Source organism: Theobroma cacao, chromosome 6, assembly GCF_053813885.1.
Source record: "Theobroma cacao isolate CCN51 chromosome 6, ASM5381388v1, whole genome shotgun sequence".
NCBI lineage: Eukaryota > Viridiplantae > Streptophyta > Magnoliopsida > Malvales > Malvaceae > Theobroma > Theobroma cacao.
In genome coordinates this window covers 3,602,636-3,746,814 of record NC_142644.1, presented here as the reverse complement: position 1 = coordinate 3,746,814, position 144,179 = coordinate 3,602,636, and the positions used below count along the sequence as shown (strand labels likewise).

The window sequence follows — 144,179 nt, the reverse complement described above, 5'->3', positions numbered from 1 at the left end:
ATATTTTTGTACTATGTTTTCAAATATCTAAATACTCAATCCCACATGAAAAGATGAAACCAATCACTATCCAAGAACAAAGGGTTCAATAGAATAAAGTCAAGTGTACAAAGTTCATTTCCAAGTAAGGTATATTATCTATCATGAACAAAATAAATTATGAAAGAAAGGCTAAATCAAATCATTTTAAATTTCCAAATTTGCAATCATACAACTAGTCACAGACAAACATAAATTTTTGAGGCATTAAAATTTCAAAAGGCTTGTTCCCCATGCACAAAACTATATACATAAGATCATATTTACGTAGTATATCTAGATTTCATAAAGCCATCTTGAAACCATTATTCAAATCGCAAAAGTCCATCAGAATACATTTTAATGAGAGGTTGGAGAATAGGCATGCTTAATTATTTTAAAATAATTAAAAAAGTTGTATCTACCCACCTCTTGAAGAGTGCCATTTTTCCTCTGGGCACTTTTCTTCAAAAGCTCGGCTTTTCGAATAACTCAAATTACTCCAATATCTTTCAGAAATGATATTCAAACATAATTACTCTCAAAGTCCCAACAAAATGATATTCAACCATCAATATCCTCAAAAACCCCAAAAATTTCAGAATACTTTAAATACCCATTTCTAACCTTATTTAATCTTCACTTATTTCTAATTATTTCCATAAACTTTCATCCAAACTTCATACCCAATAAATAGAGAACTTATTTTACCTAATTTTCCTCCTTGGTGAGCTTTTAATGGAAGGATCTAGCCAACTTTTGAAAACCTAGAAAATTTATATCTTTTTTAGAGAGAAAACAAAAATCATCAAAAGCAAACTTTTAGGAGTGAAAATCCTTACCTGTGGCACTTAGAATCCACGATTTACCATTAAAGTGTGAAGGTTTTGAGTGGGGTGAAATTTGAGAGAAATCTGATGAGAAGATGAAGAAATAGGAGAAAATGATTTTTTTTTATTTTTGGGCTTTTAAGCTTGATCTTTGCTGATCTAGCACCTCAGGATCGACTATGGGAGCTTGGTACTCGATCCTAGACCAAATTGTTTACCCCAAATCTCATTTCCTACCCTAGGATCGACTACAAGGGTTTTGTGTTTGATCTTGGGCCAATGCTATTATTTACCCTAAACTTTACTTTGCAAATTCGATCCTCATTGCACTGAGATTGACTTCGAAGGTCAGGATTTGTTAAAATTATTTTCTTTGAGGCCTAACCTTATTCTAAATCTCTCCCACAACCTTCATGACTTTTATTTATGAATTTTCAAGGATAAAATTGAGGTTTTTAAGTCAACAAAGGTATTTTCTAAGCTCACCAAGTTAATTGCCCATGTGACGAAATTTATAGTTTTTACAATGATGCCCCATATAACAATCTATTTTATTATTTACTATTATTAATATTTGTTTAAATAAGTTTATTATAACTAACAATCAATGCTAACCTAAAACTACAAAAAGGAAAACAAAATAAGAAAAAAATGCATACAATGAAATTCAAGCCCAATAGCATTAAAAGAATAAAAGGCCTAAGTAAAAATCCATACCAAATAAGTTTGAACAAGTCGAAAATCTATCAAACCCCAAAGATAACAATGTGGGCTTGGGATGATTAGACCTCCTCTGGGCTACTCTGCCTTTTTACTCTTAAACGAGCCAAAGTTGGCCTGTTTTGGAAATTCGACATGAAACCAACATAATAGCGTTCAATGGGGAAAAAGCTTTCTTGAAACGACGTAGTTTCAACACCTCCCTCAACGCTTACCTAGCACCCTAAAACGGTGTCATTTCAAACCCACCTTTCCTAACCCTATGTACTTAACAGTGATTTTCTTTCTCTTTCCTCATTTACCTTGTTCCCACACTCTTTATATTCAAACAGCTCCCTTTCTCTTCTTTCCTTATCGAAACCCTAGCCCCTTTTAAACCACTTTTACTTCATTGTTCCATTATTGTTAATGACCACAAATCTCTTTTTTCCTCTCCCGTTTCTCACCAACAAGCCTCTTCCCTACCTTTGAAACCTTTAAAAAATCATCCTTATCCCTAGAAAACTATTTGTTCTTCTTCCATTTTTCTTTTTGGTTGTGTCTTTTTAGATGTTTTCTTTGTTTTTTTTTTTTTTTATGTCTGTGTATTGTGGTATATTGTTGGTTGTTAGGAGAGAAGAAAACAAAACTAAGGTTTTTATTCATTTTTTAAGGTTTTTTTTAATATGGTTTTAGGGTTTCTATTTTTTCAAAAAGCTCTCCTATGTTTTCACAATTTTTTTCTCTTTTCTTTTTCTTTGCACCGTGCTCCTCTCTTTTAGTTTTATAACCAAAGAGTAGGGGGTCACTTTGATGATGCTGCCATTGGTAGCAAACAAGAGGCTTGCCCGTTGCCTTTGGCAACGTTTGACCTGGCTTTCTTCTATCTTTTCTTAGTATGGTGATGGCTTCGTTCGTAGATGCTGCAGTATTTCATGGACAACTTAAGCTACAAAGGTTCAATTGATGTGATTCTTAATTCATTGGAAAGCTAAAAGGAAGGGCTTCAATTAGTTCTAATTAGAAAATGGTCAAAATCCTTGTCGAAATGAAAATACTACACTAAGAGAGCAAAAGTCAAGACAAAACCTTAAGAGTTGTGGCACTAAAAAGGAATATAGAACAAGCATCAACATAGAAAAGTGAGAGTCACAGTTCTGGAAAATGAGAGCCATGGCACTTGAAGAAAATCTTGATTTTTCTACACTTACGATTTTTAAAAATTAAGGTTTTTCAAGTGGTTATAAATAGATTTTTTGGACAAAAACTTAGGAGAGGATGACAAGCAACTATTTTGAAGAATTGGAGCCAAAAACAAAGTGAAAAGTAACAGAAATTGTGAGAGAATTAAGATCAAAAGCTTCAATCATTAGTTTCTTTCTCTATATTTGTGTTTCTCTTATTTTCTTTGACTTGGATTAATGGCTAATCTTATTTGGATGATGTTTTATTTAGATATTATGAACTAAATTGCTTTTCTAGGATTGTGGTGGATTTCAACATGTAATCTGAATATTAGTTTCTCTTTTATTTACTATGAATGGGTATAGTTTTGCTTATTCAAATTTACTCTTAATGTTTTTGATTGTCTGGCCAACAATTAAATAATTTGTTAATCTAATTGAGACTCGACAAAAAGATTTTAGATTGGACTAAGACTTGAATAGTGTATGTTCACGTCATTTAAGTGGTCTGAGTCATGATTAAGATAGACATACACCAATGACCATACATAGCCAAATTAGAACACTAATTTATGACTCTTATTTAACTAATTACTATAAACATATGCTAATCCAATTAAGTTATGTATTTATGCAAGTATCTCGACCGAGACTTGTACATAGCTTTGGACTCTAGGTTAGTGAAACAACCCATCAATATAAATAATAAGAGAAGTTGGTATTAGATGAAGTATTGAATGAATCCATAATCCTAGGTTTTAATCTATTGTTTTTTTCAAGTGAATCTTTAGTTTCTAATTAATTAATTTAGTGTTTGCTTTAATGTAGTTTTAATTAATTTTCTAAAAGATCAAGTTACTTGAACAAGATTAGTTTGTCATAATTTTAGTATTTAGTGAAGATTTAGGAACAAATCTCTGTGGGATACGATTATGGACTTGCTATCTATATTGCTTGTTCGATATGTATACTTGCATGTGCAAGATCAATAATAGTAACAATAGACTCCTTTGAGATCCATATTGTAAGCTTTTTCAACTTTGAAAGAGGCCCCATTAATATGATATGAGATCTTAATGCAGAAAAGGACTTATTAAGACAATTGAGAAACCTAAATACCATATCTTTTTAGTATTAATTTGAGTATTTACTGAAATAGGTACAGTTACATTTACCACATTCACAGTGTGGTAATGGTCTGAAATTCCTTAGCACCTCTCAAATGCCCTTTAACTCATTAAAGTACGAGTTTGCGGTTTTAGTTCCATGATTCACATTGCCTAAGATGTATTATAAATTGTACACTCGAATGTCATAAGGCTATGCAAAGTTTTGTTTCAAAGTATTCCAGATTTCTGAGGCACTATGCATGTAAAAGACAGTTGATACTATTGGAGGTGATATGGAGTCTAAAAGCCAAGCTACTATCAAATTATTACATCTGATCTAGGAACTAAACAGAGGATCTAAAATATTTGCTTTTGTGATTGCCCATCAAGAAAGCTAACCTTATTCCTAAAAGACAAGGCTATATAATTGCTAGAAGTTTAGGATTCACTACAATCTAACCATGATTATCTATATGGTGTACATAAAAAAGGGATTGTGGATCCGCTAAGTGTGAATTTCCAGTCTTAGGGTTTGTTGAACTATTCATCATTGTATGTGATTCCTCAACCATGATTAAATTAGTAACAATTCAATGCCAAACAGTTTATCAATATTCATAAATCAAAAATCCAGAAACATTTAAAGAAACTCTAAACAAACAACCTAAATATACTACGCAATTTTTTAGATCTATGAAGTCAAATGCAAGATTTACTTATAAAGCAAGAAAATAGAAAATCAAACATTAGACAAAGAGGAATCAAAAGAATGATTACAAAACCTCATATGAATTTGTGATCAAGAATCCCTATCTCAAACCATGGCTTTAATACCATGTGAGAAGACGCAAAAGTTGAAGAAGATTTGTGAAAACAATATTTTCCATTATGTTGAATTAAAGAAAAATACAGAGCTATAGGGTATATATATACAAGTAACAAGCAAGGAAGAAATTTGTTAAAAAAAAAAGGGAAAAGCATAAAGTAAAGTTGGTTTAGTAACTAACAAACCAACTAATTACAACAAGTAAAAATAATTAACACTCCAAATATAAACACGTGTCTTTTATCTTTTTTCTTTTGAGCACTCATGTGGACTGCACGTGCTTCTCTTATTGACTTGCCTTTTCAACCATCTAATAATTCTATGAAATAGAATTATTTTTATCTCAAATTGTTCTTAAAAGCTAGCTAAGTTCTTAAGTTTAGGTTAGAATTTAATTATTTTTAGTTACTTTTCTATTCAGTTTATTTTTATTAAGTTATTTTAATTTTATATTTATTTATCTTAATTTAGTTATTATTTATTAGTTTTTACGTTTTGTAGGATTTAAAGGAATAAGGCTTAATTTTGGAAAATAAGGTGTTAGAAAGACTCAAAATTCTGCTTGCATACGCTTCAGTGTTTTACTCATAACTCTTGTTACAGAAATCCAAATGATGCGATTCTTAGACCATTAGAAGCTGAGAGACAGAGCTACAAATTTCATGAAAGATGACGAGGTGTACTATTGCGAGAATGGAAATTTTGAAAATGATATTTGATGTTTAAGCCTCATTGCACTTTTAAGCCCAAAAGTTAGAGTCACTAGGTTAACTTAGGGACCTTTAAGTTAAGATTATTAATATAAATAGGATATTTTTAAAAGAAATTAGGAGGAGACAACCCTAAGATATTCAACAAGCTAGAAGTTGAGGTTAAAACTTGGAGAGTAAGGCTTCAATAATTTGTTTTGTTTTCTTCCGTAGTTTTTATTTTTCTTGTTACTCTTAATGGTTAAACTTCACATATTTTTATTTATCTTTGCAATTATGAGTAGCTAATTTTATTTTTCTAAGATTGCAATTGAACTCACATGTACTTTGAATTTTTAATCTCTTTCTTGCTTATTTTCAATGGAATTGAATTGTTTATTCCAATTTGTTCTTAATACTTTTAATTGCCTGATTACAAATTAAATTGCCTTAGGAACCTAAACAAACTTGGGAAATGGAGTTTTGTGTAGACTTAAATTGGGAAAGCATATGATCATATTAATTGATTTGTGTATAGGATAGGAATATACTTATATGCCATATGTAGCTAGAATTAGAACTTGAACTTAATGAATCTGTTTTAATTTCAATGCACATAGGGATATAGTGTTTTGGTTAAAATAGATATTTTTATAAGATGAGTCAAGAGACCCTTATTAATAATTGAGGATTATAGTTTAGCAATTCAACTCATTAAAATAAGTTAAGGAAAAGAGGTACAATTTAGATGAAGTGTGAGAGATATTATAATCCTAGGCTTATTTGATTTGATTTTTACCCAAGTTAGTATTACTTTGATATTTCTTTTTAGTCTAAATTTTGGTTACTTACTTTTGGTTAATTAATTAATTTTGATTGTTTGGATAAGATTAAATTGTTTTAATTCTAATCCTTAGTAAAATTTTAGATCAATTCTCTGTGGTATCAATACTATGTTTACCATTATATTATCTTTTCAATAAGTATACTTGCGTAGGTAGAAATTTAATTGACACCATCTTTAACTCTACTACTCTTTAGTCAAGTCTGCAATCAAGATCTTCACTTCACATTGATAGAATATATATGAAGAAAAGGACTAAAAACCTACCTAAAGAATTAATGAATGGTGAAGAAATGAAACAGTAAGAAAAATATAATGCTTAGAAAGATTAATGATTTATTCAAAATAAAATTCAAATAAATCATTATTCTTTTATTGCATTCAATCAAGTCTTTATACTTTTATTTTGGATTAGATAGACTCTTATAACTAATGGTTAACTAATTGTTATTAGTTAAAACATCACTTGTTATTTTATATTCAGGTGACATTGATATGACGCTAAGGTAGAGGTTGAAAATGTCATATGGTCATGTCATCATGTCACATTAGTATGCTACATCATCATCCATTGTGACATATCAACATCCCATGTTAGCACCTCATGACATAGAATGATAAATGACATTTTGATTAACAATAATTAATCAACCATTAGTTATAAGAATTTATTTGGATAAAAAAAAATATAAAGATTTGATTGAATGTAATAAACGAATAAAGACTTATTTGAATAATTAGCATTAGTCAAAATATCATTTATCATTTTATACTCATTTACTATTGACGTGGTACTGACATGAAAGGAAAAAAATACCACATGTATGGCAATGCCATAATGCCACATCATCATCCATTATAACGTATCAATATACTTCATCAACTCCACATGGTATAGAATGACGAATGACTTTTTAACTAAATCAAATATTAGTCACAATAGCTTATTTAGCTTAAAATAAAAATATAAAAGCTTTTTTGGCTTAAAACAAAAGTATAAAGGTTTAATTAAACTCAATAAAAGAATCAAAGTTTATTTGAATTTTTCAAAATAGTTTAGGAATTTTTTTTAGATATTATGCATTTTTTAAACAAATCCACTTCAAGGGTATTGATGACTTTATGTTGAACAAATGGAATTAATCTTTTTCCCTAGGTTGGGACAAGATCGAAGAGCAATTTCTTGAAAAAATCTCAAAACCTAATATTAATATTTTTGAAATTTCTTCAATTCTTCAAAGCTTGAGACTTGAGAATTTCATCGATAAATTTATTCTTTTGCGACTGATTTGATGCTATAATTATCGATGAATTAATATAATTTTTTGACATTTTTAAACCTTTTTCGATAGAATATACTATTGAAAAATCCAATGTTTTACTAACAAAATTTCATTCATTGGCATTACCGATTAGGTTTTCAATGACATATTTTCCTACAAAATTTTCCTCAAAAGTTCTTTGCAAAAATTTATTTTTAATGGGTTTTGACTTTTACTTACAAATTTTTTTTTTTGAAAAAAGTAAAACTTTTTTATAGTGCAAGAGAAGTTATGATTTTCTTAGTTTAAGAAAACCAATCTTGTAAAATTGAAAAAATTAAAAAAAAAAAGAAAATAAGAGAACTATTTTCTAAAGAAAAAACATCGTTGATTGACATGATTCTGCCATTCATTTTTTTTTTATTTTAAAAAAAAGAAAACGCTTTTTTCAACTTATGCGAAAAAGGGTGTACTGATAACTAACTTTATTTGTTTTTTTTTCTCTCATTTTTCTACTTTCATTTTGGCAAAAATACTACTAATGTGTTCTTTACATTTATTACATTTACTAATATACTAATGTAGATTAACAGGTCAAAACAAACAAGCTAAACACCAATTGAAAAACACAATAATTAAAATCCAAAATTACTTGAATGGTCACGTGTTAATTTTGAGGCGATAATTAATGTTAGGGTATTATTAAAATTAACAAAAAAATTGACTCGAACTTGAAAACTTGATTAAAAAGGAAAAACTTGATTGTTATTCACTGAACTTTAATATTAGAAATCAAAATCCCCAGAATAATTGCTTCCTTTCAAGTCTATTTGGTATAGCGGTAGAGGTACAGAAGGGGAAAAGTTGAATAGGATGTAAAGTCAGTCTAGATAAGCACAAACAGATTCCTTACAATGGAAAACTTAGATGTTAAGGAAATTGAAATTCCTTATCTATGTGCCAAGGAAAGGCCTCAATTACTTTCACTGAACTTATATTATGTCTAAAATTGTATTAAGTTTTTTTTTTGAGGTATATGAAAAATCTTAGCCATATGATAATGAAATAATCTTTCCTAATTTATACATTCAATTTTGTTTATAATGGATTGGAATTCAAAATCTTTGAAAATAAAATTTTAAACTCAAATAGCTAGATGTGTCTTCAATTATATTATTTTTGATTGTTGGAACAATTAAAAATGAATTAGGTAAATCCCAATTAAATTATTTTGCAGCAAAAATAAAAGAAATAAAAAATTTTCTATTTTATTGTATTTAAAATTTAATGGCTATGGAGGAAAAAGAAATGAAATCCTTTTAATGGAATAAAGTTATCAAATGGAAAGGAAAAAGAAAAATTTTCAAATAGTAGCCATCATCTGCATTTTGAAAAGAATCCTTGCATTACATATGCCTTTTGCTGGTCTTGCCCGTTATCCAGCTGCTTCCCAAGCTTAAAATCACTCTTTTGTTTTCTCTTTCTCTGGCCTCCTCCATTCTCTTCTCTCCCGTTGAAAGAAACTGACAATGGAACTACCGCAAGAATGCTGGGAATCAATTTTCAGTTTATTACAACACCATCGCTATGTCGAACCTCTCTCTTTAGTCTGCAACATGTTTCTCTCCATCACCAATCATCTCCGTCACACGCTCACCATCACTGACCCAACCTTGGAATCCCTCCCTCGTCTTCTCCGCCGTTTTCCAAATCTCCACACGATCATTTTCCGTGACATTCACGGCAGTCTCGATTCTGTTCTTTCCCAGATTTCACAATCTGGGTTGCCCTTAATATCGCTCGACGTTTCAAACCAAACGAGTTTTCCTTTATTGGGTTTGAAGCAGCTGGGTTCCAAATTGAGGAATTTGAAAGAACTGAATTGCTCAAAAATTGTGTCCTTGACAGACTCTGATTTGATTGAGATTGGGAACTGTTTCCCTTTTCTTGAAGCTGTTGATATTAGCTACCCTGACCATGGATGTGGGTTTTCCCCCAATGGATCGTTGGAGTCAAGGAGTTTTCCGGGTTTGGTTACTGATTATGGATCCTTGGCTTGGCCTCGAGGCTCAGGAGATTGCAGAAGATGGATCTTTCTGGTAATCCGTTTATAACCGATCAAGCTCTTGTTAGTTTATCGTTGAATTGTTTGTTTTTGAGTGAAATTGGGATCCGTGATTGCGATTTCATTACCCAGAATGGAATTGCTTTGGCTATGCTTAAAAGTGGTAATTTGAAGTCGATTTCGATGAATGGAATTGGAATTCCTTCAATAGATTTATGTTTTAAGGATTCGTTTGCATATGCAAGAGGTTTATGCGAGCTTGATCTCTCAAATTCGTTTATATCTGATGAATTGTTGTGTTTAGTTGCTGAAGCATGCCTTCCACTGACCAAACTTGTTCTCTCTCGTTGCTTTTGTTATACATTTGATGGGATTTATTTTCTCTTCTCTAAATACCAGTCTCTTACATACTTAGATCTTGAAGGAGCAAATTTTCTCAACGATGAGTCCATGATGGAATTGACCAAGTTTCTTGGTAATTTAACCTTTACAAACCTTAGTTTATGCTCGAAGTTAACGAATTCAACTTTCTTCAATCTTACGAAAAACTGTCCTTTGTTAAGCATTATCAATATGGAGAGAACCAATCTCGGAGTGGAAGAATTTCCAACTGAAATAGTGGTAAATCCTCGAGTTAAGTCACTATATTTGGCTTGGAATAACAGTTTGAATGATGAATGCATAAAAAAGGCTGCCTATGTTTGCCCCAATTTAGAAGTACTCGATGTCACCTATTGCTCACATATTACTGAAAGAGGCATCTTGGGAATTTTAAAAAGTTGTTTGCATATTAGGTGTTTGGAGATTAATAGATTTGAAGGGATTAAAAATCTTGAAATAGACTTTGAACTTCCTAAACTAGAGGTTTTGCAGGCAGAGGGTTTGGGAATTAATGATGAGGCATTGACTTTGATTGGGAAGAGATGTTGTAGGCTATCACATCTGAATTTGGAAGGTTGCTTGAATGTGACTGCAAGAGGAGTTGAAGGTGTGGTTGTAAACTGCAAAGCTTTAAAAGAGATGAATTTGAGGTGGTGCAATAATGTGAGTGTAGATATTGTAGCTTGGATGGTGTTTTCAAGGCCATCTCTAAGGAAAATTACAATGCCATGTGGTTCTGTTCCTACTGTAAATCAAAGGAATTTTTTCTTGCGCCATGGATGTTTAGTTTGTAAAGGCTAGCTTTTCAACAGAAGTGGAAAGATCATTTCCATTTAATTTGAGTTTTTTCTTTTTAAAATTTAACTATTGATGTGCACAATAGCATTGTCGAAGCTATGTGATGACTACAATTGTATCACTTATGAACTAGTCTTTTCTATATTTGCAGTAGTTATTATTGCCTTACAATTTGACAGAATTGTTTGATACATTGTGTACAGATAGCTCTCTATGATTCAGAAGTTATAGTAAATTGATTTCATTTCAGACTTTATGTTTTGATTTATTGTATCAAATAATTACTTAGACATCTTTAATTAACTTCAAACTTAACATACATAATTTATGTGAATAAAGCACAAAATCTAATGATTGGATTAACCAAATATAAATTATATGAAAAGATACGACAGGGTGTAGTGGATTGCTCTCTCTCTCTCTATACACACACACACACACACACACACATATTTATGTACATGGACATTTAAATAGTAAGTTTCAGCCACTTTATTTATAATAGTCTTTGCCTGGATATCATCTGCTTCATTCAAATGCATTTCGAAGGCAATGGAACATGCTTTCGATATTCAGCTAGAGCCCAAGTCGGGAAAGTGTTCCTGTAGGATGCATAGTGTAGCATGCAATTGCTCATGAAAACTCCCATCATTTCCTGTCGCAAAGAAGTATCAAACATTAGCAAGTAAACATTTGTAACTAGCACATTTCATGGATTTCATGTTCCCTCCCCTTTTTTGTTGGTGTTTGCACGAGTGTTTATTTTGGGAGTTCTTTCTGTTCCTTACCTGGGTGTGCTTTAGCTTCAACCTCTTCTGATAGAAAGTTCATCAGTGAATCAAGTCTCTAAAGAAGCTTATCTTGAAATCTTGAAAAGATGGCATGATTTGAAATTTAAAGGTTTAATTAAGGGACAACAAACTTATCCAGTAGGTGTCTAACTCCTTTATAAGTTGCTATGTTTCTCATGCTTAGATGAAGTGCTGGACACTAGTGCATTCAAAGTTTAAACAGTCCTTTCAGTTACCTGTTGGGGAAAATCACCATCTGGTAGTTGAGAATTGATCAAAAGCTTTGCAGCACGATGTAGGGGATTAGGATCTCGTTTTGCCTATTATAAATGGTGAAAAGCATATACTTATCAAGAGTAATATAATTAAGAAGATATTAGCAAGTATTTGTTAATCAAATGACAAAACTAACCTGTCCACCATGAATTAAACCCATCAAGGCCATTGCAGTATGCACCAAATTTGATCTATTTCCTTCAAGAGGTGTATATACCTGCAGGCAGAAGAATTTGAACTTGAATTTTAATTTGTAGGTAGTAGATTCCAATCTTGTAGAGGGTACGTGTAACCCTAGTTCAAAATGTTTTCACAAGTAAAAAAGAAACAAGTTGGGAAACAATGAGGTGATTGGTTGAGGTTGGAGAAACATATGATTGTATAGGCAACAAGGATTACCTCTTTTGGACATGAAAGATAGCTCTCTCCCCAACCACCATCATCTGTTTGTGTTTCAAGTAGAAAATCGAGTCCTTTACGCACGGCCAGACAATTGTTGTAGTTCTTGCCAGCAGCAGCTAAACCTCCTAGTGCAAACCATGTCCCATACGTGAAGCAAATCCCCCAACTACCATACCTATGACAATACTTATCAATCGCAGTTGATATTCATCATGCTCCAAATTTAACCCGATAATGTTATTAGTGAAAAACATACCATGAACCATCTGGCTTTTGTACGTTTTCAAGAAACAGGACAGCTTTGGCAATGCATTTCTCAATCTCTTTTCCTCTGTGTCCAGGATAAGACTCCGTAAAAAGAACTAGTGCCTGTATTGCTGATGCTGTGCACTCCGTATACCTGGATCAATCCATAATCTACTTATTAGTCTACTAGGGTATTGCTATATAAATCAAGGGCTGTGCTATACAGTGGGAAAGGTAGGAGACTGAAAATTGAGCCGACTGATACAACGACGGGAGTAATTTTATTCAATCGAATCGAATTCGGCCTCATTTGTTCATGAGTGACCGAATAGCATTTCTCTATAAAGAATTACAAAGAGAAGAAGGTAAATGTAAGGCCCTTACTCATGCTCAATGACATTATCGTCGAGAAACTCCACAGGATTGAGCCACTGAGAGCATAACATTAAAAGCATTAGTACTGGTCAAAGAAATCTATTGGAATGGAAGACAAGTTCAAAAGTTTTTGATAAGTTTGCAAATAGAAGACTCAGGTCAGAGGCTAGTTCAATTTATGTTGGAGTTCCTACCTCCATCCATAATCCAGCTGTTGCTGGCTCCCATCCTGAGAAACCCCCATTCTGACTCTGCAACAATTTTATACTGATTGCAATCAAATTATAGTCACCCAAGTCAAAGCATTGGGAAATTAATTTGGAATAGGATACATTTTCCATCACAAGTTACCATTGGGAATTATAAGCTTATCGTTAACACGTTTTTGAAATTCCTGAATTTTATATATAGTTAACACATTTTTAAGGATGTAAATATGTTTCTAAACTAATCCAAACACTAGCTGCATCTGTTAATTATTACATCCATGTCTACAGGGTCCAAGTAAAGTTTAATTCAAGGGCCACAATTAATTTACCTGTAATGATATTATAACATTGACAGCGTCATAGAATTTCTCTGGTTCCATTTTCTCACCAACAGTTTCTGGTGGCATCTTTGAGAAATATAGGCAGCACTGTAAAACAATAAATAGGAGCTGGTCAGGAGTGTTGTGATTGAACATTTTACTTTCTGTACATTATAGAGATTTAGTGTGATTGAAGATAACCTTTTCTTATCCAATAAACCCCCCTAGCTAGGTTCTTTGGAAAAATGCAATCCCTAAACGAAGTTAGAGTTCAAATTTTAACCATTATAGCTGGGATAAATGTTAGCACTGTGCTTGGACAAAAGCAATTTACCTTCAAACTTTCTGCAGTGCAATCAGAAACTTGCCATCCATGATCTTGATCAGAAAAGGTCCATGATCCTTTAGAAATGTGTCTGAACATTCGTTTAAAGTCACCGGGGGGATTATCCTTGACCTTCAAATTTTAAGGGGTGTTAAAAAGGTAAATCCAAACAAAATCAAGAAGGAAAAAAAAATCATAAACACCATTATGCATTGGAACCTGGGAATGCTTCAGGAAGTCGTGTCCTTTCATAAGTGTAGGTCTGATGTCGTTAGTAAGATCGCTAGCAAGCAAAGCTTGAAGAGCGAAACTACAATCCCAAACTTGACTTCCAAAACTCTGCATGTACATACCAAATGGTAAATTCTAGAACCACAAGGCACATAAAAAATTTATGGTTTATGGTACAACATTCTACTAAGTCGAAGCATAGGTATAAAGTTGGGTTAAAATGAATAAAGTTTAACGGAATCACAATCAAGTCAAGGCTGATTATTTTGCAAGTTTCAGCTAGAGAAAATTTTCACTAACCTGCATTTTCATTCCATCTTCTCCAACCCACAAGTAGTCAGCAATCCTGGCAAGGTGCTTTTTAAAATAATCCCCGGTGGGATTCTCCAGCCAACAAGCAAGCATGCATAAGGGCTGCTTATATGATCCAAGTAGCATATGGATCAACAAATAAAATTATCCAAATTTCCATACTCAATTGGTCATTTTCATATATAGTACTAGAAAATTCCATTACCTTCTCCACGCCTCCAATGGTAATGTACCGACTGCATTCGTCTTCATAATGAATGTGGTCCATTGTTTTCTGAAGAGCCTTTTCTCTCAACTTGTTAAGGGGCCATCGAGAAAGGAGAGGCTCTGTAAATGTGGAAAGACTGTTCCATAGTAACATTTGTAACACAGTATGGGGATAGTAAAGATCCTCCTGCAAAAAAAATTTCCCATATATAATCATCCCAAATGTGAGGATTTCTTGAGAAAATAATGTGATTGTATGACGTGCATAAAAGTTCTTAGGAATATAGCAAGTCTCGTACACACACCTCTGCACATAAATGGCGCTTTTGCCTCCAATTAATTTTATGATATGGTTCAATGTGGAGTTCTTCTCTCAACTGTAGTATGAGAGGTGTGATTGGACCAACAAATTTTTTCCCATATAAATACGACATAGGCAAGTACGTAATGCGACAGTAACACCACATTTTTGCTGTATTAATCAAAAAAATAAGGCAATCAAATTTTAATATCAAGGTGTGGAACCAATAATATACTTATTTAAAGCCGGTTGTGCAGAGTGCAATCAAATAACCAATATAATCTTAATTATAATCTGTATGCAGATAATTTCCAGGAGGAAGATGAAAGCAACTCTTTCTAATGATGAGGACGCATATTTGATCACTAACAAAGAAACATTTTTCGAACCTGGATGAATGGGAAAATAGGAAGGAAGGACCCAAAACTCTGGGGGCATGGGATGGCAGCCAGACCAGTCAAACAGACCAAGTATCTCCAACGAAGAATAATCATTTGAAACAAATTTTAGTTAATATTTCTGGTGTTCTAGAAGCAAAAATATTTATTACAAGTAAATATGTCATATACCGAAAGCCACGTCTTTCCCCAAGACGGTATTGTTGTTACACCACCACGGTCAAGAATCCATTTTCGTGCTCTCTTACAAGCGTTGTCTTGGCCGCCATCAGGCCCTTCTCCAAGCAAACGCATGCAAATGTAGTTGAGAGCAGTGCTAAACATGATGCTGTGACCCTCTATGTGTAATCCCCAACCACCGTCTTCGTTCTACAACAAATAACGTACATTCATGAACTTGAAATGGATGATTACGTTTAAGCAAGACGGTTGAAACGAAAGGTAAAACAAATAAATCAGAGAAGAAGACGCGAAAATCTAGGCCTTTTTCCCCTTAATTTAACCAATCAGTCATGTACCTGATGACAGTATATGTATCGGAGGATTTCTTTGCGATGCTCTGCAGAGAACACAGTGTCAATATGCCCTGTAATGTACAAAGCCATGGCCTGCAGTTTAATTTTAGAACGTGGTCATTGCATAAATTAACTTAAAGTAATTAGGAATAGATATGTACTCTTAAAATATTGTCAAAATTCTTAAAAAAACTGTTATGGTATGCTTGGCTGGGAATGGAATAGCTATTCTCTTCCTATTGTTATTCTTAAGATAAAGTTACATTTGATTTAATGGAATGAACATTCCAAAAAACCTTGATAATGGCTATCCTGAATTTTTTGAAATAGAAAAAAAAATTAATTAGATAAAAATATCCCTTTACAATTTCAAAACTCATCTTATAAAATAATACTAAACTCATTTTTCCTTTCTCTATTGCTCACTCCTCTCTAAGGCAATTCCATTTTTGGAGCTTCCAGGTATTGCCGCTCTCCTCCACTTTACAAAAATACCCTTTATAAGGAATTTTTTACTTCAATTTTTTTAAATAGAAAACGGAAATATTTAAATATCATTTAATATATTTATATTATTTAGCTATAATAAATATTATAAAGAATATTATTTAATATTATTATTGGACTATAATAAATGTAATCTAGAATATTATTTATTTTTATTTAAATTTAATAAAGAATATATTTAATTTGTCTTTTAGGATTAAATATTATTTAATTATAATAAAAGGTTTAATTATCTTCTAATACAAAATATTATTAAATTATAATAAAAATATGTTTGTATTGTGGTGAAAATATTATTTAATATTGTAAAAGGTATTTTGATTTTATTACCAATTATTAGACTATTTTTATCTTTTAACAAAATAAACTTTTTAATTTTATTAAAAGATATTTTTGTCATTTACCACGTATTCGTTAATTATGCTTAAAAATATTCCCACCAACCAATTATTGGAATAAATCATAACAATAATTCATATTCTATTTCATTTTCATAAACTAACTATATAATAGTTATTCCTCCTTTATTTTATTTTTATGAAATAACTATTTTTTTTTTTTTTTGGGAATCAAGCATATCATTAAAGAAATGAAACCCGAAGAGAAAAGAGAAGCGATTTGAGTAGTCACCAAAGGAGGAAAATAGAACATTGGACCAGAATTCTCAGCAGGCCAGTGGCCATCACTTGCTTGCAGGGCTGACAATAAATGAACACCTCTCCTTAGTGCAGCTGTAGCTGTTTCACATGTGATTTCCTCACCGTCCTTAATCTTTACTGGGGGAATTGTTTGTTTGAAGTTCTTCTCTTTTAAGGACTGCGTTCATCAAAGAAACGAAAGTGAAAAGAAAAGGCAACTCCAACACATGGAAAATATTCTTCAACAATATATAATATGAAGTTTTCATCATATGCCGTAATCAGTGTCAGCTGAGAAATAGGAATGTGCTTTCACTTTTTCCTTACTTTTTTCTTACAATTATTAATTGCAATTATTATGAGTACTTCCTCATCCTTTTCCTCAATTCGTGCTTTTGACTAATTTTGTGATCCACACCTTCTCAGCAGAACTTCTCGTCTTTTATATTCTAATTCACCCTTTTTCTGTTTATATATATCCCATTTATCTTACAAATCTTTACTGCTTTCTTCTCATTTGACACTTTACTTAAGTTTAGGATGAAGGGGGCAATAACTTATCAATAGAAGCCATAATCATAAATTTAAACACCAACACTCTACGTATGGTAGTCAATGGAAAACAATAAAATTTCTTAAATAGAAAGAAAACAAAACAAAAAATATATTTAAAACAAATAGATATTTTTGGCTTTTTCGTTACAAAACTTGAATTACTCAAAATTTTATATAGAACTCAAAATTAGTACTTAGTGAGTCATTTATTCTAAGTGAAAGAAATTTTTAATTTTAATTTAGTAGTACTTCAGTAACTCTTAAAAATACAATCAAACAGTAAATGGATGTTATTATTACTAGTTTCCAGTTTAGATTGTTGCAAGAAAATTTTGATAAATAATTTTCAATTGCCTCAAACAGGAAGGGTTTCCAAAAACAAATTTTCCTCAAAGGAAAAAGTGTTGCAAGCTAGCCGCATGAGCACAATTGGAGCTAGCTAAGGAAAGATCAACCAACTATTTTGCCCCCTCAAAAAAGACCACACATAGCTAGCTTAGTATATATCTTTTCAAAATCATAGAAACAAGGGTAAAATACTTCAATCTTTTTAGTTTTTAATTGAAATTTTGAGTGAGTCAAAAAATGGACACTTCTTGTCAAAAAATATTTTTCATTAGACATATACGTTTAGTCGTTAGTCAATTGTTAGTATTTTCGTTAGTTTGATGACGTGACAATATTAAAAAGATAATTTTATTTTTTATTAATTTTAAAAAATATATTATATAAACTTTTTTTTATATAAAAAAAAAATCAAGGAAGCACCAGATCTAGTACTCCCGTCCCTTGGAGAGCACCTATTGTGAGGTGGTCGACCGGTCGCTGGTTGGCCATATTGTTTGAGAGAAAAAATGAGAGAAAGAAAAATGGGCATTTTAATCATTTTATATATTTTGTTAACGGTGTTTACACTTTTAAAGGAGATTGTCTATTTCGAAAACTAATAAATTTGCATAGAATTATGATTAAAAGTTAAAGGGATGAGAGTAGTTTACCCTGGAAACAAACTATATGTAAGTACACTTCATGCATTTACTAGATGAAAAAAATATATTAATAACCAAAAATTTTGCATGCTTTAATGTTGTTTAATAATAATTTAAACTTTAGACTGATCACTTCTATTTAAGATTTATATTCTAATTTTCCTTTTTAAAACTTATTTATACCTGAATCTGCCAAAGGAGGTCAGAACTGGGCCGGACATGTTTCCTATTGTTGTAGTAATTCTGACGAACTTCTTCAACCTCAGCTCGCTCTTCAGGCGTGCCAGCATTAGGATCAAACTCCCACGTCTGTCTCCCCAAGTAATTGTTGGTACTGTATATATATGGATTATTGCCACCCTCTCCTATCGTAAGCCTCCACATTCTCCCAGGGCCTTTCTTTTTCTTTCTTTTGGCAGAGGAATGAATATGCGCGGTCTTGACTGTTAAATAGCAAGAACTAGGCTTATTTAACTAAATTTTGTGGCTGATAATTAAGAAGAAAAAAGATGGCAGGTTGTATACGTATAGCTACTTGATGAACAAAATCTCCGATTTATATTGACTTCGAGGGTACGAGGAGTTTGGCATATCATTGGAGGAGGGCGGGAGATATTTAAAATCAGGCCGAAGTGCTTTGTCAGCCTTCATGTAACTTTGAATTTTACAAACCCAAATAATTCCAATAAACAGATAAGAAATCAAGATTTACGTCTCCAACCTTTGGTTAGGAGTGTGAACTACTAACAACATATGTACGACAATGTTTATTATCTTTTGCATGCAAAGACAATATTTTTAACGGAAGACAGTTTACATTTTTAAAGTACCAAATCAGAAAAATTGTGCATGTTGTGCATGTTAAATGAATAAAAAATAATATATTTAAAGTCAAGTGTTAATATATTTATATTTTTATATGTTATTAAATAAATCTATTAAAAGTTTATGTAATTTTATTAACGGAATTGATATCACTTGATTCTGTAACATTAAATTTAGATATTAATATAAATAAAAACAAATAGTAAAAATAAAAATAAAACAAAATCAAGTAGATATTTAACGAGTGATAGACAAGAGAAATTTACGATTTTATTATGATGATGAGTCTTGGTTTTGCAACGTAGCTTGTTCGTCCTTAATTAATTAATGCACCATATAAATATGTAGGAAGAAAATAGACAAAAATTCATCACGAGATTTGAGATGTCACTTTCTCCAGAAAATGTTAGCAGAGGGTAAATAGCCACTAGTTATTTGAAACACGTCGAGTAAGCATTGGCCATCTAAAAGACAATTTCTTAAGGAATTGACATACCACTGTACTGTGTGGGACCTAATTAAATCCAATTTTATACGAAATTGAAATACAACTCTTTCCCAAGTTTATACGAAATTGAATTATATTCTAATATTAATTTATCTTTTAACCACATTTTCACGGCAATAATATTAAACATTTTACTGAGTTGACTTCTTGGATGTTCCAACTCTTTATGTAATTTAAATTTGACGTTAGACGATGCTATGCAACGGTGGGTCTTGTAGCGTCACAATAATGACAAAAGCTGTTGACAAAATTGCTACTTGATATCTTAAAATTTTGGGGAAAAAAAATCATTAGGGCAAGTCATAATTGGCAAGTTTAGACAATGTAAAGAAGACCCTAGTTCAGTTGATGAAGTCACTAGTTAGATTACTACTTTTAAAACTCATACAGGTAAGTCTAAAGAAAATATTATGTATTTTGGGAGCCCAAGCAAAACTAGATAATAGGTTTCCATTTAAGGCAAAGGAAGCGAGCCTAATGGTGCTTGATAAGCCTCCTGAGTTAGATCCTCCTGAGTCATCAATTTTTTATCCTGGTTCTTTTGTCGGACTCGTCATCAATTAGACCCTCCTGAATTAAGACTTTTGTCAAAGACTGATGTCAATAAGGGTTCGACAAATTTAGATAATAATATGGTTGATTGTCATAATAATGTGGACGGGGACATTCCAGAATCTGATTCTAATGGGAGGAGCTAGGTTTACTAGCAACATTGATATTTTTCTTATATTTTTTAATGAAGGTTTTATCCTGGAATTGTAGAGGTTTTTCCAACAAGTGTCGCAGGAATTGTAAGGAGTTAGTGAGGACTTATGATCCAAAAATACTTGTGTTGTTGGAAATTAAATGTGGGGAAGAAGGTTCAGTTTCGACTTTTGCAAAGAAAATTGGCTTTGATGGGTTATCTGTGGTTCTATCGACTGGTTATTTAGGTGGCATCCTTGTGCTCTAAAAAAAGGATCAAACCAATTTGCAACTTATTCAATTAAATAGACAAGCTGTCCATGTATTAATTCAAGAGTCAAATCTCTCTTGGGTTTTATCTTGTTTTTATGTTCAACCCCATTGCAAGTATAAGGAGGCTTTCTAAAATGATCTTAAAAGTTTCTCTTCTATGCTAAATCTGCCTTGGGTGGTGATAGGTGATTTTAATGACATTGCCCGTGTAGAAGAGAAAAGCGGTGGTTCGTTATTTAGTGTTAACAGGGCCCCAAAATTCATGGATCGATGGGAGGAATGTGGGTTGTTAGATATGGTGGCCATTGGTGCCAGGTTTACTTGGGTTTGGAAAATGAATGGGAAAGTAGTTATCAGAGAAAGATTAGATAGGGTGCTGATTAATTGTCATGCTCAAGAAAAGCTGCCAGCAGCCAAAACAGTAAATCTGCCTTGCCTGAGCTCAAATCATCATCCAGTGCTTTTTCACTTTTCTATGACTACCCCACCTTGCCCAAGGAAAATAAGCCATTCAGATATCAAGCGGCTTCGTTGACACATCAGAATTTTGAGAAAGTGCTTTGTTCTGCCTGGACGTAGGGTCATTCCCTTTTACAATCTATTACTTCTACTACCGCCGCTTTGAATAAGTGGAGTCAGGATGAGTTTGGCGATATTTTTCAACAAAAAAAGAGATTGCTGAATAGGATTGAAGGCAGGGGTGGAGTTAACTAATTTTTATTAAGAGATTAAAAGTTAAAAAAATTAAAAATTAAAAATTTTTAAAATTAATATATTAAATTTAATTATTGATAATTAAAAGATTTAAAATAAAAAATAATTTTATATAATATGTAAATAAAAAAATAAAAAAAAATTTATAATAGTATTTCAAAAAAATTTTATTCGACGATGATAATATTTTTTTAAATATAAATAAGTAAATTATTTATAAGAAACTTATCATTTATTTTATTTATCAATAAAACGACTAAAATGTCAAAACAACCTAAAGAGTAGTTACAGTTCAATTTCCCATGTTTCCAAAACCGTAATTGTTCATTTGAGGAATACTAAAAGTTTGGTAAAAAAATGAAGGCTGCCTTTGGTTAGGAGTGTGAACTACTAGAGAACATCTGTACGACAATATTTATTATCTTTTGCATGCAACGACAATATTTTTGGTTTCCAGCCATCTACAAATGAATATGGTTTAATAAATGAAGGCTGCCTTTGGTTAGGAGTGTGAACTACTAACAACATATGTACAACAATGTTTATTATCTTTGGCATGCAAAGACAATATTTTTGAAAATATAATGAGGATAAAATTATATAATGTATAAAATATTTAACAAATATTTAATGAATTATCACTAGCAAATATTTAATTAATATATAAATTCAGATATTAATTATATAATGTTTATTATCACTAGTTATTGATAGACAGTTTACATTTTTAAAGTAACAAATCAGAATATTTTTAAAAATACACAAATATTAATATAAAAAAGTAAAGTTTTATCTATTTAGCATTATTAATGTAGTTTTTTAAGCAATTTGAAAATATAATGAGGATAAAATATAGATGAAGATTTGTGTAGAATTATTACACAATATATATATATATATAAATCATTTATTTTTCAAACAATCAATCCATTTTTTTTCTTTGAATTGTAGCCTGCCAATTTTGTTTTGTTGTTCTTCCCAAACATGGATATAGCAATGCTTGCTGGAAAGCAATTGGAAGGAAGATGGAAAATGTATACTCTAAATATGGAAGACATATTTTTTAATTTTTTATTTTTCTATAATTTTTATGTGCCACATAATTTTTATTTAATAATTAAAATTACGAAGTTTATAAAAAAATTTATTATTTATAGAAATTCACATGTTCTCAATTGCTAATTTATTTTTTTATTAAAAACATAAAAACAAATATTAAAAGTATCAATCAAGCAGAATAAAAGTGAATACTAAAAAAATTATATATGCATGTGTAAGATTTGATAATATATTTATTAATTCATCAGTCATTCTCAAAATGAATATGGTTTGATATAATTAGGTTGAAATCAAACAAATCTTCATTTCTTATCACTAACTAAGACTTCAAAATCATAGCTTATTTAATGAAACGATAAGGTTTTTTTATACGAAATTGAATTATATTTTAATACTAATTTAGCATCATGCATACGTTTCATATTTATCCTTAACTACATTTTCACGGTAATAATATTAAACATTTTAGTATCTCAAATTCTTACTTATTAATTGGTATCGTTCTTTACATAAACGTTGCATAAATGTTAATATCTTCTCCACTTGTAATTATATTTCCGAATCTTAATTCTGTTTCGCAGATTGAAATTTATTTTTTAATTAAATTTATGTCAAATTTAAGATTCATAATTAAGCGATTAATCACATTTAAATAAAAAAGAAAATTGATAACGACTCTTTTGACTTTTAATTCCGAATATGCCAAATCTTTGTGTAATTTAAATTTGACGTTGGACAATGCTATACAATGGTGGGTCTTGTCGCCTCACAATAATCACAAAAGCTGTTGACAAAATTGCTACCTGATATCTTAAAATTTTGGGGGAAAAAATCATTACAAGTCATAACTTATAATCATTTACGGTAAAAATTCTTTTTAATGTACTATATATTATATATTATTATTATTATTATTATAAATATTAAATTTCACATCCTTGTTCGATAGTGACCAATTATTTTATAATATTAAATGTTAAATACTAATTTAAAAGGATAATAAAAAAAATGAAATCCCTCTACTCAATGGAAAATGCTTAAAAATCCTATGGCTTCAATATGAAGACATTTACTGATTTTAAATTTTTGGCACAAATGAAAAAAATCATTAATGTTAACAATACATTAGTTTGAAATATTTTAATTTTTGAAAATTGTATAACTTTTTTAAAAAATAATAAGATTATTATTGTTAATTATATATTTGTTTTTCCTAAAAAGATAATCAAATTGATCCGGGCAAGTATTGAAAAGATATAATGTTAACATAAATATGCAAAATTTAAAGTAACAAGTCATAATAATAATTTTAATTGTATTAAATTAGTTAGATATAATATTAATCTTAAAAATAATAATATTCTAATATTTTAAGGTAAAAAATAAATAAAAATTAAATAACATTAAAAATAAAATATATAAGGTTAAAAATTACTTATGTTGTTAATATAAAATAAGTAAGTTTATAAATTAGTTAAGTTATGGATAAGTTTATTAATTAATTATGTTTTTTACTTGCTAACCTATTGAATTGATTGTTATTATATTTTTAAAAATTATATTAATTGATCTTACAGTAAAATTAAGATTACTGTAAAATTCACCTTATTGAAAGCCCAAAAAAGAGGTCATGCTAGAGCAACAAGAATATTGAAATAGGATTTTATTAAAAGAAACATATGAATAATTTCTTCAGCACTTCCCCTGCATACTTTGGCTATTAATTCAGAACTCAAATAACCTTACAATCATTTCCTACAAGTATAGAAGGTGTTTCAAAAACCAATGATGTAAAAAATGAGAAAATTGTGAGAAATGACCTTTGAGATAAGATCACTTCAGAAATGACCTTTAATATACTTTTAACTTTTTTTAGATCATTTTTGGCAAGCCTTGACAAGAATACCCTTTAAAGCATTTAATCCAAATTCAGTGGTCCCGGTTTCTTTCTCCTCTCTCGCCGTTCAAATAAAAATTTCAAAATTAAATCTCGATTTAGTTATTCCTCCGTCTAGCCATCCAAGGCCATCGGGGTATATATCTCGCTGTCTAGCTCTCCAACGCCATCGAGGTCTATATCGCCATCCAACTTTCTCAAGATCCCAAAGTGCAGAGATGGCATCAAGGTATTTGTTATGGGTTCTTGGGTTTATTTAGGGTTATTCATAGAACGTAAAAGTTGATGGGTAAATTATATGAGTTTGGAACTTAAATATGGCTGGAAGTAGCGAAATCAATCAGTTTATAGGCGATGCGTGAATGTTTGTTAGGCATTGCGTCACTAGATATTAGGGTGTGTGACTGGATTTTAGGAATCGTAACCTGTTTATTTAGCATTACGTGACTAAATATTATGTGACTGAATATTTGTTGAGCATTGCGTGACTTTTTGGTAGGAATTACATGACTGAATATTACGTGATTTAATATTTGTTGAGCATTGCGTGACTTGTTTGTAGGCATTACGTGATTGAATATTTGTTGAGCATTGTGTGACTTGTTTGTAGGCATTGCGTGACTTTATCTACCTAATATTGAAGGTGATTATCTACTGATTTAGCCCCCTTTAAAACATATTCTGTAAAAGAAGAGAATTAGGCTAAAGGTATTAGGTAAATTGTTTAACAAAATAAATTATATAAGCTTTAATTTCAGTTAAAATTACCATAAATGATATTTATGTCATCTGCAAGCAGCTAACAAGCTATAATGTAATGCTAGAAGTTTATATATAATTTTATATGTTAAAATTAAAGAAATCGATAAAGAAACGGAACAATTTTCATACTTGTATGGTAGCAATAGTATTATATTAGATTTTGGTTGATCTAGGAAGCAATCAGACCATGATACTTAAATTTCAAAAAAAAAAAAAAGAGGAAACGATGTATGTAACATTAAAATCCTTTTGAGTAGTGAAAAAGAGAGAAAACTTTTAAATAGTATCTTAATGTAGTTTTAAATTTTAGAACTTTTGTTCTCTTAATCTCTATAAGAACAAAAAAATTCTAGATTTTGATATTATATTGTTGGGTATTTTGGTTTTTTTAGTAGTTTTTGTAGAGAGAGATTGATCGAGATAAGGTAATTTTCTGAAAAATTAATATGTTTTTAAAAAAAGAGAAGAGAAAGCTCCTCCCTCGAGCTTTTCTTTAAGCTCTTTTTTCAAAAATTTTATTCTTTTAAGAAAGCTATTTTTATTAAGAATTTCTCAAAAAATGATGTTTGGCCTGGCTTTTACTTTTAAAAGGTAGATAAGCTGATGAAACACTAGGCCGAACAGGTACTTAATAACCAATTTAGCCCTCCTTAATTGCACTTATATTGGTGTACAAAACAAAGAGTCAGCATTCATGCCAATAAATAAAAGGAACCATTAACCATTTTAATCAAATTCAATTATCGTAAAAATAAGATAATTCTATAGTAGCATCCAAACATCCAAGAGTCGAGATTGGGGAAGAGGCTGCCTTCGAGGAGGAGGACATGTCAGAGATGGTTGCCTTGAGGGAGCAAGTGGAGAAATCCGGGAAGAGATGCGCGCCCTGATGGATAAGCTGATGGTCAGGACATATGAACTAGAGAAAGATATCCTAGCCAACAACAAGATTCTCGCCAAGATATATGAAATAATAGATGAACTTAGGAATAAAGGAACTATGGTTCATTTTTTTTTTTGTATTATCTCCTTTTATTTTGGAAAATCTAATGAATAAAATTTTAATTTTCATTGAGCACATTTTTTCTTTTCTTCGTTTAAGTTATAATATGTTGAATAACTTCATGAGTGGATGTTAGGCATTGCGTGACCTAATATTAGGTATTGGGAGATTGGGTTATAGGGGCTGCGTGAATTGTATAATGCATATCTTCTGTTGAGACATTATGTGATTGGTTTATATGTATATGGTGACGTGTTGTTATGTATTGCGTGACATTGGGGCAGTACGTGAATGGTTATGTTGGCATAACGTGAGTGGATATTAGGCAACGAGTGACTTATTATTAGGTATTGCGAGACTACCTATGTGTGACTAGGTTGTGCAAATTTATCTATTGTTTTGAGGCTTTTGTTCACTAGTTTTTAGGCATAGCGTGACTGGTTTTTATATATTGCGTGACCTGTTGTTATGTATTGTGTGACATTGAGCCATTACGTGACTAGTTATATTGGCATAATGTGAATGGATATTACGCATTTAGTGACTTATTATTCGGTATTGTGAGAGCGGTGGTGCGTGAATTGTGCAATTCATCTCTTATTTTGAGGCTTTTGTTCACTAGTTTTTAGGCATTGCATGCGTGACTGGTTTTTATGTATTGCGTGACCTGTTGTTATGTATTGCATGACATTAGGCCAGTACGTGATTGGTTATGTTAGCATAATGTGAGTGGGTATAAGGCATTGAGTGACTTATTCTTAGGTATTGTGAGACTGGCGATGCGTGACTGATTTGTGCAATTCATTTCTTGTTTAGAGGCTTTTGGTCACTTGTTTTTAGGCAGTGCATGACTGGTTTTTGTATATTACGTGACCTATAGTTATGTATTACATGACAGGGCCATTACGTGACTGGTTTTTGTATATTACGTGACCTATAGTTATGCATTACATGACAGCGGGCCATTATGCGACTGGTTATGTTGGCATAATGTGAATGGATATTACGCATTGAGTGACTTATTATTAGGTATTACAAGACTGGTGGTGCATGATTTGTGCAATTCACCTCTTGTTCACTAGTTTTGAGCCATTTCATGAATGTGTATTAGACATTGCGACACCTAGGTAGCGTTTGATATGAGGAAAGTGAGAACACATTTCTTGCAATGTGTCCCATTAGATTATATTGCAGTGTTTGTTTTGCAACAGACCACTGTAATGTAGGATTGTAATGCAATCACATTATAGCTAAGGGATGTAATGTGATTGCAGTCTAAAATCAGTGTAATCACATTACATTGCACTCTACAATGTTGTTAAAGACATTTTTACTCTTCAACTTTATTACTTTGTTAAAAATATTTTATAATAGTATAATTAAAATAAAAAACATTAAAATAAAATATATAATATAAGAATTAGAAAATAAAATAAAATAAAATATAAGAAATTAAAATTTATATAATATAGGTAAAAGAAATTAAAATAAAATATATAATATAAAAATTATATTAAAAATAAAAATAAAATATATAATATTACAATAAAAATTAAAGATAAAATATATGACATTAAAAATATATTTAAGAGATGATATTATATAAAAATTAACAATAAAAAATACAAATATATTAAACTTGTATTTTAATAAATAGGGGTAATTTTGAAAATTAACATTACATTCCCAACAAAGTACTTGTAAACCAAACGCTGCAATGTTATCTTCCCTGCATTTTAATCATTATTTTGTTTGAATACCAAATACTGTAATGTTATTTTCCCTGCAATCACATTATATTGTAAAGTACGAAACGTCACCTTAATTTCTGTTAAATTTCAACGATCGGCCAAATGTGACTTAGGCATTGCGTAAGTAGTTTTTATGCATTGAGGGGTAATTTTTGATAAATTGATTGATTGTGACACTTATTTTCTGTTAAATTTCAGTGGCCTACCAAATGTGAAGCTTATGATTACATACAGTGGTCATTGGGTCGATGACACTTACAAGGGTGGTGAGACACGAGTGAGGGGTGTTGGGAGTGATTTGTCATTTTCGGGCCTAGTGAAGCTGGTTGAAGAGGTTGTTGGGGTCAACTCACATAATAATGAAATCAAGCTACATGCATCGCTCAGTCATGCCACAGGGGTTTCGCGCGTAGTTATCAGGGATGATGAAGATGTAGTAAGTATTCTGCGAGATAAGAGGGCAGTTGTTGTGTTTGTGACAGTTAAGGCATGAAATGCAAACAATATTCAACATGCACATGGTATCCAACATAGTAATCACCTACAACAAAATGTTAATTATTTTGACATACCACACCATGCATTTCCTAACAAACAACCATGGCAATCATGTTTGAAGTATCCTCATGAGTTTGAGCAGCTCGGCACACACATGAGGTGTCTACAAATGATGTCTGCACAATTTCGATCGGAATGCGCATCGAACGAAATACTTGGTACTTTGCAACAAATACAACTGTCGCTCGAAAATGCAGTGGGTCCATTGCCATTCGCAAATGACACTGTGATGGTTGTGAGTGATGATGATGCATCTGATCAGATTGAAGATGATGTTGAAAAGTATGACACGGTGGATTGGAACGATGAGTTGCATGATGACTGTGAAGATGATTATGTTGGCGAACATGATGACTATTCAGAGGACGACAAGGGTGAGCACACCATTATTCCAGATTGCAATCATGCAGATGACAGTACAGGTCATGCCATAACTGTTGTGTTAAAAGAGATTGAATTCGACGACCATGCCACAACTGTTGAATTAGAAAATGTTGAGGGTGCTGACCTATTTACGACGCCATCGCACTTGAGAATTGCATTCGTTCACCCGATGACAGTGATCAAAAGAGGGTAAATACAGGGGTATCTCGTCAATGGATTATTCTTGGGGTAGATATGATATCCTTCCAAACAGTGGCGATTGAGGAATCCAGAATAATAGATGACCACTTATATCGCGGTAAAGTGTTTCCATCGAAGTCCGAATTGAAATGAGCTTTGAGCATGTTGGCATTAAAAAAACATTTTGAGGTTAGAGTTAAAAGGTCATGTCATGCTCGTTTTGAGGTTAATTGTAAAAAGACGACATGCAAGTTTGCTTTGCGTGCAATAAAGTTGCCTGAGGGAGAATATTGGCAACTTCGGATGTTCTAGAAGGTATACACGTGTACTGTTGATGGTTTGCAATGTAGGTACCGAACTACAAGCGTAAGGTTAATTGGTGAGCTTATCTCCACCAGGGTGCAATGAAATTATGTAACCCCATTGAGACCAAAGGAAATAATGGAAGAGATGAATCAAAAATGGGGATTGCAATGCTTATATGGTAAGGCTTGGCAATTGAAGGAGTATGCAGAGAGTCTTGTGTTCGGTCCCTCAGAAGAGTCATTCCAACTCTTCCCTTCGTATTTCCATATGTTGGAACGTGAAAATCCTGATATTATCACGGGGTGTCGCTACGGATGGGAAACAATGATTCAAATATTATTTCTAGGCGTTCAAGTCATGTATCCGGGGGTTCAATGCTGTAATGTGGCTTGTAGTTGTTATCGATGCCACACATTTGAAAGGCAGATTCAAGGGTATTCTGTTTGTTGTGGTATGCAAAGATACGAATGAGCAAATATATCCAGTTGCATTTGGCATTGGCCCCCATGGAAGACGAAGAGTCTTGGTCGTGGTTTCTTAACCAATTGCATAGTGTGATTGGTTGTCCTGAAAATGTAATGTTCATTTCTGATCAGCATCTTGGCATTAAGAATGCAGTTGAGAAAGTGTACAAGGATGCTCATCAAGGTCTATGTAATTACCACTTAGGGAAAAACGTTAAAAACAAGTTCAAGTGCGAAGATGTTACTGTGATTTTCACATTGGCTGCCAACTGCTATAAGGTCACCAATTTTAACAGACATATGAATCAACTGAAACTACTTTGCAAACCTGCTTATGATAGCCTTATGAGATTAGGCCCTAAGAAATGGGCACGTGCACGGTCACTAGTAAGGCAATACAAGCTAATGACATCTAACATTGCAGAGTGTATTAACCCCTGCTTGAGGCATGCAAGAAAATGCCAATAACAGTCTTGATCGAGTGCATCAGAGGCATGTTTCAACACTAGTTCCATGACCAGCACAATGAGGGATTGAATTTGACCACTCCCCTTAGCCCTTAGGCTACCAATTTGTTGAACAGATGGTTCAATGAAGCATGTCGCTTTTTCATACAACCAATCAATTGAGTGGAGTTTCAAGTTATAGGTGAGACTAAAGAGACAGTGGTCAACCTCTCCACCAAGATGTGTTCATGCAGTGAGTTCCAGACCGATCATTCCCCTGCATGCATGCCATAACGGCAATAAGGTATGAATAATCATGTTTTGTTATTTTGTGAATGATGAATTGAATTTTTACATTGTTCGGCAACTATGATTTCATTCCCTGGTAGTAAGTGCAAATGTGCAGCCATTGAATTCTGCTCGAACTATTACAAGACTCGATCTTGGGTGGAAGGATATGCAATTCCTATTTCCTTAGTTGGGCATCCTAGTGAGTGGGACATCCCCCATGACGTTCAATAAATTATCGTTTTGCCACCAACTTGGCGAGGTCAAGCGGGGAAGACCTAGCAGGAAAAAGATTCCATCAGCTGAGGAAGGCAGTTGATGACGTAGATGTTCACAATGCAAGAGCTATGGCCATAATAGACAAAATTGTCGAACTCCGTTTGCAAGTCCATTGATAAACCGGGAAACATTATCTACTCAACCGACTGCTTGACAACGATGATGACCCAAGGCATGTGCAATTTGCAGACAACTCAAGCACTCATGAAACTACTGTCCAATGTGGACTACAAACTCTAAGAACGTTATAGGTGTCGTACTTGAAGATAGTGGCCCTTAAGACGTTAGTTGTTAGGGATTGTTTTGAATTGGCCATTGACATTTGCATTGAATAATAATATTGGAACTTGTGTTTGACAGAGTCTAGAGATGATACTCTGACTTCTAACAACAACCAGCAATAAGATATAATTGCCTCTTAAGATTCTATTGTGGGATCATTAAATGCATTGTACTCCTTCGTAATTTGTTTTTCTTTGTAAACAATTAAATTAAAGCACAGAATATTTAATAATATTTTCTTGATTGATTTTCCCCTCCTGCTTCAAATTTTTGCCTAGAAAAATATGTATAATAATAGCATTGTTTAGATAGCTATAGTATAAGGGTTTAGGGTCTTTAGTCAAGAAGGGGAATAAAGGGTTTAAGGAAGATGGATTATTGTGTCTTCCCTGTTGGATTTAAAATAATAGTTTAAGGTGGATAATTTTTCTACCTTATGTAAGATGGTTAATACCTATCTTAACCATATTAACGCCAATTTAAGCATAAAATTAACTATGATTAGATTAACTAACCTAAACTAACTAATTTAAAATAATTAAATAAAATCTACTAATTTCTATGCATTACTGACAAGAACTAAGGTAAATTATTATCAAAGTTAAATTGAAATAACTTTATATTAGAGAGTTATCAATACCTTATCAACAAGTCGCGCAATGACTGCACGCCATTCATGCAATCCCCTAATAATGACTCAAAACTAGTCAAAAATTGAATTTAGCCACACAATGCCTTATAAAAATGTCACACAATACCTTATCAACTAGTCACACATTCCATAAGTCATGCTATTGGCATTTGCATACTCATGAACTTTGGAATGTAAATAGTTTAATCTTTCTACAAAAGATATGAATAAAAAATAAACATAGTTACTCTGCATTTCGACAATTGTAAAGCTAATAGCTTCATTACTGTTTTGGTTAAAGCTAATAGATTCATTACATTGCATTTCAACAATTGTTACATTGTTTTAATGTTTATCTTGACAACCTGCTACGCATATTTCTGCTATTACTATTTTGATTAATGGTTAGGTTCGTAGGGTATCTTGAAGCCTCGAACAACATATATATATATTACATTGGGTTGCCTATGGCTTTTGAACTATATGTTTAAGAGTCACTTTGTTTGTTATTGCCAATAGTATAAAGCTATTGGCCATAATAAACAAAGTTACTCTTAAACATATAGTTCAAAAGCCATGGGCAACCCAATGTAATATATATGTATGTTGTTCGAGGCTTCAAGATACCATACTTACCTAACCATTAACCCAAACAGTAACATAGGAAATATATGTAGCAAATCATTGAGATAAACATTAAAGAAATCTACAAAATCCAACAATGTAAAAAAATTCTTAATTTACACTCGAGAACATAAAGAAAATATTCAAAAAGCAAAATGAATAAACATTCGAATTAACATGTCTACAATAAGCTTAAAACATGCAAAATGGCATGATGCATGGAGATCACTATGGCAGTGAATAATGGGAACGATAATTTTCCTCTGAGCCTCATTGGCATTGCTAAATTTCCCAGTTTTGGGCCTCTAAGACATCCATATGCACAATCATGTGTGAGCCCATGGTTTCCATGAATGAGAAACCAAAGGTCCTTTTGGGTGACCATGGAGTAGTTAGAGCCGTGAGGGCAGATGGTGTGAGTGATGATGAGGTGGAGGACACGATCAAATAGATCGAGCCTCGTGCAGCTAGAACAGCCTTGGTCGTTAGGCGGAGGATAAACAAAGGCAGAGTCGAGGTTATCTTTATCAATAACATATCTAAGATCATAAAAAAAAATTAGAGTCAAAGATACAAATGTTTGTAAATACAACCAAAATCTGATGCACAGGTAGCCATGGAAACGAGCAGTCAAAAAACTGAGTAGAATAGATGTATGCAGTGAAAACTCATGATAGTGGTGGAAATTGAGAGCGAAATTGATCCTTCAAGTCTTTTTGGAGCTATAACATGTCACGATTCTGCGCTTCCAATAATTCCATAGGGGTAGTGAACCTAGAGTCCATTGTTTCCATAAATGAAAGGAGTCTAGTGAAAGCTTGCTCAACATTAAATATGGTGGAAATAGGTGCAGAAGATTGAGAAGTAGACGGGCTCGTTGGATATGTACTCGGCTCACCCTTATTCCCTTCCTCATCAAATTCTGGGTTATCAACTGCCCCCTTCCTAACCCAACTGCTGTTTTTGAACTCAAAACCTAGCTTTTTAATACTATGGTCATCGATAGGATTGAACAAAGCATGGTTTTTGGATGGATCATAACGAGTGTCAACTTTGAAGTAGCCTATGATCTCACTAATCAACATGCTGTAAAGTAGGCTTTTCATGCAACCTTGAATGGTCCGAAGCATGTCATCCATGATGAATTTAGCAAGGTCGATATGGTGGTTTAATTTGATGTTAAATGAAGACCAAAGCTCCTCTGTGGTGACATTCGAGCAATTCAAGCGGTGAGGACGAATAGTGTGAGTGATGATGAGGTGCAAGACTCAATCAAAGAAATATAGCCTTGTGCAACTAGCACTGCCTCTCTCATTTGGTGGAGGGTAGATTAACGCCGACCCAAGGTTCCCATTATCAAAGACATAGCGGAGATCTTCTTGGAGGGAAGTAAGGTGAAGGACTTGTTCAATTTGCTCATGAGTAATAAAGATCTGTTGTCTTATGACATGGGTGACAAACGTATCGTCATGGTTCACTACCTCACCGATTTTCGATCAGCATATTTTTGTGTTGCATTGAAGCAAAAAATCTAGACCAAATGCTTATAGTATTTCCTATTCAATTGTAAATAATGTGTCCACCCTAAATTTTCAAAGTTCGCAAGGTATGAGAAATCAATTAACTTTAAATAATAAAAGTCAATTATACGTCCAGGCATTACCTTGCATTTGGTGAAATTGGCGTTGAATTTCTCAACGTGCGATGGATGAGTGAAATTTTGCAAAAAAGAACTCACTACTGAGGCTGACGATGTTTTCACACCAGCAGAGTCGCCTTCACCACTGTTGTGAGTCACCTTTGTGCATTTAGTTCTGTAACTCATTTTTCGAAATTAGGAAATTTAGAGGCTTCGGATGTTTTGAGGCAAAACGATTCGGTAGAGATGTCAAAGAGGATGACATAAATGATTTAATCAATAGAATCGAAAAATGTATTTGGTTAATTTGTGAGTTCATGGGTGAAAGTTAACAGGGAAACCCTTTATACATAAGGGTAATTTTGTCAATTTACAAACAATGTTGCAAAGTGATATTTCCAAACACTACAATGTAATCCTCTTAGCAATTACATTGACATTCCCTGTAATCATCACTTCCCCTAGTTATACCAAATGTTGCAAAGTGATATTCACAGCAATCACATTCCTTGCAATATACCAAACGCAACCAAATTTATTCAAACCATTGTTGTTTTGTCTCCTGGTATCCTTAATACCCTAAATCCTAACCCATAATTCAATGAAAATCTCTTAAACCTATCTCTAGTTCTAAGTTCAACCACTAAAGCTGAATCGTCTTGCACTGTGTTAAGTAATGGCCGCATCTTCGAGCAGACCCAATGTCGGTGACTATGGCAACCAAATTATGGGTGATGATGAATACTCAAGTCTACGATTAAAGAAGAAATGGAAACTAGCTCTTGAACTACCTGCCGCATCAATTGGTTTTTCAATTGAACCAGGTAATGCTCTGTCGTCGTCGTCATGGTTTAGGAACAACACAAATGCTACTAGGTATAGGGTAATAGAGAATGCCATCAGATCGTGTGGGAAAGTTGTAGATTGGGAAAGCTTTAAGGAAAATGTACACCTTGAACGTGACTTAAATACGTTTTTTGACATGGGTAAACTTAAGGGTTTAAGTACCTTTCCATATATTGATTATACCTGACTTTTGTTAGAGAATTTTACTCCAGCATATGCCGGAGTGAAAATGAATTTGAAAATCTTAGCGATTTTAACCCATCTATTTTGAACGTGTTTTTGGAAGGAATAGAGTTTACAGTGACTGCCTTTGATATTAGGAAGCTCTTGAGAACGAAGTACAACGAGGGACAATATAGACTTCCCCCATTTTATGACCCGTCTACCATGTGGGCCCACGTAATTGCAGAAAGAAACCATACAGGACAAATTCATGTTCTGCTCGTCATTTGAATTTTGCACTAGAAAGGTTGGTACATAATTTCTAGCCTCCACATTACAGGGAAGGATCAGTCATTTAAGACATGTCAGCGCTGAGGATCTATGGATAATGGAATCAATTGGAATCCAGTTTGGCCTTAATATTGCAGAATATATGATCATCAGAATGAGAGGAGTTGCCATATGGGAAGAGATGACCCTTTCATATGGAAATATCATATCGACTCTAGTTAAGAAGAAAGGGATATGTAGCAATATATATCTAGCTAATTAGACCATTTGCAGGCCTCGTAATCTTTCTATTGGATGGCTCGTGAAAAGGGGATATAACTTGAGTGTTGATGAGCCATTCAACTCTGTCGAAGGCAGCTTAGTTCATCTTGCCCATGATACTCCATCTAGTGGTCCATCTAGAGTTATTCCAAATCCTATTTCCAATGATGTGATGTATAATATGCTTGTGAGGATTGATGAGAAACTCAGTAACCAAACTGTTAGAATGCAGACGTTGGAATTGAAGATACAAAATGTTGAGACTCTTCTAATGCAAAGAACAAAAATTACTGTTCAGGCAATAAAAGCGTGGCCGAAAGAAATAGTCCTCAGATGAGTTTCTTCGACATTAACCTTAGAGTAAAAAGAAGTAAGTTGTCATTGGTTCTGGCTGAGTCAAGCATAGCAGATGAAGATTCATATTTTGAGAGTTCTGGGTTAACTGGATTAGGGATATTGTAATTTGTTTACTAAACAATTGTGGTATATTGTTTTTTTTTTTAAATTCGCTCAACATGTGCTTTAACTTTCATGTATTTAGGGTATTCAACTGGATATTTTGTTATGATGGTGCTTGGGGTTGGTTTATTGTTTGATATTGTCTATCATAATTGGCTTACCCTTTTTCAGAGAACATGACACACATTAAGTGAGTCACACAATTCCATATCAACTAGTCACGCGATTCCATTAAAAATGGTAACGCCACTCTATATATACTACTCACATGACTCAATATCAACTAGTAACCCGATTCCATAATAACCAGTCACACGAAGCCATATTTGCTACTCACGCGACTTTATAATGAACTAGTCATGCGATTCCATAATAACTAGTAACGTCACTCCATATATACTACTCACACGACTCAATATCAACTAGTAACGCGATTCCATAAGAACCAATCACGCGAACCCATATTTGCTACTCACGCGACTTTATAATGAACCAGTCATGCGATTCCACAATAACTAGTAACGCCACTCCATATATACTACTCACGAGATTCAATATCAACTAGTAACGCGATTCCATAATAACCAGGCACGCGAAGCCATATTTGCTACTCACGCGACTTTATAATGAACCAGTCATGCGATTCCATAATAACTAGTAATGTCACTCCACATATACTACTCACGTGACTCAATATCAACCAGTAACGTGATTCCATAATAACCAGTCATGAGAACCCATATTTGCTACTCACATGACTTTATAATGAACCAGTCATGCGATTCCATAATAACTAGTAACGCTACTCCATATATACTACTCACGGACTCAATATCAACTAGTAACGCAATTCCATAATAACTAGTCACGCGATTCCATAATAACTACTAACGCCACTCCGTATTTACTACTCACGTGAGTCAATATCAAATACTCATGCGATTCTAAATCTTAACAGTTAATGCGGTTCCATAGTTAATAGTCACGTGATTCCAAATCGATTAGTCACGCAATTCAAAATTTAGTAGTTGCATGATTCCATATCAAATACTCTCGCAAATCAATATCAACTAGTGATGCGATTCCATCTCCACCATTCACGCAATTCAATATCAACTAGTTACAACCCTATGTCACCCAATGTAATTCAACATGTCATATAGGCTATAAAGTAAAAGGGGTTGGCATATGCAAACTCATGAACGTTAGCATGTAAATTGGGTAAAATACTAATAGAATTTAAGATAGAGATATGAATAAGAAAAAAACAATGTTGTTCTTATTGGACCCGTATGCTTATCACATCAATGAATACCGAACTGTTCTTATTGCCTTTTTTCTTTTTTGTTAAATGATACAGAAAAGAAAAACATGTAAATGATACAACAAAGAATAATATGGACATGACACAGAACAATGTTATTTACATATTGAAAAAGAATAAACAAATTAAGAAATTTTACTAGTGATGCTATTTGCAAAAATCTCAAAGGTAAACTTTTTTCAAAGGCCATCTATGGCATTTACCTTCAGGGTATGATCCTCCGAACTGATCAACAACTACCACAAGGCGATAACCTAATCCCTGCAACTGTGCGAATCTTGCTGTATTGGGGTCTTTACATTTAACTTAAACCTTATCCGCATCAAAGGTCGCTTTTGATGACGCGAGCTGACAAAGTACCTGGCCTGGTGGCATATAATGGGAAAAATGTTGTTAGTGGACTCATTTGCTTATCATGCAAGCCGTACTTCATTGCCTTTATTCGACTGTATGATGAGTCCACTAACATCATACTCCAACTCAGCAAGTTGATGTGCACTATCACCAAATGGCCATCGAAATAGCACAGTACGAGAATTGAGTCAACCTCGTGCCATGGCAAACCCCACAGAGGACTCCCACCCTTCACATACTCAAGCACATGGTTTGGCATTATCGCTTGACTCGCCTTGAATGTCTTCCGTCGGGGGAGGGTTCATGTCTTGGCTTAGAGCCAACAAAATAAGTTGTCAATTACCTTACGCATAATAGTTAGATGCAATTAATTAATACATACCCCATACATTTGAATAATTACAACTCATTAACATATAATATACTTACATAGAAGGTGGTGTCAACGATGCATATTCTCTGCTTGTAGAGTTGTCGATGATGCTCGTGCGCCTGCTTACACAACATGCTGATGCATGCGTCAATGTGTTGGCTGTCCAACAATTCAGTCGGCATCTCTAATCGTAAAAAAAAATCAAGGCCCTCCGGTCCTTCAATGTTTAAAATGTTAACCCTGCATATTTATAATACCCACATCAAAAGGTCTATTGAATAAATACCCTAAAACCGTTAACCCTAATATCGTGTACTGTTATCATTTTACTTGGCTTCCTCTTTTTTCATGAAGGACTCATATATGTCCTTCAAATCATCTTTCACTTTGTGCTGGACTAATAGCTGGTCAACGTATGGGCTTCGAAGGTATTTGCTAGCTAAACTAACATTTGCATCTTCCCCCTAAGGTCGAGGTGGAGCCTCAGGAGAATGTGTGATCTCACCATGAGGGGGGCCTTTGGTGGAGTTGGGACAAGAGCAGGACGTGTGGAAGTTATAGTTTGATTACTTGCAAGATGAGGTGCCTCTTCGACCTCAGATAGAGGTGGAGCCTCGAGAGAAAGTGTGTGTTAAGAATACTGGGCTGCCTCTAGTGGAGATGGGATAAGCGTCGGATAATGTTCAATCAAGGTAGTGGGAGGTGAGCTTTGAGCCGATGCAATTGACTGATTTATGCCACCTACATCGTCAAGATTAACCCCAATATCGCTGCCCTCTTTATCGCATGCACCATCCTCTTCACCAATTAATTGACCCTAAACGGTTGAAAAAATCAAACACATTAGAACAGCGTACACATCGTACATGTTATAACTCACGTGATGAAAAACATAAAACCTCATACCTCATAACGGTCGATCAACCGATCGACAATCCGATCCTTTAGCCCTTGCAGTGACTGCTGGATATGCTGATGTAGTGACTGCATTTGCATCTGCATTGCCCACTGGATCTCCAACTGCATTGCCTGCTAGATCTCCAATTGCATTGCATGCATCTACATCTACGTATTCATTTGCAATGATTGTAGGTCTTTTTCCCGATGTGTCCACATCTGTTGTAGCTCTCGCTTAATGTTCGCAATCATTTATGGACGCAATGGCTGGTTACGCGACAGAGCATGAGAGACAGTAGTAGAAGCAAGAGGAAGAGCAGCGTGAGGAGTCACAGGAGTAGCAGCATGAGGAGCAATAGGAGAAGCAGCATGAAAAGCCACAAGAGAAGAATCAAGCGCCTCAACAGCACCTGCAGCTTCAGCAACAGCACCTGCAGCTTCAGCAACAGCACCTGCAGCTTCAGCAACAGCGAACTGAGAATGAACCTCATTGTCCATGGTGCGTCTCTACTTAACAACTGCTCTTACCATACTTTTCCCTTGGCAGTCCATTATCTTTCTCATTTATTAGAGGCCGAATTCTAACTGACCCTTCAACTTCCATAATGGAACGCATTGCTGCCCCTCAAGATATTCACCTTAATGTCAGCCCAATATGCAGTCAACATCTCTTCCGCAGTTGGCTTCAACGTCCTCATTGCATACAACTGCACCAAAACATACATTGCCATCAAGTATAACCCTCGCTACCCTATGACAATAAAAATAAAATTTAATAAAATAAAAAAATATGGTTTCTTTACTCACCTTGCCGTATCTCTCTAAACTTGCAATATTGGCGTGGAAGCCTGTAGGCCTCTCGTCACAATGCCATTTCAGCATTCTTGGCCAAAGTTGTCCAGATTAGCGCTGCCTTCCAAACAAGCTTTTTATTTCAAGAATTGCTTCCAATACCCAAAACTGCACATCAATTGTGAATCATTTTTTACTCACCTAATAAATTCTTATGCGAAAAGAATAATGATAATGATAAACATTAGGGTATGGCAGACTACTTGAAATACCCATATAAATCCGTAAAGGTGATAACGTTTCTTCTCTGCTACGCCCATCGCTGGAGGTTCAAAACCCCTCATCATGTAATTGATGGTTAGACTCCAAATGTATGTACCCCATAGGAACGCATTCCACTTATCGATGTTCTCAACCAGCGATAGCAACCATTGAACCATTGATCGTCTGTAGTCTTGACCGAATAAAGCATTGGTCATGATCAAGACGAGGGTCATCTTGGTCGCGTCTCCCTCATGCTGAAGCTATCCTCCCTTAAACGTCTCTAAAACGTGCTGTATCTTCACCTCATTCCCCGGTCCCTAATATCGTAGGTGAATTCCTCCAGGAAAGGCCTCGTAGGGATTGACAATAAGGGCGGGTAGGGCACCAACCTTCAATCTTGTCACCAGATAGAACTCCCTCTTCGAAAATCGGGCCTTCGTTTTCCCTATTGCAAACCATAGCTCACCCTCGATGGCGTCAGGTTCATTGGTTCTACACAGCATTATGTTGTGCATGAGATTAGCGCAGAATAAATTCTTTTCCGATTCGATGTCCATCATATGCCTTAAGCATGTTTTCTTCAAGTTTTCCAACTCGTTTACTTTACACAGCATCTCACATATCACGTGCAGATATGACCACTTACAGTGGATGTTAATGCCAGCGTTGAACCCCTATCGGTGCCTCGGCACACAAAGCAAAGACTCCACATTATCTTGGTCTGTTCCTGTGCTGGCCATCTGGAAAATAAAACAGATAACATTCCCATTTTAGTCATGTTAATACCATTATTGTAGATTAACAAAAAAATAAGAGGAATTTTTGAGAAATAGCCCTCCTCAGAAGCTCACTCAAAAAATAACCCTCACAATAATTTTAACTATTTTTAAACAACCCTAAAATAGAAAAATTAATGCAAGTGTCAAACATGGATTATTAAGTAAATCAACATATACACATTAAAGCATTACAGTTGACCCAAAATAATACAGAATGAACCCAATGTCGCTCATGCAATGCCATACAAATAAATTTCATGCAGTTATGACACTCGTGCAATTTCACACAAAAAGAGTCACGCAATGCCTTATCAATTAGTCACGCAATTACTAACATTAAATCACGCAATGATTTATAAACAAGTCACGCAATGCTAAGAACAACTAATTGAATCACGCACACACTAATTGATGCCATGCCTGAACAATATTCACGTAATAACCTAGAAACCAATCATGCAAAGACCTATCAATCAGTCACGCAAATTTAAACCCTTATGCAATCACGTAAACCCTAAGTGTCCCTATGCCAAAATCCAATCACGCATAAGGTGCCAACCACGTAAGCAAGCCCTCAGTCACGCAATATCTAAACCCTCAACCCAATTCCTAACAAAGAGTCATAATGCATACATATCAACCAGTCACGCATGCCCAGTCACCTTTCCACCCCAACAACACCAACAATACCACCTTCATGTTTATATTCAACAATTTTAAACAATAAGAATATCAATATGAACAAGCAATATGTATAGGTTTATGCTTAAAAACCTAAACCCTAAACATGAAGAATAACCATTTCTCCGCATTGTTCAAAATAAAATAAAAAAATATTATACCTTTCTCCGCTTAATGTCAACTTCCTCTCACTACTTAATATGTGAACTACCTTTATGCTAATAATAATCACTCCGAAGTGGTCCTACCACTGCAAAAATGCTCGAAAGTTGAACTTGCGAGGAATGCTTTTGACAAAATTGCTTCTGAGGAGATGTACGCTCTGTCGATAGGAACTAAGGAGTTTAGACCATACTAACATACTTGACCCGTTTATAGGTTTCGAGCTGAGGTACGGAGCCTAACGAACGGGTCAGATTCATTTAGGATAATTTTGTCCAAATTTTATTTCTCTTGGTTAAAAATAGTTAAAATTACGAGGCTTATTCTTAGAAATGCCTTATGCATGGAACCCATTTAAGAAAAAAACTCAAAAGAAAAAATTAATTGAATTTTTCCTCCATCCAGCTGAAAAATTATCGATCAACCTCATTGAATTTCATATATGCAGGTATAAAGAAAAGATGTTACATAGTTGTGTACTATGGTTCTGAAAGTTTTCTACTCTAGCTCTTCTTTTGCTGACCATTCTAGTTCTAGTAATCTGGATTATCTCTGAGACCAAGCTTTAAGAGAACAAAACAATAGGCATCCTAGTAAGTTCTTCGCAAATACTTCAACAACTTCTTCCTCTTCTGCACCATTGTTATAAGACCTTTCCTTGAGTGCTTATCCTAAACAAAAATGATTAAAATAAAATAAAATAAATAAAATGCCTAGGATTTTCAGCCACATTGTTAGAGTTTTATTAATAAAATAAACTTTTGCAAATCATGTTATTGACCAGAATATATTTCACTATTTCTAATGAAGAAAAAATGCGATTTAGTATTAGCAACCTAGATGACATACAGTCATATTTTAAAAGGCAATGACCTCTAGCTCAATCAGAGCTATTGTCCCTACAACATATAATAGCAGCTTTTTGCCATGCAGGTCCTGCCAAGGGTATGATTGCTAGAGCCACTTTGCAAATTGAGCAGACATTTAAACTACATTACCTCTCTTGTCCCTCCCCGCCTCACCAAATTCCCATGGATATTATAGTGACTATGCTACTTTGACAATAGCAAATTCCAAGGAAATTAAGAAAACCCAGTAGGTATTGTCCTCAAAATGTGAAGAAATTTCCTACACTAACAATGATCCAAAAATGCTTTGGTGGGTGAAGCAGGCATGATTAAAGATATATCAAGTAGGCAACAGAAATCAATAGAAACTATAAAGAAAATCTTAAAATTAAACCCCTTTAAAATCTTTAGTGTATTTGCTCCCACCCAAATGCAACTACTTAAAACCATTGTCAAATAATGTAGTTGCTTAAAACCCAAATCCAACCCCCCAAATTCATGTTCCCAAGCACCATTAGCGAAATTTGACATAATAAAAAATTAATGCAAGGAAAGTAAAATGAATAAAGAGCAACTCGTGAAAGAGAAATGCTCTTTTAGGTCATCTCCATGCCAAATATCATTAGTTCATCTAGCAAAATCTCATATCTCACATTTTAAACCACATATCTGATGTCTCAAGAACACTTGAATACATACAACTTGACAAAGCGTTCAAGAATTTAAAATTTCAAATACATGACAACATTCAGGGCCAGTTCTAGGGCAAGATGAGCAAAGCCCTTGCTTTAGACCTCAAATTTTAATAGGTTCCATAATTTTACAATAATATAATTAATTTATATTAAAAATATATAAAAATTAAAATAATTTATAAAATATTTATCGATCATATCATGTCTAATAAATATCTATTTTCTCCCACTTTTCACTTTCTTTTTAATTCTCAACTATTTATCTCATTTCTTATTAAAAATATGTAAAAATCAAATAATTAATAAAATGACATATTTTCACAATTCCCTAACTATGTGCCCAATAAATCTCAATTTTTTTATCACTTCTCAATTTCCACAATGATATTAATTCTCAACTATTTCTCAAATTCCCAATCAACTAACAATAATATGTATTTAATGATCTCTAGGTATTTCAATAAAAAAAGTCTCATTTTCTTAATTTAAAAGAAAAACCTCAATTCAATATTTAACTTTAGGCCCATTAGGTTATTGAGCCGCTCTTAATAACATTGATAAAAATGCATTGGAATTTCTCCATTTTCTTCTTTTTGCAGGAAAACAAAGGCACATTAAAAGTAATCAAAGGACATGGCGGATATTGATAAAAGGATAAAAGTCAATAGTGCTATTAGAGGATATAAACTCACCATTAGCAAAGATAGAACTAAGGTAGAGTTTACAAGAAAAAGATCTCAAAGCTATTCACATCAGGGGTTACTTACTGTTTTTGTGTATCCTTAACATTGTTTGGTATGAGGAAAAAGGAAGGAATGGGAGTAGAAGGAAATAGCATTTCTTTCCTTCATTTCCTTTCATTTGGTAAGAGGAATATAGGAATGAAGGAAAAACATTTCTTTGCCCCATAAATCTAATCCTTTTAGGAGAAAAACACTCTTTCTATTTAAGTTATTTACAATTTTACCCTTATCCTCTTTCATTATCTCTAGTTTCCATCTTTCATACTTGCACAAAAGAGGAAAAACAACTTTCCTTCTTCTCCTTCATCTTTTTCCTTTCCTTACCTTTTCCCCTTCCTCCTATTTCTTTCCTTCCTACCAAACATACCGTAAGAGATCAAGCTTCTTCTTCTATGCATCCTTAAGAGATCAAGCATCTTTCTTCCTCACCACCTCCCCCCCACTCTTTAACAAAGGGTAAGGCGCGACCTTGGATCATTGTTGAGGTATGGGACCAGCTTGTTAATAACATACGAACCACGCCGAAGTGGTAGTCACACTCATGTAAGGTCAAGTAGAACTGCTTGACAGAGAAAGAAGGCAACATTGCAAAACATACAAGCGGTTCCTTGCTTTTCACCCTACACTAAAAGAGGATGGTACATGGTTTTATTCTAATGTGACAAAAATCATTCACTTTAATAATAGAATTGTTTATGTTGTTAACAATTGTGACACCTTTAATGATGTGTTTTTCATTCTTATACTCTTTTTATGATTACAGGAAGACGAAAAATAATGCAAAGTGACGTTTTCCAAGTTTTTCGAATGCACTCGCAAGCAGCACTACTAGAGAAGTATGGACAATAGGTCTAAGATTGTTTGTGTAAGTAATACGTGTTTATATATATATATATATATATATATATATATATATATTTGATATATATGTTACTTACCGATTAAATAACTTAATAAGTTTAATTATTTTTCTATTTGTAGGAATCATGCACTTTGGCTTTATCGTAGAAGTACAGTGATGAGCCATCGACCCAACCAAAGTTTGATCTTGAGGCATGGACCAAAGCCATTAAAGGGCCCAATAGTACTCAAACCCACATTTACGAATTTTGCACCAAAGTCCCCGCTTTGAGACTTCTAACTCCTACTTTAATGTCTAAGTTTGCTTGTGACCCTGACGCTGCATCACTTCTTCCTCCTTCTACGCCAAAGCCTAATGGATATCAATAATTAGTTAGTAATTTTAGTACCTAGATGACGTCTATGGACAAACTAAGTAACTTGATTATAAAGGCAATTACAGTGAGGGGATCACTAGACGCCTTCGGGTTTTCCTCATCACAGTAGTCAAATTCGTCCTGTCCACCATTAACAGTAGCAGCAGCCACCCCTACTCCCTCAGTGAGATTTGTATTTACATTAGATGTTTGCATTAGATTATTGGTTGATGTTTACATTGGATTTTTTTTATTAATTACGATTTGTATTACATTTTCATATTTTTTATATGCATATATGTGTTTACTTTATCAATAACAATATCATATAATAATTTTATTACGAACCGAACAAAATTTAATTCCCAAACAGAAAAAAAAACCTCATTTTGCAAGTATTACAAACGAAATTCATCTATTAACAATGGAATTCATCAATTACCAATGAAATTCTTCTTTTACCTATGGAGTTCATATGAAATATTGACAAAATTATTGCCATTGTCGACAGATACTGCTTGTAAGCTTCAAATTCGTTGACTGTTCATCAACAATTCCATCGATATTCACCGATGAAATTTACCAATAAAACTTAATCTATCAGTACCTTTACTGACAGAGTTTCCTCATTACCTACAAGATAAAGATCGAAAATTTTGAGCCTTTGTCGACGAAACTATTGACGGATCACTCAGTTGGTATTTTACCAATGAAATAATTCGTCACCGATGGATTTGCCATTACCAATTGCTCTATTTTCAACCAAGTATCAATGGAAGTTTTTGTTGATAATGTAACATACTATTGAAATTTTAACTATTATTGATGGGTTTTTCTATCGGTAATGCCTTATTTTTTTGTAGTGAATGTCTTGAACAACACAATGCATATTAGTAAAGAAAATAGAGGTTTACTTAGTGCTAGTGAGCTGACTTATAGAAATAAGATTGAATTTGAAGCTTGGTACACATAGGACATAATATTAAACTCAATTTAACAACTCTTATATGAGACATAATGTCCTTTTTATCATTAAGTAACTGAACATAACAATCCTTAACTACCCTAGCATACACAAAACTATTTAAGGAATAACATATATGATCAGTGACACCAAACTCTATAATCTAATGATTTTGTCTTATCATGTCAATATTTTCATTTCTAAACCAAAAAATGCAAGTGATTTGATGTATTGAAACAAAAATGACCCAAAACAATACTTGCAAAGGCTGAATAGACTAGTGAAACCCTACTGAGTGCTTTATAAAGTATATTTACCATTATTGCTGCATATACTATTCTCATTTAAGTGTTCCATCAGCTTGTTGACTTGTTGCTTGATGATGGATATTGGAGACATGGAACCAGTCTCAACTATTTCTTTGTTTTATTCAACTTTATAGTTATCTGATCTTGGTGCATCACACACAACAGCTACATCGTTAATTGCGGCTTTTCCTTTCTTGAAGTTTGGTTTCACCATTGTAAACTTAAAATCTTCTAGAAATCCAATGAATCTATAACATTTGTCTTTAGTATGTCCTTTTTTTCTACAATGGTTGTAGGTAACATCTTTTCTCATTTTTTTTCTTGGTATCTACAGCATCTATCATGGTAGATGATTCAAGAACTAGTTTAGGACCATCAATATGATTGGATTAAGATCCATCAATATGATTGGGACCTAATGGTAGAAAATGACTTATTTAACTTATTAAGAAACTTGAAGGCCATGTCTTTCTAGTATTGGTCTGTATATTTCTTAAAACAATTAGGATCACATCTTCCACATTCATAATGTGGTAAAGGTCTGTAGTTTATCAATTCCTCCCATATGCCCTTGAATTCAATGAAATATGAATCAACTATTTTAGTACCTTGACTAACATTTCCTAAGGTATATTATAAGATGCATACCCTGGTATCATCAAGTTGAGCAAAGTTTTGCCTTAATGTGTTCCAAATTTTTACTATTAAATCCATGAAGAAAATGGTTGAGGCTAACAGTTGAGAAATCAAGTCAAGTAACCATGCCACTATCAGATTATTGTAGCGAATCCCAGACAAATAAAGAAAGTCTGTGATTGCAGGTTTAGGTATGGAACCATTAATGAAACCTATTTTGTTTCTAATAGACAGTGTGAGTATAAATGACCTACTCCATACTATATAGTTGTTGCTATTCAATTTGGGATTAATAAGCACTGAGCCAGGGTTATCTATGTGATGCAAGTAGTAGCGTGACTGAAGATCTGCTATTTGTGAGATTTGGGTGATTTGTGTATTGGTTTGTGTACTAACTTAAGTTCTAGACTTAGTAGTTTCAACCATCATTTATCAGCTAATGGAAGACTCATAAAGATAAGAAAATTGAAAGGCAATACTAATAAAGATTAAATGAACCTGGATAGTGATGTAATAGCAAAGAACCACGAATCAATTGCTAGAAAAGAAAAAGCTCTGTTAGTAGTTGATGAATATTCTTTACTACTAAAAAAGAACGTTGATGGCCATCTAGATTTCTCCCTGTTCTGATACCATGACAGACAAGGACAGTGGAAGAAAAGAACAAGTTGGTGCAAAAAGCTGAGAAATGTCAAGGTTTTCTCATTGAATCAGGGCTCAATAGAGCAGTATATATATATATGTGCTTATTCATCTCTAATCTGTCTAATATATGATTAATTAGGGTTCATGGATGTCAAATTAATTTGTCTAGGTCAAAGTGAGGTGTTGTATGTTTTGAATTGATTATACTATACTGTTATCAGGGGACTAAGATGTTGATACCATCTCATCATATGAGATGTTGTAAGTTGTCCAACTTATACTTAATTAAATATCCTCGTTTGAGAAAAAAAAATGAACCAATTTTGTTAGGGATTGATAAGGCAAGAATGAATGATCAACTCCAGGAAGAATAATTACTTGAAATGAGTTTTGGTTTAATAATCAAGAACTCATGATGCTTTGAACGGTGTAGGAAAAAAAAGAATGTGGATCCTCAATCAGTGAGAGAACTTAATGAATTGGAAGAAATTGACATCATGAAACTGAAATTGAAAAAGAATGAATCAATTAAATTGTTGATTCTTAAAGAATTCTATAAAAAAATTTCTCAATTAAACCCTAGCCTGGTGCTCTAATATCATGTGAAAATAGAAGGAAATTTTGCAAGCATAGGAATTTGTGAAGAATTTTCACTTACTAAATTGTTATAGAAACCCAACTTATATACTGCAATGAAAAACTAAATTCTAACAGATTTAACAGATAAGGGCATTTTTATCCATTAAATCTATACAGTAACTGCTCGTAATTTGTAACTTTTAATTATTGTAATAACAACTGTAAACCAATAAAAGTAACTAAAGCAAACTAAAACCAATAAACATCAGTAGTTATTTTGGGAGAGTGATCATATACCAACTAATAAGTCAAATATTCGAGTGCAAATATAAATTAAAGTTAATTCTTAACAACAATGACTACTAAAAATATAAATTCCACACAGTTTTGACTTTGGTTTTTATTAAAAAGAGAAACAAATGTAATGTAAATCAATTGCTTTGGTTTCTTATGTTTTTACTTTGATCGCAGAATACAATCCTCCCTTTGATTCAAATACCTTGCCAAAAATGCTTGCAATACTCAGCTAGAGCCCACAGTGGAAAGACGTTCCTGTACAATGCGTAGTGTAACATACAGTTCCTCATGAAAACTCCTGCGAGTTCCTGCCATCATTCATTTGAATTCCAATATAAGTAAATAATTTTTTTTTATTTTGGGTAAATAGAAAATTGTTAGTGTGCCATATTTTGAGTTCCTGTACAATCCAGGTGTTTCTATTTTATAGTACATTTTTTCTTCTTTAACTTAAATTCAGTCATATTGTAACTAGTTAAATATTTCTTTTTCTTTTGTTTTTCCTTTTCTTTTAATGGTATATATACATATATTAGAAAGTTACCTGTTGGGGAAAATCACCATTTGGCAATTGAGAATTTATCAACAATTTTGCAGCTCGATGAAGGGGTGTAGGATCCCTCTCAGCCTATCACAAAACAGTAGCATGTATATATAGTGATTACAAAACCAACATCGCAACAAGTTATAGAATAGCTTTTTTATTTTTAACACATGAGATTCATAGAATACTTGTTAATGTGTATATAAACATACCTGGCCACCAATAATTAAACCCATCAAAGCCAGTGCAGTTTGTACCAAATTTGTTCGATTTCCTTCACTAGGTATATATACCTGTATCAACAAGAAATAGAAAATATAATTACATATATTTATAATTTTTTATATTTCATTTTGAAAGAGAGAATTGCATTTGAGCATTTGAATTAATAATAAGTGTATGTATTTTTTTTGTTCAAAAAGTTGAATTCTAATTAGATAAAAAAATAAAAGCTATTAATTACCCTTTTGGGACAAGAAAGGTAGCTCTCTCCCCAACCACCATCTTCTCTTTGAGTTTTAAGCAAGAAATCAACTCCTTTACGTATAGCCAGGCAATTATTGTAGGTTTTGCCAGCAGCCTTTAAACCTTGTAATCCAAACCATGTGCCATAAATGAAGCAAATTCCCCAATTTCCGTACCTATAGGAATGCTTGTCAATAATGTCAAGATTTTGGTGAACTCCATCAATCTTTAGAACATGACTGATATTGAACAAATTACGAAACTTATATATTACCATGAACCCTCAGGATACTGTATCTCTTCGAGGAACTGTGCAGCTTTGCTGATGAAATTTGCAATCTCTCTTTTTTTATGCTCAGGGTATAATTTCTGGAAAAGAACTAGTGCTTGGATGGAAGATGAAGTGCACTCGACATATCTAAATTACTCTTTTTATTAGTCTAAAAGAAATTCATTTCCTATTTAATTAAATAATTAATGAAAGGAAAAGATGAGGCTCTTACTCATATTCTTTGACCAAATCCTCCAGAAACTCCACTGGATTGAGCCACTAAATATAATTAAGGAAAAGTTTACTAGTCAAAAGTGCTATTAATTGATAGCAAATGTAGACATTTTTGAATAGATAGCAATTTTAAAGAACTTTGGTATTGTAATGTATTTTCCTTGAGTTTAGTAAGGCAAGGCTTAGTCCAAAATATTGAACTTTAATTACCTCCCACCAGAATCCACCTCCTGTTGGTTCCCAAGCAGATAAACCACCATTTTCACTCTGCAATAATTTAAACCAATATCGATTAGGACAAACTAAAGCATGCATTATTACTGAATATTAGATTTTACAATGGTCTTCTTCAACAATTTTGGTGCTAATTAATTGTCAGTACATATTGACGTTGGGGCATTGTGAAGACACCGAGACGTTGTGAAAACATCAATTGTTGCAAGGTTAAAAACCCCACTAAAGTGAATAATGGTCAAAATCTCAATTTGATTGGCCAAACCAACGATACTAAAATGTCTTACTCTTATGAAAATAGTCTAGAGAAAATAAGCACTCCTACTTAGTAAAGAAAATATTTTTTTATTAATTCTCAACTTCCATATGCCTAACGATTAAGCCAAGAAGGCTTTATATAACTATTCCTAAAGAAGAGAGCCTCCTAACTTTCTCATATGGGATTATTATAATTCTTAAATAAAAATAAATAAGAAATAGCCTAATCTAAACTTTCTTGGAGTACAAGTAAAGTAAAAGATAACTTAACCTAACCTAATTTAATGTACAAGTAACCTAAATAATATACTCTTGTATCATTCTCCTTAGATTGGAGAAAAATCGCCATCAAGATCCATGTCTTCTTCATCTTCTCTATAGTAAGAAGAGACATCAACTACATTGAAGGTAAAAAAAACTTCATAATCTCCAAGAAGTTCAATCTTGTAAGCATTCTCATTAATATTTTCCAAGACTTGAAATGGTCCATCAGCTCGAGGAGATAATTTTGCACAAGACTTAGGAAAACATTATTTCCTTAAGTGAATCCACACTAAGTTTCTTTCCTTCAAACTAGTTGGCTTTTTGTCCTTATTGTCATGCTTTTGGTATTTGGCAGTTTGACGAATAATCTTCTCTTGGACTTCTTCATGGAGCTTCTTGATTTGCTTAGCACGTTCTTCAGCATCAGCACTAAATTCACAAGTAGCTGATAACGAAGGAAAGTCCACAGGACTAAGAAGGCGTTTTCCATACATTACTTCGAATGGACACCGTCCAGTGGTTTGGCTCACAAGATTATTGTAAGAGAATTTCACTTGTGCTAACACAAATCCCCTTGGCGAATGTGTTTACCCACAAAGCTTCTTAATAAGTTTCCCAAACTTTTCTTGACAACTTTTGTTTGACCATCCGTTTGAAGGTGCCTTGTTGAACTAAATTACAAGTGAGTCCCCATTTTCCTCTAGAGAGTTCACCAAAAATGACTCATGAGCTTCACATCTAGATCAAAATTGATGGTTTTTGGAATTTCATGGCGACTTACAATTTCTTTGAAATACAAATCAACTATGTAAGAAACATTATCTATTTAATGGTATGGCACAAAATGAGCCATTTTGAAAAATCTGTTGACGACTACCATTACAGAGTCCTTTTGCCTTTGGGTCCTTAGTAAACCCAAAACAAAATCCATTCTCACATCTACCTAAGGAGCTTCAGGAATGGGTAATGGTTTATACGTACCAATGTTTTGATTTCCAAGCTTGGCCATCTAGCAGGTACAACACCTTTGAATATGTCAGATGACATCTCGTTCTAGCTTGGGCCAATAAAATTTTTCCTTCACAAGAGTCAATGTTTTGTCTCTCCCAAAATGTCCAACTAATCCTCCTTTATGAGCTTTCGAATAATAAATTGACATAAAGAACATTGAAAGATGCACAGTTGGTTATCTTTAAAAAGATACCCTTCTTGTTGGTGAAATTGTCGTTAACGATGTTGAGAACTAAACTTCCATATCTCACCAAATTCAAGATTTTTCTCATACAATTCTTTCACAACTTTAAAACCAACAACCTTTAATTGTAAGGTAGAGAGAAGAGCAAGGCGACAACTTAAAGCATCAATTACCTTGTTTTGCACACTTGACTTGTGCTTGAGGAGAATTGGAAAAGCTTGAAGAAACTCACTCCAAGATACATGTTGGTGATTAAGCTTGTGTTGGGAGTTGAGATGTTTGACGGCTTCGTGGTCAAAATATAAGACAAATTCCTTTAGTAATAAATAGTGGCTTCAATGGTGCAGGGCTCGAATAACGACGCAAAACTCTTTACCATACGTTGAATATTTCTACAATACATCATTGAGTTTCTCACTAAAAAAGGCAATTAGTCGTCCTTCTTGAGGTAGAAAAACACCCATACCTACATTGGAGGCATCATAATCAACTTCAAACACCAAATCAAAATTTATAAGCGCAAGCACAAAAGCCTTAGTAATCCTTTTTTTCAATTCCTCAAAGCTATGTTGTGCCTTGGTACTCCATATAAAACTATCTCGCTTGAGGCATTCAGTAAGTGGAGCAACAATAGAACTAATATTTTTGATGAGATATCAGTAAAAGGAGGTCAAAGCATGAATGCTTCAAACGTCATGAAGTGACTTCGAAATTGGCCAATTGATAATAGCATCAACTTTGCTTTAATCCACTTCAATTTTTTGGCTTGATCCAACATATCTCAAGAAGATAACTTTATTTGTCATAAATTCGCACTTCTTTAAGTTAGCAAAAAGCTTTTGCTCTCGAAGTACTTCAAAGATCTATCGTAAATGTTCTAAATGCTCTTTCTGACTTCTATTATACACCAAAATATCATCAAAATAAACCACAACAAACTTCCCAATAAAAAGGTGTAATACCTGGTTTATTAGGCACAAAAAAGTCATTGGTGCATTAGAAAGGGCAAATGGCATAACTGTCCATTCGTATAACCCATGAGTTTTAAATGCAGTTTTTCATTCATCTCTAGGTTGCATTCGAATTTGGTGATAACCAGTACACAAATTGATCTTGGAGAAAATAATAACACCATGCAATGGATCCAGCAAATCATCAAGTCTAGGAATGGAAAAACAATACTTGATGGTGATTTTGTTCATGAAACAACTATCAATGCACATACGCCAGGTTCCATCTTTTTTTTGGAGCTAATAAAGTAGGAACATCATATGGGCTAACACTTTCTCTTACCAAACCTTTCTCTAAAACTTGTTTAACCTGACATTGTAACTTTTTATACTCTTACAGACTCTTGCGATAAGCAGGCTTGTTTGGAATTATAAAACTAGGAATGAGATCAATGGCATGCTTGATATCTCGCATTAGTGGCAGTCTGTGGGGTATCTCATTAGGTACAACATCACAAAAATCCTCAATTATCGGCTTGTCATTTGTGGGTAAGGATAAAGATACTTTATTCTCCTCACAAACTAATAAGAGGTATAAGAGGCTTGACTCACGATAACCTTTGTTTAGGCCAGACGTAGAGATGAGTACTTTATCTTCCTCTTGTCTCTTTGGCCAATCTTCAGGCTTTAGTGGAGTCAACATAATTTTTACTCCATCCTTCATGAAGCAATAAGTATTTTTGCATCCATCATGGTGAGCTCGATGATTTTATTGCCATGGGCGTCCTAACAATAGATCGCATGCATCCATTGAGATAACATCACACAAGACTTCATCTTGATACTTATTTCCAATAAAGAATTGAATATAACAATGCTTCTTTACCTTAACTTCACTTTCTTTTCTCAACCATTATAGCTTGTAAGGATGAGGATGTACTTTAGTATGAGCTTCAACTTTTTCACCATGTAGTTGGCAACAACGTTCTCACAACTTCCACTATCAATAATGACATTGAAAACCTTCCATTGGGATGTGCACCTTGTATGGAAGATGTTGTGATGAAGCCAACTTTCATCTTCACTCATCATAGCAATGTTGAGATTACGACAAAAAACAAGAACTTCTCCTTAGTCAGTAGGAACTTCTTTTGTTTCATCTTTATTAAATATTTCTAGTTCATCCCTTACTTTTTCCATGATAGGTTCTTCCATAACTTCTTCTTCTACTAAAGAGCTAATTCTTCAATTTGGACACTCAGACGTAATATGCCCAAATCCTTGACATTTAAAGCACTTCTTGTTGACATTAGAAGCATGAGTAGAAGTAGTTTCTTTATCATTATTGGAAGAATTTACCTTTGGAGGTGAAATGGTTACTGAACTTTGTCTCCCATGATTTGAGGTAGAATTTTTTTATCTAAATGAACTCACTGAGCTTTCCCGTGATCGTTGTTTCTCAACCTTTAATGCTAATCTAATGACATCATTTAAGTTCCAATATGGTTGTAGTTGAACAACATCTGTAATTTCAACATTAAGACCTCCAAGATATAACGAGCTACAGTTTGCTTTTCAGGTTATTGGACATCTCACTTCATGTGATGTTGCTTGAACTCCATTGTATATTCTTCCACTAACATTGTTCTCCATCTCAAGTTATGAAATTTAAAAAAAATTTCTTGTCGATAATGCGCAGGAAAGAACTTACGCTTGAGTTCTTGATGCATCTTATGCCATGTTCTGATCTTGTTACAACCATCTCTTTCTTGTTGCTATTTGAGATTCTCCCCCCAAACAGAGGCGTGCTTCTTCAATTTACTTGCAACAAACGTTAAATGTTTGTCATCATGAACATCTTTGAACTCGAAAATTCTTTCCACTGTGTAGAGCTAGTGAAGAAAATTATCAGGGTGAAGCCTTCCCTCAAACTCAAGAGTGTATACCTTGATTCCCAAATCTCTATTAGCAGTAATTCTTAGATGACATATAGGTACTCTTTCATCAAAAAATGATTCTTGATGGAAAGGATTAGTATTATCCTCTTCATCACTAGATCTACTGTTGTTGATTTGAATAACATTACGTCTTGCAAGTTGGTCTTGTAATTCTTGAACTTGACGACATAATTCCTTTACCTCGATCTCATGAACATCTTTTTGACAATTTTGGTGTCTTGGCGGCATGTTGTTGGCTTAAATAATGACAGCAATTATGGCAATGATGACGTGGTGATGATGATGTGGTGATGTAGAAAAAAATGATGGTAGAACTATAAAACAATAAACAAACAAAATTACTCGTACAAGAAGAGTCAAAACTCGACAATGAACCTGAACAACATAATGAATAGTGATTTTTTTGCTCTAATACCAAATTGATGTTGGGGCATTGTGAATATACCGAGGAGTTGTGAAAACACCAATTGTGGTAAGGTTAGAAACCCTACTAAGGTGAACACCAATCTTGGCAAGGTCAAAAAATCCCACTAAGGTGAACAATGGCCAAAAGCCCACTTTCTTTGGCCAAACCAACAATACTAAAATCTCTTACTCTTATAAAAAGAGTCTAGAGAAAATAAGCACTCTTGGTTATTAAAGGAAATATTCTTTATTAATTCTCAACTTCAATGTATTTAACAATTAAGCCAAAAGAGTTTTATATAACTATTCCTAAGAAAATAGCCTTCTAACTTTCCTATATGGGATTATTGCAATTCTTAAATAAAAATAAATAAGAAATAGCCTAACCTAAACTTTCTTAGAGTATAAGTAAAAGCTAACTTAACCTAACCTAACTTAATGCGCAAGTAAGCTAAATAATACACTCCTGTATCACATATTGTCCTAATGGAAATTGACATTCTTTCACATGAATCTATTTCTCTAAGCTTCTAAACCTTGTCCAAAGGACATTGAGTAAACTTTACTCTATGACACTATTGGTATTACAATCTATTCCTTACCTGTAAAGATAGTATAACATTGACAGAATCATAAAATTGCTTTAGTTCCATCTTTTCACCAACCATTTCTGGTGGCATCATTGCAAAATATAGGCAACACTGCAAAACAATAGACACGTAATTCAAGAATTAATCTTATTTTAAATATGTCTAAAATCACAATGTTATGTCTGAACAAAATCAGTCACCTTCAAACTTTCTGCAGTACAATCTGATACTTGCCATCCATGATCTCGATCAGAAAAAGTCCATGATCCTTTAGAAATGTGTCTAAACATTCTTTTAAAGTCACTTGGAGGATTATCCCTAACCTTGAATTTCAAGCAATATCAAACAATCAATTCCAAGTTTCGTTTTGGTGAAATGAAACTTAAGAAACTATATAAATCTAGAACCTGTGAGTTCTTCAGGAAGTTGTGCCCTTTCATTAGTATAGGTCCTATTTCATCAAATAATTGGCTCGCGAGCAAAGCTTGGAGAGTGAGACTAGCATCCCAGACTTGACTCCCAAAACTCTACAGGTGAAAGGCGAATACTTAGCTTCAACATTATAACTTCCTTTGTGAAATCTTAGGTTAAACATTTTTAATGTTTCACTACTATTGTGAGGGAGGAGTTATTTACCAACCTGCATCTTTATTCCATCTTCTCCAACCCACACATAGTCCGCAATCCTAGCAAGATGCTTCTTAAAATAAACTCCATTTGGATCTTCAACCCAACAAGCAAGCATACATAAGGGCTGCCCACAAATAAGCATTTGGAATGTACCGACTGTTAAATAAGCATGCGTTATATATATTTCACAAATACTGTTATTCAAATTCTAACTTAATTGCATCACCTTTTCCACACATCCAATGGTAATGTACTGACTGCTTTCATCTTCATAATGGATGTGATTCATTGTTACCTTGAGAGCTTTTTCTCTCAATTTATTAAAGGGCCAACAATTAAGGAGAGGCTCAGTAAATATGTAGAGACTATCCCAAAGAAATATTTGTAGCATAGTGTGGGGATAGTGCAGATCTTCCTGCATTAAAATATTTTCCATTCACATTCCAAATGTTCAAGTTTCCTTAATTAAAAGCATGAAACATTGTATGACACAACATTTCACAATACACATACCTTTGCACATAAATGGCGTTTTTTACTCCAATTGATTTCATTATATGGTTCAATGTGGAGTTCTTCTCTTAACTGTACAATGAGAGGTGTGATTGGACCCACAAATTTTCTTCCATATAAATACGACATAGGCATGTAAGTGAGCCGACAGTAACAGAACATCTTTGCTGTACAAATTAATTTGATAATGATTGTTAAAATGGAAGAAAATGATAAAACAATCAAGTATGGCTTGGAAAATTGATCAAATGTATTTGGCTCAAACATTTTGGTCCCAAATAAAAAAATCTCTACTTCATCCATTAGATTGTCTCCATACATTAGTTTGCATGGTTTCACACTTATTAGACTAAAACCCAAATTAAACCAAAATCCATATTCATTCACCAAAAAAATTAAGAAAATTGTACAAACCTGGATGAATGGGAAAATAAGAAGGCAAAAGCCAAAACTCCGGGGGTATTGGATGGCAGCCTGACCATTCATAAACACCAAGTATCTATAACAACAAGAAAGATAATCATTTGAATGTAGCTTTTTGTTATAGCCTAAACCCTGAAAATGGGGAAGAATGTTCCTTTAGTAATAAGTTGATGCTAATTGTTGTAGAGAGAGACATACTGAAAGCCATGTTTTCCCCCAAGAGGGTATGGTTGTTACACCTCCACGATCAAGAATCCATTTTCGGCTTCTCTCACAAGCATTATTGAGGCCACCGTCAGGTCCCTCTCCCAATAAACGCATACAAATGTAGTTGAGAGCTGTGCAAAACATTGTGCTGTGACCCCCTATGTATAATCCCCAACCACCATCCTCGTTCTGCAACACATAGATGAGACAATTGTATCTTTCGAAACCAAAATTGCCTTCCCATGACGTCTAATACTACTTAAAATGGATGTAACTAAGGGGGCACCAAAATGAAAAAGTAATCTATATGTACCTGATGACAGTAAATGTATCGGAGAATTTCTTTGCGATGCTCTGCAAAGAATATAGTATGAAGATGTCCTGTAATATAGAGAGACATGACCTGCGTTGCTCCAATGCAGAAAGAACATATATTAAAACTTTGAGGTTGAAATTTTTTAATACGAAATCCGTGCATGTAATATGCATCCATTGTCAAAAAATAAATAGTAAAGATTGTATAAAAACTCTCAAATGGTGGAAAATGAAAAGAAGAATTAAGGGAATGAAAATGAGCAATCACCAAAGGAGGAAAATAGAACATGGGGCCAGCATTCTCAGCGGGCCAGTGGCCATCTTTTGATTGTAAAGCTGAAAAAAAGTGAACACTTCTCCTCACTGCTGCAGTCGTAGCTTCAAATGTGATTTCCTCACCATCCTCAACCTTTGGTTGGGGAATCGTTTGCTTGAAGTTTTTCTCTCTTAAAAACTGCATTCATCAAAGATAATTGATGAAAAAATGGACTTGTGAGCAACATTTATTTTAATTTCGTTAATTTACATATTAATTGATGAGTTCATGGCTTTTCCGTTTGCATTTTGGACTAAGTTTTATTACTCCAATTGAGAGGGGAGGTTTAAACTCGTTGTGTAATTAAAATGGATTGAAACTAGAATGAACTTTGTCGTAACCATACTCCAAAGTCTTTTATAAAAGAAAAAAAACAGTAAAAAGCAGAATAAGCCAAGGGTCATTCTAATTAATGGCCCCTAAAAGAAGAAAAAAAGGTAGCTTTCAAATGTGGTCTAGGACCCATGCAAGTCTTTATTCAAATGAGAAAAAACTGCATATCAAGCGATTGTTTTGTAATGCTACTGAAGTCTAAAAAGAGAAAAATAGTTTTCCCACACAAATGTTTCCTATTTTCCTCATGTTTTTAAAGAAAAAATAAAGTTATTAAAGATTTTCCTTGACCATTTCCTTCAATTTCCTCCATTGTCGCCGTCTTCCAATGGAGATGGATGATTTGGTGCTCCAACGGCCAGTTTGGCTTTGGGAAGCATTGATCAAACATTATAATGGCCTGATCAAACATTATAATGGCCAGATCAATGCTCCATTACACCAACCACGTCTCATGGCCAATGAGGAGGAAAGAAAAGAAGGAAAAGAGAAGTAAAAAAGAAAATGAAAATTGAAAAAAAAATGAAATTATATTATAGCTTTGATTACATTACAAGAAAAATACCTTTTACCAGTGAAACTAATTCTATTCGTAATATGCCATTGGTAATTACCAAGTACTAATGATGGAACAAGATTATGAGAAATATCGACAGATCGATGAAAAATTGACGAAATAAATTCCATTGGTAATATAAAGGGGCGCATGAATAGTAACATGGCAAAAAATTTAGCGATAGAACAATTCCATTGGTAATATGTTACTAGTGGAATTTACCAACCACCTAGCCGACGAGCTGTGTGGTTAGTAACTTGGTTAGGCATTGGGAACATTACCGACAGATATGCCGACAAAATTTTCATCAGTATTAATTTTTAGAATACCAACGAAGTCGTCTGTTAGTAATACATATTTAAAATCCGCAAAAGGTATTTTTTTTTTCCCATTTACCTTATTTTAATTACCAATGGAATCATCCGTCAGTGATTCTATTGGTAATTTTAATAAAATCCCTTCTCAAGATTCTTCTTTTTAGTTCTCCTTTTACTCTTTTCTCCATTCTACTCTCTCTCTCCACTCTCCAGTTTCTCTTCTCTCCCTTCAGCTCTCCCTTTGCCCCACCTGAGCGCCTCCTCCAATCCGCTAGTGACCAACCCACGTCGATGTCACTAGACCCAAAGCGTCACCCCATCATTCTTTTTCGACCAGCCGACCACCGTTGAACCACCCCTACTACTGCCCCTACCTCAGTCAGGAAAATCTTCTCCTTCTTTGGGTACTTACAGTCACCCATTAATTTGTGGTTTTGTGGTTTTTATTGATTGAATATTTGAGGATTCTTTTGTTTGAATATTTGTGACTTTGGTTGTTGTGTATTTAGGGTTTAATTTGCCAATTTCTACCATATTATTGTTTGATTCAATTGGATTATTTGGTTTGTAATGAAATGAAAAACAAATGTGTTTATTCGTTATTTGAGGTTTTGTAATGGTTTTATGGCTTGATAATTTGTTTTTGTTGGCATGTTGCAATTGATTTGTTACAGTTTAGATGTTTATTATACAGTTGCTGGCAAAGAAATATATTAGGGTATAATTAGGGTTTAGTTGAAAAATGCTGGTTTAGGCTTTAGTTGTTTACTAATAATTAGAGTATAATTGAATATATTGATTAATTAAGCAAACTTTGGTAACTAAGCAAAATGGAAATAAATTTTAGTAATCAAATGGAATTAGGCAAATTAATTATTAAGCAATGAACTATATCAGTAATATTATTTAACTTAAAAATAATTTAAATTAATGACTAATTAAAAGTGTTAATAACGTAGTTAAAAGATTAAGTGAATTAAGTAATGTAATGTATTAATTATAAGTATTAGTTATTAGTCAAATAATTAAATTAGTTAATTGAAGATAATTAAAAATTATTTAAATTAATTAAGGTTTTTACGGAAATAACTTAATAATATAACTAACAAAATCAAAAAAAATTTTTAGTAACTAGGCAATTAACAAAATTAGTAATATTATTGAATTTTGAAAACATTTAAATTAATGACTTAAGGTATTAATAATGAAGTTAAATGATTAAGTTAATTAAATAATGTAATGTATTAATTATAAGTATTACTCATCAGTCAAACAATTTAATTAGTTAATTGAAGATAGTTAAAAATTATTTAAATGAATTAAGGTTTTGACATAAGTAATTAAATAATTAAACTCACGAAATGAATAAAATTTTTTAGTAATTAAGCAATTAACAAAATTAGTAATATTATTTAATTTTAAAAATATTTAAATTAATTAATTTGTTGATGGATTGTAATGTGTTATAACTATTTAAGAAAATAATTATATTAATTATATTATATAAAATTTACTTTAGGGTAATTATTTAAGAGACTTAGGGAATTAATTATTTTAAGGTAAAATTTACTTGAGGGTAATTATTTTTGTAATTAAGCAAATAATTATGAATAGTATTTTGTTGGATTTTGTGTTCGATTGACGTTTGTGTTAGCATCTAATAATGAACAACATCATATGTTCATTATAATTTTGTTTTTCTCATAATGGAACGAGATCAAAGTTGGATGTATTCCCAAATGGATTTAAGTGGATTTCTTTCCACAGAATTTGCCAATGGCATAGATGAATTTAGTTTATTTGTGTTCAATCAACCAATATACGTGATTGAGAAAAATATCAGATGTCCTTGCTCTCGGTGTATGAATAGCAAGTTCTTAGTTGCTAATAAGGTTCAAGAACACTTATTTTGTAAAGGGTTCACTAGTGCATACACGATATGGGATGCACATGGCGAATCGTTCCATGTCGACCAATCATTGAGATATTTTTTTGGGGAGCAGAACGAAGTAGTTAATGAAGTGATAGTAGAAAATCCATATGCTGTAATCGTTATAGATGTTTTCTGATCGGAGTTTCACTTCAATGATAAAACCCAAGAAAAACAAGTCATTCCTGAAGATCCAAATCTTAACGCTGCATCATTCTTCTCGTGGTTAACTAATATCGATGCTCCTTTGTGGGTTGGATGCAAAAAGCACACAAAATTGTCTGTTATGTCCCAGTTAATGAAAGTGAAGTCAAAGTTTAACATGAGTCAAGCATGCTTCAATTGTCTGAAGCATCTACTAAAGGAGATGTTACCATCGGATGAAACAATATTGAAAAACTTCTATAGAATGAAGACACAACTGAAAGAGCTTAGACTCGGCTATTAGAAAATTCATGAATGTAAGAAAAATTGCATGTTGTTTTATAATGAATATTTCAAGTTGTCTTATTGTCCATGTTGCGGTCATCCTTAATATAAACCAGATAAATCAAGGGGAGGAAAGGATAAAAAAGTTCCTTATAAGATTTTGTGATAATTTCCACTAACATTGAAATTGTAAAGGCTATATATGTCAGGCAAAACTGCAAAACACATGACATGGCATGCCACATATTAATCTACTAATGGAGTGCTTAGGTATCCTGTTGATGGTGAGGCTTGGCAACACTTTACTTGGACCCACCAGTCTTTTGCCTTTGAGCCTCACAATGTCAAACTCGATTTATGTTCATATGGTTTTAGACTATTTGAGTTAACAATGAAATTGTATTATGTTTGGCCAGTAATGCTCACTATCTATAACTTACCTTCATGGATAGAGCCATCGAGCCAACCAACATTTGATCTAAAGGCATGGACAAAGGCCATTGGAGGGTCGACGAGTACTCAAACTCACATATGCGGATTTGCCACTCAATTCCCTGCTTCGAGACTTCTAGCTGCAACCGCGATGTTTGAATCTGCTTGTGGCCATAACGATGCACCACTTCCTATGTCAACTCCTACGCTTAAGCTCAAGAGATATCGACAATTGCTAAGTGACGTGAAGAACTTAATGATGGGTTTCACTAATATTAAGGGTTTGTTGATCGATGTAATTGGATCAAGGAGATCACAACCTCAGCCAAACGAGTATGAGCCTTCACAACCTCCACCATAGCAGCAACCACCCCTACCCCATCATTGAGATTTGTCGACAAAATATTTGGATTATTATCAGATTTTTACATTAGAAATTTTTTATTAATAACATTTTCTATTAGATTTTCATATTTTTATATGTTTGAAATTTTCTATATGCATATTTTCTATTAGATTTTTATTAATAACAACATCAAATCATAATTTTTTTACAAACAGGACAAATTTAATTCCCATAACAAGAAAAAAACCTGCATTGTCTGTATTATCGACAGAATTACCAATGGAGTTCATCAATTAGTGATGGATTTCATTAATTACTAACAGAATTACCGACGGAGTTCATATGCAATACTGACAGATTACCAATGGAATTGGACATTGCCAACGGATACGTCTTGTAGCTTCAAAGTTGGTTCCGTCAGCAATTTCTTTCGTAATTACCCATAAAATTCTTGACAGATCATGTTCCATCGTTAATTACTGACAGATTTCAACGAATACCGACAAAACCAACTCTTTGCTGACAGAACAACCGATAAAAATTTTGATTGGCACTTTAATGACAGAAAATTCCGATACCGATGGATTTTGCATTACTGAATTTTGTTCCAACTGATTACCGACTGAATATTTTATTGGTGAAGCATGATACTGATAGAATATTATGTATTACCAACGAAATTTCTCATCAATAATGCCCTCTGGTTTTATAGTGTTATAAATTTTTAATATTTTAAATTAAAATTCATAAATTATAATGAAGGATATTTTAATTTAGGGACAATTTTGTTTTTAGCCCTCAAAGGTAGAGTATTTTCAAAAACAACCTTCTTTTTAATTTTAACTATTTTTAGCCAAGATAAAAGATTTTTGGATAAAATTACCCTTAATGAACCTCTTCATATTCAAGTGCTCTCAAATTTTCTCTCTCGCCATTCATTTGTTTTAGTCCCAATTCTATTGTGCTATCCATTTTTCTTTCTCGTCATCCAACTTTCTCTAATTTTACCACCATCACTATCTCTCGTCATCTCGTCATATGATCAAAGAGCATGACATGTAAGATAACAGTATGTTCTTGGGTTTATTGATTTACATTTACAAAACCCTCTCTTTTTATCTCTCGCCATCTCATCATCAATCTACAGACCAAAAAGCATGGCATAGTGAGTAACAACGGGTTCTTAAGTTTATAGGTGTTAAGTTTTTCAATGATCCAAATCTGGTATAACATGCCTTTGCATGTAACAAAGTAATTCATGCCTTGGCATGTAACATTAGTAGGAAGAAAAAAGCTTTGGCGTGTAATATATGGTGCTAAAGCTTTGACCTTGGCATGTAACATCTGGTGTTGAAGCTTTCCCTTGGCATATAACATATGATGTTGAATCTTTTTTATGATTATAGGAAATATAACAAATAAAATAACCTAAAAACTAATTATCCAAATTTGAGGATTTTAGATAGTATCTTTTAGTTCTAATCCATTTCATCCCAATCATTTTCACCTAGCAGTAATGTTGACATTAAATAATTTTTCAATATATCTTCTTTTCCATGTTAAATTTCTTTTTGATTTTAAACTTTATCTCTATCGTAAAGGTGTTTAACTCCAAGAGTTTTATATCCTATTGAAATACAAAGATAGAGACCAAATTATATTTAAAAAGTATTATTATTACACGTCAAATTAAAAAAAATGTTGTTACAGTTGAAAAAAAATTGTTACATATTTTAGCTCCAAGAATTTATGTTGTAGTGAAATACAAAGAAGTTACATGTTTAAAAACTGTTATTGTTACACGTCATATTCAAAAAAAATTAAGCAACACCAAAACTTCAACACTTGATATTAGACACCAAGGCTAAAGCTTCAACATCAGATGTTACATACCAACATCAAAGCTTCAACATCAGATGTCACCACTAAATGTTACATACCAACATTAAAACTTCAACACCAGATGTTACATGTAAATGTCAAAGCTTTAGCACTAGATGTTACACGTCATGGTCAAAGCTTCAATCAAAGCTTCAGCACCAGATGTTACATGCCAAGATCAAAGCTTCAACACCATATATTACACACTAAAGCTTCTTTCTTCCTACTGATGTTATATTGCAAGGCATAAATCACTTTGTTACATGCTAAGGCATGTTCTACCAGACTTGAATCACTAACAAACTTAACACCAATAAACCCAAGAACCCGTTGTTACTCACCATGCCATGCCTTTTGGTTTGTAGATCAACAATAAGATGGCGAGAGATAGATAGAAATAGGGTTTTATGAACATAAACCACTAGACCCAAAAATATGTTGTTACCTTCCATGTCATACTCATTGATATGTAGATTGACAACAAGATGACAAGAAATAGACAAAGAGATAATGATGGTGGTAAAATTAGAAAAAGTTAGAAAATGAAAGAGAAAAATTGAAAGCACAGCAAAATGGGGAGCAAAGCAAATGAATGGTGGGGGAGAAAATTTGGAAGCATTTAATTTGTTTGAAATGGGTTTAAAGGTATTTTTGTCATCTCATGACTAAAATTGACTAAAAACGGTTAACTTTATATTAAAGGCTATTTTTAAAATAAGCTTATGAGTAAGGTCGTTTCTTATAATTTTCTCTTTAATTTATCATATTTTATTATTCCAAAAATTATTCTTACCGAAAAATTATTAGAATAGAATAGAATAATAATTTCATTCCATAAATCAAACTATATAATAATTGTTTTTCTCTTAGTTTATTTCATAAAATAAATAATTCATTCCTTATCATGAATCAAACAATACTTTAGTAAAATTTGACTTAACAAGTTAAAGTGGGACTACCAAAGATTCAATCCCACTCATTTCAGTGCAGTCTTCCTTAACAAGTACAAGCTCTAAGTTGCAGTTCCAAAAGAGAGGAATATGATTCGCTAGTGGCAATGAACCTCTGATGGCAACCAAAGGTAACCAGAGGCAAGAATCAAGGGCTAGCAAGGTCTGGAAATGCGGTTAGATAGCCTTCACTTAATCTTCGCGAATAACATGAGCAACAGGCTCACGTGAGTAGCGATTAAGGGTGCATTTTGAGTAATATGGGAAAGTCGTTAACGTGATCATTCTGCGAAAATGTGCATAAGACAACAGGAGGAAAGCGAACTTTGCATTTATCAAGTACAGGGAGAGACAAAAAATGAAAATAACGCTGAGGTGGGGAAACCATCAGTGGATTGATGGAAGAAAAGTATCGGTCAAGGAAACAGAGCCACTAGGAAATGAAGGAAGGACCGTGAAGGTAGCCAAGAAGCAAAATGAGAAAGTAGGAAAAGACATCAGGCAAAGGAAGTTGGATAGCAAAACATACATAAGGATGGTTACTAGGGAGTTTGGGAAAAAGACAAGCAAAGAATGAAGGGACAGGGCAACTGGCAAGGCAACAGAGAAAAAAAGGGAAGGTGAAGAGAAGGGAGTGGACATAATTTCAATGGGAAAGAGTTCTAGAAAAGAGGGATCAAGCAAGGAGGCAGGGGCCGCTCAATAACATCAAGGGCCTAAAGTTAAATATTCAATTGAAGTTTTTTTTTTAAATTACGAAAATAAGATTTTTTTTTTATTGAAATAGCTAGAGATCATTAAATACATATTATTATTAGTTGATTGGGAATAGGAGAAATAGTTGAGAATTAATATCATTGTGGAAATTGAAAAGTGATAAAAAATTGAGATTTATTAGACACATAATTAAGAAATTGTGAATATATGTCACTTTATTAATTATTTAATTTTGACATATTTTTAATAAGAAATGAGATAAATAGTTGAGAATTAAAAAGAAAGTGAAAAGTGAGAGAAAATAGTCTATTTATTGACATGACAGGATAGATAAATATTTTATTAATTATTTTAATTTTTATATATTTTTACTATAAATTAATTATACTATTATTAATTATGAAACCTATTAAAATTTGAGGCCTAAAGCAAGCGCTTTGCTCGCCTTACCCCAGAACCGGCCCTGCATGGAGGTGCCTCACCAACAGAACGAACGATCGGTTATGTTCATGACAAATATCCCAAAGGAAGATATGGAGTGGCTTAAGTGTAGTGTTGAGGGAAAATTGAGGTCAAGGGTGGCAACCTGGGTGATCGAGTCAGGGCTTTTCAGGGGAGGCATTATAGCCTAGGTTCGAGTTGTTTTGAAGGACTGAGCATAGTGATGATTTTTGGCGAACAGGGAGAGATGGAAATTTTATTAGAGAATTATTGGGACCTATATTGAGATGTGGTTCGAGGAGTTGATTCCAGTGGCAATAGCGTCCAAAGATAATAATGTTGCTCTAAGGGTGAGATTAACCGAAGTTCCACTACATCTATGGCACAACAACACATCTAAGGTGGCAGGACAAAGCCATGGGGATCGACAAAGACACACACAAGAAAGAACGATTTGACCAGGCCTTCATTACGATTAAGCGAAGAAAACCAATTCAAGGCGAGGCATTCATGAAGTCAGTGAAGGGATTAAAATGCAAGCGTTGGAGGCACTGATGAGAATTGGAGAAGGGCTAATAGAGGTTGCAGAGGTGGAGGAAAGGAAATTAATCGGAGAAGCTACACACAGGTGCCAATCAGAGACTGAAAAGGGAGAAAAAATTGAGATGAGAAACGAGGAAGATAATGAGAAAGTTCAAGAGCAAGAGTGGGTGATTCTGAAGGTAAGAAGAAGTAGGAGGAAAAACATGGAAGAAGATTCTCTCCTGAGTTGAAGAGCGGACAGGGTAGCTCAAGTAAGAGCAGAAGCAAATCGAAGATTGGTAGGGGCCGCAGAGTTGACAAAACACCGACACCTAAACTAGGAAGAGGCAAAAAAAGGAGAAAGGGGGTCAAATTTCAGATTGCAGAAGATTTGTGTGATAAGATGGGAGGTCTAGAGGAATAATAGTATGATTCTGTCTCTAACACTGATATCAGGAAGTGAAACAAGACTATAAGAGGAAATTTGGGAGTTATCTAAAAGATTGGGATTGACTTTCAAAGAAGATAAAGATGAGGAAATTTGAAAGACATTAGAGGTGGAGGCGATGGACAGAGAGGCAGAGTACCAGCTAGTTCAGACCAACAGCGAGACCCCTTGGTAGTGCTGGCGGGAAGAGAGAAGTTGCTACAAAGGTGTCGACCGTGTAGATGCAGTAAGGTTCTGCCAAGATGGAGGCATGGTGGGGGTGCATCACAGGAGTGGTTCCTTGATTAAAGTCTCTACTTCAACTTCGGAGAGATGAGTTGCCATGTGATACTGGTTTTGGGACTTCAAGTATTATATCCGGACGATGGATGCGGAGCGATAGGTAGGATTTCTATGGGGGCGTCCAAAGCTGAACCATGACAGGTTTTATTTCCGTTTTGAATATTGTGCATAGTGCTATGCCTAGGCCATAGAATGTATCACTCGAAGAATTGATCATTCTATCTGCTTGAGTGGTGAACTTTATTTCGTGCTTGTAGCATAGGATAAGAGTAGGAACTGCCACCAAATGCTATATGGTTATCCTTTTGGTTGATGTTTTGGAGGATGGGAGCAAAATAGCGGTCAATTGTGTTTTTGAGCGGGCTCCTATTTTGTTAACTGTCCAAGGTACTTTATGCCCAACCAGATCATTTAATGCAATAGAAAGTCTTATGTTGATCGCTTAAAGCTTTTAATGACATGCTGGTTATGGAGACAAATAAAATCGCTTTTCAGAAAAAAAATCAGACTATCAAGAGGTTCAATCTTTTAGTGTTTTCTAGAGAGTTCAAACATGTGCGTGTGTTGATGTTTTTATTTCTTTCGCTCAACCACATTGCATTCTTACACATCTCATTCAATTCAGTTGGTGATTACTTGGCAACATGCATTTATTCTGGTAGTATAACACATTAATTTCTCTTATTAAATATTTCTCGTAACTATATTTGACTACTTCATTTTCTTTTTCCTCAATTTGTGCTTTTGACTAATTTTGTGATCCACGCCTTCTCACTAGAACTTCTCATCTTTTTATATTCGAATTCGCCCTTTTTCAGTTTATATATATATATATATATAATACCTTATCAATAGAAGCCGTAATCGTAAATTTAAACACCAACACTCTAGGTATGGTTGTAAATGGAAAACAATTAAATTTCTTAAATAGAAAGAAAACAAAACAAAAAATAGATTTAAACAAATGGATATTTTTGGCCTTTTGGTTACAAAACGTGAATCATTCAATATTTTATGTAGAACTCAAAATTACTACTTAGTGAGTCATTTGTTCTAAGTGAAAGAAATTTTAATTTAGTAGTACTTCAGTAACTCTTAAAAATATGGATGTTATTATTACTAGTTTCCAATTTAGATTGTAGCAAGAAATTTTGATAAATAATTTTCAATTGCCTCTAACATGAAGGGTTTCCAAACAAATTTTCCTCAAAGGAAATAGTGTTTGCAAGCTAGCCGCATGAGCACAATTAGAGCTAGTTAAGTATACTTGTTAAAATGGGTCTAGCCCATTAAGTTGGTTCATTTTTTATTAACTATGAAGTGGGTTGGGTTTAAAAATTTAGGTCCATATTTGAACTAGACCTAAATAGATCAACGCACTAAATCAGTGGCTTGGGTTAGGCTGGATTGGGTCGGCCCATATTGACAACTTTATAGCTAAGGAAAGATTAACCAAGTATTTTGCCCCCTCAAAAAAGACCACAAAAGTAGCTTGGTATATATCTTTTCAAAATCATAGAAACAAGGGTAAAATGCTTAGATCCTCCTAACTTTTAATCGAAATTTCAAGCAAGTTCATTAGATTTCGAAATAAATACTCCATTCAAAAAAAAAAAAATCTTCCGCTGGATATATAGGTCCAATTGTTAGTCAATGGTTAGTGTTTTCGTTAATTTGATGACGTGATAATATTGAAAGGACAATTTTACCTTTTATTAATTTTAAAAATTACTATTATATAAACTTTTTTTTTTGTAAAAAACAAAATTCAGGGGAGCACTTGCCGTGAGGTGGACTGCTGGCCGCCAATCGGCCATATTGTTTGAGAGAAAAAAATAGGAGAAAGAAAAAAAGGTATTTTAATCATTTGATATTTTTTATTACCGGTGTTTATACTTTTGAGGCAGACTATATATTTTGAAAACTAATGTATCCACATGGTATTATAACTAAAAGTTAAAGGGACGATAGTAGTTTACACTAGAAATAAACTATGTGTAAGTACACTTACTTCATGCACATACCAGATGAAAGAAAAATATTAATAACGAAAAATTCAGCATGTTGTAATGTTGTTTAATAATAATTAAAAACTTTAGACTTAACACTTCTATTTAAGATTTACATTCTAATTTTCCTTTTGAAAACTTATTTATATGTATCAAAATATATATAAAGAAAATAATAAAGTAATAAAATAAGATATTACATAATTAATTATATAGTAAGAAAATAGAAAGATATTGAAAGCAGTGTATATATATATATATATATATTAGTGCAACATGTTTGGTTCAAAAATTATACCTGGATTTGCCAAAGGAGGTCAGAACTGGGCTGGACATGTTTCCTATTGTTGTAGTAATTCTGACGAACTTCTTCAACCTCAGCTCGCTCTTCAGGCGTGCCAGCATTAGGATCAAACTCCCACGTTTGTCTCCCCAAGTAATTATTGGTACTGTATAAATATGGGTCATTGCCACCTTCTCCTATCTTAAGCCTCCACATTATCCTGAGGCCTTTCTTGTTCTTTCTTTTGGCAGAGGAATATGAGCGGTGTTGACTGTTAACTTGCAAGAACTAAGCTTATATAACTAAATTTTGTGGCTGATAACTAAGGAGAAATGAAGAAAAAAGATGGCAGGTTGAATACGTTAAGCCTTACATAAAACCGTAAAATTTTCATCTATAAAATTTATGTTATTCATGATTTTACACACGATATTATTATTTTTATCTCTTTGTTTCAAACTTTTGATCATTAACCACAAAACTTGATGCTTATAAGCAAATGTTAAACAAGATTATCCCATTATAAATACAAAATAAAAAAAAAAGGAAAATAAAAAGATGAGACCAAGTCAGAAGAACAAATTTTCATGGTGGGCTCAGAGGAAGTGAGAAACACACGAGTTTTGTAAAGTTGAAGGCTGAGTCCCAGTGGGACCGACTCCCCACCACCCCAACTTTAAATTAATAAAACAAGAATGGAAGACTCGGCGTTGCTCACTTTCATGCCATAGCAAGTTGACCACAACTACTGGCCTTTTTGCTACCGCAGCCCGAGTGCACGACACGTGGATAACTATGGTCTGGTGCTTCGCATTCCGAAGCTTCCTCAAACGGCACTGACCAATCACGTCATTACATGTGGATTTTTAGTGCTGTTTTTGCTGGAAGTTTATCTTATTCCCACTTTTAACATTTTAGTGGGAGAGGGTTTGGATGAGAGATTTTTGTTTTTGGGCCAATGAGAAGAGAAAACATTGGCATTCGTTTTTGTAATTTTTTGTGGTTATTTTTGTATTTTGTTCTCAAGATTTTAAAAGTTAAAGTATGGGAGATATTTAAAAATAGTATGTGGGTATTTGTTAAGGAAGAAATTCACTTAACATGATCCGTTATGAGAGTTTTATTTGGTATTTCATCTAAATGTCTATGAAAATATTCTCATGTGTCAGTACTGTAAGTAATCCTTAAACTTATGATACTAGATCATCTTGTATATGAATTGTTATGTTTTGATTTCATCTCTACAGATCTAGAGGCGATCAGATGCCTAAATAGAGTGCTTTTGGGTGTGGCATGAAACATGTTAAGATGAATGATATATTACTAAATGTTACTCATGATCTATAAATATAAATATAAATTCTTAATTGAATTAATTTATATTTATTGTTAATATGTTAGGCACCTAATGAGTTATACACATAAGGTGAATTGTCGAAATTCATTTGAGTTCAATTGGATGTGATCTAATTGATTTTATATAGACTTAATCCAATTAATATTAGACTAAATCAAATATGATTTGATGGAATATTAAATAAAAGCTCAATTAGCCCAATACATTTTTCAATCCTTGTTGGATATGAACTAGGTCAATTCACTCTATAAAAATGAATCTTTTAGCCTCCTCTCGAACTTATAGAAGAGTTCTATTTTTTTTTTCCACATGTGTTGAGATAGGATCACAACTAAAAGGAAAGAAACAGAAGAGCGCTTAAAGTTGAGAGTTTGCTAGCATAAATTTTGGCTTAAGGATTCACACACTCTTAGTGAAGAGATTTCGGCAAATCACTATATGGATCACCATTAGGAGCAAGATAATTATACTGTTATAGTTTGATAAGTCTTACTTGATGTACAAAAATAATAAAAAAAAATGAAAAGTCAAACAGACATCAAACTTTCATATATGTTAAAATCTTTTTCTTATAATTTTTTAAATTAATTTTAATTAAAGTGATCCATAAATTTAAAAATTAAAATTTTTAATATTCCGTCATGTATACTTCATCGAATCTCCTTCATTTTCAAAGCCGTTGGCAAACGTGACTTGTTCATCCTTCATTAATTAATCTCCTTCATTTTCAAAGCTGTTGGCAACGTGGCTTGTTCATCCTTCATTAATTAGTGTACCATATATATATGTATGAAGAAAATAAACAAAAATTCATGATGAGAGTTGAGATGTCACTTTCTCGAGAAAATGTTGGCAGAGGGTATATAACTAATGGTTATCAAGAAAGGCGAAACACGTGGAGTAAGCATTGGCCATTTAAAAGGCAATTTGTTAAGGAATCGACTTACAACCTTGCTGTGCCGGACCTAATTAATTTGACGCAACTTAATCTTTGACAATTCAATACTCCTTCCCAATTTAATACGAAATTGAATTATATTTAATGCTAATTTAGTATCATGCTTATTTTTCTTATTTATCTTTTAATAACATTTTCACCGTAATAATATTAAACATTTTACTATCTCAAATTCTTACTTGATTAATTGGTATCATTTTTTACATAAATGTTGCATAAATGTCAATATCTTCTCCACTTGTAATTATATTTTTAAATCTTAATTTTATTTCATAGATTGAAATTTATTTTTTAATTAAATCTAAGTCAAATTTAAGATTTATAATTTAAGCGATTAATCACATTTCAATAAAAAAGAAAATTGATAACGATTCTTTTGACTTTTAATTCCGAATATACCAACTCTTTGTGTAATTTAAATTTGACGTTGGAAAATGCTATACAATGGTGGGTCTTGTTGCCTTACAATAACCACAAAAGCTGTTGACAAAATTGCTACTTGTGGAAAAAATCATTAGTTCAAGTCATAACTTATAATCGTTTACAGTAAAAATTCTTTTTAAGGTAGTGTATATTATAAATTATTATTATTATAAATATTAAACTTCACATCCTTATTTGATAGTGACCAATCATTTTATAATATTAAATGTTAAATACTAGTTTAAAAGATTAATGAAAAAAAAATGAAATCCCTCTACTCAATGGAAAATGCTTAATAATCCTATAGCTTCAATTTGCAGACATTTACTGATTTTAAATTTTTGGCACAATTGAAGAAAATCATTAATGTTAATAATATATTAGTTTGAAATATTTTAATTTTTTGAAAATTTTATAACTTTTTTTAAAAAATAATAAGATTATCATTGTTAATTATATATTTTGTTTTTCCTAAAAAGATAATCAAATTGATTCGGACAAGTATTGAAACGATATAATGCTAACATAAATAGGTAAAATTTAACGTAACAAGTCATAATAATAATTTTAACTATATTAAATTAGTTAGATATAATATTAATCTTAAAAATAATAATATTCTTATATTTTAAGGTAAAAAAATTAAAATAAAAACTAAATAACATTAAAAATAAAATAAATAAGATTAAAAATTGCTTATGATGTTAATATAAAATAGATAAGTTTATAAATTAATTATGTTATGGATACGATTATAAATTAATTATGTTATTTACCTAGTAATATGTTAAACAGAATTTTATTATATTTTTAAAAATTATATTAATTGATCTTACAGTAAAATTAACGTTTACTATAAATTTCACCTTATTGAAAAGCCCAAAAAGAGGTCATGCTAGAAAACCCAAGAAACCTAATCCCATTTAATGTTTCAACAACTTGAATCTAATAGGACACTGGCTCACTTCTATGCATCAATCATTCCAATTCAATGCAACAAGGCTGCAGTATTCTGCATTCAGGGCTATGATGGACATGACTGTAAAGTGAAATAGGTCAACAAAATTCAACTGCAAGAGCAACAAGCTTATTGAAATATGATTTTATTAAAAGAAACATATGAACAATTTCTCCAGCGCTTCCCCTACTTTGGCTTTTAATTCAGAGCTCAAATAACCTTACAATCATTTCCTACAGGCATAGAGGGTGTCTAAAAAACCATGTAAAAAAAAATCAATTGAATTTTTCCTCCATCTAGCTGAAAAATTGTCCATCAACCTCATTGAATATCATATAGGCAGGTATAAGGAAAAGATGCTTCATAGTTGTGTACTCTGGTTCTGAAAGTTTTCTCCTCTAGCTCTTCTCTTGCTGACCATTCTAGTTCTTGTAATCTGGATTATCTCTGAGAGACTGAGACCAAGCTTTCAGAGAAGAAGACAGTAGGAATCCCAGTCAGTTCTTCGCAGATACTTCAACTACTTGTTCCTCTTCTGCACCATTGCTATAAGACCCTTCCTTGAGTGCTTATCCTAATAAAAAATAATTAAAATAAAATGCCTAGGATTTTCAGGCACATTGTTAGCTTTTTATTAATAAAATAAACTTCCACAAACCATGTTATTGACCAGAATAAACTTCACTGTTTATAATGAAGAAAAAATGCCATTTAGTATTAGCAACCTGGATCACATACAGTCATATTTTAAAAGGCAATAACCTCCAGTTCAATCAGAGCTATTGTCCCTACAACATATAATTGCAGCTTTTTGCCATGCAGGTCCTGCCAAGGGTATGATTGCTAGAGCCACTTCACAAATTGAGCAGACATTTGAACTACATTACCTCTCTTGTCCCTCCCCGCCCCCCCAAATTCCCAAGGATATTATAGTGACGATGCTACTTTGACAATAGCAAATTCCAAGGAAATTAAGAAAACCCAGTCGGTATCCGCCTCAAAATGTGAAGAAATTTCCTGCACTAACAATGATCCAAAAATTCTTTGGTGGCTGAAGCAGGCATGATTAAAGATATAGCAGGTAGGCAACAGAAATCAATAGAAACTATAAAGATAATCTTAACATTAGGCCCCTTTAAAATCCCTAGTCTATTTGCTCCCACCCAAATTCAACTACTTAAAACCATTCTCAAATAATGTAGTTGCTTCAAACCAAAATCCAGCCCCCCAAACTCATGTTCCCAAGCAAACCATGAGTGAAATTTGACATAATAAAAAATTAATGCAAGGAAAGTAAAAAGAAGAAAGAGCAACTCGCAAAAGAGCAATGCCCTTCGAGGTCATCTCCAAGCCAAATATCATTAGTTCATCTAGCAAAATCTCAGATCTCACATTTTAAACCACATAACTTGTGTCTCCAAAACACTTGAATGCATACAACTTGACAAAGCGTTCAAGAATTTAAAATTTCAAATACATGACAACATACAGGGCGGTTCTAGGCGAAGGCGAGCAAAGCACTTGCTTTAGGACTCAAATTTTAATAGGTTTCATAATTTTATAATAATATAATTAATTCATATTAAAATATATAAAAATTAAAATAATTAATAAAATATTTATCTATCCTGCCATGTCTAATAAATATCTATTTTCTCTCATTTTTCACTTTTCTTTTAATTCTCAACTATTTATCTCATTTCTTATTAAAAATATGTAAAAATCAAATAATTAATAAAATAACATATTTTCACAATTCCCTAATTATGTGCTTAATAAATCTCAATTTTTTATCACTTCTCAATTTTCACAATGATATTAATTCTCAGCTATTTCTCCTATTCTTAATTAACTAACAATAATATGTATTTAATGATCTCCAGCTATTTCAAAAAAAAAAAAAAGTCTTATTTTCTTAATTTAACAAAAAGCCTCAATTGAATATTTAACTTTAAGCCCTTGAGGTTATTGAACTGCCCCTGACAACATTGATAGAGATGCATTGAAATTTCTCCGTTTTCTTCTTTTTCCAGGAAAACAAAGGCACATTAAAAGTAATCAAAGGACATGAGGGATATTGATAAAAGGATAATAGTCAATAGAGCTATTAGAGGATATAAACTCACCATTAGCAAAGATAGAACTAGGGCAGAGTTTATGAGAAAAAGATGTCAGAGTTATTCACATCAGGGGGTACACACTATTCTTGTGTATCCCTAACATTGTTTGGTAGGAGGAAAAAGGAAGGAATATGAGTAAAAAGAAATAGTGTTTCTTTCTTTCCCTTCCTTTCATTTGGTAGGAGGAAAATAGGAGGGCAGGAAAAACATTTCCTTGCCTTCTAAATCTAATCCTTCCAAGAGAAAAACACTATTTCTATTTAAGTTATTTACAATTTTAGCCTTATCCTCTTTCATTATCTCTATTTTTCATCTTTCATACCAACACAAAGGAGGAAAAACAACTTTTATTCCTCTCCTTCATTTTTTTTCTTTCCTTACCTTTTCCCTTTCCTTCTATTTTCCTTCCTTCCTACCAAACATGCTGTAAGAGATCAAGCTTCTTATTCTATGCATCCTTAAGAGATCAAGCATCTTTCTTCCTCACCCCTCCCCTCCACCATTTGACAAAGGGTAAGGCGCGACCTTGGATCATTGTTGAAGTATGGGACTAGCTTGTTAATAACATACGGTCAATGCCGAAGTGGTATCACACTCACGCAAGGTCAAGCAGAATTGCTGTCACGACCCAAATTTCGGGCCATGACCAGCGCATGGACCCAATGGACATAGCCCACTAGGCCCAAGCATGCCTGTCTATATGATCTGTTCATAATTCCATCAAATTTGCTAAAGTTCTATTTCATAATTACAATTCAAAATAATGCTAACCATTGCCATTTCATAGTGGCATTATCAGTCAAATATACATAAATTGTCTAAAACATATGTCTTAGTACTTTACATCACATTTATGTATTTATAACAAAAATGACTCTAGGGTTCTAGCGAAATGACCAGAATGGAGGTGCGGCTATGAAATGCCAAGTTACCTACCAAGGTTACGAATCTACGAGGACACCTTAACCTAGTTACTGACTGCCTCTTGATCTAAAAACATGAAGTTGAAAACGGTGAGTATAAACCTAGTGAGTGAACAAAAGAAGGGAACAAGCAAACAATAAGGAAGATTTATAGAGGTCACGATGCATTTATCTTTAAAACAATGCAATTTAGTTCAGTTCTTATTAAAACCCCTCATTTAAAACCCCAATGAGTAAATCACTTGATGATAAAGGGTCCATGCTCAACAAAGGATTTGAAGAGGGAAAAACTTTAATGACATTCAAGAAAATCAAGTCAAGTAAATGATGGGTCCTTGCTGCAGCGGAAAGGCATTCTCACTACAGCGAAATTTGTCTCAAATTATCCACTGACCGAGGGTTTCTCAATTTGCCAAGGGTTTCTCACCAACCTCATCGTTTCAAACTTAATTAGTTAATTCCTTAATGTTGGAAGTCCATACTCAACTATGGTACCAAAGAAGTGGAAAATAGGGTAGAAACCGAGCAAGGTAATAAACAAGACAGAACGTTTCTCGTTGCAGCGAGAATGGATTCTCGCTGTAGCGAAATTTAAGCAGCAAAACAGAAAGTTTCTTGCTGCAGCGAGAAACCTCAACAACTTTCTCGTTGCAGCGAGAATCTAGCCAATGCAACCCTCCAAAGCCTAGAGTTTTTCGCTGTAACGAGAATGAATCTCGCTACAGTGAGAAACAGGACACCAACAACACTTTTTCATTCTCTCAAGAAAAGGCCATTTAGCTGTAAGGACAAAATCAACTCAAACATGCTTAGAAATTTCCAAGGTTTAACATGCAAGATTCATATGCATCACAACCATATATTATACTCATACACTTTCTATAACACACATTTTTATATATAAAATATACATCATCATGCATACCATCCCACCATCATCAGCTCATGTGCACTCCCCACTCGCACATAGCTGGGTTAGCATCAGCTCATGTGCACTCCCCACTCGCACATGGTTGGGTCATCATCAGCTCATATGCACTCCTACACGCACATGGCTAGGTCATCATCAACTCATGTACATTCCTACACGCACATGGCTGGGTCATCATCAACTCATGTACACTCCTACAAGCACATGGCTAGGTCATCATCAGCATACAAAAAGGAATATCCAATGCATATTATACATATCAACATATTGCTATAACACATGAACCATTTATATGGCACATTTTCACAAGATAAAAACATTCACCAAAGGCTTGTTCCCTAGGTACATTTTTTTAAAAGAAAAGTTGGATAAAATCATTCAAATGTTTTGTGCAAACACATTCATATTCCCAACAAAATTTTGAAATGCAAGTTCACTCATTGGTATTCGTTAAATCCTAACTTAACTCCAACTTCCTCTATTGGTCCAAATAGGGTGGTGGGGCTTCGTTGAAACCTATCATCACATTGGTGTCACAATTAACTCAATTCATACAACTATGAATTCTAAAAGCTATCTCTTAACTAGCATCCAATTGCCATTCTCAACACTAAAAATCAACTCTAATTTACTACTCACCTTGGTAGCTTTGTAAATTTGAAATTCTTTCCAATAATTCCTCAAACTATTATAAAGCTCCCTCTTTCTCTCTTTAAACACCTAGCTAGTGAAAGATAGTATGGAAGTAAGATTTTTTTCAAGGGTTTTAAAGTGAGAAAGTGAAAGAGCACAAGGGTTCTATGCAAAAGTGCATAAAAGCTTTAAAATTGGAGCTATTTTGAGAGAGGTTATGGAGGTTTCATATCAAGCTTTCATGGAGGATGAAGAAACATGAGAGGGAAAAAGAAGAAGCTGCTGGAAAATGTGAGAAGAAGCTACTGAAAGAAAAGGATATTTATAGCTAGAGCTTATCTAATTTCCACTTAAATTACAAATATGCCCTCAACAAGTTAGCTTGTTCTCCTGCAATCCTTTGTGCAATCTTTTTACTCTTTTGACATTGAGGCCAAGTCCACAAAGGTCTAAAAATACTCGGGTTTACGAAAACTTAAAATTTTTTATCCGAGATGAAAAATGACCATTTTGCCCCTACCTCGGGAATCATCATTATTTTTCTTTCCTTTGCCCTTTTACCTGTATTTCATCATTCATTTATACCTTAGGCCTACTTAGGCCTTAATATTGTTTAAAAACTTACTTTTAGGGGCTTATTAAGGAAATGACGAAACTACCCCTAGCTAGTGTTATTGCTTCTATACCTAGTTACGAGCCTATAGAGGTCGAGGTCTCACGCCTAACAGGAAAGGAAGGCAACATTGCAAAATATACAAGCGGTTCCTTGCTTTTCGCCTTACTCTAGAAGAGGATGGTACGTGGTTTTATTCTAATGCTACAAAAATCATTCACTTTAATAATAGAATTCTTTATGCTGTTAACGATTGTGAGACCTTTAATGATGTGTTTTTTATTCTTATTCTCTTTTTATGATTGCAGGAAGAGGAAAAACAGTGCCATGTGACGTTCTCTAAGCTTTTTGAACACACTCACAAGCAGCAATACTAGAGAATTTGTGGACAATAGGTCCAAGATTGTTTGCATAAGTAATATGTGTGCTTATATATATATATATGTAGATATTTGATATATATGTTCCTTATCGATTAAATAACTTAATAAGTTTAATTGTTTTTCTATTTGTAGGAATCATACACTTTGGCTTTATTGTAGAAGTACAGTGATGAGCCATTGACCAAACCAAAGTTTGATCTTGAGGCATGAACCAAAGCCATTGGAAGGCCCAACAGTACTCAAACCCACATATACGGATTTGGCACCAAAGTCCCCACTTCTAGACTTTTAACTCCTACTGCAATGTCTAAGTTTGCTTTTGGCCCTGAAGCTGCATCACCTCTTCTTCCTCCTGCACCTAAGCTTGTGGGATATCAACAATTGGTTAGTAACGTTAGTACCTAAATGACATCTATGGACAAACTTAGTAACTTGATTATTAAGGCAATTACAGTGAGGGGATTGCTGGACGCCTCTAGGTTTTCCTTATCACAACAGTCAAATTCACCGCGTCTACCATAATAGTAGTAGCAGCCACCCCTACTCCCTCAGTGAGATTTGTATTTACATTAAATGTTTGCATTGGATTATTGATTGATGTTTACATTGGATTTTTTTTATTAATTACGATTTGTATTGCATTTTCATATTTTTTATATGCATATATATGTTTACTGTATCAATAACAACATCATATAATAATTTTGTTACGAATCAAACAAAATTTAATTCCTAAACAGAAAAAAAACCTTATTTTGCAAGTATTACAGAAGAAATTCATCTATTAACAATGGAATTCATCAATTACCAACGAAATTCTTTCTTTACCTATGGAGCTCATACAAAATACCAACAAACTTATTGCCATTGCCGACAGATACTGCTTGTAAACTTCAAATCTATCGACTATTCATCAGAAATTTCATTGATATTCATCGATGAAATTTACCATTAAAACTTAATCTATCGGTACCTTTACTAACAGAGTTTCCCCATTACCGATGAGATAACGATCGACAGAATCAAGCCTTTGTCGACGAAACTATCAACGGATCACTCAATCGATATTTTACCGACAGAATAATTCATCACCGACAGATTTGCCATTACCAACCACTGCATTTTCAACCAAGTATCAATGGAAGTTTTTGTCAGTAATGTAACATACTATTGAAATTTTAACTATTATCGATGGGTTATTCTATCGGTAATGCCTTATTTTTTTGTAGTGAATGTCTTTAACAACACAATGTATATCAGTAAAAAGAATAGAGGTTTATTTAGTGCTGATGAGCTGACTTAGATAAATAAGATTGAATTTAAAGCTTGGTACATAGAGGACATAATATTGGACTCAATTTAACAACTCCTATATGAGACAAAATGTCTTTTCTATCATTAACTAACTGAACGTAACAATCCTTAATTGCCCTAGCATAAACAAAACTATTTAAGGAAAAACATATATGATCAGTGACACCAAATTCTATAATCTAATGACTTTGTCTTATTATGTTAATATTTGCATTTCTAAACCAAAAAATGCAAGTGATTTGATGTATTGAAACAAAAGTGACCCAAAACAATACTTGTAAAGGCTGAATAGACTAGTGAAACCCTGCTGAGTGCTTTGTGAAGTATATTTACCATCATTGCTACATCTATTATTCTCATTTAAGAGTTCCATCAGCTTGTTGACTTGTTGCTTGATGATGGATATTGGAGACATGGAACCAGTCTCAACTATTTCTTCCTTTTATTCAACTTTATAATTATCTAATCTTGGTGCATTACACACAACAACTACATTGTTAATTGTGGCCTTTCCTTTCTTGAAGTTTGGTTTCACCTTTGTAAACTTATAATCTTCTAGAAATCCAATGAGTCCATAGCATTTGTCTTTAGTATGTCCTTTTCTTTCTACAATGGTTGTAGGGAACATCTTTTCTCATTTTTTTTCTTGGTATCTACTGCATTTACCATGGTAGATTATTCAAGAACTAGTTTAGGACCATTAATATGATTGGATAAGATCCATCAATATGATTTGGGACCTAATGGTAGAAAATGACTTATTTAACTCATTAAGAAACTTGAAGACCATGTCCTTCTAGTAGTGGTCTGTATATTTCTTAAAACAATTGAGATCACATCTTCCACATTCGTAATGTGGTAAAGGTCTACAATTTCTCAATTCCTCCCATATGCCTTTCAATTCAATGAAATATGAATCAACTGTTTTAGTACCTTGACTGACATTTCCTAAGGTATATTGTAAGATGCATACCTTGGTATCATCAGGTTGAGCAAAGTTTTGCCTTAATGTGTTCCAAATTTTTGTTGTTAAATCCATAAAGAAAATGGTTAAGGCTATCGATTGGGAAATCAAGTCAAGTAACCATGCCACTATCAGATTATTGTAGCGAATCCAAGACAAATAAAGAGAGTCTATGATTGCAGGTTTTGGTATGGAACCATTAATGAAACCTATTTTGTTTCTAATAGATAGTGAGTATAAATGACCTACTCCACACTATATAGTTGTTGCTATTCAATTTGGGATTAATAAGCACTGAACCAGGGCTATCTCTATGATGCAAGTAGTAAGGTGACTGAAGATCTGCTATTGGTGAGATTTGGGTGATTTGTATATTGGTTTGTGTACTAACTTGAGTTCTAGACTTAGTAGTTTGAGCCATCATTTATCAGCTAATGGAAGACTCACGAAGATAAGAAAAATGAAAAGAAATATTAATAAAGATTAAATGAACCTAGATAGTGATGAAATAGGAAAAAACCACAAATCAATTGCTGGAAAAGAAAAAGCTCTGTTAGTAGTTGATGAATATTCTTTACTATTAATAAAGAACGTTGATGGCCATCTAGATTTCTCCCTATTCTGATACCATGACAGACAAGGACAGTGGAAGAAAAGAACAAGTCGGTGCAAAAAGCTGAGAAAATGTCAGGGTTTTCTTATTGAATTAGGGCTCCATAGAGCAATATATATATATGTGTGTGTGTGTGTGTGTGTGTGTGTGTGTGCTTAAGAGTAAAGTAAGAGAGGGAATACATCATAATTACAACTTAGCCACCATAACAAAATTTTAAATGCTTTGTTATTGAAACGGTGTGTTCACTACCAAAAAACAGCCTATTTCCAACGAAATTTTCTGTTGGAAAAATGTTGATTTCTGTTGGAAATGCCTTTTTTCGACAGATTTTCAACGAAAAAATCCGTTGGTAAAAGCCTCATCCGTAATACTTTCCGTTAGAAATCCGTTAGAAATTTTTAAAGGAAAATTCCGTTGGAAAATTCTATTAGAAAAAATATAATTTCTGTAGGTTATCCCATTGGAATTCCGTTGGAAATTTCCAACTGAATTTTGTTGGAAATTTCGTTGGAAACAACTGTGAAAAGAATTCCATTGGAAAAAAAAATTCCAATGGAAAATTTCGTTAGAATTGGTTTTTCGATAAAAAATTCCGTTGGAAATGATTTTCCAACGGAATTCTATTGGAAATTTCTAACAAAATTTTCCATTGCAAATGCTTTTCTAATGGAAAAACATTGAAAATTTCCAATGAAATTTTTTGTTGGAAAAATTTTTCCAATGGAAAATTCCGTTCGAAAAGCATTTCCAACGAAAAATTCTATTGGAAATTTCCAATGGAATTCTTTTATATTAAGAAATGCATTTCCAATGGAATTTTCTATTGGAAATGCTTTTTCAACGACAATTATTTTACTAAATTTTAATTGCATATCCTTCTACTAATGCTTTTTCAAAAGAAAATTACCAATTTTCATTTCGATAAACAATTATCAATTCACATCCACATTTGACTTTCAAAATATAAAATGAAACACACATTAAAAACTGAGATTCAAAGTCAAATTCATACAATTAAAATTACCCTAACACACAATATCTAAAAAAGTTAAACACATATGAATATAAAGCTAAATGTGTTATTAAACAGCTATACTAAAAAGTATCTAAGTGTAGTAGTGAAAAATAGACATCATATCATGAAATGTGATCTTACTTGTCAAGATGTTAGCTTGAAGGTCCCACATTTTCTTGTTTTGAAAGCGCATTAGTCATGATCATGGTTTCCATACGTGCCATAAATTCACTCATGCTTTCCACCATTGCATTCTTAATTTCTTCACGTATTTCTGCACATATTTCCTCACATATCTTACCCAAGTTTTCTGAAAGATTTTTCACTTTTTCTTCCAATGCAATTGTGAGACTGGTAGCGTTTGAGTTGATAGGGCCACACGCAGACTCAGATGTTGCTACATTACTGTGTGTTCCAATAAGTAAAGATGTAGCAGGCACCCGAGTACCAAACCTATACATGTGAGTGCGTGTAGTCTCCATCCCTCCAATTGCTTCAGTCCAAGCATTCAGATCGAATTCTGGCTGAGAAGATGAATCCTCACCATACTTCTATGACAGTACAAAATTATACATTTCCTACATAAAAAATAAAATAAGATTAGTATTCAACTAAGGTCGTCAACTTTAAAGTCAACATTAATCAATTTTGTATGTACACTCGTAGACTTGGACTTGTTATCTATAAAATCACCATGACCCCCTAAACGTTTATAAGTACGGTTGAACACTTCCAAAAACCTAACATCTCGTTTCATCTCAATTGTCTGCATTTATTTACAACTATATATACTCAATTATAATCGATATATATAAATAACATGTAAGGGAAAACCAAAGTCAAACTACTAAACCTATAATTTAAATTTAGTTTGAAAGAAAACCATACATATAAATGTGAAGTAAGATTGATTCATACCATACTTTTTGCATGAACCACAAATGGAATTGAATAGCTAGTGTGCTTTGGAATGCTTTCTTCTTTTGGCGTTAAATGATTTTGCCTTGCTTTTCTCGATTTGTTTTGCCATTCTTCTGTATGCCATACCATATCGATAAGGGCATCCCAGATTTCATTTGTGATCCATTCCCTTGACATGCCTTTGCAATCCCTAATGTTGTTTGTTTTAGCTTCTGTCATTGCTTTATTCTTTTCTTCTGAAAGCATGTCTCTTAACCGATCGGAACAAATTTTATCCCATATTCGTTGAACCAAAACATCTTGATTTACAGACCAAACACATTTTTCCCATAGCAAAATAATAACGTAATTAAAAAATTTGATACAAATTAATTGAAAACAAAAAGTTATAATTTAATTGAATAACAAACATAGTACCTGAAATTTTTGAAACATTAACTCCTTTATATCATTAGGGACTTTACTTCATGTCGACCATAGACCATTGAAGTGATTTTTTATGATCCTTGTTATTGTAGCTGTGACCCCTCGCTCGAAAAAAGTACTTGTAGAATATAAAAGAAAATTTTTTTGCAGTAAAATTTATAACAAATATAACAATTTCATTAACAAATATAACAAGATAACATACCTTTTCCCAATAGGAGTTATACGCAATCTATTGGATGGATCTACAGGAGTTTGTAATCTTACACTAGGCCCCTTACCCCTTGACCTTGAGGATGTGTCATCTACACTTGCACCTAAATCAATAGATGGGATCTACGAGAATCGTGAGTAGATGTCTCATTTTTTTACTTGCTCTGCAGATGCACCCAACAAAGAAGGTGTCTTAGAGGGCACATCATTATACTCCTGCTGCATCTGTCGTTGAATGGATAGATCAACAAACGCACTAGCATTTGTAGGCAAGGATATACTTCTAGAGGTATTTGTTGATCTAGGTCTCGGTTTTAAATGCTTCCCTTTAACCATTGTTCTTGCAATATTTTTTTGTTAAAATTCAGACACATTATTTTCAATAAAATTGAAGCAAAATATAAAAATCATCAATTTACAACAATGATAAGTATGATTATTCATTTGTACAATCAAAGCTGCAATTATATAGTATTAATTTCAACATTTATAAATATAAACTTTTCGTTATAATTTTATATCATGTCAAGATCTTTTAATATTATAAAATTAAAGTTAAACAACTCTGTAACAAAAAATATAAAACCAATATCATATATGCCTACCATCATCAATCACTTTCAGAATAAGCAAATTCATGTTCTTCATTATTATCACTATCATCACTAAAAGTTTCACAATCGTCATCTTCAAGTATATATTGTCTTATGAGCAAATATATTTTAATCTATTTTACTTAACTCATCCCTTCTTAAAACTAAATATTTTATTATTCATTATATTTTTCATCCATCTATACTTGTTGTTTTTATTTTTTTTATTTTTTTACAACTTTCTACCTAAACATGTCACCATTATTCACATACTTATTTACTTATCTAAAAACAAACATTTATTTATTGCCTATTTGTAATTTTCTATATTTTTAATCATGATAAAACTTTTAACTTTCTTTCTTAATTATCTCATACCTACAATGCTCCTCAACACAATACTAGGCCAACCAACAAGTTCATATAACAAATAAGGGAAAGGATTTTACCTTATTTGGGCTTGAATACTAACCCAAAATGATTGATCTGTTTGGCAGCATTCAAGCCCATGTCCTCAACTCACCATGCTTCCTCTGTCGATTGTACTGTGGGAAGGAAAAGGAGAAGCCTTTCCTTCTCTAGGTAATACGATGCCATTTAGAGCCTTTTTCTTCTTTTTCTCTTCTTTCTTTCCCTCTTTTTTCTTCTTTCTTCTGTCGTTCACCCCTTTCTCTTTAGCTCCTTTTTACTCTACTCTTTAACCAGCTTTATTTCCTCAATCAAAAGCTCACTCCTTGGCCTTTCTACCTAATTGATAGCAACCCAATCTTCTCTCTTTCTCGTGCCGGTGGCGCACCTAAGCCAAAAAACTCTCCCCTTTACTGACGCCGAAACCTTTCTCCCTCTCTCTCTTCTATTGACGCCACTCAACCTTCTCTTTCTCCCTTAAACCGATGGCAATAGCTCCCTAAACTTTTCCCTTATAAACTTCAACCAATAAACCAGAAAATAAAAATCTAATCCTAGAAACCCAAATCAAGAAATCCCAAAACTACGTCGTTTCTCTCATTTTTAAATGGCGTATTTTTTTTATTTTTTCTTTTTTTTTGGTCTTTTTTTGTTTTTGATAGAAAGTTGCGGTTTGGTTGCTAGAAAAAAAAACTAGGGCTTTTTTATTTTTGTTGCTCTCTCTGTAGGGTTTGGTCAGTAAAAGAAAGGGAAGCAAAGTTGAGGATTTGGGGAAACTGAGAGGCACAAGGATTTCTATTTGACTTATATCGGTTTGGTTTCTTTTAAAATTAAGTTGGGGAGCTTTCAAAACAGTTTGGGCAGGTGGTAGAATTTGTTAAAGTCTAATTCATTTAACATGTGGTCAGAAGTTCAAGTCTTTACCCTAACACAAATTTGAATATTTTAAATTTTATTAATAAATTAATTTTTTTCATATTACTCAATAGAAAACATAATGTTATATTACTAAATTTATGACATACATATATTTATGACACAAATTATAGATTATACTTTGATATATATTACAAAATTTGTATAATTAATTGTCAATATAATTTTATAAAAAGTATGATAATAACTAATAAAATTAATAACTGTAATCATATAAATGAAATTTACTATAAGCTTACGTATAAAACATACAACTATATATATGTAGGATATTTTAATATCTCACACACACACACACACACACACACACACACACACACACACATATATATATATATATATATATATATATATATATATATATATTAACTTATGAAGTTATATCAATTATGAAGTTATATCAATTAAAGAATATAACTTGAACTTTCATATTAATACAATAGGTTATATATATATATATATTGCGAATAATGCAGGTTTATCTATATATATATATATTCTATAGCTATGATTTTAATTTGTATACATAGATATAATAAATTAATATATTTTAAATATATTATATTAATAAGTTTATTATAAATCTATCTTCTTAATTTATATATATTAACTAATTACAATTAAAACATACATAAAGTATTATTATTTTTTGTTTAATTGATTATTATATCTTATCATGTATTTTTATAAAATTAACAAATTTATTTTGTTCTTTTTATAAATTTTTCAATGTTATAAAATTAATTTATAATGTATGATTCAATAAAGTTTTAAAAAATGTACAAAATTAATCAAAGGAAAACATACTTAAACTTTTAAATATTATAAACTTCAATATGTATGTATTTGCTTTTATTAATATCTATTTTTTATAAAAGATTAATAAAATTCATAAAAAGTATAAAATATTTTAAGAAAAAAAATTAAAATAATACTATTACCAACGGAAAATTCTGTTGGAAATTTTACCGAGCTTCAAAATTTTTTGAATCTTTTAACTTTTCGGCGGATTTCCATCGAAAAATTTTTCGTTGGAAAATTCCAACGAAAATCCATTGGAAATTCCATCAGAAAAAGTGGTGGCTGAAATTTTTTGGCCACAAAAAAATTTTTCAACGGATTTCCAATGGAAAAATTCCGTTGAAAATCCGTCAGAAAAATTAGTTGGCATTTTTGTTAAAATTTCGTTGAAAATTTCCAACGAAATTTTTTTCCTTGGAAAAAACCTGTTTTCTTGTAGTGAAAATGTTTTCATTCATATGCCTAGTCTTGCTTTGCTTTATTTAAACGATGCTTTTAGTCCTTTATTTCTCAGACTTGCTTCTTTTTCTTCTGGTCGAGCATCCTTTAGTCTGGTACTCAGTCCATCATATCAAGTTTGAGTTTATTCATCTCTAATATGTCTAATATATGATTAATTAGGGTTCATGTACGTCAAATTAATTTGTCTAGGTCAAAGTGAGGTGTTGTATGTTTTGAATTGATTATACTAAACTGCTATCAGGGGACTAGGATGTTGATACCATCTCATCATATGAGATGTTGCAAGTTGTCCAGCTTATACTTAATAAAACATCCTTGTTCGAGAAAAAAATGAACCAATTTTGTTAGGGATTGATAAAGCAAGAGTGAATGATTGTCTACAGGAAGAATAATTACTGGAAATGAGTTTTGGTTTAATAATCACGAACTCGTGATGCTTTGAACGGTGTAGGAAAAAATAGAATGTGGATCCTCAATTAGTGAGAGAACTTAATGAATTTGAAGAAATTGACAGTATGAAACTGAGATTGAAAAGAATGAGTCAATCAAATTGTTCATTTTTAAAGAATTCTATAAAAAAAAATTCTTAATTAAACCCTAGCTTAGTGCTGTAATATCATGTGAAAATAGAAGGAAAGTTTGCAAGAATAGGAATTTGTGAAGAATTTTCACTTACTAAATTGTTATAGAAACCCAACTTATATACTGCAACAAAAAACTAAATTCTAACAGATCTAAAGATAAGGGCAATTTTATCCATTAAATCTATATAGTAGCTATGCTTAATTAGTAACTTTTAATTATTGTGATAACAACTGTAAACCAATAAAAGTAACTAAAGCAAACTAGAACCAATAAACATAAGTAGTTATATGCTGACTAGACTAACTTAACTAATTTGTGCTAATCAAATACAAATTAAATTTTTTTTTTTATATTTAGGGGAAGAGAGATTCGAGCCTTGCTTTTTTTGGGAGAGAGATTATATACTAACCAATAAGTTAAATGCTCAACTGTAAATACAAATTAAAGTTAATTTTAAACAACAATGAATATTAAAAATCTAAATTCCATACAGTTTTGACTTTGGTTTTTATAAAAAGAGAAACAAAAGTAATGTAAATCAATTGCTTTGGTTTCTTTTGTTTTTACTTTGATCATAGAATATAATCCTCCTTTTGATTCAAATACCTTGCCAAACATGCTTGCGATACTCAGCTAGAGCCCACAGTGGAAAGACGTTCCTGTACAATGCGTAGTGTAACATGCAGTTCCTCATGAAAACTCTTGCGAGTTCCTGCCATCATTCATTTGAATTCCAATATAAGCAAATAATTTTTTTTATTTTGGGTAAATAGAAAATTGTTGGTGTACCCACATTTTGCAAATATTTATAATTCCTATCCAGGTGTTCCTATTTTATAGTACACTTTTACTTCTTTAACTTAAATTTAGTCATATTGTAACTGGTTAAATATTTATTTTTCCTTTTCTTTTAATGGTATATATACATATATTAGACAGTTACCTGTTGGGGAAAATCACCATCTGGCAGTTGAGAATTTATCAACAATTTTGCAGCTCGATGAAGAGGTGTAGGATCCCTCTCAGCCTATCACAAAAGAGTAGCATGTATACAGTGATTACGAAACAAACATCGCAACAAGTTATAGATTAGCTTTTGCATTTTTGGTACATGAGATTCATAGAATCCTTGTTAATGTGTATATAAACATACCTGGCCACCGATAATTAAACCCATCAAAGCCAGTGCAGTTTGTACCAAATTTGTTTGATTTCCTTCACTAGGTATATATACTTGTATCAACAAGAAATAAAAAATAATTACATATATTATAATTTTTTATATTACATTTTGAAGGAGAGAATTGCATTTGAATTAATAATAAGTGCATGTATATATTTTTTGTTCTAAAAGTTGAATTCAAATTAGATAAAAAAACTTAAAGCTATTAATTACCTTTTTGGGACAAAAAAGGTAGCTCTCTCCCCAACCACCATCTTCTTTTTGTGTTTTAAGCAAAAAATCAACTCCATACCTATAGGAATGCTTGTCAATAATGTCAAGATTTTGGTGAACTCCATCAATCTTTGAAACATGACTGATATTTCAACAAATTAAGAGACTTATATTTTACCAAGAATTTTCAAGATACTGTGTCTCTTCGAGGAACTGTGCAGCTTTGCTCATGAAATTTGCAATCTCTCTTTTTTTATGCTCAGGGTATAATTTCTGGAAAAGATCTAGTGCTTGGATGGAAGATGAAGTGCACTCGACATATCTAAATTACTCTTTTTATTAGTCTAAAAGAAATTCATTTCCCATTTAATTAAATAATTAATGAAAGGAAAAGATAAGGCTCTTACTCATATTCTTTGACCAGATCCTCCAGAAACTCTACTGGATTGAGCCACTAAATATAATTAAAGAAAAGTTTACTAGTCAAAAGTGCTATTAATTGATAGCAAATGTAGACATTTTTGAATGGATAGTAATTTTTAGAGAACTTTGGTATTGTAATGTATTTTCCTTGAGTTTAGTAAGACAAGGCTTAGTCCAAAATATTTGTCACGACCAGGAACTCCCATCGAGCCCGTGACAACCGCCGCGACGTCTCGATTGACATTCATTACCCGGAATGTCAACCGAAATCCCGCAAGGCTTTAATATCAGCTTCTCATTTCCCCTGTGGGTAACTGTTTCCAAATACCACATTTCAAAAGATTTTAAACTGTTTCCAACTTAAACAAATAAAATAATAATTTTCGTCTCACAGGGGTATTTTTGTCATTTATCCCAAAAATCTCAAAATCATCTAAAAATATAGTATGTAAGTGGAAAACACATACTTCTTAATCAAAAATAATTTTGGATTTCTAAAACATTCGTTTAAAATGGAATTATAATTGTTATAATAAAATAAAAATATTCAATAAAATATTCAATTTTCACATAAAACGATATTTTAAGAACACTGCATAAATAATTTTTATAGCGTAAAAGAAAAATAAATTCTTACATACCGTAATACAGATAACCAAAGTATAGAATTTAATTTACAGTGACACGTGGGCCCACGAATGACCAAAAGTATCAAAAGAAATGAACCTACAGTCTTTGGATGTGGCAAGTTCAACTGTAATCCTCGCCGATATCAGTTATCTACAATCTATTCTGAACCTGAAATGGGTGAAAATGAGGGTGGTGAGATTATAAAATCCCAGTGAGTAAACAAACATCACTCAAAATATCTAAAGTCGAGTAAAATGAGACTATTAAAACATTTCATCAAACTGTAATTTATCATCTTTCAACTTATTTCAACCAAATGAAATCAATTTATTTAAAGCAAGTAATCAGTATGGCTTATGAATTTCTTAAAAAGCTTGGCTCATGCCAAAAATTATTATCATAGTCAGTTAACTGGGATACCTTGGCCGAGGGCTATCCCAACTGAGTCCGCCAAGGCTATTAGAAAGTCATGTTTTTATTTTGAAAACATAGTCGTTCCTTGGCGTTGGCCGAGTTCCCCTTCACGTGGTGGTTTGGCGTGAAGTGAACTCTAAAAATTATATCTCGGGAGTTACCCTACTCGCCTCTCCAACCGAGGTAAATATATAACAGGATTCTGTGCCCCTCTAATAGGCTAGTCCACAGAACCCAGCCCACTGCAGCAGGTCAAACCCACCATACAATAAAATTTTGACAGCATGACAGGGCTAATATATTACTACCCAGCCTGCAAGGGTAAAATAAAGCAATTCATACAATTCATAAAAAACACAGCCCAGCCAGTCATGCCAATATAATAACATAAGCCATTAATTCAATTTTAAATTTACAACAAATCAGTGGTCTCCAATTACTCTATTTTCAAAATCGTTATTTCGTTTCAAGACAATTTATAAAATATTTTCATTTAAACTCATTTTGTTTACAAAACATAAAAATTTACCATTTGAACTCATTTTCATAAAATTCACCAAAACCGAATAAAAACATACTTTAGATAATTAAAATGATGGTAAGGTTACTCACCGTGTCTAGAGTGGGGATTTTCGAAATACTCAGACTACTGGTCCTCGAGTGCAATTTCCTTTCCTTTATTGGAGGACTCACCACCTTGACATAGTACAAAATCGAGAAATTCACCACATTGGTACTAAATTGAAATTAAACTAATTTAGATTACTAATGCTTGATATGGAATGCAAAAATGTCTAAATTTTTGCCTAAATGCGGTGTTAGCCTATTTCGATCTTTTACCCGATAAATCGATATATGCGTCTGTTTAAACTCCAAATTAATTTTTTTCAGTTTCTATACCTCAATTGCACCCAAATTGACTTAATGTCCCTCAGTGTGGTGCAAATTATCAGTCTCGATAGCAAATTACGAAAATACCCCTAGTGGGTAAAAATTTATATTTTTGCTCTGAAAATTCCCATTATTTTTCTAGGCTCATAATTCATCATTATTCATCATAATTCCTCAAATAAACATCAAGATCAGCAGCCAATATTCTCCTAGAAAATTCAGCATAATGGGTTTCAATTGAAGAAAATTATATCTCTAGCTTATTTTTGCTATATTTCAATATAACTTAACTAAAATCACTTAATTCAATTAAAATCAACCAAAAATCAAGCTCAAAACTCATCCATGGAGGTTTGGCCAGCATGGGTGTCCATACCCACTTTCTAATTTTGCATGGAAATGAGAAAAAAATGCATGGGTAGTGAAAATCACAAGAAAAATCAATGAAATTTACCTTTTCAATGCTAGATTTCTTGATTTCTCTTGATTTTCCCCAAATTTTCAGGTAGGGTTCTTATTTGTTTTTTTCCCCCTTTTCTCCCCTGGTTTGGACAGCTGAAGAAGATGAGAATTCTGGAATTTTTACCTTTTTAAAGGCTAAAATAATATAATATTATTTTATTCATTTTTTAATGTTTTATTAATTCCTTAAATTCTAGCCGTCCATTTGTTTCCAAATTTTCACCATACACTTGTCCCACATATCCATAGCTTAGATAAAATTCTCAGACTTATCCAAAGTCTTGGTGGAGTAATTTTTGAAATTTACACTTTTGCCCCCGTAAAAGTCAAAAATTACATTTTTGCCCCAAAAATTGAAAATTTGCCCATAGACATATTTTTCATCCCTTATACTCATACCATTCTCCAATTTGTCAAATTTGATCTAAATTCTCTCAAAATCTCAAATTTTATCCGCAGGTGGTAAAATTACGATTTTACCCCTACACTCTAGAAATCACCGAAATTAAACTTTTTCACTGCCAAACCCTCAAATTATACTCAAATACTCAAATAATACTCCAATAAGTCAAATGGCGCTAAAAAAAATTCTTTTCTAAAATTTTCATTGTATCTCTAGGTGGCAAATGACCATTTTGCCCCTAGACAGTAAAAATTTCGGTTTGACTCCAAATTGATCCTCGAACTCCAAATCACCATATTAAACCATTCTGGGACTTTAATATTCTTAATTTCATTTTAAATTCTCTATTTGATCTAGTTCGAGGCTTAAATTACCTTAATTGTACTATTTGGTACATTGTCGTCTTTTAACGATTTTTCTTTCGGGGCTTTCCAAGTATGCAAGCATATTGTCAATCATATGAATGACATGGAAAATATTTTATAAGGTCGGGCTTGACAATATTGAACTTTAATTTCCTCCCACCAAAATCCACCTCCTGTTGGCTCCCAAGCAGATAAACCACCATTTTCACTCTGCAATAATTTAAACCAATATAGATTAGGACAAACTAAAGCATGCATTATTACTGAATATTAGATTTTACAATGGTCTTCTTCAATAATTTTGGTGCTAATTAATTGTAAGTACATATTCACATCGGGGCATTGTGAAGACACCGAGACATTGTGAAAACACCAATTTTTGCAAGGTTAAAAATCCCACTAAGGTGAATAATGGCCAAAATTTAAATTTAGTTGGCCAAACCAACGATACTAAAATCTATTACTCTTCTGAAAAGAGTATAGAGAAAATAAGCACTCCTACTTATTAAAGAGAATATTTTTTATTAATTCTCAACTTCAATATGCCTAACAATTAAGCCAAGAAGGCTTTATATAACTATTCCTAAAGAAGAAAGCCTCCTAACTTTCCTATATGGGATTATTACAATTCTTAAATAAAAATAAATAAGAAATAGCCTAACCTAAACTTTCTTGGAGTACAAGTAAAGTAAAAAATAACTTAACCTAACCTAATTTAATGTACAAGTAACCTAAATAATATACTCTTGTATCATTCTCCTTAGATTGGAGAAAAATTGCCTTCAAGATCCATGTCTTCTTCGTCTTCTCCATAGTAAGGAGAGAGATCGACTACATTGAAGGTAAAAGAAACTTCATAATCTCTAAGAAGTTCGATCTTGTAAGCATCCTCATTAATACGTTCGAAGACTCGAAATGGTCTGATAGCTCGAGGAGATAATTTTGCACGGGACTTAGGAAAACATTTTTTCCTTAAGTGAATCCACACTAAGTTTCTTTCCTTAAAACTGGTTGGTTTTTTGTCCTTATTGTCTTGCTTTTGGTATTTGGTAGTTTGACGAATAATCTTTTCTCGAACTTCTTCATGGAGCTTCTTGATTTGCTTAGCACGTTCTTCAGCATCAACACTAAATTCACGAGTAGCTGATAACGAAAGAAGGTTCAAATGACTAAGAAGGTGTTTTCCACACATTACTTCGAATGGACACCTTCTAGTGGTTTGGCCCATAGGATTATTGTAAGAGAATTCTGCTTGTGCTAACACAAATCCCATTGGCAAATGTGTTTACCCACAAAGCTTCTTAATAAGTTTCCTAAACATTTCTTGACAACTTCTGTTTGACCATCCGTTTGAAGGTGACTTGTTGAACTAAATTACAAGTGAGTCCCTATTTTCCTCCAAAGAGTTTGCCAAAAATGATTCGTGAGCTTCACATCTCGATCAAAATTGATGGTTTTTGGAATTTCAAGGTGACATACAATTTCTTTGAAATACAGATCAACTATGTGAGAAACATCATTTGTTTTATGGTATGGCACAAAATGAGCCATTTTGGAAAATCTGTTGACGACTACCATTACAGAGTCTTTTTGCCTTAAGGTCCTTAGTAAATCTAAAACAAAATCCATACTCACATCTACCCAAGGAGCTTTAGGAATGGGTAACGATCTATATGTACCAATGTTTTGATTTCCAAGCTTGGCCATCTGGCAAGTACAACACCTTTTAATATGTCAGATGACATCTCGTTCTAACTTGGGCCAATAAAATATTTCCTTCACAAGAGTCAATGTTTTGTCTCTCTTAAAATGTCAAACTAATCCTCTTTTATGAGCTTTTAAATAATAGATTGACATAAAGAACATTAAAGAATGCACAATTGGTTACCTTTCAAAAGATACCCTTTTTGTTGGTGAAATTTTCGATAAGGATGTTGAGAGCTAAACTTCCATATCTCACCAAATTCAAGATTTTTCTCATACAATTCTTTCACAACTTCAAAAGCAACAACCTTTGATTGTAAGGTAGAGAGAAGAGCAAGGCGACGACTTAAAGCATCAACTACCTTGTTTTGCACACCTGACTTGTGCTTGAGGAGAATTGGAAAGGCTTGAAGAAACTCACTCCAAGATACATGTCGGTGATTAAGCTTGTGTTGGGAGTTGAGATGTTTAAGGGCTTCGTGGTCAAAATACAAGACGAATTCCTTTGGCCAAAAATAGTGGCTTCAATGGTCCAGGGCTCGAATAACGGCGTAAAACTCTTTACCATACGTTGAATATTTCAACTTTTCATCATTGAGTTTCTCACTAAAAAAGGTAATTAGTCATCCTTATTGAGGTAGAACAACACCCATAAGTACATTAGAGGCATCAGAATCAACTTCAAACACCAAATCAAAATTCAAAAGTGTAAGCACAGAAGCTTTAGTAGTTTTTTTTTTCAATTCCTCAAAGCTATGTTGTGCTTTGGTACTCCATATAAAACTATCTCGCTTAAGGCATTCAGTAAGTGGCGTAGCATTAGAACTAAAATTTTTGATGAAACATCGGTAAAATGAGGTCAATTCATGAATGGTTCAAGCATCATGAAGTGACTTTGGAACTAGCCAATTGATAATAGAATTAACTTTGCTTTAGTCCACTTCAATTCCTTGGCTTGATACAACATATCTTAAGAAGATGACTTTATTTGTCATAAATTCGCACTTCTTTAAGTTAGCAAAAGGCTTTTGCTCTTGAAGTACTTCAAAGATCTGTTGTAAATGTTCTAAATGTTCTTTCTGGCTTCTATTATACACCAAAATATCATCAAAATAAACCACAACAAACTTCCTAATAAAAAGGTGAAATACCTAGTTCATTAGGCACATAAAGGTGTTGGTTGCATTAAAGAGACCAAATGGTATAATTGTCCATTCATACAAGCCACGAGTTTTAAATGCAGTTTTCCATTCATCTTCAGGTTGCATTCGAATTTGGTGATAACCAATATGCAGATCGATCTTGGAGAAAATAACAGCATCATGCAATTGATCCAACAAATCATCAAGTCTAAGAATGGGAAAATAATACTTGATGGTGATTTTGTTCACGACATGACTATCAATGCACATACTCCATGTTCCATCTTTTTTTTGTGAATTAATAAACTAAGAACATCACAAGGGCTAACACTTTCTCTCACTAAACCTTTCTCTAAAAGTTTTTTAACCTGACGTTGTAACTCTTTATGCTTTTACATACTCTTGCGATAAGCAGACTTGTTTGGAATTATAGAACCTGGAATAAGATTAGTGGCATGCTTTATATCTCGCATTGGTGGTAGTTTATGGGGTATTTCATTTGATACAACATTGCAAAAATCTTTAATTATGGGCTTGACATCTGTGGGTAAGGATAGAGATACTTCATTTCCTCACAAACTAATACGAGGTATAAGAGGCTTGACTCACGATAAACTTTGTTGAGGCTAGACGTAGAGATGAGTGATTTATCTTCCTCTTATCTCTTTGGCCAATCTTCAGGCTTTAGTGGAGTCATCATAATTTTTACTCCACCCTTGATGAAGCAATAAGTATTATTGCATCCATCATGGTGAGCTCGACGATTATATTGCCATGGGTGTCCCAACAACAGATCGCATATGTCCATTGAGAGAACATCACAACAGACTTCATCTTGATTCTTATTTCCAACAGAGAATTGAACATAACAACGCTTTTTTACCTTAACTTCACTTTCTTTTCTCAGCCATTGTAGTTTGTAAAGATAAGGATATACTTCAGTTAGAAGCTTTAACTTTGTCACCATGTAGTTGGCAACAACGTTCTCACAACTTCCATTATCAATAATGACATTGCAAACCTTCCTTTGGGATGTGCACCTTGTCTAAAAGATGATGTGGTAAAGTCAACTTTCATCTTCACTCATCATAGCAATGTTGAGGTTACGACAAAAAACAAGAACTTCTCTTTGGTTAGTAAGAACTTCTTCTATTTCATCTTTATTGAATATTTCTAGTTCATCCCCTGCTTCTTCCATGATAGGTTCTTCCATAACTTCTTCTTCTACTAAAGAGCTAATTCTTCAATTTAGACATTCAGAAGCAATATGCCCAAATCTTTGACATTTAAAGAACTTCTTATTGACATTAAAAGCACAAGTAGAAGCAGTTTCTTTATCATTCTTGGAAAATTTTACCTTTGGAGGCGAAATGGTTATCAAACTTTGTCTCCCACGATTTGAGGTAAAGTTTTTTGTCTAGATGAACTCACTAAGCTTTTTCATGATCGTTGTTTCTCAACCTTTAATGCTAATCTAATGACATCATTTAAATTCCAATATGGTTGTAGTTGAACAACATCTGCAATTTCAACATTGAGACCTCTAAGATAACGAGCTACAGTTTACTTTTCAAGTTCTTAGACATCGCACTTCATGTGAAGTTGCTCGAACTCCATTGTAAATTCTTCCACTAACATTGTTCTCCATCTCAAGTTATGAAATTTCATAAAAATTTCTTGTCGATAATGCTCAAGAAAAAACTTACGCTTAAGTTCTCGACGCATCTTATCCCATGTTCTGATCTCGTTAAAACCTTCTCTTTCTCGTTGTTGTTTGAGATTCTCCCACCAAACAGAGGCATGCTTCTTCAATTTAATTGCAACAAGCTTTAAACATTTTTCATCAGGAACATCTTTGAGCTCAAAAATATTTTCCACTGTGTAGAGCCAGTAAAGAAAATCATCAGGGTGAAGCCTTCTTTCAAACTCAAGAGTGTCTACCTTGATTCCCAAATCTCTATTAGCAGCAATTCTTAGATGACATATAGGTACTTTTTCATCAAAAGATGATTCTTGATGGAAAGGATTAGTATTATCCTCTTCATCACTAGAGCTACTGTTGTTGATTTGAATAACATCACGTCTTGCAAGTTGGTCTTGTAATTCTTGAACTTGATGACTAATTCCTCTACCTTGATTTTGTGAACATCTTTTTGACAATTTTGGTGTCTTGGTGGCATGTTGTTGGCTCAAATAATGACAAAAATTATGGCAGTGATGACGTGGTGATGATGATGTGGTGATGTAGAACAAAATGATGACAAAACTATAAAACAATAAACAAACAAAATTACTCGAACAAGAAGAGTTGAAACTCAACAATGAACCTGAACAACACAATGAATAATGATTCTTTCGCTCTGATACCAAATTGATGTTGGGGCATTGTGAAGACATCGAGGCGTTGTGAAAACACCAATTGTAATGAGGTTAGAAACCCTACTAAGGTGAACATCAATCTTGGCAAGGTCAGAAAATCACACTAAGGTGAACATTGGCCAAAATCTCACTTTGTTTGGCCAAACTAACGATACTAAAATCTCTTACTCTTCTAAAAAGAGTCTAGAGAAAATAAGCACTCCTGATTATTAAAGAAAATATTCTTTATTAATTCTCAACTTCAATGTGTTTAACAATTAAGCCAAAAGAGTTTTATATAACTATCCCTAAGAAAAAGAGCCTTCTAACTTTCCTATATGGGATTATTACAATTCTTAAATAAAAATAAATAAGAAATAGCCTAACTTAAACTTTTTTAGAGTATAAGTCAAGTAAAAGCTAACTTAATCTAACCTAACCTAATGCGCAAGTAACCTAAATAATACACTCCTGTATCACATATTGTCCTAATAGAAATTGACATTCTTTCACATGAATCTATTTCTCTAAGCTTCTAAACCTTGTCCAGAGGACATTGAGTAAACTTTACTCTATGAAATTATTGGTATTACAATCTATTCCTTACTTGTAAAGATAGTATAACATTGACAGAATCATAAAATTGCTCTAGTTCCATCTTCTCACCAACCATTTCTAGTGGCATCATTGCAAAATATAGGCAACACTGTAAAAAAATAGACACGTAATTCGAGAATTAATCTTATTTTAAATATGTCTAAAATCACAATGTTGTGTCTGAACAAAATCAGTCACCTTCAAACTTTCTGCAATATAATCAGATACTTGCCATCCATGATCTCGATCAAAAAAAGTCCATGATTCTTTAGAAAAGTGTCTAAACATTCTTTTAAAGTCATCTGGAGGATTATCCCTAGCCTTGAATTTCAAGCAATATCAAACAATCAATTCCAAGTTTCATTTTGGTGAAATAAAACTTAAGAAACTATATAAATCTAGAACCTGTGAGTTCTTCAAGAAGCTATGTCCTTTTATTAGTATAGGTCCTATTTCATCAGATAACTTGCTCGCAAGCAAAGCTTGGAGAGTCAGACTAGCATCCCAGACTTGACTCCCAAAACTCTACAAGCGAAAGGCGAATACTTAGCTTCAACATTATAACTTTCTTTGTAAAAGCTTAGGTTAAACGTTTTTAATGTTTCACTACTATTGTGAGGGAGAAGTTACTTACCAACCTGCAGCTTTATTCTATCTTCTCCAACCCACACATAGTCAGCAATCCTAGCAAGATGCTTCTTAAAATAAACTCCATTTGGATCTTCAAACCGACAAACAAGCATACATAAGGGCTGCTCACAAATAAACATTTAGAATGCACCGACTGTTAAATAAGCACGCGTTATATATATTTCACAAACACTGTTATTCAAATTCTAACTTAATTGCATCACCTTTTTCGCACATCCAACGGTAATGTACTGACTGCTTTCATCTTCATAATGGATGTGATTCATTGTTACCTTGAGAGCTTTTTCTCTCAACTTATTAAAGGGCCAACAATTAAGGAGAGGGTCAGTAAATATGTAAAGACTATCCCAAAGCAATATTTGTAGCATGGTGTGGGGATAGTGCAGATCTTCCTGCAATAAAAGATTTTCCATTCACATTCCAAATGTTCAATTTTCCTTAATTAAGAGTATAAAACATTGTATGACACAACATTTAACAATACACATACCTTTGCACATAAATGGCGCTTTTTACGCCAATTGATTTCATTATAGGGTTCAATGTGGAGTTCTTCTCTTAACTGTAAAATGAGAGGTGTGATTGGACCCACAAATTTTCTTCCATATAAATATGACATAGGCATGTAAGTGAGGCGACAGTAACAGAACATCGTTGCTGCACAAATTAATTTGATAATGATTGTTAAAATGGAAGAAAATGATAAAACAATCAAGTATGGCTTGGAAAATTGATCAAATGCATCTGGCTCAAACATTTTGGTCCTAAATAAAAAAAATCTCTGCTTCATCCATTAGATTGTTTCCATACATTAGTTTGCATGGTTTCACACTTATTAGACTAAAACCCAAATTAAACCAAAATCCATATTCATTCACCAAAAAAAATTAAGAAAATTATACAAACTTGAATGAACAGGAAAATAAGAAGGCAAGAGCCAAAACTCCGGGGGTATTGGATGGCAACTTGACCATTCATAAACACTAAGTATCTATAACAATAAGAAATATAATCATTTGAATGTAGCTTTTTGTTATAGCCTAAACCCTAAAAATGGGGTGGAATGTTCCTTTAGTAATAAATTGATGCTAATTGTTGTAGGGATAGACATACTGAAAGCCATGTTTTCCTCCATTAGGGTATGGTCCCACAATCAAGAATCCATTTTTGGCTTCTCTCACAAGCATTATTGAGGCCGCCATCAGGTCCCTCTCCCAATAAATGCATACAAAGGTAGTTAAGAGCTGTGCAAAACATTGTGCTGTGACCCCTTATGTATAATCCCCAACCAACAACCTCGTTCTGCAACACATAGATAAGACAATTGTATCTTTTGAAACCAAAATTGCCTTCCCATGACGTCTAATACTACTTAAAATGGATGTAACTAAGGGGGCACCAAAATGAAAAAGCAATTGATATGTACCTGATGACAGTAAATGTATCGGAGAATTTCTTTGCGATGCTCTGCAGAGAATATAGTATGAAGATGTCCTGTAATACAGAGAGACATGACCTTTATTGCTCCAATGCAGAAAGAACATATATTAAAACTTGGAGGTTGAAATTTTTTAATACGAAATCCGTGCATATAATAGGCATCCATTGTCAAAAAATAAATAGTAAAGATTGTATAAAAACTCTCAAATGGTGGAAAATGAAATGAAGAATTAAGGGAATGAAGATAAGCAATCACCAAAGGAGGAAAATAGAACATGGGGCCAGCATTCTCAGCGGGCCAGTGGCCATCTTTTGTTTGTAGAGCTGAAAAGAAGTGAACACTTCTCCTCACTACTACCGTCGTAGCTTCAAATGTGATTTCCTCACCATCCTCAACCTTTGGTTGGGGAATCGTTTGCTTAAAGTTTTTCTCTCTTAAAAATTGCATTCATCAAAGTTAATTGATGAAAAAATTTACTTGTGAGCAACATTTATTTTAATTTCGTTAATTTACATATTAATTGATGAGTTCGTGGCTTTTCCGTTTGCATTTTGGACTAAATTTTATTACCCCTATTGAGAGGGGAGGGTTAAACTCGTTGTGTAACTAAAATGGATTGAAACTAGAATGAACTTTGTCGTAACCATACTCCAAAGTCTTTTATAAAAGAAAAGAAAAATAAAAAGCAGCATAAGCTAAGCGTCACTTTAATTAATGGCCCCTAAAAGAAGAAAAAAAGTAGCTTTCAAATGTCGTCTAGGACCCATGCAAGTCCTTATTCAAATGAGAAAAAATTGCATATCGAGCGATTGTTTTGTAGTGCTACTGAAGTCTGAAAAGAGAAAAATAGTTTTCCCACACAAATGTTTCCTATTTTCCTCACGTTTTTAAAGAAAAAATAAAGTTATTAAAGATTTTCCTTGACCATTTCCTTCAATTTCCACCATTGTCGTCGTCCTCCAATGGAGATGGCTAATTTAGTGCTCCAACAGCCAATCTAGCTTTGGGAAGCTTTGATCTAACATTGTAGCGGCCAGATCAATGCTCCATTACACCGACCACGTCTCATGGCCAATGAGTTGGAAAGAAAAGAAGGAAAAGAGAAGTAAAAAAGAAAATGAAAATTGAAAAAAAAAAGAGATTATATCATAGTTTTAATTACATTACAAGAAAAACACCTTTTACTGGTGGAACTGATTCCATTCGTAATGTCATCGGTAATTACCGAGTACTACTGATGGAACAAGATTATGAGAAATATCGACGGATTGCCAACTAAATACTGACGAAATATTCCAACAGAATGAATTCCATTGCTAATATAATGGTGTGCATGAATAGTAACATGGTGAAAAATTTAGCGACAGAACAATTCCGTTGGTAATATGTTACTAGCGGAATTTACCAATCACCTAGCTGACAAGCTGTGTGGTTAGTAACTTGGTTAAGTGTTGGGAACATTACCGATAGATATGCTGACAAAATTTCCATCGTATTAATTTTTAGAACACCGACGAAATCATCTGTCGGTAATACATATTTAAAATCTGCATAGGGGAATTTTCCCCTATTTACCTTATTTTAATTACCAATGGAATCATCCATCAGTGATTCCATTGGTAATTTTAATAAAATCCCTACTCAAGATTCTTCTTTTCATTTCTTCTTTTACACTTTTCTCCATTCTACTCTCTCTTTCCACTCTCTAGTTTATCTTCTCTCCCTTCAACTCTCCTTTCGCCCCACCTAAATGCCTCCACCAATCCACCAGTGACCAACCCATGCCGATGTTGCTAGACCCAAAGCGTCACCCCATCATTCTTTTTCGACTAGCCAACCACCGTTGAGCCGCCCCTACTGCTGCCCCTACCTCAGTTAGGAAAATCTTCTCCTTCTTTGGGTACTTACAGTCACCCATTAATTTGTGGTTTTGTGGTTTTTATTAATTGAATATTTAAGGATTTTGTTGTTTGAATATTTGTGACTTTGCTTGTTGTGGATTTAGGGTTTCATTTGCCAATTTCTACCATAGTATTGTTTGATTCAATTGGATTATTTGGTTTGTAATGAAATGAAAAACAAATGTGTTTATTTGTTATTTGAGGTTTTGTAATGGTTGTATGGCTTGATAATTTGTTTTTGTTGGCATTTTGGAATTGATTTGTTACAGTTTAGGTGTTTACTATACAATTGCTGGCAAAGAAAATATATTAGGGTATAATTAGGGTTTAGATGAAAAATGTTGGTTTAGGCTTTAGTTGTTTACTAATAATTAGGGTATAATTGAATATATTGATTAATTAAGCAAACTTTGATAATTAAGTAAAATGGAAATATATTTTAGTAATCAAATGGAATTAGGCAAATTAATTATTATGTAAAGCCTGGCCTTATAAAATACTTGTCATGACATACATGTGATGGATAGCATGTTTGCATGCTAGGAGAGTTTCGAAAAATTTACCAAAGTCGGTATTGTACCTAGAGGTACAACAAAGTTGATTTAAGCCTCGAACTAGATCAAATAGAGATTTTAGGGTGAAATTGAAAATTTTACAATTTAGGAATGATTTAAAATGGTGATTTGGAGTTCGAGGATCAATTTGGAGTTAAACCGAAAATTTTACTATCTAGGGGCAAAATGATAATTTTGCCACTCGAGGACAAAATGGAAAATTTTTTTTGAAAGATTTTGATCACATTTGACTTATTGGAGTATGATTTGAGGTTAAGAAGTGAAAATTTGTAATCCCGATATTTTTCGAAACATAGGGGTAAAATAGTCATTTTGCCACCCCAGGGGAAAAATTATAATTTTACACCACCCGACACTTGTCCAGCACATGGACTTTATCCAATATTATCATGGATAATTGAAGGAATTTAAGTGGGGGAGAAAGAAAGCTTAATAGTTAAGAAATTACAAATGGACCAATAATATGGTGACGTGTCAAGTTTATATCCATTATTTATTTTGCTTTAAAATAAGCATAAAATTAGCCTATTTTCTTTCATATGGCTGGCCAAACCAAGACCAAAGAAGAAAAAAAAAAGAAAAGGAAGAGAACAAACCCTAGGTGAAAAAATTCAAGGGAAAAGTGTGAAATTTTAAGGAAACAAGTGAAAAAAAAAGGTAAAATTTTTCAATTAAGCTTGAGATCTTTCTTTTCCATGCATTTCTCCTTATTTTTCATGGTTAAATTTCATGTTTTCATGGTGAATTCATGGCTAGCCAAATGGGTATGGAGAGAGAATGATGTTGGATTGATTTGATTTCAAGTTATGTTAGTATTTTTAGTTAGTTTACCATGTCTAGAAGCAAAACAACAAGAAAAGAATCCATTTTTCCCATGAATCTTCATTGGCTGAATCTTCCTTGATGTGTGTGGGTGATGGATTGTTATTATTTCAAGAGAAATGGCTTAGAAAATGATGAATAATGGTGAGAAAATTAAGTAGGAAAAATCACGGTGTTAATGCACCATTATTGACGAAAAATTTTAAGAAACAAAGTGAAGATGGTTTTGCCAAATTTTAGGTTATTTGACTTGTGTTTGGTGAATTAAGGTATTGGAAAAGAAATGGAGCAATTTAGAGCTAAATTGGACACATTGGCCAATTAATCGGGTAATAAGACGAATTAGGCCAATACCAAAGATTAGATGGTTACCTGTGCATTTTGCATTCCATATCATACATTAGTAGTCTAAATTAGTTTAATTTTGATTTAGTACCAAAGTAGTAAGTTTCTCGATTTTGTAGTATGTCAAGGTAGTGAGTCCTCTAATAAAGGTAACGAAATTGCATCCGAGGACCAGTAGTCAGAGTACTTCAAAAATTCACACTTTAGACATTGTGAGTAACCTTACTATTGTCTTAATAATCTAAAGTGATTTTTATCTAATTTTATGATTTTATGGAAAATGGGTTTAAATGGTAAATCTTTATGTTTATAAACAAAATGTGTTTAAATAAAAAGATTTTATAAATTGTCTTAAAATTGAATGATGATTTTGAAAATAAAGTAATTGGAGACCCCTAATGTGTTGTAAATTTATGATTTGAATTGATGGCTTATGTTAATGTGTTGGCATGACTGGCTGGGTTGTGTTTTTGGTGAACTGTATGAATTGTTATGTTTTACATTTACAGGCTGGGTAGTATAATATTAGTCACGTCATACTATCAAAATTTTATTGTCTAGTGGGTATTGCTTGTTGCAGTGGGCTGGGTTCTGTGGACTAGCCTATTAGAGAGGCACGGAATCTTGACATATTTTACCTTAGTTGGAAAGGCGAGTAGGGTAACTCCCGAGGTATAACTTTTAGAGTTCACTTCACGTCAAACTACCACATGAGGGCGAACTCAACCAAAGCCAAGGAACGACTATATTTTCTAAATAAAAACATGATTTATGAGTATATAACTTTTTAATAGCCTTGGCGGACTCGGTTTGGGATAGCCCTCGGTCAAGGTATCCCTGATAACTGAGTATGAGAATAATTTTTAGCATGAGCCAAGTTTTAAGAAATTCATAAGCCACGTTAATTACTCGATTTATATAAATTAATTTTATTTGGTTGAAACAAACTGAAAGGTGATGAATTTTAGTATGTTAAATTGTTTTATCTGTCTCCATTTACTCGACTTTAGATGGTTTAGATGGTATCTGTTTACTCACTGAGATTTTATAATCTCACCACCCTCATTTTCAATCATTTTAGGCTCAGTATAAGCTGTAGATAGCTAATATCGTCAAAGGCTACAGTTGGCTTTACTTCCTCAAAAACTGTAAGTTTGCAGCCTTCATTCATTTTTGTCATTTGGGGGTCCACTTGTTACCGTAAATTAAATTAATTACTCTGGATTACTGTATTACAGTATATATGAATTTATTTTGCTTTTACGCTACAAAAATTATTTACGCAGTGTTCTAAAAATATTGTTTTATGAGAAAATTAAATATTTTATTCTATATCTTTATTATATTCAAATAGTTATAATTTCATTTTTAAATGAAAGTCTTAGACGTTTAAATTTATTTTTGATTACGAATTATGTGTTTTACACTCGCATACTACATTTTTAGCTGGTTTCGAAACTTTTGAGGAAAAATGACGAAAACGCCCATGTGAGGTCAAAATTATTTTTCCACGGTTTTGAAGGGAAAAAAGCTTAAAATTCTTTAAAAACAAGGTTTGGCGATGATTACTCACAGGGGAGACTAGAAAAATGGTACTAAAGCCTTGCAGGATTCCGGTTAGCATTCCAGGTCACAAATGTCTACTGGGACGTCGCGGCGGTTGTCACGGGCTCGAGGGGAGTACCGGGTCGTGACATATTAAGCAATGAACTACATAAGTAATATTATTTAACGTAAAAAATATTTAAATTAATGACTAATTAAAAGTGTTAATAACGTAGTTAAATGATTAAGTTAATTAAGTAATGTAATGTATTAATTATAAGTATTAGTCATTAATCAAATAATTAAATAAGTTAATTGAAGATAATTAAAAATTATTTAAATTAATTAAGGTTTTTACAGAAATAACTTAATAATGTAACTAACGAAATCAATAAAATTTTTTAGTAACTAAGCAATTAACAAAATTAGTAATATTATTGAATTTTGAAAATATTTAAATTAATGACTTAAGGTGTTAATAACGAAGTTAAATGATTAAGTTAATTAAGTAATATAATGTATTAATTATAAGATTACTCATTAGTCAAATAATTTAATTAGTTAATTGAAGATAATTAAAAATTATTTAAATTAATTAAGGTTTTGACATAAATAATTAAATAATTAAACTAACGAAATGAATAAAATTTTTTAGTAATTAAGCAATTAACAAAATTAGTAATATTATTTAATTTTTAAAATATTTAAATTAATTAATTTGTTGATGGATTGTAATGTGTTATAACTATTTAAGAAAATAATTATATTAATTAATTATATAAAATTTACTTTAGGGTAATTATTTAAAGACCTAGGGAATTAATTAGTTTAGGGTAAAATTTACTTGAGGGTAATTATATTCGTAATTAAGCAAATAATTACGAATAGTATTTTGTTGGATTTTGTGTTCGATTGATGTTTGTGTTAACATCTAATAATGAACAACATCATATGTTCGTTATAATTTTGTTTTTCTCATAATGGAACGAGATCAAAGTTGGATGTATTCCCAAGTGGATTTAAGTGGATTTTTTTCTAAAGAATTTGTCAATGGCGTAGATGAATTTAGTTTATTTGCATTCAATCAACCAATATAGGTGACTAAGAATAAGATCATATGTCTTTACTCTCAGTGTATGAATAGCAAGTTCTTAGGTGCTGATAAAGTTCAAGAACACTTATTTTGTAAAAGGTTCACTAGTGCGTACTCAATATGGGATGCACATGGCGAATCGTTCCATGTCGACAAATCATTGAGATTTTTTTTGGGGAGCAAAATGAAGTAGTTAATGAAGTGATAGTAGAAAATCCATATGTTGTAATCGTTATGGATGCTTTATGATCGAAGTTTCACTTCAATGATAAAACCTAAGAAAAACAGGTCTTTCTTGAAGATCTGAATCTTAACACTGCATCATTCTTCTGATTGTTAAATGATATCGATGCTCCTTTATGGGTTGGATGCGAGAAACACACAAAATTGTTTGCTATGTCCTAGTTAATGAAAGTGTAGTCAAAGTTTAACATGAGTCAAGCATGCTTTAATTGTCTGAAGCATCTATTGAAGGAGATGTTGCCATCAGATGAAACATTACTGGAAAACTTCTATAGAATGAAGACACAGCTAAAAGAACTTGGGCTCGGCTATCCAAAAATTCATGCATGTAAGAAAAATTGCGTGTTGTTTTATAATGAATATTTCTAGTTGTTTTAGTGTCCATGATGTGGTCATCCTCAATATAAACCGGATAAATCAAGGGGAGGAAAGGATAAAAAAGTTCCTTATAAGATTTTGCAATAATTTCCACTAACACTGAGATTGTAGAGGCTATATATGTCAAGCAAAACTACAGAACACATGACATGGCATGCCACATATTAATCTACTAATGGAGTGCTTAGGTATCCTGTTGATGGGGAGGCTTGACAACACTTTACTCGGACCCACCAGCCATTTATCTATTAGCCTCACAGCGTCAAACTCGATTTATGTTCAGATGGTTTCAGTCCATTTGAGCTAACACCGTATTCTATTTGACCAGTAATGCTCATTATCTATAACTTCCCTTCATGGATAGAGTCGTCAAGCCAGCCAACGTTTGATCCAAAGGCATGGACCGAGGCCATTGGAGAGTCGATGAGTACTTGGATTCACATATGCGAATTTGGCACCCAATTCCCTACTTCGAGACTTTTAGCTGCAACCGCGATGTCTGAGTCTGCTTATGGCTCTAACGATGCACCACATCCTATGTCGACTCTTACACTTGAGCTTAAGAGATATCGACAATTGCTAAGTGATGTGAAGAACTTGATGATGGGTTTCACTAACATTAAGGGTTTGTTGATCAATGTATTTGGACCAAGGAGATCACAACCTTAGCTAAACGAGTCCGAGCCTTGACAACCTCCACCACAGCAATAGCCACCCCACCCCTTCATTGAGATTTGTCGATAGAATATGTGGATTATTATTAGATATTTACATTAGAATTTTTTTATTAATAACATTTTCTATTAGATTGTCATATTTTTTATTTGTTTGGCATTTTCTATATGCATATTTTCTATTAGATTTTTATTAATAACAGCATCAAATAATAATTTTTTTATAAACAGGACAAATTTAATTCCCAAAAAAAAAACCTGCACTTTCTGTTTTATCGATAGAATTACCGACGAAGTTCATCGATTAGTGATGGATTTCATCAGTTACTAATAGAATTTTCGATGGAGTTCATACGCAATACTTACAGATTATCGATGGAATTGAAAATTGCCAATGGATACGGCTTGCAACTTCAAAGTTGGTTTCGTCAATAATCCGTCAGCAATTTCTTTCGTAATTACCCACAAAATTCTTGATGGATCATGTTTCGTCATTAATTATCGATGGATTTCAATGAATACTGACAAAACCAACTCTTTGCTGACAGAACGACAGATGAAAATTTTGATTGGCACTTTAATGACAAAAAATTTTGTTACCGATGGATTTTGCATTACTGATTTCTTTTCCAATCGACTACCTATTGAATATTTTATTGGTGAAGCATGATACTGACAGAATATTATGTATTACCAATGAAATTTTTCATCAATAATGCCCTCTAGTTTTGTAGTGTTATAAATTTTTAATATTTTAAATTAAAATTCATAAATTATAATGAAGGATATTTTAATTAAGGGGCGATTTTGTTTTTAGTCTAAAAGATAGAGTATTTTCAAAAATAACCTTCTTTTTAATTTTAACTGTTTTTGCCAAGATAAAAGATTTTTGTACAAAATTACCCTTAATGAACCTCTTCATATTCAAGTGCTCTCAAATTTTTTCTCTCGCCATTCATTTGTTTTAGTCCCAATTCTATTGTGCTCTCCATTTTTCTCTCTCGTCATCCAACTTTCTCTAATTTTACCGCTATCACTATCTCTTGTTATCTTGTCATATGATCAAAGAGCATGACATGTAAGATAACATGTTCTTGGATTTATTGGTTTACATTCACAAAACCCTCTATTTGTTTATGTCTCGCCATCTCATTGTTGATCTACAGACCAAAAAGAACGGCATAGTGAGTAACAATGGGTTCTTGAGTTTATAGGTGTTAAGTTTTTCAATGATCCAAGTCTAGTATAACATGCCTTAGAGTGCAACAAAGTTATTCATGCCTTGGCATGTAACATCAATAGGAAGAAAAAAGCTTTGGCGTGTAATATATAGTGCTAAAGCTTTGACCTTAGCATGTAACATCTGGTGTTGAAGCTTTCCCTTGGCATATAACATTTGATGTTGAATCTTTTTATGATTATAGGAAATAAAACAAATAAAATAACCTAAAAACTAATTATCCAAATTTGAGATTTTGGATAGTATCTTTTAGTCCAAATCCATTTCATCCTAGCCATTTTCACCTAACAGTAATGTTGACATTAAATAATTTTTCAATATATCTTCTTTTTCATGTTAAATTTCTTTTTGATTTTAAACTTTATCTCTATCGTGAAGGTGTTTAACTCAAGAGTTTACATCCTATTGAAATACAAAGATAGAGACCAAATTACATTTAAAATTTATTGTTGTTACGCTTCAAATTAAAACAAATGTTGTTACAATTGAAAAAAAATTGTTACATGTTTTAACTCAAAGAGTTTATGTTGTAGTAAAATACAAAGAAGTTACATGTTAAAAAATTGTTATTGTTACACATCATGTTCAAAAACAATTAAGCAACACCAAAACTTCAACACTAGATGTTACACATCAAGGCTAAAGCTTCATCATCAGATGTTACATGCCAATATCAAAGCTTCAACATCAGATGTCACCACTAAATGTTACATGCCAACATCAAAGCTTCAGCAACGGATGTTATACGCCAAGGGTAAAGCTTCAACACCAGATGTTACATGCCAATGTCAAAGCTTTAACACTAGATGTTACATGCCATGGTCAAAGCTTCAATCAAAGCTTCAACACCATATATTACACACCAGAGCTTCCTTCTTTCTATTGATGTTATATGCCAAGGCATAAATCACTTTGTTACACACTAAGGCATGTTCTATCGGACTTGAATCACTAAAAAACTTAACACCAATAAACACAAGAACCCATTATTACTCACCATGCCATGCCTTTTGGTCTGTAGATCAACAATGAGATGGTGAGAGATAGATAGAAAAAGGTTTTTATGAATACAAACCACTAGACCCAAAAACATGTTGTTACCTTCCATGTCATGCTCTTTGATACATAGATTGACGACAAGATGACAAGAAATAGACAGAGAGATAGTGATGGTGGTAAAATAGAGAAAGTGAAATGCCCCATACTTTGATATGGTGATAAATAAAGTTGGTCGAATGTGAATTGAGACATAATAAGGAACTTTAGGAACCAAAGAGACAAGACAAAATTTTTAGAATAAAATAATATTTTATTAATAAAATAATATTAAAATATTAATATTTAGTCGGATGTCGAAATCAGTCATGAAGAAGGATCACATGGTTGATCCAAGTGGGGGAGAAGATGTCAAGCTTGACTCTGTAAAATATTTTTCATGACATACATGTGATGGATAACATGTTTGCATGCTAGGAGAGTCCCGAAAAATTTACAAAATTCGGTATTACACCTAGAGGTACAATAAAGTTGATTTAAGCCTCGAACTAGATCAAATAGAGATTTTAGGGTGAAATTGAAAATTTTAAAGTCCCAGAATGGTTTAATATGGTGATTTGGAGTTCGAGGATCAATTTTGAGTCAAATCAAAATTTTCACTGTCCAGGGGCAAAATGGTCATTTGCCACCTAAAGACACAATGGAAATTTTTAGAAAAGAATTTTTTTTGGCCCCATTTGACTTATTGGAGTATAATTTGAGGGTTTGGCAGTGAAAAAGTTTAATTCTGATGATTTCTAGAGTGTAGGGATAAAATCGTAATTTTACCACCTACGGACAAAATTTGAGATTTTGAGAGAATTTAGATCAAATTTGACAAATTGGAGAATGGTATGAGTATAAGGGATGAAAAATATGTCTATGGGCAATTTTTCAGTTTTTGGGGCAAAAATGTAATTTTTTACTTTTACGTGGGTAAAAGTGTAAATTTAAAAAAATTACTCCACCAAGACTTTGGATACGTCTGAGAATTTTATCTAAGCTCTGGATATGTGGGACAAGTGTATGGTGAAAATTTGGAAATAAATGGATGGCTAGAATTTAAGGAATTAATAAAACAAAAAAAATGAATAAAATAATATTATATTATTTTAGCCTTTAAAAATGTCAAAATTTCCAGAATTCTCATCTTCTTCAAGCCATCCAAACCAGGAGAGAAAAGGGGGGAAAAGAAATAAGAACCGTAGCTAAAATATTTGGGGAAAATCAAGAGAAATCAAGAAATCAAGCATTAAAAAGGTAAATTTCATTAATTTTCCTTGTGATTTTCACTACCCATGCATTTTTTTCTCATTTCCATGCAAAATTAGAAAGCGGGTATGGACACCCATGCTGGCCATACCTCCATGGATGAGTTTTGAGCTTGAGTTTTGGTTGATTTTAATTGAATTAAGTGATTTTAGTTAGGTTATATTGAAATATAGCAAAAATAAGCTAGAGAAATAATTTTCTCCCATTGAAACCCATTATGCCAAATTTTCTAGGGGAATATTGGCTGCTGATCTTGATTTTTATTTGAGGAATTATGATGAATAATGATGAATTATGAGCCTAGAAAAATAATGGGAATTTTCAGAGCAAAAATATGAATTTTTACCCACTAGGAGTATTTTCGTAATTTGCTATCGAGACTGATAATTTGCACCACACTAGGGGACATTAAGTCAATTTGGGTGCAATTGAGGTATAGAAACTGAAAAAAAAATTAATTTAGAATTTAAACGAACGCGTATATCGATTTATCGGGTAAAAGACAGAAATAGGCTAACACCGCGTTTAGGCAAAATTTAGACATTTTTGCATATCATATCATGCATATACATCAAGCCTAAAATAGCTTATGACTGTTAGACACAATTTAATTGGAATATGTGTCATGGATTATGGCTAGGTGGTGAGCCATTGGATATGGATAAAGGACTGTACCCGCGGACTGAAAATAGGAGTATTTCTACTCCTGATACTATGAGTAACCTTATCCTCATTTTAATTATCTAAAGTATGATTTTAATCGATTTTGATGGAATTTTATGAAAATGAGTTTAAATGGTTAATTTTTTATTTTACAAATAAAAATATGTTTAAATAAAATGATTTTATAAATTGTCTTGAAACGAAATAACGATTTTGAAAAATAGAGTAATTGAAGACCACTGGTATGTTGTAGATTTATGATTTGAATAAATGGCTTATGATAATATTTGCATGAATGGCTGAATTGGTATTGATGTTGAAATATATGAAATGTGTATTTAGCCTTCAAAGGCTGTGAATTATAATAATTGCCATGTCATGCTAGAATGAATTTTATTGTATGGTGGGTTATTTAACTAGCCACTGCAGTAGGCGAGTTTTCGTGGGCTAGCCTATTAGAGGGGTACGGTAAACCTCGTTATATCTTACCTCAGTATGAGAGGCACAGGTGGATAACTCCTGAGGCTAACAGTTTTAGAGTTCACTTCACGCCGAACCACCTTGTGATGATGAACTTCGCTAACGCCAAGAAACGACTATATTTTCAAAATAAAAACATGATTTATGTGTTCAAAACTTTTTAACAGCCTTGGTGGACTCGGTTGGGATAGTGTAAAATCTGACCCTATAAATACATGTCATGACATACATGCATTGAGTAGCATGTTATTACGTTAGAAAAGCACCTAAGAATAGACGAAACCCGATATTATACCTAACGGTACACTTAAATTGATTTAACCTCAAACTAGTTCAAATAGAAATTGTAGGATGAAATTTAATATTTTATAGTCTAGGAATGACTAAAAATGATTGTTCGGAGTTCGAGGGTTCATTTGGGGTAAAATTAGAAATTTTGATATTCAAGGGCAAAATCGTCATTTTGCCACATAAGATAATAATTTGATCATGGAGTGAAATTTTTGACCAAGATTAACTATTTGGAGTATAATTTAATGATAGGAAGTGAAAAAGTTTAATTCTGGTGATTTTTGGAGTGTAGGGGCAAAATCGTAATTTTACCACCCACAGACAAAATTTGAGATTTTGAGAGACTTTAGATCAAATTTGACAAATTGGAGAATGGTATGAGTATAAGGGATGAAAAATATGTCTATGGGCAATTTTTCAATTTTTGGGGCAAAAATGTAATTTTTGACTTTTACGGGGATAAAAGTGTAAATTTCAAAAATTACTCTACCGAGACTTTGGATAAGTCTGAGAATTTTATCTAAGCTATGGATATGTGGGACAAGTGTATGGTGAAAATTTGGAAACAAATGGATGAAATTTTAAAAATGAGCCAATGGGAAAGTGACACGTGGCAATTTTTAATGATATAATATTATTTTAATGAAAAATCAGCCCATTTAAACCCAAATTTTAAGTGCTGGCCGGCCATAAGGAAGAACAAGAGAGGAAATAGAGAGGAAAGGAAGAAAAAAAGAAAAACCAAAGAGAAACAAGAAAATTCAAAGGGAAATTCGCGGTTTTCGACCGTTTACGCGTCTAACGGTAAGATTTTTCGATTTTAGCTTGATTTCTACCTTTCCAATGCCTTTATTTCCATTTAGCATGCTTGAGGAGAGAGATCAAAAAGTGATATCAAGGTCTGGACGAAATTCTAGGGGAGAGAAATTGAAATTTTTAGGTTTTGATTTTTAGTTAAATTGATAGTTTTAGTTAGTTAAATGTGTTTAGAAATTAAATTGGGCAAGAAATCATTAAATTTTCACAATACCCACTCTTAGCTGGATGCTCAATGCTGTAAAATGATGATGAATTGATTTTATTCTAAGGGAAATGAAGAGAAAATGATGAAAAACGATTAAACGTGATAGAAAAACAAAGTAGAAAATTAACCGAGTTAATGTCCCATTTTTGGCTGAATTTTCCAAGGAAGGGAGTGAGCTGATTTTGTTGTTTTTAGAAGGTTATTGGCTGATATTTAATGGTTAGAAATGTTGGAGAGAGAATGGGATGATTTAGAGCTAAAATGGAGCGCGTTAGCAATTTATCGGGCAAAGTGCCAAAAATAGGTTAATACCGCGTTTAAGCCGTTTTAGGCTATTGCATTTCATACCATGCATTAGTATAGGATTTAAGTTAATTATATAGTGATTTAGCATCAATGTGATGAATTGTGTAAATTTTTGTAATGTGTCTAGGAGGAGAGCCTTCTAGAAAAGGCAAAGAAGTCGTACCCGACGAGTAGTGATCGGGGCGCTTAGAAAGCTTTTAGTTTGTACAAACGGTGAGTAAACTTATTATTATTGTAAATTATCTAGAGTTTATTTTTAAATGCCCTTTATGTATTTTATGAAATGAAAACGGGATTTTTGCTGTTTTAGGAATAAATGTGATAAATAAAAATATATTGTATTGATTATGAAATTGAGTAATTGGAGGCTGCAAACTGACTTGAAAAATATATATTTTCCTAGGAATGGCTTATGAGAAATGAGTATATGTGGCTATATTTTGTGAGTGCATTTGGGAAAGTTATGTAAGTTGATTTTACTATGCAGGCTGGATAAATAAATAAAAGCCACGTTATACTGTCGAAATTTTATTAAAATTGGTGGGTTAGTCACTACAGTGACGGGTTTCCGTGGACTGCCTATTAGAGGGGCACGGTAAACCCAGTTATATAGTTACTCCGGTTGTAGAGGCGAGGAGGGTAACTCCTGGGGTAGTATTAGAGCTCACTTCACGTCGAACTCCCACGTGAATGTGTAACTCGGCCAACGCCAAGGAACGGCTGGTTTTTAAAAATAAAAATGTGTTTCACGTGTGAATATTTTAACACCCTTGGCGGACTCGGTTAGATGCCTCGGCTAAGGTATCCCCGAGGATTAGTTTTGGCTTGAGCCTTGTTTTAATAAAAGACATAAGCCTTAACAATTGTTTTGGTAAATTACAAATATTTTATGGTTTAAGAAATAAATTGAAAACATTATGAAATGGGTTGAAATTTATTGTTTAAACTTGCCTCCATTTTACTCGCCTTTAGATATTTATGATCATGTCTGTTTACTCATTGGGATTGCAAAATCTCACCCAACTCCTTTCCACCCATTTCAGGTTCAGTATAGACCGTAGATAACTGATCTCATCGAGGACTACCATTGGATCTGCATTTTCCAAATCGTAGGTTCACAGTCCTTTTTACTTTTGTTTATTCGAGGGCCCTCTTGTTATTGTAAATTAAATTAAATATTTTGGCTTACTATATTTCAGTATGTATAAATTTATTTAGCTTTTACGCTATAAAAATTATTCACGTATAACTCTATAAATATTGTTTTATAAGAAAATAGAATATTTTCCTTAATATTTCTTTTATTTTCTTATTATATTCAAATAACCGTAATTTCGTTTTAAATGAAGATTTTAGACTTTTAAACTCATTTTGAATATGAATTATGTGTTTTGTACTTGTATATTACGTTTTAGCCAGTTTCAAAATTTTTGAGAAAAAAATGACCAAAATACCCCTGTGTGGCGAAAATTTTATTTTGATTGTTTTTGATCTAAAATAGTATATATTCTCTAAAAACTCAATATTTAACAATGATTGCTCACAGGAAAGGAAAGAAACTAATATGTAAGCCTTGCGGGATTCCGGTTGGCATTCCGGATGATGAGTGTCAATCGGGACGTCGCGACGATTGTCATGGGCCTGAGGGAGGTTCCGGGTCGTGACAGATAGCCCTCGATCAAGGTATCCCTGATAATTGAGTATGATAATGATTTTGGCACGAGCCAAAGTTTTAAGAAGTTCATAAGCCATACTAATTACTTGATTTAAATAAATTGATTTCATTGGTTGAAATAAGTCGAAAGATGATAAATTACAGTTTAATGAAATATTTTAATAGTCTCATTTTACTCATTTTTAGATATTTTAAATGATATTTGTTTACTCACTAGGATTATATAATCTCACCACCCTCATTTCTACCCATTTCAGGCTTAGGATAGTCTGTAGATAGCTCATTTCTTCGAGGATTACAATTGGACTGGCATCCTCAAAATATGTAGGTTTATTTCTTTAGATACTTTTGGTCGTTCGTGGGCCCACGTGTCACTGCAAAATTTAATTTTATACTTTGATTATCTGTATTACAATATATATGAATTTATTTTGCTTTTACGCTGTAAAAAAATTATTTATGCAGTGTTCTTAAAATATTGTTTTATGAGAAAATTAAATATTTTATTCAATATTTTTATTTTATACTAATAGTCATAATTTCATTTTAAACGAATGTTTTAGACATCCAAAATTATTTCTAATTATGAAATATGTGTTTTCCACTTGCATACTACATTTTTAACTAATTTCGAAATTTTCAGTGGAAAATGATCAAAATACCCCTGTGAGACGAAAATTATTATTGTAACACCCGACCTTAAATTATCTGTGATATATCATTCACATGCTTTGGATAGCATGTTTGTATATTGAATTGCCCTAGAAAACAAGTTAAATGACTGTATTGCCCCTAATGGTACGGTTCAGTCAAATAAGTCTTGAACTAGTTTAAACAGAGAATCGAGGATGAATTTGAGAAAACTAAAACCCATGGGTTGATTTAAAATAAGGATTCAGAGTTTGAGGTCCGATATGGAGTTAATCCGGACTTTAAGTATTCTAGGGGCAAAATAGTAATTTGCCACCTGAGGACAAATATGAAATTTTTTTTAATCCCGTTTGATTAAGATTGATTATATTAAACTTATTGGAGTATAATTTGAGGGTTTGACAGTGAAAAAGGTTAATTTCGGTTATTTCTGGAGTGTAGGGGCAAAATCGTAATTTTTCCACCTGCAGATAAAATTTGAGATTTTGAGAGAATTTAGATCACATTTGACAAATTGGAGAATGGTATGAGTATAAGGGATGAAAAATATGTCTATGGGCAAATTTTCAATTTTTGGGGCAAAATTTAATTTTTGACTTTTACAAGGGCAAAAGTGTAATTTCAAAAAATTACTCCACCAAGACTTTGGATAAGTCTGAGAATTTTATATAAGCTATGGATATGTGGGACAAGTGTATGGTGAAAATTTGGAAACAAATGGATAGCTAGAATTTAAGAAATTAATAAAACAAAAAAAATGAATAAAATAATATTATATTATTTTAGCCTTTAAAAATGTCAAAATTTCCAGAATTCTCATCTTCTTCAGCTGTCCAAACCAGGAGAGAAAAAGGGGGAAAAGAAATAAGAACCCTAGCTGAAAAAATTTAGGGAAAATCAAGAGAAATCAAGAAATCAAGCATTAAAAAGGTAAATTTCATTGATTTTCCTTGTGATTTTCACTACCCATGCATTTTTTTCTCATTTCCATGCAAAATTAGAAAGTGGGTATGGACACCCATGCTGGCCAAACCTCCATGGATGAGTTTTGAGCTTGAGTTTTGGTTGATTTTAATTGAATTAAGTGATTTTAGTTAGGTTATATTGAAATATAGCAAAAATAAGCTAGAGAAATAATTTTCTCCCATTGAAACCCATTATACTGAATTTTCTAGGGGAATATTGGCTGCTGATCTTGATGTTTATTTGAGGAATTATGATGAATAATGATGAATTATGAGCCTAGAAAAATAATGAAAATTTTCGGAGTAAAAATACGAATTTTTACCCACTTTGGGTATTTTCATAATTTGCTATCGAGATTGATAATTTGCACCACACTGAGGGACATTAAGTCAATTTGGGTGCAATTGAGGTATAGAAACTGAAAAAAATTAATTTGGAATTTAAACGGACACGTTTATCGATTTATCGGGTAAAAGACCGAAATAGGCTAACATCGCGTTTAGGCAAAATTTAAACATTTTGCACTTCATATCATGCATTAGTAGTATAAATTAGTTTATTTTGGTTTAGTACCAAAGTTGTAAACCTCTTAATTGTACAATTTGTCAAGGTGGTGAATCCTTTGGCAAGGGCAAAGAAATCGCACTCGAGTAGTAATAGTTGGAGTACCCGAATTTAGTTTTCAGAAACTGTGAGTAAACTTATTATCGTCTTAATATCTAGAGTAGTTTTATACAATTATGTGATTTTATGAAAAATGGGTTTAAATGGTAAATTGCTATGTTTTAAGAGAAATTGTGATTTTATAAAATGATTTTTTAAATTTTTTGGAAAATCGAATACTGGTTTTGAAAATAGAGTAATTGGAGACTGCCTGGTTGTATTGTAAATTTATGGTTTTAAATTGAATGGCTTATGACAATAAATGAGCATGAATGACTAAACTGATTTTGGTGTTAGAATTATTTGTACTGTGTATTTAGCCTTGAGAGGCTAGGTTGCGATAAATTGCCATGTCATGTAGAAAAAGATTTTATAAATCAGGTGGTAGATAAAAGATTAGCTACTGTAGTGGTGGGGGGTTCCGTGGGCCAGCCTATTAGAGGGGCACGATAAACCCTTTTATATTCTCACCTCGATCGTAGAGGCGCGTAGGGTATCTCTTGAGGTGGGCTTTTTGAGTGCACTTCACGTGGACCACCGTGTGAGAGTGAGACTCAGCCAACGCCAAGGAACGGCTATGTTTCAAAATAAAAATATGATTTATGCGAAATATGAATTTTTAACAACCTTGACAGGCTCGGTTGGATACCCCTGGTCCAAGTGTCACCGAGTACAGGATTTGGCATGAGCCAAGTTTTGAGCAATTCACAAGCTATATTGATTATTTGGTTGAAATGAATATTCGTGATGTGAAAAATTTGCTGAAGTTAATTATTTTTTTATTTGTCTCCATTTACTCGCCTTTAGATAGTTTAGATGGTGTTTGTTTACTCATTGAGATTTTATAATCTCACCACCCTCAATTCCCCACATTTCAAGCTCGGGATAGTCGGTAGATAGCCGATTGCATCAAGGATTTCAGTTAGCCTTGCATTGACGAAATTATAGGTTCATAGACTCGCATCTTATTGGTTAGTTGGGGGCCCACGTGTCATTGTAAAAGTAATTTTATACTTTAGTTATTTGATTTAAAATATGTATGAACATATTTAGCTTTTACACCATGTTTTTGGCAAGTTTTGGTATTTTCAAGAAAAAATAACGAAAAAGCCCCTGTGAGCCAAAAAAAATATTTTATTGATTTGATTTGGAAATGAATTATGATTTCTTGAAATGCAAGATTTAATAATTGTCGCTCACCGGGGATATGCGAAAGCTGATGCTAAGCCTTGCGGGGTTCCGATCGACATTTGAGGTTATGAGTGCCTATGGGGACTTCGCGGCGGTTGTTACAGGCCCAATGGGAATGCCGGGTCGTGACAATTATTTTATTTGTTTTAAGTTGGAAATTGCTTAAAATCTTTTAAAGTGCGATATTCGGCAACGGTTACTCACATGGAAAATGAGAAGCTGATATTAAAGCCTTGCGAGGTTCCGATTGACATTTCAGGTAATGAGTGTAGATTGGGGCATCGCGGCGGTTGTCACAAGCTCGAGGGGAGTTCCGGGTCGTGACAGTTAGATAACGAGAGAGAAAAATAAAGAGCACAACAAAATGGGGAGCAAAGCAAACAAATGGTGAGAGAGAAAATTTGGAAGCATTTAATTTGTTTGAAATGGGTTTAAAGGTATTTTTGTCATCTCATGGTAAAAATTGGCTAAAAATGATTAACTTTATATTGAAAGCTATTTTTAAAATAAGCTTATGACTAAAGTCGTTTCTTACAATTTTCTCTTTAATTTATCATTTTTTTATTATTCCAAAAATTATTCTCACCAAAAAATTATTAGAATAGTATAGAATAATAATTTAATTCCATAAATCAAACTATATAATAATTATTTTTCTCTTATTTTATGTCATAAAATAATTAATTCATTCCTTATGATGAATCAAACATTACTTTAGTAAAATTTGACTTAACAAGTTAAAGTGGGACTACCAAAGATTCAATCCCACACATTTTAGTGTAGTATTCCTTAACAAGTCTAAGCTCTAAGTTGCAGTTCCAAAAGAGAGGAATATGATTTGCCAATGGCAATAAACCTCTTATGGCAACCAAAGGTAACCAAAGCCAAGAATCAAGTGTTAGCAAGGTCGGGAAAGGCGATTAGATAGCTTTCACTTAATGTTCGCAAATAACTTGAGCAACGGGCTCACTGAGTAGCGATTACGAGTGCATTTGAGGTGAAATACCCCATACTTTGATATGGTGATAAATAAAGCTTATCGGATGCTAATTGAGGCTAATTATAATGTTTAAATGTGATGGAAGACGAAAGGAGTAGTTTAGGATAAAATGATCCGCACGCGAGAAAATAACAATAAAATAATAATATTTTATTGGAGGAGAATTTGTAAGATAAAAGGGTGATTCGGAAGTCAATTGAGGCATAATAAGGTATTTTAGGTACCAAGGAGACAAGATAAAATTTTTAGAATAAAATAATATTTTATTAATAAAATAATATTAAAATATTGATATTTAATCGGATGTCGAAATCAGTCATGAAGAAGGATCATATAGTTGATCCAAGTGGGGGAGAAGAAATACAAGTGAATTTTTGTAGAAATAAGCTACAAAAGTGAAATACGCGTGTTTTGTTAAGTTGAACCAACACGGATAAGTAAATATTTAAATATTATGGTAATAACGCGTTGAGGTGCAATTTTTATATTTCGATGGTACACGCACCGAGAAAGGAAGTTAGATGAAAATTGAAATTTTTAGACACATAAAAAAGGATCGAAATTGAAATGTAAAGATTAAAGGATATGTAGTGGAATTAATAAGAGAAATAAAATGAACATATAGTAAAGTAATAATAGTATAATATGTATATATATATATATATTAGAAGACCAACATGGCAGCCGCCCATGTGGTCAATAAAAGAGTCAAAGACTCTTTACTTGGTTAATTGGAGGGGGCCGGCCATGTGGAGCAAAAAGGTGAAGGAAGAAAAAAAAATTATTGGAGGGGCCGATCATGTGGAACAATGTGGAAGATTCGTGAAGGCATAAAATATATATATATATATATATATATATATATATATATATAATTGAATGAGTTAAATGAAGAAGACAAAGAAAAAGAGAGAGGTCGGTTGTGAGGGAGAGTAAAAGAGAAACAAAAGAAGAAAAGGAAAGAAAGAACAAAGAAAGAGCCGAGAGAAAGAAAAACAAAAACAAAGAGAACACCAAGAGTGAATGAAAAACAAAAGGAAAAGAGAGCTGAGTTGAGGGGCCGATTTTGACACCATTTAAGAAGAAAAAGAGAGCCATTTAAGGGCTGATTTTAGAGGCTGAAAAGAGCTGTTTTGCTTCTGATTTTGGAGGCCAAAAAGTGCATATTTTTGCAGCAGAATTTGAAGGTTTTAAAGTGTTGTTTTAGTGGTTAATTGTTGTTGTTTTGGCTGCTAATTTTTTGAGAAAAAAGTGCAGCTTAGCTACTGAATTTTTGAGAAAAAACAGAGCAGCTTAGTTGCTGATTTTGAAGCTAATATGAGCAGCTTTAGCTGCTAAAAAATTGAAGGATAAAAGGCAAGAAAGTGTGGCCGGTGGTGAGAGGGAGAGAGAGGAAGAAATTTGGACGGTTTGTGCATGTGAAGAAAAGAAAAAGAAAGACAACAAGGGCTGCTGGACGGTAGAAGAAAGAAAAGAAAAGAAAGTAATAAGGAAGGAAAATGGGCATGACCCAACAAGAAAGGAAAATGGGCATGGCCCAACAAGAAAGAAAAATGGGCATGGCCCAATAGAAATAAGTTGAGGAGAAATCAAGAAAGAAAAATGGGCATGGCCCAATAGAAATAAGTTGAAGAGAAATCATAAAAGAGTCCAAAAACACCAAAGGAAGAAAAGTCCAAAAGAAAAGGAAAGTGGAGACTTGGGCCAACCTAGCTTAATTGGGTAAAATTCTTTACTTTTCTCCATGACTTATTATGAAATTTGACTATATGGAGACTAGCTTATTTTATTTAATTATACATTGGTTAGTTGGTGTTATGAAGTAAATTTAAGTTGTTTAAAAGGTTGAAATAGGCACTTAATACCATAAATAAGTTACCGGTGTTAATAATCTAAAGAATTACGTAAACGAAGGATGCAATTAATTATAGTAAAAAATGTATTAAGATGTAAATTAGGTGAGTGGATTTATAATAGAATGAGAGATAGAGAAGTAGAATTGATTTCACTAAACATATTGGATTTAAATTATTGATAGGAAAGTTATGGTGGAAGCGTGTCGAACAAAGTATATGATTGGCAATTAAGAATAATTGTACGTCGTATACGAATTAATAGCGACGTAGAAATCCCGCTATTGTGAGGTGAGTAACCTTACCATCATTTTAATTATCTAAGTATGTTTTTATTCGATTTTGGTGAAATTTTATAAAAATGAGTTTAAATGGTAAATCTTTGTGTTTTACAAACAAAATGTGTTTACATGAAAAGATTTTATAAATTGTCTTGAAATCGAATAATGATTTTGAAAAATAGAGTAATTGGAGACCACTTGTTATGTTGTAAATTTATGATTTGAAATCGAATGACTTATGACAATATTTGCATGAATGGCTGAATTGGTATTTGTGTTGAAATATATGAAATGTGTATTTAGCCTTGAAAGGCTGTGAATTACAATAATTGCCATATCATGTTGTTGAATTTTATTGTAGGGTGGGTTTAGCTTGCTGCAGTGAGCGGATTCTGTGGACCAGCCTATTAGAAGGGCACAGAATCCAGATATATATATGTACCTCGGTCGGAGAGGCGCGTAGGGTATCTCCTGAGGTATGGATAGAGTTCACGTCACACCAAACCACCTCATGATGATGAACTCCGCTAACGCCAAGGAACAGCTATATTTTTCTCAAACTAAAAATATGTTTTACGTGTATACGAAATTTTAACAGCCTTGGCGGGCTCGAGTGTACGCCTCTGATCAAGGTGTTATCGAGTACTATTTGATGGCATGAGCCAAATGTTTATGAAAGTCATAAGCCTTAAGGAGAAATTCAATGAAATACAACCGTTTGCATGGGTTGGGATGAATTTTCAAAATGTGAAATACGTAATATGATGGGATATTTTAATTGTCTCCTTTTACTCGACTTTAGCTTATTTAAATGATGTTTGTTTACTCACTAGGATTTTATAATCTCACCACTCTCCTTTTCACCCATTTCACCCTCAAAGTAGGTTGTAGATAGCTAGTTCCATCGGGGATTTCCATTAGATTGCGTCCTCCAAACTATAAGTTCACAGTTTCTTTAATTCTGGTTATTGTGGGCCAACTTGATATTGTAAATTTAAATTAATTTAAATACTCTAGTTTATTGCATTACAGTATGAATGAATTTATTTTGCTTTTACGTTACAAAAAGTATTTATGTATAACTCTAAAATTACTGTTTATAAGAAAATAAAATATTTTATTGAAAATTTTGTTTTATCTTCTCATTATATTCAACTAATTATAATTTCATTTTAAATAAAGGTTTTAGATGCTTAAACTTATTTCTAATTGTAAATTATGCTATTGGTACTTGCTAAAGTAAAGATGACTGTGAACCTACGGTTTGGAAAATGCAGATCCAATGGTAGTCCTCGATGAGATCAGCTATCTACAGTCTATACTGAACCTGAAATGGGTGGAAAGGAGGGTGGTGAGATTATAAAATCCCAATGAGTAAACAGACATTATCATAAATATCTAAAGGCGAGTAAAATGGAGGCAAGTCTAAACAACAAATTTCAACCCATTTCATAATGTTTTCAGTTTATTTCTTAAACCATAAAATATTTGTAATTTACCAAAACAGTTGTTAAGGCTTATGTCTTTTATTAAAACAAGGCTCAAGCCAAAACTAATCTTCGGGGATACCTTGGCCGAGGCATCTAACCGAGTCCGCCAAGGGTGTTAAAATATTCACACGTGAAACACATTTTTATTTTTAAAACAAGCCGTCCATTGGCGTTGGCCGAGTTACACATTCACATGGGGGTTCGACGTGAAGTGAGCTCTAATACTACCCCAGGAGTTACCCTCCTCGCCTCTACAACCGGAGTAACTATATAACTGGGTTTACCGTGCCCCTCTAATAGGCAGTCCACGGAAACCCGTCACTGTAGTGACTAACCCACCAATTTTAATAAAATTTCGACAGTATAACGTGGCTTTTATTTATTTATCCAGCCTGCATAGTAAAATCAACTTACATAACTTTCCCAAATGCACTCACAAAATATAGCCACATATACTCATTTCTCATAAGCCATTCCTAGGAAAATATATATTTTTCAAGTCAGTTTGCAGCCTCCAATTACTCAATTTCATAATCAATACAATATATTTTTATTTATCACATTTATTCCTAAAACAGCAAAAAATCTCATTTTAATCTCGTTTTCATTTCATAGAATACATAAAGGGCATTTAAAAATAAACTCTAGATAATTTACAATAATAATAAGTTTACTCACCGTTTGTACAAACTAAAAGCTTTCTAAGCGCCCCGATCACTACTCGTCGGGTACGACTTCTTTGCCTTTTCCGGAAGGCTCTCCTCCTAGACACATTACAAAAATTTACACAATTCATCATATTGATGCTAAATCACTATATAATTAACTTAAATCCTATACTAATGCATGGTATGAAATGCAATACCCTAAAACGGCTTAAACGCAGTATTAACCTATTTTTGGCACTTTGCCCGATAAATTGCTTACGCGCTCCATTTTAGCTCTAAATCATCCCATTCTCTCTCCAATATTTCTAACCACTAAATATAAGCCAATAACCTTCTAAAAACAACAAACTCAGCTCACTCCCTTCCTTGGAAAATTCGGCCAAAAATGGGACATTAACTCGGTAAATTTTCTACTTTGTTTTTCTATCACGTTTAATCGTTTTTCATCATTTTCTCTTCATTTCCCTTAGAATAAAATCAATTCATCATCATTGTACAGCATTGAGCATCCAGCCAAGAGTGGGTATTGTGAAAATTTAATGATTTCTTGCCCAATTTAATTTCTAAACACATTTAACTAACTAAAACTATCAATTTAACTAAAAATCAAAACCTAAAAATTTCAATTTCTCTCCCCTAGAATTTCGTCCAGCCCTTGATATCACTTTTCGATCTCTCTCCTCAAGCATGCTAAATGGAAATAAAGGCATAGGAAAGGTAGAAATCAAGCTAAAATCGAAAAATCTTACCATTAGACGCGTAAACGGTCGAAAACCGCGAATTCCTCTTTGAATTTTCTTGTTTCTCTTTGGTTTTTCTTTTTTTCTTCCTTTCCTCTCTATTTCCTCTCTTGTTCTTCCTTATGGCCGGCCAGCACTTAAAATGGGGTTTAAATGGGCTGACTTTTTATTAAAATAATATTATTTCATTTTTAAAAATGCCACGTGTCACTTTCCCATTGGCCCATTTTTAAAATTTCATCCATTTGTTTCTAAATTTTCACCATACACTTGTCCCACATATCCATAGCTTAGATAAAATTCTCAGACTTATCCAAAGTCTCGGTGGAGTAATTTTTAAAATTTACACTTTTGCCCCTGTAAAAGTGAAAAATTACATTTTTGCCAAAAAAACTAAAAAAATTGCCCATAGACATATTTTTCATCCTTTATACTCATACCATTCTCCAATTTTTCAAATTTGATCTAAATTCTCTCAAAATCTCAAATTTTGTCCGCGGGTGGTAAAATTACGATTTTGCCCTTACACTCCAAAAATCACCAGAATTAAACTTTTTCACTTCCTATCATTAAATTATACTCCAAATAGTTAATCTTGGTCAAAAATTTCACTCCATGATCAAATTATTATCTTAAGTGGCAAAATGACGATTTTGCCCTTGAACATCAAAATTTCCAATTTTACCCCAAATGAACCCTCGAACTCCGAACAATCATTTTTAGTCATTCATAGACTATAAAATATTAAATTTTCTCCTACAATTCCTATTTGAACTAGTTCGAGGTTAAATCAACTCAAGTGTACCGTTAGGTACGATATCGGGTTTCGTCTTTTCTTATGTGCTTTCCTAGCATAATAACATGCAACTCAGTGCATGTATGTCATGACATGTATTTATAAGGTCGGGTTTTACAAAATGCCCCTGTGAGACGAAAACTTTTATTTTATCTGTTTTAAATTGGAAATAGCTCAAAATCCTTTAGAACATAATATTTGGCAACGGTTACTCACCGGGGGAAATGAAAAACTAATATTAAGCCTTGCGGGATTTCAGTCGGCATTTAGGGAGATGAGTGCCCATCGGGGCACCGCGACGGTTGTCACGGGCTCGAGGGGAGTTTCGGGTCGTGACATGAGGAATATGGGAAAGTGGTTAAAGTGATCATTCTGCGAAAATGTGCATAAGACAACAGGAAGAAAGCCAACTTTGCATTTATCAAGTACAGGGAGAGACAAAAAATGAAAATAACACTGAGGTGGGGAAACCATAAGTGGATTGAGGGAAGAAAAGTATCGGTCAAGGAAACAGAGCCACTAGGAAATGAAAGAAAGATCGTGAAAGCAGCCAAGAAGCAAAATGTGAAAGTAAGAACGGACATCAGGCAAAGGAAGTTGGATAGCAAAACATTCATAAAAAATGGTTACTAGGGAGCTTGGAAAAAAGACAAGCAAATAATGAAGGGATAGGGCAACATGCAAGGCAACAGAGAAAAAAAGGGAAGGTGAAGAAAAGAGAGTGGACATAATTTCAATGGGAAAGAGTTCTAGAAAAGAGGGATCAACAAGGAGATAGGGGCGGCTCAATAACGGCAAGGGCCTAAAGTTAAATAAATAGTTTGTTTATTAGACATGATATGATAGATAAATATTTCATTAATTATTTTAATTTTTATATATTTTTAATATAAATTAATTATACTATTATAAATTATGAAACCTATTAAAATTTGAGGCCTAAAGCATGGGCTTTGCTCGCCTTACCCCAGAACCAGCCCTGCATGGAGATGCGTCACCAACAGAATGAACGATCGGTGATTTTCATGACAAATATCCCAAAGGAAGATATGGAGTGGCTTAAGTGTAGTGTTGAGGGAAAATTGGGGTCAAGGGTGGCAAGCTGGGTGATCGAGTCAGGGCCTTTCAGGGGAGGCATTATAGCCAAGGTTTGAGTTGTTTTGAAGGACTGAGCATAGTGATGATTTTTTGTGAACAAGGAAAGATGGAAATTTTATTAGAGAATTATTGGGACCTATATTGAGATGTGGTTCGAGGAGTTGATTCTAGTGGCAATAGCGTCCAAAGATAATAATGTTGCTCTAAGGGTGAGATTAACTGAAGTTCCACTACATCTATGGCACAACAACACATTTAAGGTGATAGGACAAAGTCATGGGGGTCAACAAAAACACACACAAGAAAGAGCGATTTGACCAAGCCTTCATTACGATTAAGCGAAGAAAACCAAATTCAAGGCGAGGCATTCATGAAGTCAATGAAGGGATTAAAATGCAAGCGTTGGAGGCACTTATGAGAATTGGAGAAGGGCTAATAAAGGTTGCAAAGGTGGAGGAAAGGAAATTAATCGAAGAGGCTACACACAGATACCCAATTAGAGACTAAAAAGGGAGAAAAAATTGAGATGAGCGACGAGGAAGATAATGAGAAAGCTCAAGAGCAAGAGTGGGTGATTCAGAAGGTAAGAAGAAGTAAAAGGAAAAAATTGGAAGAAGATTCTCTCATGAGTTGAAGAGCGGACAAGGTAGCTCAAGTAAGAGCAGAAGCAAATCAAAGATTGGTAGGGGCCACGAGTTGACAAAACACCGACACCTAAACTAGGAACACTACAAAAAATCATTGTATTTCCAACGGATTTGCAACGGATTTCCAACGAAATTTAATTTAAATTTTTAAATGCTTGTTCCGACGAATTTTCATTGGAAATTTGACTTGTACAACACATACATATTACTGTTTAATATTTCCAATGGAAAGTTCCGTTGGAACTTTAAACTTAAAAAAAAACGGGTGTAATCTTGACAATTTCCAACGGAATTTCCAACTGGAACTGTAAACTTATCACAGTAACACAGTGTAATCTATAAATTTTCCAACGAAAAATTTTGTTAGAAATTTCATCTTCAGAACACACGTTTTACTGTTTTATTATTTCCAACGAAAATTTCCGTTATAACCCTAAACTTTTCCTATTGAATCTTTAACTTTTCCAACGAAATTTCCAATGGAATTTTCCGTTGGAAAATGTAAAGAGTCAATGATGTATTGAAAAAAGTAACTTTCCAACGAAATTTCCAACGGAATTTTCCGTTGGAAAGTAACTTTTTAATGCATCAAAGTGTTTATGACTTTTTAAACTTTCCAACGAAAATTTTCGTTGGAAATAATCATAATTTTTTCAATTATAAAATTTAAAATTTTTATAAATTTTATTAATTATTTTTAAAAAATTACATATTACTAAAAGCAAATACATAGTTATTGAAGTAAAATTTTTTTAAAGTTTAAATATGTTTTCCTTTGAGTAATTTTGTATAATTTTTTTAACTTTAATGAATCACACAATATTGATTAATAACACCAAATTAGGGTTATTCCAAAATTGAAAAAAATAGCTATGTAAGATTTTATATTTTATAAAAAACCATGATAAGATATAAAAATCATATAAAAATATATATATTACTTTATTTACGTTTTAATTGTAATTAGCTTATATATGTAAATTAAGATTGAAGTTTTATAATAAACTTATTAATATTTTACTTAAAAAATATCATTTTATTATATCTATGTATTCATGCAAATCTAACTGTGAGCTAGAAAATATATATATATATATATATAGATAAACAAATATGATTTAAGAAAAAAATCAATATATAATTGTCTTAAAATTAAAGTACAAGTTATATTTTTTAATTGATATAACTTTATAACTGAATATATATATATATGAGATATATTAAATAAGGGTCTACATATATATTAATATATAATTTATGTAAGATTATAGTAAATTTCATTTAAATGATTATAATTATTAATGTAATAGGATCCAAATCATACATTTTATAAAAATCATATTGATAATTAATTATACAAATTTGGTTAATACATATCAATGTATAACCTATAAGTTGTGATCATTATATATGTATATAAAAAATTTAGTCATATCTCATTATGGTTTATATTGAGTAATATTAAAAGAAAAAAAACTTTTTGTATGAAAATAAAAAATGTCTAAAAGTACTGTTATTGTCAAGACTTGAACCTTTGCCCACATGTTAAAAGAGTTAAAAGATAACCATTTCTTCCACCAACCCAAACTTGAATGAAATCTCCCAAACTTAATTTATTATTAAACCAAAATGAATATTAGTTGCATGATACAAAACGTTGCCATTCTGCCATGTTCAGTTCCCTTAACCCTACGTCAAAACGACGTAGTTTTGATTATTAAACCCTAACTATAAAGCCTCAAATTTCTCCCCAAACTCGAGTTTTGAAATGCCATTTTCTCTCTCTACCAGCGCTCTCCCTTCTCTCTAAAACCTTTGCCCAACTTCCACTGTAAAGCCTGACCTTATAAAATATTTGTCATGACATACATGTGATGGATACTATGTTTACATGCTAGGAGAGTCCCAAAAAATTTACAATAGTAGGTATTGTACTTACAAGTACAACAAAGTTGATTTAAGCCTCGAACTAGATCAAATAGGAATTTTAAGGTGAAATTAAGAGCTTCACAGTCTAGGGATGACTCAAAATGGTAATTCGGAGTTTGACGATCGATTTGGAGTCAAACCAAAAATTTCACTATCTAGGGGTAAAATGGTCATTTACCACCTAGGGACAAAATGAGAATTTTTAAAAAAGATTTTTTGGCCCTATTTGACTTATTGGAGTATGATTTGAGTACTGGAGTATGATTTGAGGTTGAGAAGTGAAAAATTGTAATCTCGGTATTTTTCGGAGCATAGGGGTAAAATGATAATTTTGTCACCCTAGTGGCAAAATTGTAATTTTGCACCACCAACACTTGTCATGCTCATAGAATTCATTCATTGATTTTTTATGTTATGGATAAGTGAGAAAATATATGTGATGGAGATAAAAAGTTTAAATTTTTAAAGTTTAAAAATGGACCAATAAGAAAATGACAAGTGTCAAGCTTAGAATATATTATTATTTAGCTTAAAAATCAGCATAAATCAGCCTATTATCTCTCCAAATATTCAGCCAAGCAAGGAAAAGAAGGAAACAAAGGAAGAACAAACCCTAGGTGGAGAATTTCAAGAGAAAAAGTTTGGAAAATCAAGAAAAACAAGTGAAAAAGGTAGGATTTTTCAATTTAAACTTGAAATCTATTTTCCTTAAGCATTTCTCCTTATTTTTCATGGTTAAATTACATGTTTTCATGATGAATTCAAAGCTGGTCAAAATGGGTATGGAGAGAGAAAGATGTTGGATTGAATTGATTTTAAGAGATGTTAGTGTTTTTAGTTAGTTTAGCATATTTAGAAGCAAAACAACAAGAAAAGAATCCATTTTCCCCATGAATCTTTATTGGCCGAATCTTCCTTGATGTGTGTGGGTGATGGATTGTTATTATTTCAAGAGAAATGGCTTAGAAAATGTTGAATAATGGTGAGAAAAATTAAGTAAGAAAAATCACGGTGTTAGTGCACTGTAATGGCCGAATTTTTCCATGAAGAAATGGGAGGGTTTTGATGCTGAAATTGGTATTATTTGAATAATATTTGGTGAATTGAGGTATTAGAAAAGAAATGGAGTAATTTGGGATTAAGTTAGACACGTTAGTAATTAATCGGGTGATAAGACGAATTTAGTCGGTACCGAAATTTAGATGGTTACTCGTGCATTTTACATTCCATATCATGCATTAGTAGTCTAAATTAGTTTAATTTCAATTTAGTACCAATGAAGTGAGTTTCTCGATTTTGTACTGTGTCAAGGTGGTGAGTCCTCCGATAAAGGCAAGGAAATTACATCTGAGGACCAGTAGTCTGAGTACTTCAGAAATCTGCACTCTAGACATTGTGAGTAAATTTACTGTCATTTTAATTATCTATGGTGGTTTTTAGATGATTTCATGAATTCTATGGAAAAAGGGTTTTAAAAAGGTAAATTTTCATGTTTTATGAATAAATGTGTTTCAATGAAATTAATTTATAAATTGTTTTGAAATTAATAATGATGTTGAAAAATAGAGTACACAGAGACTGTTAATTGTTGCAATTCGATTGTTTAAATTGATTGGCTTATGATAAATCGGCATGATTGGCTGGTTGGCAATTGTATTGAAATACGAATTGTTTGGTTGCCTTAAAAGGCTACGAATTACAAAATTTGTCATATTATGTTATTGAATTTTATTGTATGGTAGATTATATATTAATTAATCACTGCAGTAGGGGGTTTCTGTGGATCAGCCTTTTAGAGGGGCACTGTAAACCCCATTATATTCTTACCTTGAACGGAGAGGCGCGTAAGGTATCTCCTGGGGTAAAGCTTAGGGTTCACTTAATACCAAACCACCACGTGAAAGGGAACTCAATCGATGCCAAGGAATGTCTATGTTTTCAAAATAAAAACATGATTTATGCGAAATGTGAATTTTAACAACCTTGGCGGTCTCGGTAGGATGCCTCGGCCAAGGTGTCCCCGAGAATGGATTTATGGCACAAGCCTAGTTTTATGAGATTCATAAGCCTTTTTACGTATTTTGAATGAAATGTGTTCTAATGCTGTGACCCAGTTTACGATGATTTACTTGATCGTCTCCATGTACTCAACTCTAAATGTTTATGATGATGTCTGTTTACTCACTGGGATTTTATAATCTCACCACTCTCCTTTCCATCCATTTCAGGCTCAAATTAGACTGTAGATAGCTGATCTCATCGATGACTACTATGGGATTTGCATTCTCTAAACTGTAGATTCACAGTCCTCTTTACTTTTGGTTATTTAGGAGCCCACTGGTTATTGTAAATTAAATTAAATACTCTAGCTTATTGTATTACAGTATGTATGAATTTATTTTACTTTTACGCTACAAAATTTATCTACATATAACTCTAAAAATATTGGTTAATAAGAAAATAGAATATTTTACTTAATATTTGTTTTATTTTCTTATTATATCTAAATAATCATAATTCTGTTTTAAATGGAGGTTTTAGACTTTTAAACTTATTTTTCATCATCAATTATGTGTTTTGTACTTGTATTCTATATTTTAGCTGGTTTCGAAATTTTTGAAAAAAAATGACCAAAAACCCCTTGTGGGAAAAAACTTATTATTTTATTTGTTTTTAGTTGGAAACAGTTTAAAATCTTTTAAAATATGATAATTGGCAACGGTTGCTAATAGGGGAAATAAGAAACTGATATTAAGCCTTGCGGGATTTTGGGTTGACATTTCGGGTAATGAGTGTCTATCGGGACACCGCGGCGGTTGTCACGGGCTCGAGGGGAGTACCGGGTCGTGACATCCACGACGTTCCCGGTGTTGTCCCGTAGCTGGTGGCCTAACTCCGGTTTCGACATTGTCCTATTTTAACAGCAATCGGTCTCTCTCTGTCACCTTTGGCCCCGTCGTCCTGCTGCCATATTCTCCGGTTTGAACCTTTCCCGTCGTGACCCAAAGACTCTTTGAATGAATCTGTCCCCGTAGCCTTAGTCCCCCTAGTGCTGCCTTACTCGCCATCTGATCCCTTCCACAAATCCAGCCCTAGGGGTTAATTTTGTATATCTTGTTTATTTGATTTTTATCAATATTTGTTTATCAATTGATGCACCCTCGGTATTTTTAATGATGTTATTGTGTTTTAATTATTTGATTTAGGGTTACAAGCCTAAACGTTTCATTGCTTTAATTTTAGTCAAAGGCTAAGGTTGGCTTTGGAAGCATCAAAGCAATGTTCAGTCTGCTTCAAAACGAGATTGGGTTTTGGTCTAATTTTGCAAGTGAGTAAGAGAAACACACAAGCAATTAAATATTGGTATTTGAGAACTGACCACCCCTATTTTTATTCAATTTTATAAATAATGATACTAGCTTTTCCAACGAATGATAGTACATATATTTTGACCCGTCGACAATACTCATGTTGTTTAATCTGATTTTATCCTAATAAATATAAACCATGTTCCTAGGTTTTTTGATAATTCATGTATGCAATAATTTATATTATAAGGGCTACTTTGCATCTTACAATGTAATTTTGAATATATATGTCACGACCCGGAACTTCCATCCGGCCCGTGACAACCGCCGCGACGTCCCGATAGGCACTCATTACCCCGAATGCCGATCGAAATCCCGCAAGTCTTAGCATCAGTTTTCGCATCTCCCCGGTGAGCGACAATTATTAAATCTTGCATTTCAAGAAATCATAAGTCGTTTCCAAATCAAAACAATAAAATATTATTTTTTTGGCTCACAGGGGCATTTTTGTCATTTTTCTTCGATAATATCGAAAGTCGCCGAAAACATGGTGTAAAAGCTAAATATGTTCATACATATTTTAAATCAAATAACTAAAGTATAAAATTACTTTTACAATGACACATGGGCCCCCAACTAACCAATAAGATGCGAGTCTGTGAACCTATAATTTTGTCAATGCAAGGCTAACTGAAGTCCTTGATGCAATCGGCTATCTACCGACTATCCCGAACCTAAAATGTGGGGAATTGAGGGTGGTGAGATTATAAAATACTAGTGAGTAAACAGACACCATCTAAACTATCTAAAGGCGAGTAAATGGAGACAATTAAAAATAATTAACTTCAGAAAATTTTTCACATCACGAATATTCATTTCAACCAAATAATCAATATGGCTCGTGAATTACTCAAAACCTGGCTCATGCCAAATCCTGTACTCGGTGACACTTGGACCAGGGGTATCCAACCAAGCCTGCCAAGGCTGTTAAAAATTCATATTTAGCAGGAGATACCCTACGCGCCTTTACGACCAAAGTGAGAATATAAAGGAGTTTACCGTGCCCCTCTAATAGGCTGGCCCACGGAACCCCCCACCACTGCAGTAGCTAATCTTTTATCTACCACCTGATTTATAAAATCTTTTTCTGCATGACATGGCAATTTATCGCAACCTAGCCTCTCAAAGCTAAATACACAGTACAAATAATTCTAACACCAAAATCAATTTAGCCATTCATGCTCATTTATTGTCATAAGCCATTCAATTTAAAACCATAAATTTACAACACAAGCTGGCAATCTCCAATTACTCTATTTTCAATCAATTACTCTATTTTCAAAACCAGTATTCGATTTTCTAGAAAATTTATAAAATTATTTTATAAAATCACAATTTCTTTTAAAACATAGCAATTTACCATTTAAACCCATTTTTCATAAAATCACACAATTGTATAAAACTACTCTAGATAATTAAGACGATAATAAGTTCACTCACAGTTTCTGAAAACTAAATTCGGGAACTCCAACTATTACTCCTCGAGTGCGATTTCTTTGCCCTTGTCAGAGGATTCGCCACCTTGACAAATTGTACAATTAAGAGGTTTACTACTTTGGTACTAAACCAAAATAAACTAATTTATACTACTAATACATGATATAAAGTGCAAAATGTCTAAATTTTACCTAAATGAGCTGTTAGTCTATTTCGGTCTTTTACTTGATAAATCGATATACGCATCCGTTTAAACTCCAAATTAATTTTTTTCAATTTCTATACCTCAATTGCACCCAAATTGACTTAATGTTCCTCAGTGTGGTGCAAATTATCAGTCTCAGTAGCAAACTACGAAAATACCCCTAGTGGGTAAAAATTCATATTTTTGCACCGAAAATTTCCATTATTTTTCTAGGCTCATAATTCATCATTATTCATCATAATTCCTCAAATAAACATCAAGATCAGCAGCCAATATTCCCCTAGAAAATTCGACATAATGGGTTTCAATGGGAGAAAATTATTTCTCTAGCTTATTTTTGCTATATTTCAATATAACCTAACTAAAATCACTTAATTCAATTAAAATCAACCAAAACTCAAGCTCAAAACTCATCCATGGAGGTTTGGCCAGCATGGGTGTCCATACCCACTTTCTAATTTTGCGTGGAAATGAGAAAAAAAATGCATGGGTACTAAAAGCACAAGGAAAATCAATGAAATTTACCTTTTTAATGCTTGAGTTCTTGATTTCTCTTGATTTTCTCCAAAATTTTCAGCTAGGGTTCTTATTTCTTTTCCCCTCTTTTCTCTCCTGGTTTGGACAGCTTGAAGAAGTGAGAATTCTGGAAATTTGACATTTTTAAAGGCTAAAATAATATAATATTATTTTATTCTTTTTTTTTGTTTTATTAATTTCTTAAATTCTAGCCATCCATTTATTTTCAAATTTTCACCATACACTTGTCCCACATATCCATAGCTTAGATAAAATTCTCAGACTTATCCAAAGTCTTGGTGGAGTAATTTTTTGAAATTACACTTTTGCCCCTGTAAAAGTCAAAAATTACATTTTTGCCCCAAAAACTGAAAAATTGTCCATAGACATATTTTTCATCCCTTATACTCATACCATTCTCCAATTTGTCAAATGTGATCTAATCTTTTCTTAAAATTCTCATTTTGTCCCCAGATGGCAAATGACCATTTTGCCCTTAGATAGTGAAAATTTCGGTTTGACTCCAAATTGATCCTTGAACTCCGAATTACCATTTTGAGTCATCCCTAAACTGTGAAACTCTTAATTTCACCTCAAAATTTCTATTTGAACTAGTTTGAGGCTTAATCAACTTAATGGTACCATTAGGGGTAATATCGTCTTTTAACGATTTCTCGAACTTCCTAAACATGCAAACATTCTATTAAGCATGTCAATGACGTCGTAATTATTTTATCGAATAGGGTTTGACAATATATATATATATATATATATATATATATATATATATATATATAATACATATTGGAATGTAGGGCTTAACAAATTGTTTTGTTACCGTCAATACAAATTAGTCTTGATAATGATATTCTATGACACTTAGGATTACAGAATGTCAGGAGATTGCTCTTGGATGTACCGTCGATTACAGAATGGATTCATTACAGCTGAATTTGTAAATGGAGTTATTGAATTTATCAATTTTGCATGTTCGAAGACTACATTTATGCGGAAGAATAAAATTAGATGCCCTTGCACATGATGCAGTAACAACAAGTTCTTAGATAAAGATAAAGTCACAGAACACATCCTAAACCGGGGTTTTACTGGGGCTTACATAATTTGGAGTTTACATGGGGAATATGATGTTGGACAATCATCAAGAAGTAGATCTAGAGTTGAACCATCCCTTAGATTTGAGGGAGATGCTGCTTTTCGAGAACCTACATATGAAGATGAAATAGAAAATCCATATACTAGAATGGTTAAGAATGCTATGTGTCCCGAAGTTGTTTTCAACCATGGTTCTGAAAATGAGTCGAGCTTTGTGGAAGAAGATCCCAATCCAAATGCATCTACCTTTTACTCTTTATTAAGCAATGCAGAGGAACCTTTGTGGGTAGGTTGCATAAAGCACACAACGCTTTCAACTGTGTCGCAACTTTTAAATGTTAAGGCAGAGTACAATTTGAGTGAATCATGTTTTGATCGACTGTTGGAGATAATAAAGAATATGTTGCCATCTGATGAGAATTTACCTATCGACTTTTATAGGATGAAGAAGAAGGTAGCAAAGCTTGGTTTGGGATATATCAAAATTGATGCTTGCAAGAACAATTGCATGTTATTTTATGAGCAATTTGCTACATTTGAGCATTGTCAGGTATGTGGACATCCTCCGTATAAACAGAGGGATTCAAGTGTGAGAAGGTAGAAGAAAATTCCTTACAAGATTTACTTGCGTTATTTTATGCGTTACTATCACAGAAGTATGGCAATGAGTAATCTTCTCAGCCAGAATTCGATCTGCATGCTTAGACTGAAGCAATTGGAGGGAAAGAGACTACACGCACTCATGTGTATGGGTTTGGCACTCGTGTCCCTGCTACAGCTTTACTTACTGGAACACAATCCAATGTAGCAACATTTGAGTTTGCTTGTGGCCCTATCAACTCAAACTTTAACAGTCCCATAAATGCATTGGAAGAAAAAGTGAAAAATCTTGCACAAAACTTGAATAAGATACATGAGGAAATACGTGGGGAAATACATGAAGAAATGAGAAATGTGATGGCGGAAGGCATGAGTGAATTTATGGCACGTATGGAAACCATGTTCATGAGTAATGCGAGTTCAACCCTTGGCGATGCAGGATCTTAGAGACTTGACAAGTAAGAAAAAAAAATTCCCTTACATGATGTATAATTTTCAGTGCAAACACTTGGATACTTTTTAATTTAGTTATGTTTAATATTCATATGTATCAAACTATTTTATATATTGTGTGTTAAGGATAATTTCTAATTATATGTTAAGACTTGAATCTCAATTTTGTAATGTGTATTTCTTTTATATATTTTACAGTTTGAATGCGGAATTAAATTTAGTATTGGAATGATAACTGGTAATTTTTTCTTAAAATTTATTATAAAAATAATAGGTCAAAATATTTCCAACGGAAAATTTCATTGGAAATATTTTTCCAACGAAAATTTTCGTTGGAAATTCTAAATGTTTGTCCATTGGAAATAGGATTTCCAACGAAATTTCTGTTGGAAATAATTTTTCTAACGGAAAAAATTCCAATTGATTTTTCCATTGGAAATCCTATTTTCAACGGGAATTGTTCCAACTATTTTTTCCATTGGAAATAGGCTTTCCAACGGAATTTTCCGTTGGAATTGCCTTTTCCAACGGAATTATTTTCCAACGAAATTTTCGTTGGAAATCCCTTGAAAATTTCTAACGAATTTCTAAAAAAATGGGCAAAATTTCAAATTTTCAACGGAATTTCTGTTGGAAATTTTCAACGAATTTCTAACAAATTTCCAATGAAAAGTATTACCCACAAGGCTTGTACCGATGAAATTTCCAATGGACTTTTCCTTTGGAAATCCATTGGAAATAAACATTTCCAACGAAAAAAGGCCTATTTCCAACGAAAATTTCGTCGGAAATAGCCAAATTTTTTGTAGTGGAAAAGGCAAGAAAAGGAGAAAGGGGGTCAAATTTCAGATTGCAGAAGATTTGGGTGATAAGATGGGAGGTCGAGAGGAATAATAGTATGATTCTGTCTCTAACACTGATATCAGGAAGTGAAACAAGACTATATGAGGAAATTTGGGAGTTATCTAAAAAATTGGGATTGACTTTCAAAGAAGATAAAGATGAGGAAATTTTAAAGACAGTAGAAGTAGAGGCGATGGACAGAGAGGTAGAGTACCAGCTAGTTCAGATCGACAGCGAAACTCTTAGGTAATAGTGTTTGCCTCTAACATGAAGGGTTTCCAAACAAATTTTCCTCAAAGGAAATAATGTTTGCAAGCTAGCCGTAGGAGCACAATTAGATCTAGCTAAGGAAAGATCAACCAACTATTTTGCCCCCTCAAAAAAGACCACAAAAGTAGTTTGGTATATATCTTTTCAAAATCATAGAAACAAGGTTAAAATACCTAGCTTCTCCTAACTTTTAATTGAAATTTCAAGTAGGTTCATTAAATTTCGAAATAGACACTCCACTCTAAAAAAAATCTTTCGCTAGATATATAGGTCTAGCTATTAGTCAACTACTAGTGTTTCCATTAGTTTGATGACGTGACAATATTGAAAGGACAATTTTATCTTTTATTAATTTTAAAAATTACTATTATATAAACTTTTTTTTTTGTAAAAAATAAAATTCAGGGGAACACCTATAGTGAGGTGGACGGTTGGCCATCGATCAGCCATAATGTTTAAGAGAAAAAAATAGGGGAAAGAAGAAATGGTATTTTAGTCTTTTCATATTTTCTATTAATGGTGTTTATATTTTTAAGACAAACTGCCTATTTCGAAAACTAATGTATCTGCGTGGTATTATGACTAAAATTTAAAGGGACGAAAGTAGTTTACACTAGAAACAAACTATGTGTAAGTACACTTACTTCATGCACATACCAGATGAAAGAACAATATTAATAACGAAAAATTCAGCATGCTGTAATGTTGTTTAATAATAATTAAAAACTTTAGACTTAACACTTCTATTTAAGATTTACATTCTAATTTTCCTTTTTAAAACTTATTTATATGTATCAAGATATATATATAAAAATAATAATAAAGTAATAAAATAAGACATTACGTAATTAATTATATAGTAAGAACATAGAAAGATATTGAAACCAGAAAGATATTGAAAGCATATATATATATACATATATATTAGTGCAACATGTTTGGTTCAAAAATTATACCTGGATCTGCCAAAGGAGGTCAGAACTGGGCTGGACATGTTTCCTATTGTTGTAGTAATTCTGACGAACTTCTTCAACCTCAGCTCGCTCTTCAAGCGTGCCAGCATTAGCATCAAACTCCCACGTTTGTCTCCCCAAGTAATTATTGGTATTGTATAAATATGGGTCATTGCCACGTTCTCTTATCTTAAGCCTCCACATTCTCTCGAGGCCTTTCTTGTTCTTTCTTTTGGCAGAGGAATATGTGCGGTCTTGACTGTTAACTTGTAAGAACTAAGCTTATATAACTAAATTTTGTGGCTGATAATTAAGGAGAAAAGAAGAAAAAAGATGGCAGGTTGAATACGTTAAGCCTTTTGACGAACAAACCTCCAATTTATATTGACTTTGAGGGTACGAGGTGTTTGGCATATCATTGGAGGAGGACGAGAGACATTTCAAATTGGGCAAAACTGCTTTGTCAGTCTTCACGTACGTAACTTTGAATTTTAGAAACTCAAACAATTGCAATAAATAGAAAAGAAATCAAGATTTTTGATAACTCTATAATGTAGAGTTATTTGAGCTTAATTTCGATAATAATTTGATTTAATTTTTGTATTGATGCATATATAGAAATTAGTAAATTTTATTTAATTATTTTAAGTGAGTCAATCTAATCATGGTGAATTTTATGTTTAATTTGATGTTAATGAGGATAAGATAAGTTATCATTGATTTATTTGTTCTTTTGTAGGTGTTTGAAAGAAGAATTTTAATAGAGAAATGAGAACAATTTCAAGGTGCAGACTTTCAATGCACATGTTTTGATATTTTGGCCATAACTTTCTCTACAGAGCACCAAATGAAGCGATTCTTGGACCATTGGAAAGATAAGAGAAAAATATACAGCTTTTATGCTTACCACTTCACCCAGTTTGACTTGTAGAATGATCAAAAATCTTGTCAAATTTGATACACTGTAGTAATCCTAGAGCAATTACGATTTTCGTTAATTAATTGGGTAAGGCTGTGACTTACATAGTCTGATGAGGAAATCCCAGCTGAAATTGACTTCTTTCTTCACCCAACTTGGCTTAACTTTAAATCCTATAAAAACAACCTTTTGAAGGACTTAAACGGGGAACAAAGAAACACCAGATTAACAACTATGAGTCAAGCCACAGTCATTAAAGCTAAAAAGAATTTGCAAGATTCAAGGAGATTTGGAGATCAAGAATACAATTCTTGAGTTTTTCTATATTTTCTTTTATTCTCTTATTTTCTTGGTTTTGCTTTTAATGTTTACATTTTATTCGCTAATCATGTATGACTTGATAAGGAATTAAGGTTTTTATCTAAGATTATGATTGAACTCAATATGTAGTCTAAATTATTTATCTCTTTTACTTATGTTTGATAGATTTAAGTTGTTTATTTTATTCTGTTCTTAATACTTCTAATTGCCTGATCACCAATTAAATTGAATTGGAAACCTATGTTAAACCTTGACGAAGGAGATTTAGATAGACCTTGAATAGAATAACGTATGATCAAATGCACTTAGTTGATTAGGTCATTTGATTTGCATAGAGGGTAGACATACATATATAAGCCATACATAGCCAAAATTAGAGCACAAACTTAATGAATTTTTCTTCAATATAATTTGCATAAACATATAGTAAATTAATTGAGAGAGATATTTTTATAAGAAACTCGACAGACTTGTAAATAATTTAGGACTCTAGGTTAGCAACTTAATCCATTAAACTAAGTTAAGAGAGAAAAACAATATTCAGATGAAGTATTGAAGGATATCATAATCTTAGGTCTGTTAATCACTAGAAGTAAAATTTACTGATATATTAGTTTTAGTTCTTAGTTTATTAATTTAAATTTTCCTTTTTAATTTTAAATGTTTAGATAAAATTAAGGTGTGTTAATTTTAGTAGTTAACAATAAAGATTAATTCAATTCTCTGTGGGATCGACACTTTACTCATCTCTATTTTACTTTGGCAATACGTGCACTTGCGTGAGTAGAAAATTGAACAACAATTTTATTGAGATGGATGGCTAGTTTTAGCAGGTGTATGTTGTTTGATTGGGTTGGCAAGGGCAAGTCCGAATTAGTTATAGTACTTTCACGAAATTAATAGAAAAAATTATGAGAAATAACCTTTGTAATAAGGTCACTTCAAAAATGACCTTCACTATAATTTAATTGTTTTTAGACAATTTTTGGCATGACTTCACAAGAATACCCCTTAAACCATTTAATCCAAATTAAGTGGTCCCAGTTTCTTTCTCCTCTCTTGCCATTCAGATAAAAATTTTAAAATTAAATCTCGATTTAGCTATTCCTCCGTCTAGCTCTCCAACGCCATCAAGGTATATATCTTGTCGTCTAGCTCTCCAACGCCATCAAGGTCTATATCACCATCCAACTTTCTCATCATCCCAAAGTGCAGAGATAACATCAAGGTATTTGTTATAGGTTCTTGGGTTTATTTTTTTATATTCATAGATCGCAAAAGTTGATGGGTAAATTATATGAGTTTGGAAACTAAAATCTAGTTGGGAGTAGCGAAATCAATCAATTTATAGGTGATGCGTGAATATTTGTTAGGCATTGCGTCATTAGATATTAAGGTGTATGATTGAATATTAGGAATCGTAACCTATTTATTTGGCATTACGTGACTGAATATTAGACAATTTAGGACTAGATAGGAGGTAATGTGAGAGTGGATTCTAGGAATTGCTTGAGTTGTGCATTGCGTGACTTGTTTGTAGGCATTACGTGACTTGTTTGTAGGCATTACGTGACTTGTTTGTAAGCATTTCATGACTTATTTGTAGTAATTGCATTGCTTTATCTACCTAATGCTGAAGCTGATTATCTACTGATTTAGCCCCCTTAATAACAAATTCTGTAAAATTAGAAGAGAATTAGGAATGCCTAATAACCAATTCAGCCCCCTTAATTCCACTTATATCAATGCAAAAAACCATCCAGATTCAACTGACACAGAACTCTGAATTTCTCTTTATAGCACTTAATGCATTGATTTACGAACTAATCATATTCATAAGAAAACAAGCCTAAAACCATTGAACACCTTGCCAAGAGTCAGCATTCATGCCTATAAATAAAGGAAACCATTATCCATTTTAATCAAAATCATGTGAAGGAAAATCTCAAAATTCTAATGGCATCCAAACATTCCAGAGTCGAAAATGGGAAGGGGTTTGCTGTTGAAGAGGATATCCCCAACAACGTTACAGCAAATTTGGTCAAGTTGATGGACCAAGTTGAGAAGATGGAGAAAGACATGCGTGGGCTGATGGATAACTTGCTGGTTAGGATAAAAGCTCTGGAGACAGA

General features: G+C 32.9%; 3 protein-coding genes and 2 pseudogenes across 5 annotated transcripts; 2 read left to right on the top strand and 3 right to left on the bottom strand.

Moving 5' to 3' along the window:
* Positions 1-8,797: 8,797 nt before the first annotated feature.
* LOC18595386 (uncharacterized) lies at positions 8,798-10,961 on the top strand (annotated as a pseudogene).
* A 101-nt stretch (positions 10,962-11,062) lies between these two features.
* Positions 11,063-18,702, bottom strand: LOC18595385 (beta-amyrin synthase-like). The gene is made up of 18 exons (XM_088807430.1): positions 18,486-18,702; positions 16,751-16,936; positions 15,617-15,706; positions 15,270-15,467; positions 15,090-15,174; positions 14,705-14,871; positions 14,398-14,586; positions 14,181-14,294; positions 13,869-13,988; positions 13,659-13,781; positions 13,334-13,432; positions 12,990-13,046; positions 12,805-12,851; positions 12,431-12,574; positions 12,172-12,349; positions 11,909-11,989; positions 11,733-11,816; positions 11,063-11,360 (listed from the first exon to the last, which is right to left on the bottom strand). Exons 1-18 carry the CDS (start codon positions 18,684-18,686, stop codon positions 11,238-11,240), a joined length of 2,286 nt encoding a protein of 761 aa, XP_088663556.1. The 5' UTR covers positions 18,687-18,702; the 3' UTR covers positions 11,063-11,237.
* A 10,639-nt stretch (positions 18,703-29,341) lies between these two features.
* On the top strand, positions 29,342-30,138 carry LOC108662413 (uncharacterized). Its single transcript, XM_018122760.1, has 2 exons — positions 29,342-29,575; positions 29,668-30,138. Exons 1-2 carry the CDS (start codon positions 29,342-29,344, stop codon positions 30,136-30,138), a joined length of 705 nt encoding a protein of 234 aa, XP_017978249.1.
* An 18,273-nt stretch (positions 30,139-48,411) lies between these two features.
* On the bottom strand, positions 48,412-70,477 carry LOC18595384 (beta-amyrin synthase-like). Of its 3 annotated transcripts, XM_018123559.2 has the most exons (18): positions 70,100-70,469; positions 58,161-58,346; positions 57,891-57,980; positions 57,569-57,766; positions 57,362-57,446; positions 56,948-57,114; positions 56,661-56,849; positions 56,445-56,558; positions 56,212-56,331; positions 56,005-56,127; positions 55,817-55,915; positions 50,161-50,217; positions 49,949-49,995; positions 49,720-49,863; positions 49,444-49,621; positions 49,193-49,273; positions 48,981-49,064; positions 48,412-48,744 (listed from the first exon to the last, which is right to left on the bottom strand). In XM_018123559.2, exons 1-18 carry the CDS (start codon positions 70,298-70,300, stop codon positions 48,631-48,633), a joined length of 2,277 nt encoding a protein of 758 aa, XP_017979048.1. In that variant the 5' UTR covers positions 70,301-70,469; the 3' UTR covers positions 48,412-48,630. The 3 variants fall into 3 exon arrangements, with proteins under 3 accessions (XP_017979048.1, XP_088663527.1, XP_088663528.1); XM_088807401.1 differs by lacking the exon at positions 49,720-49,863 and having other exon boundaries at positions 70,100-70,477; XM_088807402.1 differs by lacking the exons at positions 56,661-56,849; positions 56,948-57,114 and having other exon boundaries at positions 56,445-56,590; positions 70,100-70,473.
* Positions 70,478-89,230: 18,753 nt separating this feature from the next.
* Positions 89,231-141,011, bottom strand: LOC108662412 (lupeol synthase-like; annotated as a pseudogene).
* Between the last annotated feature and the right edge of the window lie 3,168 nt (positions 141,012-144,179).

Bases quoted from the DNA above. Each gene is read 5' to 3' on its own strand.
- LOC18595384 (XM_018123559.2), bottom strand. From the start codon at position 70,300: ATGTGGAGGCTTAAGATAGGAGAAGGTGGCAATGACCCATATTTATAC. The intron at 58,347-70,099 runs GTATAATTTTTG...TGATGAATGCAG, and splicing joins ACCTCCTTTGGCAAATCCAG to TTTTTAAGAGAGAAAAACTT. The intron at 57,767-57,890 runs GTACATATAGAT...TATGTGTTGCAG, and splicing joins GATACATTTACTGTCATCAG to AACGAGGATGGTGGTTGGGG.
- LOC108662413 (XM_018122760.1), top strand. From the start codon at position 29,342: ATGGAAGAGATGAATCAAAAATGGGGATTGCAATGCTTATATGGTAAG. The intron at 29,576-29,667 runs GTTCAATGCTGT...TGGTATGCAAAG, and splicing joins TTCAAGTCATGTATCCGGGG to ATACGAATGAGCAAATATAT.
- LOC18595385 (XM_088807430.1), bottom strand. From the start codon at position 18,686: ATGTGGAGGCTTACGATAGGAGAGGGTGGCAATAATCCATATATATAC. The intron at 16,937-18,485 runs GTATAAATAAGT...TGATGAACGCAG, and splicing joins ACCTCCTTTGGCAGATTCAG to TCCTTAAAAGAGAAGAACTT. The intron at 14,587-14,704 runs GTGTGTGTACGA...TTTTTTTTGCAG, and splicing joins AGCGCCATTTATGTGCAGAG to GAGGATCTTTACTATCCCCA.